The 129,808-nt window shown below is 42.2% G+C and overlaps 3 protein-coding genes and 1 long non-coding RNA gene across 7 annotated transcripts; 3 read left to right on the top strand and 1 right to left on the bottom strand.

Moving 5' to 3' along the window:
* The first annotated feature begins 48,705 nt into the window (after window positions 1-48,705).
* On the top strand, window positions 48,706-62,900 carry LOC115192056 (guanylate cyclase soluble subunit alpha-1). The gene is made up of 8 exons (XM_029750161.1): window positions 48,706-49,333; window positions 49,602-49,663; window positions 50,045-50,139; window positions 50,404-51,188; window positions 55,340-55,825; window positions 57,696-57,839; window positions 60,582-60,736; window positions 61,954-62,900. The coding sequence occupies exons 1-8, from the start codon at window positions 49,091-49,093 to the stop codon at window positions 62,147-62,149; spliced, it is 2,166 nt and encodes a 721-aa protein (XP_029606021.1). The 5' UTR covers window positions 48,706-49,090; the 3' UTR covers window positions 62,150-62,900.
* On the bottom strand, window positions 57,984-69,079 carry LOC115192059 (uncharacterized). The gene is made up of 3 exons (XR_003877868.1): window positions 68,833-69,079; window positions 59,139-59,243; window positions 57,984-58,217 (listed from the first exon to the last, which is right to left on the bottom strand). It is a non-coding gene; the product is annotated as an uncharacterized LOC115192059 (long non-coding RNA).
* A 154-nt stretch (window positions 69,080-69,233) lies between these two features.
* On the top strand, window positions 69,234-118,799 carry gucy1b1 (guanylate cyclase 1 soluble subunit beta 1). Of its 4 annotated transcripts, none has more exons than XM_029750165.1 (13): window positions 69,234-69,623; window positions 70,011-70,084; window positions 71,831-71,931; window positions 72,121-72,239; window positions 76,229-76,426; window positions 77,655-77,885; window positions 78,124-78,240; window positions 78,479-78,654; window positions 80,623-80,820; window positions 93,332-93,569; window positions 110,170-110,310; window positions 115,158-115,228; window positions 116,827-116,943. In XM_029750165.1, exons 1-13 carry the CDS (start codon window positions 69,621-69,623, stop codon window positions 116,828-116,830), a joined length of 1,671 nt encoding a protein of 556 aa, XP_029606025.1. In that variant the 5' UTR covers window positions 69,234-69,620; the 3' UTR covers window positions 116,831-116,943. The 4 variants fall into 4 exon arrangements, with proteins under 4 accessions (XP_029606025.1, XP_029606026.1, XP_029606022.1 ...); XM_029750162.1 differs by lacking the exon at window positions 115,158-115,228 and adding an exon at window positions 117,226-118,799 and having other exon boundaries at window positions 69,243-69,623; window positions 116,827-116,981; XM_029750163.1 differs by lacking the exon at window positions 115,158-115,228 and adding an exon at window positions 117,226-118,799 and having other exon boundaries at window positions 69,246-69,623; window positions 78,479-78,612; window positions 116,827-116,981.
* Window positions 118,800-127,073: 8,274 nt separating this feature from the next.
* Window positions 127,074-129,095, top strand: fabp2 (fatty acid binding protein 2, intestinal). The gene is made up of 4 exons (XM_029750160.1): window positions 127,074-127,229; window positions 127,649-127,821; window positions 128,369-128,476; window positions 128,815-129,095. Exons 1-4 carry the CDS (start codon window positions 127,163-127,165, stop codon window positions 128,863-128,865), a joined length of 399 nt encoding a protein of 132 aa, XP_029606020.1. The 5' UTR covers window positions 127,074-127,162; the 3' UTR covers window positions 128,866-129,095.
* The last annotated feature ends 713 nt before the right edge of the window (window positions 129,096-129,808 follow it).

Here is a 129,808-nt window from a genome sequence, read left to right as displayed (position 1 = left end):
ATGAGTTCCATGTTGTTAAGTGTGAGATTTAGATTTAATATAAAGTGTGTTTTAAAGTTGTTAATAAGAAACTTGGGTTTATAGTATAAAATCATACAATTTCAAGTGCCATCACACAGGAAATTCAAGTTACAATTGTTTTACTTGAAAGGGTTGTACCTGAGAAGAGAGCACTGTGAAGGGTTCATTGATTGATTTTATTTGCCAGTAAAACAAATTCACATATAGGCCTATTACACGCAGTAGATACATTTTAAAAGTGTGACAGGGATATCACAAAAAAGTTAGAGACTTATTTCCATTGTGGTCTCTAAAGTGCATGGTAAAAAAACATGACAACATTACATACTGTAGATAAGTTATATTACATAGATAGACACATTACATACAGTACCAGTCAGAAGTTTAGACACACCTACTCATTCCAGTGTTTTTCTTTATTTTTTACTATTTTCTATATTGTAGAATAACAGTGAGGACATCAAAACTATGAAATAACATATGGAATCATGTATTGTAGTAACCAAAAAAGTGTTAAACAAATTAAAATATATTTTATATTTGAGATTCTTCAAAGTAGCCACCCTTTGCCTTGATGACAGCTTTGCACACGCTTGGCATTCTCTCAACCAGCTTCATAAGGTTGGAAATACCTGGAATGTATTTAAATTAACAGGTGTGCCTTGTTAAAAGTTAATTTGCGGAATTTCTTTCCTTCTTAATGCGTATGAGCCAATCAGTTGTGTTGTAACAAGATAGGTTTGGTATACAGAAAATAGCCCTATTTGGTAAAATACCAAGTCCATATTATTGCAAGAACAGCTCAAATAAGCAAAGAGAAATGAAAGTCCATCATTTCTTTAAGACATGAAGGTCAGTCAATCCGGAAAATTTCAAGAACTTTGAAAGTTTCTTCAAGTGCAGTCGCAAAAACCACCAAGCGCTATGATGAAACTGGCTCTCATGAGGACTTCCACAGGAAAGGAAGACCCAGATTTACATCTGCTGTAGAGGATAAGTTCATTAGCGTTAACTGCACCTCAGATTGGAGCCCAAATAAATGTAGATTTATTTAGAATTCAAAGCACACTTAACCAGCATGGCTACCACAGCGTTCTGTAGCGATACGCCATCCCATCTGGTTTGCGCTTAGTGGGACTATCATTTGTTTTTCAACAGGACAATGACCCAACACACCTCCAGGCTGTGTAAGGGCTATTTGACCAAGAAGATGTCACGTTCGTCATAAAAATGATCGGACCAAGGCGCAGTGTGAGTAGCGTTCCACATAATTTATTATAAAGTGAAACGTAATCCAAGTACAAAACAAATAAAAAATAGACTAACCGTGACTAACAATGCAACAATACATAAACAATATCCCATAACCCCCCAGTGAACAACAAGCAACTTAAGTATGGTCCCCAATTAGAGACAACGATTACCAGCTCCCTCTAATTGGAATCACACCATAAACTAGAACCCCACATAGAAAACAACTAGAAAATAAACCTGTCACGCCCTGACCTACTCTACCATAGAAAATAAAAGCTTTCTATGGTCAGGACGTGACAGAAGAACAGTGCTGGTGTCACGGTTGTCTTCGTCCTCTGACGATATAACGAAATCGTCATCGGAAAATGTGGACCAATACGCAGCAGGTTCGTGAATGCTCATCTTGATTTTTATTCACTACAAAAATGAACATACAAAAATAACAAAATACGAAAACGAACAACTAACAGTCTGTCAAAGCATAGTGCTTTACACAGAACAATCACCCACAAAACACAAACACAAACACACCCTCATTTATGAGACTCTCAATCAAAGGCAGATAGAAAACACCTGCCTTCAACTGAGAGTCCCAACACCAATTCACCAGACATAGAAACAGACATACTAGACTCCACATAGAAATACCTAAACATAAACCAACACCCGGAATTACTAAAACAAACACCCTTAAACAAACACACCACCCTGAACCACATAAAACAAATACCCTCTGTCACGCCCTGACCAAACTCCAAAACAATTAACCTTATATACTGGCCAGGACGTGACAGTACCCCCCCTTTAAAGGTGCTACCCCAGAAGCACCTTAACAAAAAAAAAATTACCCCCAAACAATACCCAAAAGAAAATTCCCCCTTACTAAAGGGAGGGAAGGGAGGGTGGCTGCCGTCAACGACGGCACTGTGCTACACCCCCCCTCCCCAACCCACCTATATTGGAGGCGGCTCAGGTTCTGGCCGTTCCAGGCAGTCTGGCGGTTCGGGGCAGTCTGGCGGCTCGGGGCAGTCTGGCGGCTCGGGGCAGTCTGGGCAGTCTGTCAGCTCGGGGCAGTCTGGGCAGTCTGTCAGCTCGGGGCAGTCTGTCAGCTCGGGGCAGTCTGGGCAGTCTGTCAGCTCGGGGCAGTCAGGGCAGTCTGTCAGCTCGGGGCAGTCAGGGCAGTCTGTCAGCTCGGGGCAGTCAGGGCAGACTGGCCACTCCGGCAGTTCAGGGCAGACTGGCCACTCCGGCAGTTCAGGGCAGACTGGCCACTCCGGCAGTTCAGGGCAGACTGGCCACTCCGGCAGTTCAGGGCAGACTGGCCACTCCGGCAGTTCAGGGCAGACTGGCCACTCCGGCAGTTCAGGGCAGACTGGCCACTCCGGCAGTTCAGGGCAGACTGGCCACTCCGGCAGTTCAGGGCAGACTGGCCACTCCGGCAGTTCAGGGCAGACTGGCCACTCCGGCAGTTCAGGGCAGACTGGCCACTCCGGCAGTTCAGGGCAGACTGGCCACTCCGGCAGTTCAGGGCAGACTGGCCACTCCGGCAGTTCAGGGCAGTCTGGCCACTCCGGCAGTTCAGGGCAGTCTGGCCACTCCGGCAGTTCAGGGCAGTCTGGCCACTCCGGCAGTTCAGGGCAGTCTGGCCACTCCGGCAGTTCAGGGCAGTCTGGCCACTCCGGCAGTTCAGCGCAGTCTGGCCACTCCGGCAGTTCAGCGCAGTCTGGCCACTCCGGCAGTTCAGCGCAGTCTGGCCACTCCGGCAGTTCAGCGCAGTCTGGCCACTCCGGCAGTTCAGCGCAGTCTGGCCACTCCGGCAGTTCAGCGCAGTCTGGCCACTCCGGCAGTTCAGCGCAGTCTGACCACTCCGGCAGTTCAGCGCAGTCTGACCACTCCGGCGACTGTTGACTGACGGGCAGCTCCGACGACTGTTGACTGACGGGCAGCTCCGACGACTGTTGACTGACGGGCAGCTCCGACGACTGTTGACTGACGGGCAGCTCCGACGACTGTTGACTGGCGGGCAGCTCCGACGACTGTTGACTGGCGGGCAGCTCCGACGACTGTTGACTGGCGAGGCTGGGTTTACGCACTTGCCGTTTAGTGCGGGGAGCGGGAACAGGACGAGTCGGACTGGGTGGACGCACTTCCGGGTCCGCACGAGAGACAGGAGCTGGAAACCCAGGGCTATGGAGGCGCACAGCCGGTCTAGATCTTACCTCCTGCACAACCCGCCTTGGCTCGATGGAACTAGTAGCCCTGCACGAGCGGAGTGCTCGTACAGGGCAGACTGGGCTGTGCAGGGGCTTGATGGTAGCCGTGCGTAGAGCGGGAGTTGGGTAGCCTGGTCCTCGGAGGCGTACCGGCGACCAGATGCGCTGCGCAGGCATCCTCCTACCAGGCTGGATGCCCGCTCTAGCACGGCACCTGCGAGGGGCTGGAATAACTCGCACCGGACTGTGCGTGCGTATGGGTGAGATATTGCGCTTCTCAGCGAAACATGGCGCTCCCCACCTCATACGCTCCTCCATATAACCACGGGTAGCTGGCCTCCGGCTCTTCCTAGGCCTAGCCAAACTACCCGTGTGCCCCCCCCAAAATTTTTTCTTGGGGGTGCCTCTCGTGCTTCAACGCCAGTCTTGTCCCTCGGAAACGTTCCCGGTCCATACCCGCCTTACTCCTTTCCTCTCTCTCGCGTACCACCTGTTTCCAAGGAAGGCGATCTTTCCCTGCTTGGATTTCCTCCCAAGTGTAGGAGCCTTCTCCCTCCAAGATCTCCTCCCAAGTCCATCTCTCTCGTTTGTCCTCTTCGAAAACCGTCTGCTCCTTCCTCTGCTGCTTGGTCCTTGAGAGGTGGGTGATTCTGTCACGGTTGTCTTCGTCCTCTGACGATATAACGAAATCGTCATCGGAAAATGTGGACCAATACGCAGCAGGTTCGTGAATGCTCATCTTGATTTTTATTCACTACAAAAATGAACATACAAAAATAACAAAATACGAAAACGAACAACTAACAGTCTGTCAAAGCATAGTGCTTTACACAGAACAATCACCCACAAAACACAAACACACCCTCATTTATGAGACTCTCAATCAAAGGCAGATAGAAAACACCTGCCTTCAACTGAGAGTCCCAACACCAATTCACCAGACATAGAAACAGACATACTAGACTCCACATAGAAATACCTAAACATAAACCAACACCCGGAATTACTAAAACAAACACCCTTAAACAAACACACCACCCTGAACCACATAAAACAAATACCCTCTGTCACGCCCTGACCAAACTCCAAAACAATTAACCTTATATACTGGCCAGGACGTGACAGCTGGTGTGACGTTCATTGTTAAAGGTAGACCAAGGCACAGCGTGATTTGGGTTCATCATATTTTATTTTAAAGGTGAACCAGCAAAAAAACAATAAACCACACAACAAACGAAAAGCATCGTAGTGCAAAAATACATGCAACCAAACAAAGACAAGATCCCACAACTGACTGTGGGAAAAAGGGCTGCCTAAGTATGATTCCCAATCAGAGACAATGATAGACAGCTGCCTCTGATTGGAAACCATACTAGGCCAATCAAAGGAAAAACCAACATAGAAAATTACAACACATAGAATGCCCACCCCATGTCACACCCTGACCTAACCAAACAGAGAAAAACGTCTCTCTCAGGTCAGGGCGTGACAGATGGAGTGCTGCATCAGATGACCTGGCCTCCACAATCACCTGACCTCAACCCAATTGAGATGGTTTGGGATGAGTTGGACCGCAGAGTGAAGGAAAAGCAGCCAACAAGTGCTCAGCATATGTGGGAACTCCTTCAAGACTGTTGGAAAAGCATTCCAGGTGAAGCTGGTTGAGTGAATGCCAAGAGTGTGCAAAGTTGTCTTCATGGCAAAGGATGGCTACTTTGAATAATCTGTTTAACACTTTTTTGGTTACTATATGATTCTATATGTATTATTTTACAGTTTTGATGTCTTCAGTATTATTCTACAATGTAGAAAATAGTAAAAATAAAGAAAAACACTTGAATGAGTAGGTGTGTCCAAACTTTTGACTGGTACTCTAGATACAGACATACATTTTTTATATTGTTTGATCATTAGACATCATTTGACATTCTTTTAAAATTAAGTTATGGTCAGCATGGTAGTTTGTTCCGCTCAACAGTGCTGGTATACTGTATAAAAAGGTGTTCTTACCAGATAGACTATTACATTTAACACAGGCAATATCAGAATCTCTGGCTCTGGTGTTATATTGGTGGACATCTCCAATAAAAGTAAAATAATTTGATAGGTTAGGTACCTGGGGGCTGAGTCAGTCACAGGAGGTGGGTGGAACCTTAATTGGGGAGGACCGGCTTATGGCAATGGCCGGACCGGAATAAGTGGAATTGTATCAAATATTTCGCTCCATTCCAGCCATTATTATGAGCCGTCCTCCCCTCAGGAGCCTCCACAGGAGTCAGTAATAATAAAGACCAAGTGTAACTTATATTACCCTTTACTCTACAGAAAGCCAGCTCAGCTGATTAAAATGCTCGACCTCCAGATAAACTACATAGGTTATACTAAATATACTAACTTTACATAGGGAACAACTGAGAGACAGTGGACAGAACAAGCAAGGAGGTGTGCAAACTATGGTGAGCACGAGTTAATGAGATCCTATTGGTATATTTTAGCATGTATTTGCATATTTCCATCAAGGAACTTGAACAATGCCATTTTTGAAACTTTAGCAAAGGGTCAAGTGTATTAAACTTACTGCACTCTATTCACAACTGATTTTAGTTCTGGGAACAGAAAACTGTATTGAGATTGGATGTTTCATCTAAGAGAAAATGTGCAGAATGTCGGCCCAGTTTCATCTTGCCTCATCTTTTCCCTTTGCCTGCCACTGGACTTTCTCTGTGGAAGCCTCCACCGGATGCTTCAGGTTTTTACCTCATGTGACACATCTGGATTTCCCCCTTCATCTGTGGTTATACCCTGTCACCTTTGTAGAGGGTTCTTCATGAAAGGATTCTGAATGGCCTAAAAAAATTCTGCAGTTCTGACATCACAAACTGTCAATATAATGTGTCACTCAATGCCTATAATATACTGTACATAAGGAATACCACACAACATATTATATCAAGAGAGATGGCAATACAGTCTACTACTAATATACTAACCCTAAGTGCCTTTGGAAAGAATTCACACCCCTTGACATTTTCTACATTTTGTTGTGTTACAACCTGAATCAATAAGTATTCAACCCCTTTGTTATGGCAAGCCTAGTTATGTTCAGGAGTAAAAATGTGCTTAACAAGTCACATACTAAGTTGAATGGTCTCACTGTGTGCCATATTAGTGTTTAACATGATTTTTTGAATGACTACCTACCTAATCTCTGTACTCCACACATACAATTATCTGCAAGGTCCCATAGTTGAGCAATGAATTTCAAACACAGACTCAACCACAAAGACCAGAGAGGTTTTCCAATGCCTCGCAAAGAAGGGCAGACATTGAATATCCATTTGAGCATGGTGAAGTTATTAATTACACTTTGGATGGCGTATCAATACACCCAGTCACTACAAAGATACAGGTGTCCTTCCTAGCTCAGTTGCTGGAGAGGAGGGAAACCGCTCAGGGATTTCAACTGGAGGCTAATGGTGACTTTAAAACAGTTTAATGGCTGTGATAGGAGAAAACTGAGGATGGATCAACAACATTTTAGTTACTCCACAATACTAACCTAAATGAAAAGAAGGAAGGCTGTACAGAATAAAAATATTCCAAAACATGCATCCTGTTTGCAATAAGGCACTAAAGTAAAACTGCAAAAAAATTGGAAAGAAATTACATTTATTCCCTGAATTCAAAGTGCTATGTTTGGGGGCAAATCCAACAGAACACATCACAGAGTACCAGTCATCATATTTTCAAGCATGGTGGTAGCTGCATTATGTTATGGTTGTGCTTGCCACTGACAAGGACTAAGGAGTTTTTTAGGATAAAAAGAAATGGAATAGAGCTAAGCACAGGCAAAATCCTAGAGGAAAACCTGGTTCTGTCTGCTTTCCAACAGAGACAAATTCACCTTTCAGCAGGACAATAACCTTCAACACAAGGCCAAATATACACTGGAGTTGCTTACCAAGATGATATTGAATGTTCCTGAGTGGCCTAATTACAGTTTTGACTTAAATCCACTTGAAAATCTATGGCAAGACTTGAAAATGGCTGTCTAGCAATGATCAAAAAACAACTTGACAGAGCTTGAAGAATTTTAAAAAGAATAATGTACAATCCAGATGTGCAAAACTCTTCAAGACTTACCCAGAAAGACTCACTGTAAACACTGCCAAAGGTGATTCTAAAATGTATTGACTCAGGGGGTTGAAGACTTTATACATTTTTTATAAATGTTAGAAATTTTCTTCCAGTTTGACATTACAGAGTATTTTGAATAGATTATAGACAAAAAATGACAATTTAAATCCATATTAACCCCACTTTGTCACACAACAAAATGTGGAAAAGTCAACGGGTGTGAATACTTTCTGAAGGCACTTGTATGTTGTCATGTATTGGCATTGTTAATTACACACACAAATCTCAAATTAGGATTTGGCCTATATTGCACACACATTGTGTAATATGGTCCATGAAACTTATGTGAGTTGTTAATCAAATTTTTACTCTTTAACTTTTTGAATACTTATTGACTCAAGACATTTCAGCTTTTCATTTTTAATTAATCAAAAAAAATATCTAAAAACATAATTACACTTTGATGTTATGGCGTTATGGGGTATTATGTGTAGGCCAGTGACACTAAATTACAATTTAATACATTTTAAATTCAGGCTGTAACACATAAAAATGTGGAAAAAGTCCAGGGGTGTGTATACTTTCTGAAGGCACTGTACATCACTATACTGAGAGAGTGTCAGATTCTAAAATAACGTATCTTTGTGTTTATTTTATATTTCGTTCATGTCCTTTGTGTGCCCTTATAATGCACAACAAGCAATGAGGAAGTGAATCCCAGCTGGGGTAAGTTTTTAAAAACAAGTCAAATCACAAAAAACTTATCTGGATCCTTCTATAACATGCCATTCACATCAAACATATATACACTGCTCAAAAAAATAAAGGGAACACTTAAACAACACAATGTAACTCCAAGTCAATCACACTTCTGTGAAATCAAACTGTCCACTTAGGAAGCAACACTGATTGACAATAAATTTCACATGCTGTTGTGCAAATGGAATAGACAATGGGTGGAAATGATAGGCAATTAGCAAGACACCCCCAATAAAGGAGTGGTTCTGCAGGTGGTGACCACAGACCACTTCTCAGTTCCTATGCTTCCTGGCTGATGTTTTGGTCACTTTTGAATGCTGGCGGTGCTTTCACTCTAGTGGTAGCATGAGACGGAGTCTACAACCCACACAAGTGGCTCAGGTAGTGCAGCTCATCCAGGATGGCACATCAATGCGAGCTGTGGCAAGAAGGTTTGCTGTGTCTGTCAGTGTAGTGTCCAGAGCATGGAGGCGCTAACAGGAGACAGGCCAGTACATCAGGAGACGTGGAGGAGGCCGGAGGAGGGAAACAACCCAGCAGCAGGACCGCTACCTCCGCCTTTGTGCAAGGAGGAGCAGGAGGAGCACTGCCAGAGTCCTGCAAAATGACCTCCAGCAGGCCACAAATGTGCATGTGTCTGCTCAAACGGTCAGAAACAGACTCCATGAGGGTGGTATGAGGGCCCGACGTCCACAGGTAGGGGTTGTGCTTACAGCCCAACACCGTGCAGGACGTTTGGCATTTGCCAGAGAACACCAAGATTGGCAAATTCGCCACTGGCACCCTGTGCTCTTCACAGATGAAAGCAGGTTCACACTGAGCACATGTGACAGACGTGACAGAGTCTGGAGACGCCGTGGAGAACGTTCTGCTGCCTGCAAGTCATGGTGTGGGGTGGTATTTCTTTGGGGGGCCGCACAGCCCTCCATGTGCTCGCCAGAGGTAGCCTGACTGCCATTAGGTACCGAGATGAGATCCTCAGACCCCTTGTGAGACCATATGCTGGTGCGGTTGGCCCTGGCTTCCTCCTAATGCAAGACAATGCTAGACCTCATGTGGCTGGAGTGTGTCAGCAGTTCCTGCAAGAGGAAGGCATTGATGCTATGGACTGGCCCGCCCGTTCCCCAGACCTGAATCCAATTGAGCACATCTGGGACATCATGTCTCGCTCCATCCACCAATGCCACGTTGCACCACAGACTGTCCAGGAGTTGGCAGATGCTTTAGTCCAGGTCTGGGAGGGGATCCCTCAGGAGACCATCCGCCACCTCATCAGGAGCATGCCCAGGTGTTGTAGGGAGGTCATACAGGCACGTGGAGGCCACACACACTACTGAGCCTCATTTTGACTTGTTTTAAGGACATTACATTAAAGTTGGATCAGCCTGTAGTGTGGTTTTCCACTTTAATTTTGAGTGTGACTCCAAATCCAGACCTCCATGGGTTGATAAATTGGATTTCCATTAATTTTTTTTGTGTGATTTTGTTGTCAGCACATTCAACTATGTAAAGAAAAAAAGTATTTAATAAGATTATTTCATTCATTCAGATCTAGGATGTGTTATTTTAGTGTTCCCTTTATTTTTTTGAGCAGTGTATTTAATTCAGAAATAGGAAAATTCTCCTTTAATATGATAACATGTTTTAGGTAAGTTCTGTTTGACATTAAGGGAATGGTCTCTTGTAAACAGTCCTTTCACGTCACTGGAACATTCCTATGAAAGTTAATGAGCCTCGTAAGTTGTTGGAACATTTGTTGTTAGCTGCGGAGCAGCTTATTAGTTGAATCATGCATGTTAGAGTAAGACTGGTACAAAATCATGTAGTTTCTAGGAAAGATGGTGGCCATGCCTGAGGCCACCTTCTGTGATAAGATGATTTGTAAAAGGAGATGCCTAGTCAGTTGTACAACTGAATGCATCTTCCACATTTAACCCAACCACTCTGAATCAGAGAGGTGCAGGGGGTTGCCATAATCAACATTCATGTCTTCTGTGAACAGTGGGTTAAACTGCCTTGCTCAGGGGAAGAACGACAGATTTTTACCTTGTCAGCTCAGGGATTCAATCCAGCAACCTTTCGGTTACTGGCCCAACGCTCTAACCACTAGGCTACCTGCCTGTGATGGTGTATGATGATATGCATACCTCCTATACAGTGTCCTTTCACAACCTTGTTGACCAAGTGCGACCTGTTTTTTGTCAGTGCACCATGTAGACGAAAGATCAGAATGTATGTAGATCATGAAAGTATGTACGTGGACTTTACCATAACCATTCTTTAGCTTTCATTAGAGTTATATGATCATTTTTGTGTCAACCAGGGAAGTACAAAAGGTAAGATTTAAGCTAATTTTGAAATTGCAACCCTAAAATATGCATACAGTATATAGTATGTTCAAGTTTTGGTCTGATCTCACTCTTACAGTATACAGTATAAGGATTAATAGCCTTACGAACAAGATTTTTTCTTTGTGAATATCAGTGAATTTTCAGCGTATGTCAGATAAAGTCTTATACTTTTCCAGTTGTTCAATTATCATTTTGATTAATGATATACTATTGAAAAAGTATAGTATACTCCTCGTTCTAGGTGAAAAAAACTCTAGTACACTGGTGAGCATCCAAGAGGCATCCAAGATCGCCCATGTGGTGGAATTTACAATATACACACATTGAATCTTTACGGTAAGAATATAAATACCTCATGAGCTTAGTAAAACTGTTTACCTCATAAACCAAGATATAAGGTTGAGTCTTTGAACGCATGTTTAAACTAACATTTCGATCTCAGACTCAGACCCTGTATCCATTGCTCCCTCTTTGAATTTGAGAGTACATTGCCCCAGCCTCATCTATAAAAAAAAGTTTGCCCATTTTGAACTGCACTGATTAAAGATGCACTCCGGAATCTTAAGCTCAAGAAATGTGCAACATATTGCACGAATTGGATTCGTTACATATCACACGAATTTCAAAATTCATATGATATCATACGAATCGCAAAATTTGTAACATATCACATGAAATGGATGACATAGTACACCAAAAATGAGGACGCGTTTTGGCTCATGAGAACCATTTTCAAAACTACTGACAATTGTGGCTGCTTTGCGTGATGTATTGTTGTCTCTACCTTCTTGCCCCTTGTGCTGCTATCTGTGCCCAATAATGTTTGTACCCTGTTTTGTGCTGCTACCATGTTGTGCTGCTGCCATGTTGTGTTGCTACCATGTTGTTGTCATGTTGTGTTGCTACCATGCTGTGTTGTCATGTGTTGCTGCCATGCTATGTTGTTGTCTTAGGTCTCTCTTTATGTAGTATTGTGTTGTCTCTCTTGTCGTGATGTGTGTTTTGTCCTATATTTTTATTAATTTTATTTTTAATCCCAGCCCTTGTCCCCGCGGGACGCCTTTTGCCTTTTGGTAGGCCGTTATTGTAAATAAGAATTTGTTCTTAACTGACTTGCCTAGTTAAATACAGAATCTTTCCAGATCCTTGATTACCTTTGTCTGCTCTAATGTAATGCCCTCTTCAATTCAAACGTCTAGGTTACTCTCGTTACCCTGGCTCTCTGAAGGAGAGAATGAGACGTCACCCTAGTATGGGATGCGCCTTCTTGGGGCGTCATTTTATAAGCCATTGTAAACCACACCAGAATGTCTGCTTCCGCTGTCAATTACTCCCTAGTGATTACTTCATACCAGCCTATATTTGGTGTGATTGGTATGATGATTTCTTCCTTTTAATGGAGTAATTGTAGTCTAATTGGGTGATAAAAGATTTTCATGCCATTCGCCCTGTGGGCGGTGCTATACGTCATGATAGGCGTGGGTTTCGAAGTGTAAGGACTGTCCGATGCGCGTCCACGTCCTCCTCATTCATACTTTTTCACCGACATCCCTATGGTGGGTTTATACTTTATATTAGATTACGAATCACCTATGTTACCACAGAAGGGGTCCATTTTCAAAGCTCTCTGCCCCATTCCCAGCTACGTTACAAGGCGTTTTGTCGCCATAACCTATGACTGGCCGGTAGGGTAGTCCTAGTTTTTCCCCCCCCCTGGTTCTAATTTTAATGCGTGGGGTTCAATGCTGGGTGCCAGCCGGTTACCGGAACGCAATTTTACTGCCTAAACCGAGTGAGGCTCGTTGTGACAACATTACCCCAGATGGCACTGCCAATCGGGGTACATCACTGAACGTCAGAGCCCTTGTACCCAGACTGGGACGGGCTTTATGCAAACCTTGGCACATAAACAAAAAATTTTCAACCCCAAGTTCCACTGTGTTCACGGGTGTCAAAAGTGTTGTGTCTCCCACATGTGAGTTCAATGAAAAGTGTCCCGTCTCCACATTCCGACACACAGTTGTCAAAAGTGGTGGAAATGGAAGAAGAACCAATCTCTCCTAGTCCACAAGGTGGCGTCCCACCCATTCAGATGGCACTTCACGGGAGGCTAGCTGTCTGCTCCAACCAATGGTGTGCATGCGCAGTGTTGCCCTGGATCATACAGTGATGACAGGCTATTGTTGATGCGGCTCTTCCAGCTCTGAGTACTAGCCACTCACCTGGACGCATCTTGCAACCTAAGCTGGTTGAAGAGCGGTCGAAGAGCGGTCAAAGAGCGGAATTAAATTGAAGGAATAGATCCAAACCTCAAGCTTATCGCCTGTGGAAGGCGGGGATTCCAGCAAGGCGCTGATTTCACTGGCCTTGTCAGTAGTGATTGTAGATCATTCAATCGAAGTCGCGAAAGTGTGACTCCCCATAATATGTTTTACCTTGTTTACCTCTTTGAGGGAACAGTAGCTATAGTCATAACGTTACGTTTTTTCTGGCACCAAAATACTTTCTACCGTATGTGGTAGAAGATCATAAGATCAGACAACATAGCAACTATTGCATAATTCAATTACTGCCAACATACTTCCAATTACTGCTAACATTAAGGAAAAGGCCGTCTAGAATATAGTCAGAGGATGCAATAGAAAGCCTGCAAGGTTGTTTTTCCTGTACAAACTGGGACATTTTTATAATGGACCATACCCTTGAGAAGTCAGTATGCAGCGGTGACTGCATATATCAATTTATGTGAGGGCAAAAACGGTGAAATGCTATCCAAATAACAAGCCTTGGATTACTGTGAAGCTTAAACAGACACTTAAGATGAAACAGACAGCCTTTTCTGCTGGCAACCAAGAGGAAGTGAAAACACTGCAGAGGATAGTAAAACAACAAATTGACCAGGCTAAGGACAACTACAAAAAGAAAGTGGAAATCATGTTCCCTTACATGGAGTCTCAGGCAGGCCTGGCAGGGCCTGGCAATCCCCACCAGGCAAGCCAAGAAGAAAACTCCAGGGGAAAACAAATATGACGAGGAACAGTTTGTCAATGAACTCAAAACGTTTTACCATAATTTTGATTATCAAGACGAGCTGGCAGACATCTTCTGCACTCTCTTTAACAGCTCTCTCTCAGAACACATGGTTGGTTCCCTTACTCTGGAATTTGAGACCCTACCAGTTCCAAAGAAGAACAATCCAGCAGAGCTGAATGACTATTGTCCTGTGGCATCCTTTTTCTGGACTTTAAACTGCATGCAGACTCACCTTCTCTGTGACAAACTCTGCATTTAGAGCTCAGCGACTAGGAGTAGACGTTCTATCACACAGGTGGCCTTCCTTTCACCTTTATGTGTTTCCCCCATTTCCACTCATTCCAACAGGTAAGGGAAGAAAAGTGGGATACCCAGATTCATATCCCGCGTGTTAAACAGAGATATGTTGCCTCGGGATCAATCTGGCACCCGGACCCAGGCAGGTTGAAGCTATGGGTCTGGCCCCTGAACTGGAATGACTGACGGAGTGGGCTATCCCTTTCTCAGAGATTTTCACTATTCAGAGTGCTAGAGCACCTTCTACTAGGATGCTATAGACTCTCAAATGGGGATTATTTGCGCATTGGTGTAGGACTCAGGGTCAGGACCCGTTTAAGTGTCCTATCTGAGTCACATTACTATTTTTACTGGAGCTATTCGATAAAGGCTGATCGTCATCCACTATTAAGGTAGATCTTGCGGCCATATCGGCAAGTCATGTTGTTATTGATGGGTTATCCCCCAGTAGCCATGCACTGGCATAGGTTCTGTCACTCAACACTGCTCTGTTACTGGCTTTGGCATTGGACATGTGCATAGGGAATCTAATGGCTTTATTCATGAATCAATCATGCCTGCTTTGGAATATAAGGTAATATTGAGGCCTAACCCTATCAGCCTATGATTATTACATCCCATTATAGGACTAGAGTTATAGAGGTTGTGGTGTTTTACCCTCCTCCTTTTTCATCGGTAAGAGAGCATGAGAGAGAGGGCACAGACTTCACACACTGTGCCTAGCTAGAGCATTACTTTAAGGTCCATATATCCAGCTTTCAAGTGAGACATCACCCCAGTTAAGGTTTTATCATAGTCCAAAACGTGTACGCTTACGCACAGCAGTGTTCTAGAATTGGACTGTTGGCTTTCATACTTTTCAAATTCTCAGCACAGCTCAAGCTATTTGTCCAACTGTCAGCACAAATAAATAAAGGACATGTTCGTTAGGAATTTTGGGGAGGTGCGCATTCGGGCTGGGCATCCCCCTCAGATGGTGGTCTCAGATCTGTGTAGCTATGTCATAAAGGGACACAGGACAATCATGTCCTAGTGTCTGTGGACTATGATTTGCGCTTTAGCCTCACCCAGTCCGGTTGCACTGTAATGTTTCAGAGAAAGAAAGGTGAATGAGGTTATTTCCACTGTCACTGTCAATATGGAACACACTCTTTTTACACCATTTCGCTGGATGGTTGGTGCTATACCTCATGGTGGGCGTAGCTTTCAGCACCCATACAGGTGCACACAGCATCGAGCCGAGCACTTGCTCAAGTCAGGATCGTGGAATCTATTTTCAACTCACTGCCTAACTACTGTAGGTCTAATGGATGTTACTGTTTCATCAGGTAGCCACAAAGATGAAGTAATTTTGTAATTTTGTTTGCTATTTCATGCAGCCACAGAATAGAAATAAGCTAAACAATTATTTTGTATAAGAATATTGCATTGTTTAAAGTTCAGATATATCATTCATGCATAGTAATGAGACTGGGTGTGTAAGTATGGCTCCAGGATAATACGGTAAAGTTGTATGTAAAGGCCATCGAACAAATTAATAAAGCCAAGGTCAAGGACATCCGAGGAAAGGTAAGGCTAGGCTCAGTCTAAACTGGAGAAAGACAGATCATTTTGGGGTTCATATAAACCACAGAGACTGTGTGTGGGATAATAGCATGGTCATGTCCAACCCTGCTTGTTCCCTCGACCTTGCTACCAACCACCAATCGCCTAAAGAGCCCATAAAATGTATCACTAGACAACCCACAGGCTGGAATCAGCAATGAATCCCAGTAATGAGCCATCTATGGCGGAGGGGTGCCCCCTGGTGGACAATGAGTGAATCGCCCAACATATGACTCCCACCCTGGAGAGAACACCATGATACACAGGGTACCAGAAGGACATATAACATGGACAAACTTCCAATACATGTTGTTCTTCCGTGAGACTGTATAGCCTGCATGAAGCCCGGCCCCCTTATGGGCAAATAGGGCACTGTCGTCACAACAATCTTTTTGTGGAGTGGCGCAGCTACTCAGTGTCTATTTCCTCATCAGCGGAGCACGCAAGCCCTGCTTTCTCTACTCCCTCCAACTACAGGAATTTAAAATAGGAATGGGGTTGCGATAGTGGAGGGGGAACGCTAGTAAGCTTCATTCACCGGAAGTTATGGATGCTAGCCGCGTTAGCCAGGAGGCTTTTTAGTCTAAGCTAGCCTCATTGACTGTAGCACTGTCCGTTTTAGAATAATCAAGCGACTTAACGCCATGTATACTAAATAAGAGAGCTACTCAAGAAACTAAATTGTGGGGAGGCAGGAATATCTACTAGTATCTAGCTAACCTGGCTAGCACGCTATGATGTGTTTGTTAGCAAGTCAGGTCTTGAAAGTCTACGTAGGACCGGAACACCAAGGTAGGACCCAGACACGTCTGGGAAGAGAGGCAAGCTGTGCTTAACCAAGGCAGACACAGGCGGGGGGATACCCACAGAACCTGTTCACCCTCTCTCTTTGAGTAGCCTCCCGTAACCTTATGATATCATAAGGTGAATCCACCAATTTGTAAGTCGCTCTGGATAAGAGCGTCTGCTAAATGACTTAAATGTAAAATGTAAATGTAACCGGTGACAGAGAGCCCAGGAGCCATTTGACCATACCAACAACCCAAACCATCTCCTCGTCCTGCAACTCAGACTCAGCCGAGGTACGGCTGAAGTCACTATCGGAAACACCAAGCCCCCTAAAGAATGCTTCATGATTGTCAAGAGAACCTACACCGTGGACTAGTAGGAGAACAGTGCAATCAGTCCCATAGTCTCACACATAAACTGATTCGAGCGAGGGCAGCCTGCGCCTGAACCGAGACTTACAAGACAACCAACATGTGTATCTTTTAATTCATTGGAACATGGTCATGAACCCAAACCGGGCTTGTTAGCCTTTATCGTTTTGGTCGCATTAGCCATCTTACTTATTGCTATAGCCAGGCCAAGCAATTAAAAAAATAACTAATTGTCTGTGATTAGGAAACTTATGAGTACCATACAAACTTCAGCACACAACGTCCAGTGGGTGAGCACGCTCTACCACTAAAGGACCGTTTAGTTGGTGCAACGTAAGACAGTTTCAACTGAAGTCACGAGAATGCGACTCCCCATAGTATGTTGTACCGAAGTTGACTGACTGAAAGAGAACAGCCTTGAGTTCCAGCACATGTATGTGAAGATGTGCCTGTGTACCCTTCCACATGCAAATTGCCATCCGGCCCTCGCACAATGCACCCCAGCCCCGTCCATTGTTATCACATGACGACACAGAATGGGACCTAACAGCACCCCCTCTGCTAGAAAGAGGTGTGCCATCCATGGAGAGACAGCTGACCAGCTTTTGGCAAAATGTTACCTTATCTTTGAAAACAAACCTTAAAATGTTCTGTGTCACGTTGCTATTGGAATGTGGAAGTATGCGTTTGCAGATCTACTGACACACATCAATTGCCCTGACGTATACTCTGGACTAACTGTTTGTAGTATGTAAAGCATGCGAAAGGGTAGCTTCTTTAGGCATCTGTTTAGGCGGTGGAGGTCTAGGATCTGTCTGAGACCCCCACCCTTCTTTGGAATCAGGAAATATTGACCGTAATGTCCTTCACCCGTTTTTGAGGGAGGGATCATATGAATAGCTCACTTGGCCAATAGGGAATCTACTTCCTGTTGCAATATCTTTGCGGTCTGCTGTGTTACCGTGGAGACCATGACACCACTGAACCCTGCTGGCCTTTTTGCGAATTGGAGCATGTAGCCCTCTGTAATCATACATAGCACCCAGAGTGCTCTGCACGTGCTCTGCACGTGCTATGCTACTCTCCCCACCAGAGTAGGAGGAGACGACAGAGTTATTTGATCTACCATTCTCCCAGGCCCAACAATGGGTTGTGTAGGGCTCATTATAATTTTCTTCTGCGTGCATTTGCGAGGCAGAGAAGGAATATTTGTGTGAATGTGCATGCTTGTGATAAACGGGAGAACTTTGCTTATGGTCATATCTTCTAATATACACTTTTCTGCCTGTCTAGTGGGGCAAACCAACTGTATAGGGTGCATAATTCACATTTAACACCTGGGGTATGGTACATACTGAACTCACTACCTGTGGTAAGGGAGAAGGAATTACTGATTCTAGAGAGTGAGGGGAGACTGACTGGCTGCCTAACCATGCTTTCTTTAGCTGTGGAGAAAACTATTTTATTGGCCCAGTTGCCCTTTCCCTTGAAGTTCTCAAAGTGGGATGGCACTGCAGAGAAACCTTCCCTGGATACACTCTCTTCTTGGCTGCACAACCCTCAGGCTCTTGGCCTCTTACTCGGCTGGTAGCCGCATCCCCTCTGGTTCTTGGGTCTGAACCTCTCTCGGGACCATCTTCAACCTGTCACCTGCTGGGGTGCGTCCAGCTCCTTGCTTTCCGGGCAGCGGTACTTGTGTGCTGAGCTGGATCTCTAGCGGGAACAATGGTGGCTGCAAAGCTGGGAGAAACTCTGTTGTTGTGAGGGAGGACGCTGCCACTCAAGGCAACCAGGTGTTCTTTTTAAAAAAAATCTATTTTCATGTCATCTGACCATAGCACCGGTTCCAGTCTGTGCCAATGCCGTTTATCAAACTCCAGGCGGTGCTATGGTCAGATGACATGAAAATATAACTATTTGGCCACGCACATCAATGGTGGGTTTGGCGTACAAAAAACAGAAGCAGATGCAGAAAAGTAGCTCATACCTACGGTAAAATATGGTGGTGCATCTTTATGTTAGGCAGCTATTTTGCTGCCACTGGTCCTGTTTCAGTACAATTTTATAAATGCCGACAGATCAATTGTTCGTTTGACATGGTGGGATCTTTTCGCGTCAGTAAAATTCATTATGCGAGAAATGGTGTTGGAAAAGCCTTTATGCAAATATTGATATAAGCTTGTGGAAGGCTACCTGAAACGTTTGACCCAAGTTAAACAATTTAAAGGCAATTCTACCAAATAATAATTGAGTGTATGTAAACTTCTGACCCACTGGGAATGTGATGAAAGAAATAAAAGCTGAAATAAATCATGCACTCTACTATTATTCTGACATTTCATATTCTTAAAATAAAGTGGTGATTCTAACTGACCAAAGACAGGGGAATGTTTACTAGGATTAAATGTCAGGAATTGTGAAAAACTGAGTTTAAATGTATTTGGCTAAGGTGTATGTAAACTTCCGACTTCAGCTGTATGTCAATTTGTCAATCCATGTTACTGAACTGAAACTTGTGGTTTATAATCTTTACATCCAACACCACCGCTGACCCCACAACAGGACTGACCACAGGAACCAGTAAGTGTCATCAAATGAGTATTATGTTGTTTTTCTAGGTAATCCATATTCATGTAAATTAGAAACAAAGAGTTACTGCAATATACCTATTAGCAACCACTGTAAATGACAGTTTTAGAAAAAAAGGTGCGATCTGGAACCTAAGGGTTCTTCGGCTGTCCCAATGGGAGATCTCTTTGAAGGAACCTTTTTGGTTCCACGTAGAGCTCTTTGGGATTCCATGTAGAACCCTTTCCACAGAGGGTTCTACTTGGAACCCAAAAGGGTTCTTCTATGGGGACAGCCGAAGAACCCTTTTGGAATCCTTTTTTCTAAGAGTGTACCACCTTAACAATAGAATAGTGAACAATACTTGTTTTGAGTTTATTCTGTGTGAAAGTGAATCTATTTATGTTTACTGTATAGTACTCCAAAGACCTAACAATCTTTCACTACTGTTTATTACCTCTCTCCCTGCTGTAGATTCTTCAATACCTTCACCTACAACACAATTCACCACTGGTATGAACATCCTGTTTTCCTTCCCAATCACATTAAAAAGAAAATGACTTGCTTAAAGAAGAATTGTTCCCATTTTGAACTTTACACATCCTGTAAAAAGAAAATGGGTGCGATTACTTGACTGACATTTTCCATGCTTCAACTGGAAAATAAGTGGCTATCGCTTTTTTTTGCGTTTAATAAGTGTCCCCGCTTGATATTGTCCTTATACACACATTTTTTATGGATTCAACGACACCTGTGCCATCACCTAATTTTCTGCCAACAGTTACTCGTTTGACAAATATCACATTTCTACCAACTATGGAACAAACCACAATAGGAAGTGAGTTCAGTTGTTTTTTCCTGCATCGTGGGGGACACGTTTAAAGTCACTTATGTTTGTAATAATGTGTCAAGAAGCAATTAAGATGTTGGCTACAGCATTTAGGAGTAACAAAACATGTTCAGAGCCATTTAATATAAGTAAGACAAGAAAAGACCTCTTTGGCTGCGTTTAGACAGGCAACCCAATTCTGACATTATTTTCACTAATTGGTATTTTGACCAATCAGATCTGAAAATGATGTGATTGGTTAAAAGACCAATTAGTGAAAAATATCAGAATTGGACTGACTGTCTAAACATAGCCTTAGTTACACACATGAAGCATCTATGCAAAATAATGTAGCCTACAATTACCAATATATGTACATATTAAAGGGACGTTTACATTTTCATACCAGTGAGGGGATTCTATTAACCTGTCCAGGGCACCCAGGTAGCCGAAGTTTGCACCGGGTGAAAAGTGATTGCATTTGTTTTGGAACTGGGCTGCCTCCCGGGCATGAGCCGGCAGCCCCATTCTAGCCGATGGCGAAGTCGGCTCAAAAGAAAAGTGTCTTAGGTTAGCACGTGGACTAATGAGTAGGATTCTGTGTTTTCACATGCAAAAGTGATTGCTTTTTAATAAAAACGCTTAATCTGCCTTCCTAATGACAATTAAACCATATATTTTATGGAAAAGAAATGCATGTTTCTGAACGATGGATCATGCTGCCTTGTTGACAACACAACCAAGTGGCGCAGATTGCTGTTTGATTTGAGCAAGCCGCTTCGCCCGGTCACATGACAGGCCACTCAACCCAGGCTAGTTTATTAGAACTCTGCCATTGTCTACATACAGTACCAGTCAAAAGTTTGGACACACCTAGTCATTCCAGGGTTTTTCTTTGTTTGGACTATTTTCTACATTGTGGAATAATAGAAAAGACATCAAAAAAGTAACCAAAAAAGTGTTAAACAATATTTGAGATTCTTCAAAGTAGCCATCCTTTGCCTTTACAACTTTGCACACTTTTGGCATTCTCTCAACCAGCTTCATGAGGTAGTCACCTGGATTGCATTTCAATTAACAGGTGTGCCTTGTTAAGTCAATTTATGGAATTTCTTTCCTTCTTAATGCGTTTGAGTCCATCAGTTGTGTTGTAGGGTTGGTATACACAAGATATCCCTATTTGGTAAAAGAACAAGTCCATATTATGTCAAGACCAGCTCAAAAAAGTAAAGAGAAATGACAGTCCGTCATTACTTTAAGACATGAAGGTCAGTCAATCCGGATAATGTCAAGAACTTGGAAGTTTCTTCAAGTGCAGTCGCAAAAACCATCAAGCACTATGATGAAACTGGCTCTCATGAGGACCGCCACAGGAAAAGAAGACCCAGAATTACCTCTGCTGCAGAGGATAAGTTCATTAGAGTTAACAGCCTCAGAAATGGGCAATTCACTGCACCTCAGATTGCAGCCCAAAATAAATGCTTCACAGAGTTCAAGTAACCGACACATCTCGACATAAACTGTTCAGAGGAGTCTGCGTGAATCAGGCCTTCATGGTCGAATTGCTGCAAAGAAACTGCTACTAAAGGACACCAATAAGAAGAAGAGACTTGCTTGGGCCAAGAAACATGAGCAATGGACATTAGACCAGTGGAAATCTGTCCTTTTGGTCCGAGTCCAAATTTGAGATTTTTGGTTCCAACTGCCGTGTCTTTGTGAGACGCAGAGTAGGTGAATGGATGATATCCGCATGTGTGGTTCCCACCATGAAGCATGGAGGAGGAGGTGTGATGGTGTGGGGGTGCTTGGCTGGTGACACTGATGGTTATTTATTTAGAATTCAATGCACACTTAACCAGCATGGCTACCACAGCATTCTGCAGCGATACGCCATCCCATCTGGATTACGCTTATTGGGAGTGCATCAGATGACCTGGCCTCCACAATCACCCGACCTCAACCCAATTGAGATGGTTTGGGATGAGTTGGACCACAGACTGAAGGAAAAGCAGCCAACAAGTGCTCAGCATATGCAGGAAGCTGGTTGACGGAATGCCAAGAGTGTGCAAAGCTGTCATCAAGGCAAAGGGTGGCTACTTTGAAGAATCAAAAATATATTTCGATTTGTTCAACACTTTTTATGGTTACTACATGATTCCGTGTGTTATTTCATAGTTTTGATGTTTTCACTATTAATATACAATGTATAATATAGTCAGAATAAAGAAAAACCCTTGAATGAGTAGGTACTGTATGTGTGTGCCTTTGTTTGTGTGCCTATGTGTGTGTGCACGGGCCTGTGTTTGTGTCATTACCCATGCATGAAGATGACATCTCCCCCCTCCATATGCAGACTGCTGCCATGTATACTCAGTGTGCTTGTGGCTCCGGGCACTGAGAGAAACGCTGATGGATTGAGGCATAGATTATCTAATTATTCCAGCATCAGTGCCCATCCTCTGTCACCCAGATAAAATGCCAAAGCTTTATACAGTACCTGAAACCATGCTTCAGTTGTCTCCCCCACTTTCTGTGTTCCTATGCTCAGCTAATACATTGTCAAACTTCACTCATGTTCTATCTTTTAATCATTTTGGGGGGGCACAAAATGAAAGGGTTGGTGGAGTAACAGATGGAGAGAGGGGAAATAGAAAATATATACAGTGAGCTCCAAAAGTATTGGGTGAGTGACACATTTTTGTTGTTTTGGCTCTGTACTCCAGCACTTTGGATATTAAATGATACAATGATGTTAAAATGAAGACTGTCAGCTGTAATTGAGGGTATTATCATCTATATCGGGTGAACAGTTTAAAAATTACAGACACACAAATATCTTACCCCCTTAAAAATGCTTACTTTTCCTGTTATTGTAATGGTGAGAGGTTAGCATGTCCTTGGGGTATGATATTTGTGCGTCTAACTTTCTCACTCATCATTATTCACAATTCATTTAGGACTATACGTACTGTAATCATGGTGGCATTCACTTTAATGTAGAAGTGTTTGGAAACCTATTATATTCTTATTACAATAAAAGTTAAACCAAAGTGACAAAATACATTATTTACCATCCATTTCCAAAGCAAATGCATCAAACAAGTTTGTAGAGTCACAAGCTTGATGTAGTCATTGCGTGCTAGGAATATAGGACCAAATACTAAACGTTTGACTACTTTAACACACATATAAGTGAATTTGTCCCAATCAATTTGGTCCCCTAAAATGCAGGGACTATGTACAAAAAATGCTGTAACTTATTTTGGGCCAGAACTGTTGCAAAGGAATATCCAAACATTCTGTTGTGCTGTCCTCACAGTTTTGCTTCAGGCCTATCCATGGCAGCCATGCAGACTAAATGGACCCAGGGTTTCAGATATGTTCTGCTACAGTAAAGCAGCTAAGGAGCTTTCTAGTGATGAAGATATGGCCAGCCGATAACAATATTAGATTTACTCTACATATCTACGGTATTTGTAGTTATGCTGTAGATGTGAAAAAAACATGATACTATCTAAGATTTGATATTTCAGCATCATCTTTCATTGTAGTTTACAGTGACAATAATATTTTCTGTATTTGATAGACCGATACAATACAAACATTGCTGATCTCAACATTCTAAATTATTTCGATTTTTATGCATCACATTTTATGACTCCTGATATTTTAATCTTCAAGTCAACACTATCAAGCACGTAGAGACAAAATTTAATGATATGTTTTACCATTATTTCCAATGGGAATTCAATGTTTTAATAATTCCTAATGAAATGTATAGGTTATTACACATATATAATTACCATTTTATCATGTCATTGTGTTAGTTAATATCTGGTCATTTATGTACAGTAAAATAAAGTGCTACCGGTTTTCCTGGCAAGTCAGGCAGGCTCAAGAAAATATTATTTCAACACAGGTCTGATCAGCAGAGGGCAGCTTTGTTGTGCTAATAGAACACAAGTCCATTTATGGCTGGGACAAACTCGAGACAGTGTTTCGTAGTATGGTGCAGCACATTCAACCCAATGAATGATTTATGCTTGGTGAAATAAATGGAAAACTGAAAGCCCTGGATGTCCTTAAAATGCTTTGATACGAACTAGCTTTAGTGTTTAGGTGACCAATGCTGATGGTTTGCAGGGCTTAGAAACTATGCAGGAGCCTGCAGTGTAACAATTTTAGACTCTCACACAGAGAGGAAATGGATCATTTTAAATACAGTGTTTTTTTGAGTTGTGTGGCTCTGCTAGCATTGTCACTGGTTTATATCATAGCCAGAGCTGACTTTCCAGCTGTTAGACTTGTGCTAGTAACAGAGCCTCAATGGTCTTCGTCATCACAATATTAGACGATGGTCCAAATTCTATCATAGCAGTAAGTGGATTTTCTGCTCTGTGTTTTATGAAAGTACCATTTGCACAGCAGTATGTGCAGAGTAAAGGAAGTTGATACTTGATTTAGAAATTGGCTAACTTGTGGCTTGACCCGTTCAGTGCTGAGGGTTAACCTGGCCGAGAAGTCGTTTGGTGCACAGAAGAGGGCTGTCGATTCCTAAATGTGAGTGTGAACTTCCTCCGTCTGGAAAATGCTGCAGTGCAAATCAAAGGCACTTATGAAAGCACAGTGCAGGAGAGTCAGTACTGTGCATAGTGTTAGTAATGCACACTGACAAAAAACTCTAATAGAGCAATAAGAGATGGCCTCCGAACCGTTTTCATCTCTCAGATGGTTAACAATAAAATAAAAGTTGCTTAACCATACCAAAATTACTTTTTGTCATTTAACATTGTGCCACCCCTCCCACCAAGCATCTACCCAGCCTAACTCACAATGAGAGAGATGGAGGCAGAATGGAGTGGATTGACCAGAATAGCAATATTCATCTCCTCTCGATGAGCCAGCTGGCTTGTGCCAATAACATCCTCAGACATCATCACATAATTTCCCCAAACAATCCAGCTTGATTGCCACGTCACTGACTATAGTCTCTGTAGTGCATCACAAACAGGCGCTCAAGTGGCCCATGAGACCGGAGTTGGACCGCGATTGAACGTTTGACCCTGAAATGCTGTTGTGATTCAATCAAGCACTTTCCCTCATTGAAAGCCAATTATAGGACGAATTGCATGAGAGCTAAGATCATTTTCTGGCACCACTACAATCATGTCTGTTTTGCGTATGTGTACAATGATCAGTAGCTCGTGAACTGGTTGGTTGTCAAAAAGGTGCATAACCGATGTCGGGGCTTTCTCACTTATATTTGTTTCATAGTGTCCTGTGGTGTAAAGTACTTGAGTAAAAATACTTGAAAGTACTACTTATGTTGTTTTTTGGGGTATCTGTACTTGACTTTGCTATTTATATTTCTGACAACTTTTACTTTTACTTCACTACATTCCTAAAGAAAATTATGTACTTTTTACTCCATACATTTTCCCTGACACCCAAAAGTACTTGTTACATTTTGAATGCTCAGCAGGACAGGAAAACTGCCTAATTAACACACTTATCAAGAGAACATCCCTGGTTATCCATACAGCCCCTGATCTGGCAGACTCACTAAACACATGCTTTGTTTGTAGATTATGTTTTGATGTGTTGGAGCATGCCCCTGGCTATCCGTAAATTTAAAAAAAACAAGAAAATGATGCCGTCTGGTTTGCTTTACATAAGGAATTTGACATTTTTATACTTTTACTTTTGATATTTAAGTATATTTTAGCAATTGCATTTACTTTTGACACTTAAGTATATTTTAAACCAAATACTTGTAGACTTTTACTTAAGTAGTATTTTACTGTGTGACTTTTACTTGAGTAATTTTCGATTAAGGTATATTTACTTTTACTCATGTGTGACAATTGGGTACTTTTTGCACCACTGATAGCGTCTTTCTCAAGACGCATTGGAGGAGAAGATTTTAGGTTCCACCCCTTGGATCTTTTCCTCAAATGTGTTATGAGGAAGAAGCAATTAATCAAGGATGCAAGGAATCATGGAACGTTTGAGATTCACCCCATTTTAGTTTCCTCTCGATCGACTTATCCTTCCCTATTGTACTAAGAAAACATGAAAACCGTATGTCAATTCATAACATGGAACTTGATGTACTATAAAAACGTGCTATACATTCCCATACAGAGGCCGGGTGAATTGGAATTCTCCTGAGATAGGACTTCCCTCAGGGGTAATGAAAGATTATGTCTGTGAACAGTGCACATCTCAACAAACATTCCTTGTACTTGTGTGGCTGTGGACAGCTGTGTCCACACATGAATGTAGTCTTTTTTCCCTTCAAATTTCTTTCAGTATTGGATCCCAGTTGCTATTTAAGGAGTCTTCGTAGTCCTGTGTTTGTGCCATCTTAGGGTTCAGTATAAACAAAGGATAGGTGGACTCTACTTGAAGCTGTCTGGGCATGTGGCACACACCGTGGGAACCACCTTGTTTATCAGACCTACCTTTAAAGACCACATGCTGAGTTTTGCAACCCTGTCAATGTAAACAAGGTAGGGTTTTACATGATGACAAATGGAAGACAGACATTTTTGTACCCGAATTACATTATAAGGCATGGTGGCAAAATGGTTCTCTCTTCACGTGTTAAGAAAATAAAAGATTACAGTTATAAGGTCGATGTAATTGTTCACTTATGATCATAATTTAAGCCATTGAAGTGAAGTCCATTTGTTGTGCCTTCACATTACATCACATGAATAGTCTACTGTAGCCAATGACATTAACACCACAGAAGCCACAAAAAAGCCTTTTGAGAACAGTCAGGAATTTGCTCTAATCTTCCCACTAGGTGGCTAACATTAGCAAGATGGCTAATGTTAGCTAGGCTAGGGGTTAGGGTTAGGGCTAAGGTTAGGGTTAAGTTTACGAGTTAGGTTAAAGGGTTAAGGTTAGGGGAAGGGTTAGCTAACATCCTAAATAGTTGCAACTTAGCTAAAAAGTAGCAAGTAGTTAAAGTTGCTAATTAGCTACAATGCTAAAGTTGTCAATTATGAGATTTGAACTCACAACCTTTGGGTTCTAAACATTCGTGTTATACACCTACCCAACCACCCTACATTCATTGTTGCTTTAAGTAAGCATCTGTCTTATGTAACCATACAAAATGTTACATATCATGCTACCCAACCACCCTACATTCATTTTTGCTTTAAGTAACCATCTGTCTTATCTAACCATACAAAATGTAACATATCATGCAAATTTTGTATCCTGGATTTACATTGACTATGTTACGTCTAGTCTACGAGACCAGGCTGCCTAAACAACAGCCAAACTATGACCCACAGTTTCCATTTGACACCATATGAAAACTTTTTAACCTACTGATAACCTCCTCAAAACATTATAGTGACTTATCCTTTTTCCTTTATCGTCTAGATCTTGTTTCATCTGGGAACGAATCCTCAAGGCGAAAGAAAACAGATGGCGATGAATTGCTTTCCAAAAGTTTTGTTGACAATTAATTAGGCATACAGATGATGCTTTTAGTCCACAGACTCTCTTAATAAAAATATTGCCTTGCATTTGATTAGGACAAGAAAGATAAGAGCATAGGATAGTGTTTCACAATGTAATTTAGGCTATTTTGTTATCTTAATTAGTTGTGCTTTGAAGTCGTGGACTTGTTCTGTTTATGTACTTAAGGAAAGCTATCTGGGGATAAGTGCAGATAGTTAGCCTGCGCCACCAGATTGTGTTAGGCCCCTGAGCTAAAGCCTATAGGGTATTAGCTCGGGGAGCTGATGTGAGTCTTTAGATCTCAGACAAGGTTTCTCATCATCATTTACCTAACCACCTCCGCTACACATACATGAGCACACCTAACCGGCTGATTTCTTAAGTGCTCTACATATTAGGATTTGGAAACGAAGAAAAGCAAAAGTGGTTTAATGAACTAGATGTCAGTCTTTGTTTATCACCACGTTAGCCAAAATACCCAGGTGGCCTTCTTTAATCTAAAGTCCCATTGTTTCCAAAATAGAGTGCACACCGTCAGCCAACGGATGCTTCAATAATTAAATGGATAGGCTGGCTTATTTGGAGGCTTTGCGAGTGAAATTGAAGTTGAAATAGAAAAAAAGAGAACTCCCAAAACAGTTTCCCTGGCTTCTGTATCTGTTATGAGGAGTAACAAAGGATGCCGTCCAAATGCTTCCTTTCCCAAGGATGGGAAAGCTTTCAAGCGCTGGCCCAACCTTCCCTGCTTGTTTATTATTTAAACTCTGAAATGTGTTTTATGTCAAATTTTAAAATGGCTGCTCCAATGGAATTGTTTCTAGGCCATTTCACGCCAAGCTTCCACAGTGACTCATGAGCAAACTGATGACAAGTATTTGCTAGAATTGTGAAGATTTGATACATACTGTATAAGAAGAGCAGGTCATTTTCATTTTAAAGAAAGAAGTCATCCTCCTTGTGTCACCAAATGACATATTGACCACACATTGACCTCACTGTGATTCTCTGGTCCAAATCATCGATGGACCCTAAGGTTCTGCAAAACGAAAGCATGACTACATTTAGTAATGTCTATTCACCGCTTAGCATTATCAATTAGTGCAAAATAATGACAGCTGTATAGGACCCCTGTCATCAAAATATTGTGGGCTGTAACTTGTTGCTTTCTTCGATAGAATTCAGTTCAATTCTATTCTTACATTGTTTTTGCCAAGATAGTCAACCCAGCAAAAAATGTCAGTTATTCTGGGAGTCCTAGGATCCATTGGTGACTTCTTGCAAACTGAATGGTTTGCATTCATCAACATGATTTCAATAACACATTTCAATATTACTACTGAGGCCTGAGGTAAATCTGGAAAAGATGTGATAAAGATCCACATTGTAGGATTCTAGTGCCATGCACAAGAGCCCACACACAAAAAAACACATACCTGTCTGATAAAAATGTATCTTTCTGGGGAAGTAAGATTAACTGTGAAAGACTGGAGCAGTTAATCACAGATTCTAACCACATCTCCAATCATTGTTTTTATGCGAGAAAAGTCATAATGTATAAAAAGTAATGACAGTTGTGGTGATGGAAACAGGAAGTTTCGGGAACAGTTTTTATAAATGCCGACAGATCATTTGTTCATTTGACATGGTGGGATCTTTTAGTGTTTGTCAAATGTATTATGCAATAAATGGTGGCGTAAACACATTCATGCACAAATATTGATATAAAAACCATCATATCAAAGTAAACTTGGAGTCACACGATGACATGATGTGTGGTCCTCCCACTACGACTCCGGAAACGATGCAATTTATTAGTCTACGGATAATGACATAAATTATGATGAACTTCACGGGTGGTGGGAGTGCACGGTGATCTTGATGCTCCTTTCCAATAAATATCATAGAGGGTCTTATTCTGTTGACATGATGATCGATGCTTGACTGCCATTTTGACAAATACAATTATTCTCGCTCTTCTCTATAATAATCCCATTATGTAGACTAGCCTACCCGCATCAATCTCAGATAAAGCATCCGAGCGAGTGAAACAGCGCCCCTCTGTCTCCGTATATAGACCATGAATCTGATACTGTCTGGACAAAAGGAGTATTGCATGTCATGCTTTTTCGGGCCAAACAGCATCAGATACATAAGCTTTCGCCTTATGCCCTTGGGGGAATCCCCGTCACCATCTTGGAGGGTGGTCCAAATGATTAGCCAAGCAAGGGAAGTTTGCAACGTAAGCCCCTCAAACCTTGTTTTTTGTTGAGTTTGCGAGTGTACAATTATGTTCACTTCGGGGCCTGAAACTCCCCATAATTCAATTTGCGACGATTGTACATCCACTAAGAAAAGTCAGCCAAAAATGTAAATCTCAAAGTCAATATGGAGTCAACATACAAGTTTAAGTAAAAACGAATATAAATAAGTTAGAAATTGTGCTACTATTGCACATGATGGCACAAACACGTCGCGCAAAAGTAATTGTTTTGTTTGGTTATCTTTTGGAAATGGTAGAAATAAAACATTTTCCTTCTTCAGAAGTTCCAGATAGGCAGGCTAACGTTATTTAGCTAATTGATTTTCTAGCTATTGTACAGTAGACGTATATTAATAATTAGATATTTAATGTAAGTAAACATAGCATCATAATTGACTTAGCGCACATAAAGCACCCACATGGTCTCTCCTATTATTGCTACGCAGACGACCCACAATTCATCTTCTCCTTTCCACCTTCTGATAACCAGGTGGCGAATCGCATCTCTGCATGTCTGGCAGACATATCAGTGTGGATGACGGATCACCATCTCAAGCTGAACCTCGGCAAGACGGAGCTGCTCTTCCTCCCGGGGAAGGACCTTTCCATGATCTCGCCATCACGGTGGACAACTCCATTGTGTCCTCCTCCCAGAGTGCTAAGAGCCTCGGCGTGACCCTGGACAACACCCTGTCGTTCTCCGCTAACATCAAGGCGGTGACCCGATCCTGTAGGTTCATGCTATACAACATTCCCAGAGTACGACCCTGCCTTACACAGGAAGCGGCGCAGGTCCTAATCCAGGCACTTGTCATCTCCCGTCTGGATTACTGCAACTCCCTGTTGGCGGGGCTCCCTGCCTGTGCCATTAAACCCCTACAACTCATCCAGAACGCCGCAGCCCGCCTGGTGTTCAACCTTCCCAAGTTCTCTCACGTCACCCCGCTCCTCCGCACACTCCACTGGCTTCCAGTTGAAGCTCGCATCTGCTACAAGACCATGGTGCTTGCCTACGGAGCTGTGAGGGGAGCGTACCTTCAGGCTCTGATCAGGCCCTACACCCAAACAAGGGCACTGCGCTCATCCACCTCTGGCCTGCTGGCCCCCCTACCTCTGCAGAAGCACAGTTCCCGCTCAGCCCAGTCAAAACTGTTCGCTGCTCTGGCACCCCAATGGTGGAACAAGCTCCCTCACGATGCCAGGACAGCGGAGTCAATCACCACCTTCCGGAGACACCTGAAACCCCACCTCTTTAAGGAATACCTGGGATAGGATATAGTAATCCTTCTAACCCCCCCCCCCAAAAAAAAGATATAGATGTACTCTTGTAAAGTGGTTGTTCCACTGGATATCATAAGGTGAATGCACCAATTTGTAAGTCGCTCTGGATAAGAGCGTCTGCTAAATGACGTAAATGTCAATGTAAAGCTACCGGTGGCTGGAAACATAATAATCTCGGGATGAACAAGCGATGAATTTCCGGGCAAGGGTATGCAAGAACTCCTCAGACGTCATGACACGTCATCAGAAGTGTCCACTTAATTTGAGGGCTAAGGGTGTGTCTTTTAAGTGTTTGGACTGCGTCCATAGTCTAGTAAAATAGAGCAGCTCTTTTTCGCTCACTAGTTTCCGCAGAGAGGAAGAAGCGAAGCGAGAGGGCTCACTCTCACCAAAATCTGTCCTGAATGAACTCAATGCATTTCTACGGGCATAATACGCAGACCATTCCTGGCTTTGGGACAACGACTCGCGTTGTTAGGGCGGAAACATGGGCATCTCGTCATTATATAGACATCGCTGGTTTCAACCACTTTCGAACTAGAAAGGAAAGTTGACGCCTGCAGTGTTCGGATGCAGGCTTCCCCTAAAGTAAATTGATGTTTTGTCAAAATTCTATAATTACTCCTGTGTAAATGAAATCATTCAAACTACTTTACCAAAGATCTTGACTTACCCAAAGAGTATCGTTAGCGTCTTTAAAAAAAACGGTGGATTGTTTCAAATCACAAGTGCATAGGCCTATGCCAATTTGAAAAGCCAGCAATTTTGGCAGCGCATGTGTCAATAGGCCTAGCTGATTATTGAGTTGCGGCTGTCAGTGAAAAGCATCTAAAATGTGTGGAAGTAATGTGTCTTGAGTATAAAGAAGGGGAGGGGTGTGTGGCGAATATTTGGGTGTCTCTCTCCAGAATGCATGTCTCCCACCAATTCTTGCACATTCATTATTTCATTGTGTGATTTGTTTTCCTTTTTTTTGTAATAAAAAAAAAAATCAATTCCCCATCACATATGTAACTGGTAGGCCTAGTAATTGTACCGTTAATCCCTGTCATTTGGTTACATTAATTTCTGCATGTATTAGTAATTTACCGTTCTCATTCTCGGAGTGGAAACGTTGTTTCAATCAATCAATATATAACATTTATTTATAAAGCCCTTTTTACATCAGCCGATGTCACAAAGTGCAATACAGAAACCCAGCCTAAAACATTTACAACAGATTTCACAACACATTAAGTCTGTGCCCTCAGGCCACTACTCTGCTACCACAAATCTTCAACACAAAATCAATGTGTACGAGTGTATATAGTGCGTATGTTATCATGTCTTTGTGCCTGTGTTGTGTCTCTTCACAGTCCCCGCTGTTCCATAAGATGTATTTTTATCTGTTTTTTAAATCGAATTTTGCTGCTTGCATGAGTTACATTGATGTGGAATAGAGTTCCATGTTGTCATGGCTCCATGTAGTACTGTGCGCCTTCCAAAGTCTGTTCTGGACTTGGGGACTGTGAAGAGACCTCTGGCGGCATGTCTTGTGGGGTATGCATTGGTGTCCGAGCTGTGTGCCAGTAGTTCAAACAGACAGCTCGGTGCATTCAACATGTCAATCTCTCCTCCACTTTGAGCCAGGATAGATTGACATGCATATTATTAATGTTAGCTCTCTGTGTACATCCAAGGGCCAGCCGTGCTGCCCTGTTCTGAGCCAATTGCAATTGTCCTAAGTCCCTCCTTGTGGCACCTGACCACACGACTGACCAGTAGTCCATGTGAAACAAAACTAGGGCCTGTAGAACCTGCCCTGTTGATAGTGTTGCTAAGAAGGCAGAGAAGCGCTTTATTATGGACAGACTTCTCCCCATCTTAGCTACTGTTGTATCAATACGTTTTGACCATGATAGTTTACAATCCAGGGTTACTCCAAGCAGTTTAGTCACCTCAACCTGCTAAATTTCCACATTATTCATTTAAAGATTTAGAGTTTAGGGTTTAGTGAATGATTTGTTTAGGGTTTAGTGAATGATTTGTTTCTGAAATATTTAGGAGTCACTTATTCCTTGACACCCATTCTGAAACTAACTGCAGCTCTTCAAATCCAATTTTATTTGTCACATACACATGGCTAGCAGATATTAATCCGAGTGTAGCGAATTGCTTGTGCTTCTAGTTCCGACCATGCAGTAATATCTAACAAGTAATCTAACCTAACAATTTCACAACAACTACCTTATACACACGAGTGTAAAGGAATTAATAAGAATATGTACATAAAAATATATGAATGAGCGATGGCCAAACGGCATAGGCAAGATGCAGTAGATGGTATAGAGCACAGTATATACATATGAGATGAGTAATGTAGGGTATGTAAACATTATATAAAGTGGCATTGTTTAAAGTGACTAGTGATACATTTATTACATCCAATTTTTCATTATTAAAGTGGCTAGAGATGTCAGTATGTTGGCAGCAGCCACTCAATGTTAGTGATGGTTGTCTCTCGGTCCCCGCTTTGATGCACCTGTACTGACCTTGCCTTCTGGATGATAGCGGGTTGAACAGGCAGTGGCTCGGGTGGTTGTTGTCCTTGATTATATTTTTGGCCTTCCTGTGACATCGGGTGGTGTAGGTGTCCTGGAGGGCACGTAGTTTGCCCCCGGTGATGCATTGTGCAGACCTCACTACCCTCTGGAGAGCCTTACGGTTGTGGGCGGAGCAGTTGCCGTACCAGGCGGTGATACAGCCCGACAGGATGCTCTCGATTGTGCATCTGTAAAAGTTTGTGTGTTTTCGGTGACAAGCCAAATTTCTTCAGCCTCCTGAGGTTGTTGTGCCTGTTGCGCCTTCTTCACCACACTGTCTGTGTGGGTGGACCATTCCAGTTTGTCCGTGATGTGTACGCAGAGGAACTTAAAACTTTCCACCTTTTCCACTACTGTCCCGTCGATGTGGATAGGGGGGTGCTCCCTTTGCTGTTTCCTGAAGTCCACGATCATCTCCTTTGTTTTGTTGACATTGAGTGTGAGGTTATTTTTCTGACACCACACTCCGAGGGCCCTCACCTCCTCCCTGTAGGCCGTCTTGTCGTTGTTGGTAATCAAGCCTACCACTTTAGTGTCGTCTGCAAACTTGATGATTGAGTTGAAGGCGTGCATGGCCACGCAGTCATGGGTGAACAGGGAGTACAGGAGAGGGCTGAGAACGCACCCTTGTGGGGCCCCAGTGTTGAGGATCAGCGGGGTGGAGATGTTGTTACCTACCCTCCCCACCTGGGGGCGGCCCATCAGGAAGTCCAGAACCCAGTTGCACAGGGTGGGGTCGAGACCCAGGGTCTCGAGCTTAATGACGAGTTTGGAGGGTACTATGGTGTTAAAGGCTGAGCTGTAGTCGATGAACAGCATTCTTACATAGCTATTCCTCTTGTCCAGATGGGTTAGGGCAGTGTGCAGTGTGATTGCGATTGCATCGTCTGTGGACCTATTGGGGCGGTAAGCAAATTGGAGTGGGTCTAGGGTGTCAGGTAGGGTGGAGGTGATATGGTCCTTGACTAGTCTCTCAAAGCACTTCATGATGACGGAAGTGAGTGCTACGGGGCGATAGTCATTTAGCTCAGTTACCTTAGCTTTCTTGGGAACAGGAACAATGGTGGCCCTCTTGAAGCATGTGGGAACAGCAGACTGGGATAAGGATTGATTGAATATGTCCGTAACCACACCAGCCAGCTGGTCTGTGCATGCTCTGAGGACGCGGCTGGGGAGGCCGTCTGGGCCGGCAGCCTTGCGAGGGTTAACATGTTTAAATGTTTTACTCACGTTGGCTGCAGTGACGGAGAGCCCACAGGTTTTGGTAGCGGACCGTGTCAGTGGCACTGTGTTGTCCTCAGAGCGAGCAAAGAAGCTGTTTAGTTTGTCTGGGAGCAAGACATCGTGGTCCGCGACGGGGCTGGTTTTCCTTTTGTTGTCCGTGATTGACTGTAGAACCTGCCACATACCTCTCGTGTCTGAGCCGTTGAATTGCGACTCTACTTTGTCTCTATACTGACGCTTAGCTTGTTTGATTGCCTTGCGGAGGGAATAGCTACACTGTTTGTATTCGGTCATGTTTCCGGTCACCTTGCCCTGATTAAAAGCAGTGGTTTGCGCTTTCAGTTTGTGCGAATGCTGCCATCAATCCACGGTTTGTGGTTGGGGAATGTTTTAATAGACGCTGTGGGTACAACATCAACGATGCACTTGCTAATAAATTTGCTCACCGAATCAGCGTATTCATCAATGTTATTGTCCGACGCTATGCGGAACATATCCCACTCCGCGTGATCGAAGCAATCTTGAAGCGTGGAATCTGATTGGTCGGACCAGCGTTGAACAGACCTGAGCACGGGCGCTTCCTGTTTTAGTTTCTGTCTATAGGCTGGGAGCAACAAAATGGAGTCGTGATCAGATTTTCCGAAAGGAGGGCAGGGGAGGGCTTTATATGCGTCGCGTAAGTTAGAATAACAATGATCCGGGGTTTTGCCAACTCGGGTCGCGCCTTCGATATGCTAATAAAATTTAGGGAGCCTTGTTTTCAGATTAGCCTTGTTAAAATCCCCAGCCACAATAAATGCAGCCTCAGGATATGTAGTTTCCAGTTTGCATAGAGTCAAATGAAGTTCTTTCAGGGCCGTCGATGTGTCTGATTGGGACGGGATATACACGACTGTGATTATGATCGAAGAGAATTCTCTTGGTAGATAATGCGGTCGGCATTTGATTGTAAGGAATTCTAGGTCAGGTGAACAAAAGGACTTGAGTTCCTGTATGTTGTTATGATCACACCATGTCTCGTTAATTATAAGGCATACATCCCCGCCCTTCTTCTTACCAGAGAGATGTTTGTTTCTGTCGGCGCAATGCGTGAAGAAGCCAGGTGGCTGTACCGACTCTGATGACGTATCCCGAGTGAGCCATGCTTCCGTGAAACAAAGAACGTTACAATCTCTGATGTCTCTCTGGAAGGCAACCCTTGCTCGGATTTCGTCTTCCTTGTTGTCAAGAGACTGGACATTGGCGAGTAGTATCCTCGGGAGCGGTGCGTGATGTGCCCGTCTACGGAGCCTGACGAGAAGACCGCTCTGTCTGCCCCTTCTGCGGCGCCGTTGTTTTGGGTCGCGGGCTGGGATCCGATCCATTGTCCTGGGTGGTGAACCAAACAGAGGATCCGCTTCGGGAAAGTCGTATTCCTGGTCGTAATGTTGGTGAGTTGACGTTGCTCTTATATCCAATAGTTCCTCCCTACTGTATGTAATAAAATCTAATATTTCCTGGGGTAACAATGTAAGAAATAACACATAAAAAAACTAAATACTGCATAGTTTCCTAGGAACGTGAAGCGAGGCGGCCATCTCTGTCGGCGCCGGAAGTAGTGTTGCAGTCATTTCAGTCACTGTAGCAGCTGACGTGTATAGTGTTGAGTCATCTGCATACATAGAGTGGACATACTGGCTTTACTCAAATCAAATCTTATTTGTCACATGCGCAAAATACAACAGGTACAACCTTAGAGTGAAATGCTTACTTACAAGGCCTTAACCAACAATGCAGTTTTAAGAAAAATACATTAAGTAAAAAATAGATAAATAAAAAAATACGAAATAAAAGTAACAAATAATTAAAGAGCAGCAGTAAAATAACAATAGCGAGGCTATATACAGGGGGTACTGGTACAGAGTCAATGTGCGGGGGCACCGGTTAGTCAACGTAATTAAGGTAATATGTACATGTAGGTAGAGTTAAAGTGACTACGCAGAGATAATAAACAGAGAATAGCAGCAGCGTCAAAGAGGGGGGCGGGGGGGCAATGCAAATAGTCTGGGTAGCCATTTGATTAGCTGTTCAGGAGTCTTATGGCTTGGGGTAGAAGCTGTTGAGATGCCCCATGGACCTAGACTTGGCGCTCCAGTACCGCTTGCCGTGCGGTAGTAGAGAGAACAGTCTATGACTATGGTGGCGGGAATCTTTGACATTCTTTAGGGCCTTCCTCTGACACCGCCCGGTATAGAGGTCCCGGATGGCAGGAAGCTAGGCCCCAGCGATGTACTGGGCCGTATGCACTACCCTCTGTAGTGCCTTGCGTTCGGAGGCCGAGCAGTTGCCATACCAGGCAGTGATGCAACCAGTTAAGATGCTCTCGATGGTGCAGTTTTAGAACTTTTTGAGGGTCTGAGGTCCCATGCCAAATCTTTTCAGTCTCCTGAGGGGGAATAGGTTTTGTCGTGCCCTCTTCACGGCTGTCTTGGTGTACTTGGACCATGCTAGTTTGTTGGTGATGTGGACACCAAGGAACTTGAAGCTCTCAACCTGCTCCACTACAGCCCCGTCGATTTGAATGGGGGCGTGCTCGGTCCTCCTGTCCTGTAGTCCACAATCATCTCTTTTGTCTTGATAACATTGAGGGAGAGGTTGTTATCCTGGCACCACACGGCCAGGTCTATGACCTCCTCCCTATAGGCTGTCTCATCGTTGTTGGTGATCAGGCCTACCACTGTTGTATCATCAGCAAACTTAATGATGGTGTTGGAGTCGTGCCTGCAGTCATGAGTGAACAGGGAGTACAGGAGGGGACTGAGCACGCACCCCTGAGGGGCCCCGTGTTGAAGATCAGCGTGGCGGATGTGTTGTTACCTACCCTCACCACCTGGGAGCGGCCCGTCAGGAAGTCCAGGATCCAGTTGCAGAGGGAGGTGTTTAGTCCCAGGGTCCTTAGCTTAGTGATGAGCTTTGAGGGCACTATAGTGTTGAACGCTGAGCTGTAGGCAATTAATAGCATGCTCACATAGGTGTTCCTTATGTCCAGTTGGGAAAGGGAAGTTTGGAGTGCAACAGAGATTGCATCATCTGTGGATCTGTGGGGGCGGTATGCAAATTGGAGTCGGTCTAGGGTTTCTGGGTTAAAGGTGCTGTGGTCCATGACCAGCCTTTCAAAGCACTTCATAGCTACAGACGTGAGTGCTACATGTTGGTAGTCATTTAGGGAGGTTACCTTAGTGTTCTAGGGCACAGGGACTATGGTGGTCTGCTTGAAACATGTTGGTATTACAGAGTCAGACAGGGAGAGGTTGAAAATGACAATGAAGACTCTTTCCAGTTGGTCAGCGCATGCTCGGAGTACACGTCCTGGTAATTTGTCTGGCCCTGCGGCCTTGTGAATGTTGACCTGTTTAACCTGTTGGGGGTAGGGGGCAGTATTTACACGGCCGGATAAAAAACGTACCCGATTTAATCTGGTTATTACTACTGCCCAGAAACTAGAATATGCATATAATTATTGGCTTTGGATAGAAAACACCCTAAAGTTTCTAAAACTGTTTGAATGGTGTCTGTGAGTATAACAGAACTCATATGGCAGGCAAAAACCTGAGAAGATTCTGAACAGGAAGTGGCCTGTCTGACAAGTTCTTGTTCATCTTGGCTCTTTTTATTGAAGACTGAGGATCTTTGCTGTAACGTGACACTTCCTACGGCTCCCATAGGCTCTCAGAACCCGGGAAAAAGCTGAATGATATCGAGGCAGCCCCTGGCTGAAACACATTATCGCCTTTGGCAAGTGGCCGATCAGAGGACAATGGGCTTTTTACCTAAACGCAGATTCCCGGTTGGAATATTATCGCTTTTTTACGAGAAAAATGGCTTAAAAATTGATTTTAAACAGCGGTTGACATGCTTCGAAGTACGGTAAGGGAATATTTAGAAATATTTTGTCACGAAATGCGTCGTGCTCGTCACCCTTCTTTACCCTTTCGGATAGTGTCTTGAACGCACGAACAAAACACCGCTGTTTGGATATAACTATGGATTATTTGGGACCAAACCAACATTTGTTATTGAAGTAGAAGTCCTGGGAGTGCATTCTGACGAAGAACAGCAAAGGTAATAACATTTTTCTTATAGTAAATCTGATTTTGGTGAGTGCTAAACTTGCTGGGTGTCTAAATAGCTAGCCCTATGATGCCGGGCTATTTACTTAGAATATTGCAAAATGTTCTTTCACCGAAAAGCTGTTTTAAAATCGGACATATCGAGTGCTTAGAGGAGTTCTGTATCTATAATTCTTAAAATAATTGTTATGCTTTTTGTGAACGTTTATCGTGAGTAATTTAGTAAATTTTTTGTAAATTCACCGGAAGTTTGCGGGGGGTATGCTAGTTCTGAACGTCACATGCTAATGTAAAAAGCTGGTTTTTGATATAAATATGAACTTGATTGAACAAAATATGCATGTATTGTATAACATAATGTCCTAGGTGTGTCATCTGATGAAGATCATCAAAGGTTAGTGCTGCATTTAGCTGTCTTCTGGGTTTTTGTGACATTATATGCTAGCTTGAAAAATGGGTGTCTGATTATTTCTGGCTGGGTACTCTGCTGACATAATCTAATGTTTTGCTTTCGTTGTAAAGCCTTTTTGAAATCGGACAGTGTGGTTAGATTAACGAGAGTCTTGTCTTTAAAATGCTGTAAAATAGTCATATGTTTGAGAAATTGAAGTAATAGCATTTCTAAGGTATTTGAATAACGCGCCACAGGATTCCACTGGCTGTTACGTAGGTGGGACGATTTCATCCCGCCGACCCTAGAGAGGTTAAAGGTCAGCTACAGAGAGCGTGATCACACAGTTGTCCGGAACAGCTGATGCTCTCATACATGTTTCAGTGTTACTTGTCTCGAAGCGAGCATAGAAGTAATTTAGCTTGCATGGTAGGCTCGTGTCACTGGGCAGCTCGCGGCTATGCTTCCAGGTTAGAGTCCCGCTCCTTGAAAGCGGCAGCTCTACCCTTTAGCTCAGTGTGGATGTTTCCTGTAATCCATGGCTTCTGGTTGGGGCATGTATGTACAGTCACTGTGGGGACTACGTCATCGATGCAGTTATTGATGAAGCCAGTGACTGATGTGGGGTACTCCTCAATGCCATCGGAAGAGTCCCGGAACATATTCCAATCTGTGCTAGCAAAACAGTTCGGTAGTTTAGGATCTGCTTCATCTGCCCACTTTTTTATTGACCAGGTGTCACTGGTGCTTTCCTGCTTTAGTTTTTTCTTGTGAGCAGGAATCAGGAGGATAGAATTATGGTCAGGTTTGCCAAATGGAGGGCGAGTGAGAGCTTTGTATGCATTTCTGTGTGTGGAGTAAAGGAGTTTTTTCCCTCTGGTTGCACATTTAACATGCTGCTAGAAATTTGGTAAAACCAGTGGCATGTCATTAGTAAGATTGAAAAAAGTAAGGCGTCGAGACAGCTCCCCTGGGAATTCTTGATTCTACCTGGATTATGTTGGAGTGGCTTCCATTAAATAACATCCTCTCCACAATATAGCAGGGGGTGTAAAGCCATAACACATACATTTTTCCAGCAGCAGACTATGATTGATAATGTCAAAAGCCGCACTGAAGTCTAACAAAACAGCCCCACAGTCTTTTTATCATCAATTTCTCTCAGCCAATCATCAGTCATTTGTGTAAGTGCTGTGCTTGTTGTATGTCCTTCCCTATAAGCGTGCGGAAAGTCTTGTCAATTTGTTTACTGTAAAATAACGTTGTATCTGGACAAACACAATTTTTTCCTAAGGTTTACTAAGGGTTGGTAACAGGCTGATTGGTCTGCTATTTGAGCCAGTAAAGAGGGCTTTTCTATTCTTAGGTAGCGGAATGATTTTTGCTTCCCTCCAGGGCTGAGGACGCACACTTCCTAGTAGGCTTAAATTAAAGATAAGACAAATAGGAGTGTCAATATCATGCGCTATAGAGTGGAGTGCTCCATGTGAGCAATGAGCATGTGTGTGGTTTCTCTGTCCTGATAATGTTGAGGGAGCATGCATGCCTGAACATTCCAACCTGCTGAGTTGATACAATGTTGCACTTCTCTAGTGATAAATCAAGTCAAGACAGATATAAAGTGAGGCAGACAGGCGGAGTAGAGAGATGATTGAAAGAAATTGCATTTTCATCAGGATATATTCTACTGATTTTATTTGTCAGCTGTAGGCCTATGTATTTTATTTACTTGACGATGGAAGTTATAGGCTGCTGCATTAGACTATAGGCTATTTCTATTTTTTTTTATAAATGTAACCTTTATTTAAACTAGGCAAGTCAGTTAAGAACAAATTCTTATTTTAAATGACGGCCTACCCCGGCCAAACCCTCCCCTAACCCAGACCAATTGTGCGCCGCCGTATGGAATCCCGATCATGGCCGGTTGCGATTTTTTTTTTCACCTTTATTTAACCAGGTAGGCCAGTTGAGAACAAGTTCTCATTTGCAACTGCGACCTGGCCAAGATAAAGCAAAGCAGTTCGACATATACAACAACACAGAGTTATACAGCATGTGCAAATGAGGTAGGATAAGAGAGGTAAGGCAATACATAGGCCATGGTGGCGAAGTAATTACAATATAGCAATTAAACACTGGAATGGTAGAATGTGCAGAAGATGAATGTGCAAATAGAGATACTGAGGTGCAAAGGAGCAAGATAAATGACGACGGTGTACACCCCAGGATTGAACCAGGGTCTGCAGTGATACCTCTAGCACTGAGATGCAGGGGCTTAGACCGCTGCACCCCTCAGGAGCCTTTAAATGTTTCCATATGGCAAAGGCTGGTGCTCTTGCATTAGTTGAATTTTAACTTTCAGATTTTTTATAATTTTAATTCATATTTTTATGCCACGTGACAATCATTTTGACAAACCAAAAACATTATTATTGAAGTGAAGCTGTTCCACAAAAATGCACATATGAAAATAGTCATAACTGGCACATAGGTCATAATGGTAGGATAAGTTGTGAGCTTACGTCACGTGTGCTCCCTCTCCGGCCTCTAGGTCACCAGGCTGCTCGTTTAAGGCGCACACCTGTCACTAGCGTTACGCGCATTTGCACATAATGACACTCACCTGGACTCCATCACCTCCTTGATTACCTGCCCTTTATATGTCACCCCCTTTTGGTTTCTTCCCCTGTTGTCATTGTTTCTGTTTCATGTCGGTGCGCTGTTTGTTTCTTGTTTAGTTCATTTATTTATTAAATGCATTCACTCCCTGAACTTGCTTCCCGACTCTCAGTGTACATCGTTACAGCTTCCCCAAATTTGAAACCCCCTAGCTGCCTATGGTCTATACTATAACACCGATTGACACCCACAGGAGGACCCATGAAAAAACAGGCCCGCCTATAGATCAAATCAAATGCCCATCCAAGTGATTCGTTCTGGCGCCAGCCCTGGTTTTACCATTGATTTTATATCATGAAAATTGTATAAAAACATTCAGAAGCATAGTACAGTATACTGAAATAATATTATTAAGCTAGTACTTTCCACTATACTGACCCTGATTTTTGTTCAGTTTTAACGTTAAATATGTTAGCCTAAAGGAATAGACTGGCACATCACAACAAAAAGATAAGGATTTTGTCATTTCAAAATTGAGATGCAGAGCCAAAGCTGGATGGACATCCGTAAATGGCATTCCCCATGGATGGTTTGTAGCTATGGTGTTCAGCTGTGAATAATTATGGACACACACACACCAAATACCTAGCTGCAGTGCACAGAATCATATCCCTAAAATGTAGGGCCTAAATGAAGTAGGAAAAAAGGCTGGAGAGACAGGGGAATGAGATTCTGCCTTGGTGGTGTTCAGCACAAAATCTCCTACTTAGGGAGTTGGCTGGCTCTTTCAGTCTAGGTCAAGGACTCTGAGAAATTGGCCCCCACACCGCATGCATTTTCTCTGACATCATCATCCATATACTAAGTGGGTCCATTCACCTGGAAGCGAAAGCAATTAACTTCTGTCACCTCCTTCTTAAATCTGGGCAATAAGAAGGTATTCTTCGATTGTTTCCGCTTGGGCTTAATCTTTCAAGTTCAATTTGGAAGCTGGAACGAGGCGTGACAGTGGCACATAGAGTGCAGGGGCCTCGGTACAGAACGGAAAAGGTTACGGTCCTTTGTTTGATCACAGGCCCAGTACACAACTTTGTTATGCTCAGAATAAACCCTGGCGTAGACAAGCACAGAATGGCAGAACACCGGCCATCTTGGCCAGCTGCTTTGATGAAATGTAAAGGTCAAGATAGCTGTGTGGTTTTCAGAGTGACTCGGTTATTGTGTCACAAGTTTAGAGCTAATGGATTTCCATAGTTTTCTAATGGTTGTTCACCATTGATACCACTGAATGACCTTCACTGTAAAATCAAAGTCATTATGCACATAGGGAAAGTGATATGCAGATTATTTGCTGAGGGAAACAGACATGCAAACTCTTATTTAAGCACAGACAGACAGACAGACAGTCAGAACACTCTCTCACACTCTCCCTCATATTGCTGGAGTGTTAGGGGAAAAACTATTTCCGAGTAAGTGAGAGTGCTTTTTAAACGACAACGCCAGGCTATTTCATTTTCCATTACATATAGCAATACCTCTGTGTTTTCTCAACACCAGCTTACTTCAGGGAGTCACCAGCAAAATCTAATCAGAGTTAGAAAGCACAATTTTGAGGCCATATACTTTCCTCAATCAATTCCATATTTTTCTTGTAAAGGAGAGGAGAGATTTGACCCTACTAAACTCAAAAATCTATTCCAACTAATTTTGAATTATATACACCTTCATGTGGCAGACTGAGTGCAGCAGCACACATACATTTTCAAATTAAAGCTGGGATTGGTGAATTTCAACGAATATGTGCCACACAAACTTTTCACACTGGCTTTATGTAAACACAAGTTTGTGAGTTAAGTAGCTGCTGTTTGGTTTTATTTGGACTATTGAACACTGCGGATATGTTTGTTTATCATCTTGACCATGTGCTAGCGTGGTAAGCTAGTCAACACATTGTTTGTTTTTGAGTGACTGATGACTTTGACTTTGTAATAGAGAAAGATGGTTATGGGATCCCACAACATCCCACTGGTCAGTGTCCATTTTAGGAAGATATGATGTAAATACAGATTTAAGTTATGAAATACATGAAAAGGTGGTCCGACAGTAAAGCAGAGATGTAGTTTGACATTTTTGAACTGTGAGAACTCATTTAGGATTATTATTAGGCGGAGGCTGCAGTTCCGAAGATAACCCCACTTTTGCCCTTGTCCCACCCCCATGAAAGCCTCTTCCCCAAAGCAAAACATCTGTATCACATTCTGTGCATGCATTTCTTAACGCCTTGATCACACCGACAGCGTCATTGCATTTTAGTGGCGTTACCTCTACTTTACTTACATATTTTTGTGGCCACCTTCCCTTCATATTTCTCAGTCTGTAAAGTAGGGAATCCCATACATTTTTAGCAATAGAGAAGAGGCTTCCAGAGAATTCAGAACAGCAGCCCCTCCGTTATTATCATTCAACCTTTATTTGACCAGTTTAGACTCTCAAATGTTACACAGGATAAGCATAATGTCAAGAAGATAAACATTTAGTTTGACATCAGGTATCTTAAAAGTATGAGCTTGTGACAGCATTGGTAAGGTAACCGTGTTATACAGTATATCTGCCAAAAGTAAAATTGCAACAAAATTATTTAAGTTAAACTCTATTTTCGGGACCCCACAGCCACTTATGTCTGCTGGAGTGTTTGAGTCTGGTAACGGTTGAAACAGATGGACATTGCCTACTCTGTGTAAACACACTGGACTATGGTGTGGGCTACATTACATTTCGGATTCCTTAGCAACCTTCACATGCAGTACTATGATATAAAAAGTATAATGACCAGTCCAGTTGTGAATAGGCCCAAGCATGGGCAAGACGTATCAGTATTATCTCTGGAAACAGATAAAGCCTAGTCCTGGATTAGAAAACACTTTCAATGGAGATTCTCTATTGAACATACTTCTTAGTCCAAGAGTAATCTGGTCCAGGAAATCAGCCTATAGTGTGTGGGAGTGTGTCGGCTATACCTGTGGGATTCTCAGACAGATTTTGGGCATGGAAGTGGGCATGCAAGAAGGGCAGATGATGAGGGGGAGAGGGCAGGCTTGGCTAGGGAGTCGACGTTTGTGCGCGTGTGACTTGGCAGTCTTGGCAGTGAAGATAAGAAGTGTGATTAAGAGAGGGGGAGATGGTGGGAGGGGCTTTCCATTAGCTAATGGGGGTTGTTACTGCGGTGCCAATACAAGTTGGCGGCATACACATGCAGAACGCTAATGGTGATGCTCACAGTAACACTTCATTATAGCCTACATAGCTAGGCATTAACCCAGGGGAGATACATTATTATTTATGTAATTATGTAAATACATTTGAACATGTAATATGTGGCTCAGTTGGCAAAGCATGGAGCTTGCAGTGTCAGGATTGTGGGTTTGAATCTGTCTGGGCCACCTGTATGAAAATGTATGCACACACTACTGTAAATCGCATAAGATTATTGCGTCTGCCCTAATTTGTCTCCAGGTGTGTCTTGTTATGAGGGTTGGGATGCACTTTGAAACAATAATTAAGACATGATGCACTATGTCACTGTACTGTTAGTGCAGACAGGTACATTGCATTCAGAAAGTATTCAGACCCATTTACTTTTTCACATTTTGTTACATTACAGCCTTAGTCTTTTTTTCCCCTCATCAATCTACACACAATACTCCGTAATGACAAAGTGAAAACAGTTTTATAGAAATGTTTGCAAATGTATTAAAAACCAAAAATAGAAATACCTGTAAGTATTCAGACCTTTTGCTGTGAGACTCGAAAATTTAGCTCAGGTGCATCCTATTTCCATTGATCATCCTTGACATGTTTCTACAACTTGATTGGAGTCCACCCATGGTAAATTCAATTGATTGGGCATGATTTGGAAAGGCACACACCTGTCTAGATAAGGTCTCATAGCTGACAGTGCATGTCAGAGCAAACACCAAGCCATGAGGTTGAAGGAATTGTCTGTAGAGTTCCGAGACAGGATTGTTTCTTGGCACAGATCTTGTGGAAGGGTACCAAAACATGTCTGCAGCATTGAAGGTCCCCAAGAACACAGTGGCCTCTATCACTATCTTAATGGAAGAAGTTTGGAACCACCAAGACTCTACCTAGAGCTGGCCGCCCAGCCAAACTGAGCAACCGGGGGAGAAGGGCCTTGGTCAGGGAGGTGACCAAGAACCTGATAGTCACTGTGACAGATCTCTAGTGGTCCTCTGTGGAGAGGACTCCACCAATCAGGCCTTTATGGTAGTGGCCAGACGAAAGCCACTCAGAAAAAGGCACATGACAGCCTGCTTGGAGTTCGCCAAAGGCACCTAAAGACTCTCAAACAAGATTCTCTGGCCTGATAAAACCAATATTGAACTCTTTGGCCGGAATGCCAAGCGTCACGTCTGGAGGAAACCTGGAACCATCCCTATCGTGAAGCATGGTGGTGGCAGAATAATGCTGTGGGGATGTTTTTCACCGGCAGGGACTGGGAGACTAATCAGGATTGAGGCGAAGATGAACAGAGCAACGTACCGAGAGATCCTTAATGAAAACCTGCTCCAGAGGTTCACCTTCCAACAGGATGACCCTAAGAACACAGCCAAGACAATGCAGGAGTGGCTTCGAAACAAGTCTCTGGATGTGCTTGAGTGGTCCAGCCAGAGCTCGGTTTTGAACCCAATCTAACATCTCTGGAGAGACCTGAAAATAGCTGTGCAGAGACACTCCCCATCCAACCTAACAGAGCTTGAGAGGATCTGCAGAGAAGAATGGGAGAAACTCTCCAAATACTGGTCTGCCAAGCTTGTAGCGTCATACCCAAGAAGACGAGAGGCTGTAATCACTGTCAAATGTGCTTCAACAAGTACTGAGTAATAGGTCTGAATACTTATGTAAATGTCATACTTCATTTATTTATTTTTGCAAACATTTCTAAAAACCTGTTTTTGCTTTGTCATTATGAATCCTGTGAAGATTGATGAGGGGAAAAAAACAATTAAATCCATTTCAGAATAAGGCTGTAACGTAACAATGTGGAAAAAGTCAAGGGTTCTGAATACTTTCCGAATGCATATAGCGTACTTCTTATCCTTGGTAATTCTGTTTTCCAAGAGAAGACCTAAGGAAAGCCTGTGGTGTAATAGACATGGATAAAAATAAGGGATGTTGAATGGGGCTTGTAAAAAGAAAGAGTAAGCATCGTGTGCCCAATTTGGAAGACTCACTTCTCTCTAGTCCTGCCTCATCTTCTCTCATTCCGTCTAAACCCCATAAAATGTACTCTGGGTTTTGCTTGCGTTTCCACAGCAACCAGGGTCACTGATGTAATTCAAAGCTGACATAGCAAAGAGTTACGGGGAAATAAGTAAAAAAGTCCAAATGGTTTGCCATTGCTACAGCTTACATGTTGGTGATTCATTGATAGATATGGGTTATTGTGTGTTATATATTACCATATTATTTACAATAGGAATGTTATTTTGTAAACTGTAATAAATTCCAATTTAAATAGACCTTAAAAGGAATCTTGAAAGAGATTAAAGAGTCTTAATTTGATTACTGTCTTTCTACTGTCTTGAGTCCCCATACAGTTCTCCTTGAATCACAAGTAGCCTACACCATTGGATAACTGTCATTGCTGAATGTGAACATTTTAGAACCAAAATCTTATGAGGCAATTTACTGATAAGGCTCTCCCCTGTAGGCTTCTAGATGTAGTGATATTTGTTGGGTACAACAGATTCCCTGTTGATAAACGTTAGTGAGGGTGATATAATAGCAAAATAAATAGTATTTTTGTGAGATATAAATATAGGCCTATAGGCTACTTCAAATTGTGTTCAACTCTTGCAATGTAATTGTATGTTATTGTTCTATAAGATCAAGTCTGACCACACAATATATATTTAGGCCTACCAGCAAATAGCAATTCAATTAAAGTAGCCTATGTATTATTACAGGTACAATATTATAAGCACATTAAATGAGAATTAGAGTTAAGTAAACCATGGCTGGGCAGTATTAGTGAAGTTGGTTATTACACTTTGCCAGTAATGGGAAATCTTATGCAACATGCATCTGTCATGTCTAACCTACTATACGCAGTTTTGGGATGGATGTTTAGCCTGCTATGGGAAATAGGAATTCTGTTAAAAATTGTGTAAAATGAATAGTATATAGGACTACCATCATTTTTAAAATGGATTTACAAATATGTGCTGGAAGAACAAAACGTTAATCGTATCTCCAACCCGATTTTCCCCTTGACATCAACATGGAATTTCGTCGTGTAGGCCTAGAATATGCGATTAAACGCACGCCTGTAAAAACAAAAAACATAATACTGCCCGTCATGATAAATACCTTTACTAAAATAATTAAAAGCCTGAATTAAAAGCCTGTATTTCGGGGTGTCACAACAAAATACCATTGACAAGTCACAGTTAGTCATTCGTGCCTAACGGTATGGCGCACAAATCATCATCCAACTCTTTAACCGTCCACTGCACGCGCGGAGTAGTCTACAAGGCATTTCATACTGATATATATTTTAAGAGCCCAACCTACTCGCGCATCGATTGGCCAGGTCGACTCTTCTGTCGGTTTTCATTGGTTTGTGATAATGGTATTTCACTCATCTTTTGCCCATGTTATTTACGATTAATATTGTATGTGGTTGCTGGCGTAGGTGCGGATCATTTATAACATACGAAAGGGAGAAAGACAGGTGTCCACAAGAGAGGATGCGCATAAAATAATACCTTTTTTTTCTCCTCGCTCCCTTGCGAATGCCATGACGTGGGAATGGAGTTTCCAACTGAGACAGGAGTTGCGTGTCCAAAATGTAGACATTTGCATGTAACCAAGAGATGAGGATAAGCACTAAGAATGTTTTGCGCAAAATTGAAAGACCTGAAAATCTCTGGAGAATGCCCGTTCTCCGGTATCGGTCGTATGGACGAACCCGGAGACTTTGAGGAATGTACAAGTGACCATACCGGGGATGTACTGGCAATTTCCAAGGATGTGCATGGAAATGTATCGGAGGTGCTACCTCAAAGGAAGACAAGCAAGACTAGAGTCAATCTTCATTCATTAGGGGAGAGCATCCGCAAATTGGCATGTCCGGAGGTAAATTGAGATTGTACTACAATAAAGCAATTTCTCAAAACATTCATCAGAATTGATTTGTGCACTGTTGTTGAGTGTAGTCTCAGAAGAGAGCAGTTTACACCGTGGAACATGTACAGTTCGGAACAAAAAAAACGTCTGTTTTGCTGGTTTTATCTCGAACCAAATGATTTGTTTGCTGTTGTGTTGATGTGATAGCAATGGGCCAAACTATAAGATTTTTTATACAAATATCTAGTCAATAAACTTCTCGACTTGTTGTTTACAGTTTCAAAGACTGCATACTGCCTTTCTGCAAATGATGAAACAGCATACGTTAGACAAGAAATGGTAAGAAATACGTCCAATAAATGTTGGCGAAATTAATGATTTTTTACTAAGCTGCCCTGATATTTAATTATTGTCAAAGGTCATGATTATAATAATTGACAATGTTCAGTTCAATTGAATGCGTTCAGATATTATTCTTGTTGAAGACCTATTGACTATATTACATGCATGGATGCACCATGTATCACGACCTGTATATGGTCAATCAGCAAGATGGCTTTGAAGGCAATACAAGGAATAGGAAAAATAACCAAACCGTAGGTTAGAAACTTTTTTTCATAACATGCATGGGATTTCAAGGAATACGATATCTAGACCCATTTATTAATATGGGGAGTGCAGTGCTTACTAATACAATACTAATATAATTTCTGTCCACAGCCCTTCCGTGTGTTACGCAGACATCTGTCAAGATAGGAGCTTTGATCGACCAGAGAATTTAATGGAGATCATGAAGAATTATTCTCTAAAAACAGGTATTGTAAAGCTGATTGAATTCAAACAACACTGAACATGAGTTGCTTTTATTCCATTTTGGATGTTTTTAACATCTGTTATATTCATGCCTCTGTGAAACAAAAAGCATTTTTTTTACCTTGTGTGGAAAATATTTTTTTATATTCTATTCGTTTGTATTATTTTCTATTCTAATATACAGTATTGTATTTCATTTTTTATTTACATAGTGTTATTCTATTCTATTACATTGAATAAGTGTTTTGCCCTCCTTTTACGAACAGGTATTCACATGGACGCTTTGAAAGTCTCCCTTGGCGAGGAGCTGTTCCAAACGTGCTTCGACGAGGACGGCCATATTCTGCGGGTAGTGGGGGGAGCCCTCAGCGACTTCCTGAACAGCTTCAATGTCCTGTTGAAACAGAGCTGCAGCCCAAACCCGCTAGCACCAGCCACTCTGCAAGCCGAACCAGACAGGAGAACAGATTATGTAAACAATGAAGAAGCGTCGGTGCTGTGCCTGGACAAGGATCTGGGTCTGCTCACCGTTTACTACTTCAACCCCAGGCAGACCACGGAGCTCTTCTTCCCTGGGGTCATCAAGGCGGCCGCCCGCCTGCTCTACGACACCACCGTGGAGGTGTTGATGGACATGGAGATGGACCTTCAAGGAGGCACCAAGGAGAGCATAGGCCCCTTGCAGTTTCAGGCTGGGCCCCGGCAGCCCAGCCTGCTCTACTCGGTGGTGGTGAAGAATGCCAAGAGCCTGAGCCCCAGTCCCATGAGGGCCACGTCAGTTGGGACCATGCCCACCTCGCTCTTCTCCTCCACCTTCCCCTTCCACCTCTTTCTGGATCAGGACCTGGGCCTGTTGCAAATCGGGGATGGCCTCCGGAAGAGACTTAGCCGGAAGGACGGCCTGAGGCGGCCCACTGCCTTCCTGGAGCACTTTGCCATCGTCACGCCCCAGATCAGGTGCACCTTCCAAGGCATTTTGACTATGCTGAACACACAGTTCATCATTCGGATAAAGCACCAAGGTGGCTCCATGGCCGATGGCACAGGGAGGGTATGACCCTATTTCGACTGAATATCAGACCTGTGTTCAAATAGTATTTGAAGTCTTGAGTGATGCTTCATTGAGCTCGCCTGGTTCAATGGAACCAATGGAATAGTCCCAAAGATGCAAACCCGCCCATTCGGCAGTCCAGTCAGGTTTAAGCTAACCTAACGTAGCAGCCGTAGAAAGACACCTGAGCGGAGTTCCCACTATCGTTTTTCAGTGGAAAGTTAGGTGGAAAATACTATATCCCTTGAAACATCCACTTTCTGTTGATTCCGCAGGAAGTGGGCTCAAGCAAAGACTCAGTCTTTGATTTCCAAAACCATTTGAACTCAGGTCTGCTAGATATGACCCTTTGGAGTTGAGACGAATGACTCACAAGGAATCTAAGGTTGTCTAAATGCAGATTTGATGTTAGAAATAGCCCTTCAGAAAGGCAAAATGCCGCATTGTTAATTATTATGTGCTAATTAGCGGAATGCTCCCCCTGAGGTAGAGAACAACATAAGCCCAGGATGGAATTGGACAGCCGGGTCTCATAGACTAGATGTAAATGTAAATCCGGGACACTTAAATTAGTATGATATGGTTACATAAGACAGATGGTTACTTAAGGCAAAAAACAAAAGTAGGGTGGTTGTCAGGGTGGATGGGCAGGAATATAAAGCGAACGTCTAGCAACCCAAAGGTTGCAAGTTCGTATCTCATTACAGACAACGTTAGCTAATTAGCAACTTTTCAACTAATTACTACTTTTAGCTACTTTGCAACTACTTAGAATGTTAGATAACACCTCCCTTAACCCTAACCTTAACCCTTTTAGCTAACCATTTCGCTAACCATAATCCTTTTAGCTAACCCTAATCTTAACCATTTAACCTAACTTCTAAACTTAACTCTAACCTTAACCCCTAACCCCTAGCCTAGTTAATGTTAGCCAGCTCGCTGGAATTCGTAACATATCATACGTTTTAAAAATTTGTAACATATTGTACATTTTGCAAATTTGTAACATATTGTACAGTTACAAATTCGTAACATAACATGAATTGTAATTCGTAACATATCATACAAAATGGGTGATGGACATCCAGAAATGAATACATACCATACAAAACGTAATATATAATATTAAATCATCTTCGATTTACATACAGAATAATACAAAATGCTCTGAGACCAGGTTTAATTGAAGGCAATATGTCAAATCAGTTCACCCATCAAAATCTCTCATGAGGATGCTGATATAATCATCTTACAACCTCTATTTATGGTCAACTATTTAGGGCAGTAAAAAGAAAGTCAGGTCAGGTCAAAACATATACAAAGTGAACTATTCACCGGGTGAGTTTCCCTGAAAGCTTCATAGTTATTGTGACACTTTATTTCTCTCAGTGAGTCAGACCAATCATAGAACTACGAAGTACTTCAATTGGAGAATTTTGTTCACTTCGCGCTATCTAGTTACATTAGCTACAATGCTTTTGGCAAACTCACCCTTGATTAGTAATTTGGGCAATTATATGCCATTCAATGACAGATGATTTAATCAGATCTGTTTTCTTTGTGTACCTTGTAGTAGTGTCCAGAGCCTGAACAACTAAAGACAATACTTACAGTCATGTCCAAAATGACTGGCACCCTGGACAAAGATGAGCAAAATTGTATAAAGTAAATATACTGAACAAAAAAATAATCGCAACATGCAATAATTTCAAAGATTTTACTGAGTTTATCATTTTTTTTTACCATTATTTTACCAGGTAAGTTGACTGAGAACACATTCTCATTTACAGCAATGACCTGGGGAATAGTTACGGGGGATGAATGAGCCAATTGTAAGCTAGGGATGATTAGGTGACCGTGATGGTATGAGGGACAGCTTGGGAAGTTAGAGTTCATATAAGAAAATCAGTCAATTGAAATAAATTCATTAGGTGTGACCATTTGCCTCATGCAGCGCAACACATCTCCTTCACATAGCGTTGATCAGGCTGTTGATTGTGGCCTGTGGAATGTTGTCCCACTCCTCTTCAATGGCTGTGCGAAGCTGCAGAATATTACCGGGAACTGTAACACCCTGTTGTACATGTCGACCCAGAGCATCCCAAATATGCTAAATGGGTGACATGTCTGAGTATGCAGGCTATGGAAGAACTGGGACATTTTCAGCTTCCAGGAATTGTGTACAGATTCTTGCGACATGGGGCTGTGCATTATCATGCTGAAACATGAGGTGATGGTGGTGGATGAATGGCAGGACAATGGGCCTCAGGATCTCATCACAGTATCTCTGTACATTCAAACAGCCATCGATAAAATGCAATTGTGTTCGTTGTCTGTAGCATATGCCTGCCCATACCATAACCCCACCACCACCATAGGGCACTCTGTTCACAACGTTGACATCAGCAAACCGCTCGTCCACATAACGCCATACACATTGTCTGCCATCTGCCCCGGTACAGTTGAAACCGGGATGTATCCATCGAAGGTGAGCATTTGCCCACTGAAGTTGGTTACGACGCCAAACAGCAGTCAGGTCAAGACCTGGTGAGGACAGGCCTCCCAAGTGGCGCAGCAATCTAAGGCACTGCATCGCAGTGCTAGCTGCGTTACTACAGATCCTGGTTCGATACCAGGCTGTGTCACAACCGGCCGTGACCGTGAGAACCATGAGGCGATGCACAATTGGCCCAACGTCATTTGGGTTAGGGAGGGTTTGGCCGGCCGGATGTACTTGTCCCATTGCGCTCTAGCGACTCCTGTGGCGTGCCGGGCGCATGTACACTGACACGGTCGCCAGTACAGTGTTTTCTCCGACACATTGGTGTGGCTGGCTTCCGGGTTACATGTGCATTGGGTCAAGAAGCAGTGTGGCTTGGCGGGGTTGTGTTTCGGAGGACACACGGCTCTCGACCTTCGCCTCTCCTGAGTCCGTACGGGAGTTGCAGCGATGTAACTACAAAATGGATATTATGAAATTGGGGATAAAAAAAAGATGAGCATGCAAATCAGTATCCCTGCCACTGTTTCTGAAAGTTTGTGCAGAAATTCTTCAGTTGTGCAAACCCACAGTTTCATCAGCTGTCTGGGTGGCTGGTCTCAGATGATCACGCAGGTGAAGAAGCCGGTTGTGGAGGTCCTGGGCTGGTGTGGTTACACGAGGTCTGTGGTTGTGAGGCCGGTTGGACGTACTGCCAAATTCTCTAAAACGACGTTGGAGGTGGCTTATGGTAGAAAAATTTAACATTAAATGATCTGGCAACAGCTCTGGTGGATATTCCTGCAGTCAGCATGCCAATTGCACACTCCCTCAAAACTTGAGACATATGTGGCATTGTTGTGTGATAAAACTGCATATTTTAGAGTGGCCTTTTATTGTCCCCAGCACAAGGTGATGATCATGCTGTAATCAGCTTCTTCCCACACCTGTCAAGTGGATGGATTATGTTGGCAAAGAGAAATGCTCACTAACAGGGATGGAAATAAATTTGTACACAAAATCTGAGAGAAATAATACTTAGCTATATTGTATGCACATTTTTTAGTGCAAATTATATTATTTTATACTAATACAAGTGCTCAGAGAAATACATTTTGTTTAACAAGTAATACAAACTAATAATAAAAAGATAGGGGTCCAAATTATTGGCACCACTGTTTTCCATACTCCGCCACCCTCCCCATGCGAGGATAACGGCTACTGAGACTTTTTCTTACATGTTTTATGAGATTGAACACATTGGGAGGGACCTCAGACCATTCCTCCATATAGAATATTTCTAGACCCTTGATATCCTTTGTCTGCGCTTATGGACTGCCCTCTTCCATTCATGCCACAAGTTTTCAATGGGGTTAATGTCCTGAGATGGCCATTGCAAAAGACTGAGATGGCTATTGCAACATTTTAATTTTGTGGTCAATCAACCTTTTTTTTGTGTATTTTGATGTGTGCTAGGGGTTATTGTCTTGCTGGAAGATCCACTTGACGCCAAGTTTCAGCCTCCTGGCAGAGGCAACCAGGTTTTTGGCTAAAATGTCCTGGTACTTGGTAGTTCATGATGCCGTTGACCTTGACAATGGCCCCAGGACCAGTGGAAGCAAAATATCCAGACAAAGACATTTATCTCATGTCTTGTTTTCCTCTCTTCTAGCTCATGGACCTGAAAGGCCAGATGATCTACATCTCAGAGTCCAATGTCATCCTCTTCCTGGGCTCGCCATGCGTAGACAAGCTGGAGGAGCTGACTGGCCGGGGCCTCTACCTGTCTGACATCCCTATTCACAATGCCCTGCGCGACGTAGTCCTGGTGGGCGAGCAGGCCAAGGCCCAGGATGGCTTGAAGAAGCGCCTAGGCAAGGCCAAGGCGGCCCTGGAGCATGCTCACCTCGCCCTGGAGGAAGAGAAAAAGAGGACGGTGGATCTGCTTTTCACCATTTTCCCAGGGACGGTGGCCCAGGAACTTTGGCAAGGCCACACAGTGGATGCCAGGGAGTTTGAGCATGTCACCATGCTGTTCTCTGACATCGTGGGCTTCACGGCCGTGTGCTCACGCTGCACACCTATGCAGGTGGTCACCATGCTCAACGAGCTGTACACACGCTTTGACCACCACTGTGGGGAGCTGGATGTATACAAGGTGTGTGTTACAGCAAGGCTCAAGGAAACTCAGGGAACTAAACATTGTTTAGTGGTTACGCTTTATTTTACAAAGTGCCTGGTAATTACTTGGACTGATAAAGGTGAAACTAAATTCAGAATAATAACCACAGAATATATTTGTTTATGGGGATCGATTGAATTAATTGAAATACTACGCAACATTTGGTACAATGCAGTTATCAATTGTGTGGAATTAAGTACCAGAAAATACCAGGATATAATATAATTTCTCAGTAAAACAGCAGTCAAACAGCAGTTGAAATGGAACAGCAAAAAGTGCCTTACAGTGTAACAGCTAAAATGAACATTATTGGGAAAATGGACTCCAAATGTGCCCAAAATGTTTCTTTAGTCTTATTCCACAACCCGTTACGGGATTGGATTGAATAGGTAAGGCCCTCTATATAATATTATGTTTATATCAACAGATTATTTTTAGAACAACAATTTATGTTGTTGATTGCAGACCCTTGCTGGCATTTCCATATTATGTTCATCCCATCATGAATACGGCTTTATTTGAATTAATTTAGCCATGGAGGTAATAAGGTTAGATATGCCTTATGTTGCTCTTCGATAGCGTTTTATAAGAATGTGTTAACTGATATGAATCATTTGAGAGTGGAGGCTTGTTTATTTCTTTCTTTTGCATAATAATTCGTTAATGTATTAAAATAGACAATACTTAACAGTTATGTCTTAACCAAAGCAATTTAGAGAGAATAATAGTTGTGTATTCTTAACAGTCCATCAATAATAAAAAGGTCTACTCCAAAATAAGAGTCTGCAATATAAAAGAGATGCACAGGCTCCAAAAAGGGGAAAGACCATGGTTGTTTTTGACCTTGTCAGGATGAGACTGTTATGTGATTTAGGGACAAAAGTACTTTAAGTTCATGGTAGAAAAGTTATTTTCGTTGCGTTCTCTCATAGATTACACAAGTCTTGGATAAAAAATGACACAATTCCACCATTTTATCTAGGTTTAATATTTCTTAAAGAACAGACTGTACTTGTCTCATGGCCAAACTTGCTTGCTCTCAGCCAACTGTCCTGTAATCTGCGGGGAGTTTGGCTAATGTAATCAGTGTGTCACTGAAGTATAACAGAGGAGAGCAGCATGTCTGACGGATCATTCGTAAAGTACTGGGAAGTCAGAGGTTTCTTTAGGACCTGTTTCCATTCCCGGTCCAAAAATAGATTTTGTCTGCTTTCCAAATGGCACTCTATTCCCTTAATTGTGCACTACAATTCACTATATGGAGTGCCATTTGGAACATCAACTTTTACCTCACATTGTTAACCACCACCACTGTCGAGTGCTCTCCAGCTCAGGAGTAAAACATAAACACCTCTCAGAATAACTATTTTGATTCTAATTCACACTGATTAAATTGGCCCTGATGATTGTTTTAATGTGTTTGTGTTCGAATGTGTCAACATCTACCCGTGGGGGAAGACTGTGTGACAAATTAAAATAGGTACAGTAGTTTTTGCTCACTTGATGTGTTTTTCATTACTTGTGCTTTTCATTAGGAGTATATGAATTGGAAAGGTCTAACGCACAAATCAAGGAATTAAGAGGGCTAGAAAAACAATCCTTCAACTTAAAGTCCTATGCATACATCATACAACTATACAACTATTCTCTCTCTGTACAGTCAATGTAGAAATTAAGATCAGAGGGTCTGTAGACAATGGGGGCACGTCTTTAAAAAAAAAAAGTTGAACGGTTCCCTCTCTCTGATCTATGCTATCTGATATTATACAAGTCTTGTGAGGAAGTTAACTGTATGCCATGTAGTTTGTCTATGGGATATTAAACTATTCTATTCGACTGTATCTAGGTGGAGACTATTGGTGATGCGTACTGTGTGGCCGGTGGCTTGCACAAGGAGAGCGAGACTCATGCAGTGCAGATTGCCCTCATGGCGCTGAAGATGATGGAGCTGTCCGATGAGGTCAGGACGCCCACTGGTGAGCCGATCAAGGTGAGTGTTACGACTTACCTTCTTCACAGTGTGAAACCATCATTGGAAAGCCCTTTTCAGAATGGCACTGAGTTGCACAAGAAGTTGCCTGGACAAGAGAGTTTTGTACACAAAACTGATTTTCAGGCTTTTCTACTGTTACACCATTTACTCAAGATGTAGACAAAGTTGTTCCCTGGTAGCTGTTTTTTTGTTTATATCTAGAATGTCAATATTGTTCATCTGAAAGAGAGTGACTCTCCGTTTGTGCTGATCTATGACACGCTAGCACCTCCCCCGTTAAGAGGGGGATGAGGCAACCTCAGAGTTACACACAAGGAATTTTATTCACACACACACAGACGGAGATGTACATAGGGATGAAGAATGGTAATGGTTCTGAAACAGGAGAAACAGAGGTAATGAATACACTGTACACAATGCAATAAGGGTTCCCAACATTTTTTCCCCAGGGCCCCCCTTTTCACATTTGATTAATTCATGTTTATTGAGATAGCCTATATTAAATACAGCTTTTATAATTTATTTTGTTTAACTTGACGGACCTAGGACAATGTTGTTGTTTTGAAGCTCATTCCCTGCAATTCTACGTAGTTTAACAAAACTCATTACATCTTTTAGGTAGGCTAAATAATAATAATAATAATACTAATACTACTACTAATAATAATGGATATGGAACTTTAGACTCGATTTACCCAAATGTTCTTCCGCTACCAAATGTTTTATTATGATAATTTATATAAACCCTCAATTTAATTGTACATGTTCTCTTTTTCAGAAAGTGAATAGATTAATTGATAGCGACAGTCACACATCGTATAAGATTACTTCCCAAGCAAAGTCCAATTTCTTTGACTCCTCGACTTTAGAAGGTTGTAGCTCAACTTCTGAATATCATAGAGACAAACAAAATATATTCCCATTGGCATCAAAGTTGTGTCTTCCTCTGGCATTTTACCGCTTGTTTCTTGCCAAAAGCATCGCAGATTTATGCATAATTTTAGATCAGTATAAACAATCGTGAATTGGAAATGATTAGCTATTATTATTATTATTAGTAATTGTAGTAATTTTTTACCCCCAGTGAAACGTTGGTGCCCCCCCAGGTTGGGAACCCCTGCGATAAGTGATAGCACAAGTAGAGTAACAAGGTTATTAACAAGGGAAGGACTGTATGAACGTATATGATACCTGCACATATTACAATACAGCTATACACAAAGGCAGCATATAACAACTATAAGAACAACAAGCAGGAATTATATACATGTCACAGTATATGCATGTCACACTCACTTTGGTCATGCACACCAACCCACAAGTCCAGAGATATAGCATGAATGAGTCCAGTTGTTGATGGGCAGAGACAGAGATGTTGTGGGAGACTGTGTATTGTGTGACCTGCAGAGTCAAGAGGATGGGCAGATGTCAGGCCGGCTAGTAACCTCCCTAACAACCTGACAGTGGCTCATCAACATCTCAAATTTGGAGATTATAATGAGAAAGCTGCAGCTGTTCCTGTCATTTGATATATATTATTTGACATTTTACATTATATTGAAAGCTTAGAGGTAGTTGACCACATCTTATGAATACCTAGAACACAGATTATTGACCCAAACCATGATTTGGATTCGTTCACTTTGCTACAGTTTTAGCATTAGCATCATTGAACACAAAACAAGGGGTATACTACAAAGCAGGATCAAGGAGTTAGCCAGCTCTTTAGGAAGATAAGCTTTAAATGTGCATTGTCTTATATACTAAACAACCAAAAACACATCTAAGTTTAGCTTTCCTCTAATGAACTAGAAAATGTATAGTTATTTCTGGTTGATTTTCCAAAGTAGCTGGCTAACGCATAGATCCTGCTTTGTATACCCCTCTGGTTAACATGCTCCAAAAAGTAGGCCTAAATCACATTCAAGTAACTTCTAAAATACAACTTTGTGGTCTGGGTGGTCAAGCGGTCTAAGCCGCTACCTCTAGAATACACAGAGAACACACATAACTGCTGTCAGTTATGGGACTGCCCTACTCCTTCGGATAGGACGTTAAACGGATATCTTGAGTCTGTGGTCATTACAATTTCATGGCACTTATCATAAGAGTAGGGGTGTCCTGGCCCCATTTCCATCATGGCCACCTAATCATCCCTATCATTCCTAATTGGCATATATCACTCCTCACCTCTACACCATGCTACCTGATGGTTGCCTTGCATGACCAAAGTGGGTGCCACACATTGATGGTGGTGGATGAGGTGAGTTTCCTCCCTACTATGAAAGCGCTTTGAGCATCTGGAAATTGCTATATAAATTCAATCAATAAATCAATGTTATAATTTGGCAAAATAATCCATTCAGAAGTAGAACGTGGATAAGGTTATATCACATAAAGCATCACAGCCGATAGCATGGGAAATGTTCTTGAATTATTATCATCAAATTACATTTAAATTATATTTACTAGTCAAAATGTGATTTCCCCAAAAGATAGGAGTTGCAATGACTTGATTTTGATTTCCAAGACAGTCTTTGAAGAACAATCACAATTTGTTGTTCTTTGAAATCCCCTTGGTGAACTTTACTTTTCGAATACAGAAACATTTATATTGGATTTTAGTTGATTTCACTTTATAGCTGTCACTTCAAAGGAAAACTTAATATAATCAACGAAGCTTTTGATTTCATGTTGCAGTTTTTTCCCTCAATACAAGTTATCTTTTTTTATTTACAGATGAGAATTGGCCTGCACACTGGCTCAGTTCTGGCAGGTGTTGTTGGCGTGATGATGCCGCGCTATTGTCTGTTTGGCAACAACGTCACATTGGCAAATAAGTTTGAGTCCTGTAGCGTACCTAGAAGAATCAACGTTAGCCCCACAACCCACAGGTGACTTAACACTTCTGCACTAGCAAAATATTTTATAGTTCATTTCACTGCCAGATCTCCCTATGCTCAGCCACTAGCTAATGTTTTATATAAAAAATATGATGTTTTGAAGAGTCTTGTGTTTACACTTTGCATTGATGATCACATGTATCATTATGATGTGGTTATAATGTATTGTTGGTCATTAGCATGTATGTATTTATAATGTCTTTATTTTAATGTCTCATTCATTTGGATCACACTGTTTATCACAAAAGTCACACAGTAAATTATGTTTTGTGTGGTGTTCTTCAAATGACACGCTACCTATAACTCACCGTGATAATGAAAGATGCACTGGCATTCATCAGAAGATAGACCATTAAACCCTATAGTGTCAACAGGTCTTGCCTGGATCTGTACTATTTACTCTTTGTTCTTACGCTACGTCCACTGTTGGGCATAGAATTAGAACCCTGATTTGGCTACCCAACATTTGTCATAGTCAATAAAGCTAAGGTCTTTACTACACACATTCTAGGATGTTCAGTGTTGTCTCTTTAGGGGCACAGTTGAAAACAGTTTCACAAAACACTTGATTGGCCAGAAAGTTCATCCACCTGGTTTCCCAAGTCTAAATCTGTCCCTGATTGGAAGGAAAGAATGAAAACCAGATTGGCTATGGTTGTTCTCTCGGACTGTAATAAGATAGCCCTGGTGTAGGGCCTCTGAAATGTGTGTCCAAAAGATTACCTGGGTATTTGGTAGCACTTTCAAAAAAGTCCTTCTTGCACCTGTGTAATAACACTGTAATTACTACATTAACAACATTGTTACAAATTTCTGCGTTGCTCTTATTATTAAAATGCAGTTACCAAAGATGTAAAAATATGTTAATACATTGTTATTACTAGTGTAATTACAGTGTACTGGTTGATTATGTTACTGTATATTTTTTGTAAGGAAGGCAAAACAACATTGTTTGTGTGTTTCAAGAGAACGTGTTTAACTTCCTATCCAGTTGTTGCTTTTTGGTTTCAGACAGTAACTGTGTTATACAATAAATTCATACACACATTCTCACAGTACAATATAAATTGTTTATGTGGTCTTGCACAGGAAACGGGATCCAATGTTGATTGAATAGAGAGCCCCGTAGCCTCCATTTCTATCTGCAGCACATACTAAAACGTTGTATTTATATTCAAGATGGTTAATTTGTCCTTTTGGGTTTCCAGATTGCTGAAAGATTGTCCAGAGTTCGTCTTCATTCCCCGGACCAGACAGGATCTTCCGCCAAACTTCCCGCCGGATATTCCTGGTGTTTGTTACTTCTTGGAGGCTTTTGATCAATGGTCGGGCAAAACCACAAGTGACTGTGAGACCGATGAACCATGCTACAGCAATACAAACTTCATGGCTGAGCAAACATAGATGGTATGATGAGACACAGCCAAACCTGGGTTCAATTAATATTTTAAATCTTTGAGCGTTTGATTGAGCCTGCCTGGAGCACCAAATGGGCAGAGTTTGCACTTTTAGCAATATTCCATTGGATTCATTGCGCAATGCAAGCTCAATTGAGCAGAGCTAAAGTATTTGAAAGAAAACTAATATTTGTACCCAGGTCTAAATACAGCTAGCACCCGTTGCTGTAGATTTCTTTAGGTGATGTAGAAATTTTGATTATTCTCTTACAAAATCGCTAGATGTACATTTTGTATGCTTTCACTGATTTATTCACCTCACCAGATTCACATAATTTCTTACACTGTAATTACACTACAACTGCCTATGTAACTACCATGTAAATACATAGGTATTAATCACACATTGGGACTTAAAGGGATAGTCACCCAAATTACATATCGGTTTCCTTACCCTGTATGCAGTCTGTGGACAAGGTAAGAAAGCAATCCATGCTTTAATTTGGATTAACTGCTCTCCAAATGCAAGTCAATATCCCTGCATTTTCCGCCTCTCACCTTGTCCTTAGACTGCATACAGGCAAAGTGCCAAGCATATGTAATTTTGTAATTTGGTTAAACTATCCCTTTAAAGAGAATTACACAATAACTAATGTCACGGCATGGCTAGAACACAATGAATGTGCTTCCATTACAATTAGCATTTATTACTGTGATTATTTTTGTATTGTCCAAGCGACAATAAATATTGTGATTAACAGGTTTGTGTGTCTACACTTCTACTACTCTGATGTTTGGAAAATATTTTCAGTTTTCCTGCGAGCATAGTCATAGTACATATAACTGCCAAAATAAAGGAAACACCAACATAAAATGCCTTAATAGGGCATTGGGCCACCACGAGCCAGATGCACCTTGGCATAGATTCTACAAGTGTCTGGAAACTATCCAATGCAACACCTTTCTTTCACGATACATTTGATCATTTTACGTTTTGTTGATGGTGGTGGAAAATGTTGTCTCAGGTGCCGCTCCAGAATCTCCCGTAAGTGTTCAATTGGGTTGATATGTGGTGACTGAGCATATGGTTTACATAGTTTTCATGCTCATCAAACCATTCAGTGACCAGTCCTACCTTGTGGATGGAGGCATTGTCATGCTATGGGGCATAGCCATGGTAGCCAAAATAATGGCCTGCCCAGCATTTTTATACATGACCTTAAGCGTGATGGGATGTTAATTGCCGGGGCGGCAGGGTAGCCTAGTGGTTAGAGTGTTGGGCAAGTAACTGAAAGGTTTCAAGTTCAAATGCCAAAGGCACAAATCTGTTGTTCTGCCCCTGAACAAGGCAGTTAACCCACTGTTCCTAGGCCATCATTGAAAATAAGAATTTGTTCTTAACTGACTTGCCTAGTAAAATAAATAAAATAAAATTGCTTATTTAACTCAGGAACCACACTTGTATGGAAGCACCTGCTTTCAATATACTTTGTATCCCTTATTTACTCAAGTGTTTCCATTATTTTGGAAGTTACCTGAAGATTGTGTGGTGGAAAATGTAATCAATAATGAGGAGAGACAAGGTCAATCACCAATCAGGATATTTCTTTATTCAAAACATATTAATAACATCGATTAATTATTGCAATAATGAAGCTGGTCGACGAACCACCCTAAGATGATTCATTGAGAGCCCAACGAGCTGATTTGAGCCACAGCATTTTATAGCAAAGTACATCCTCCTGAATGTTCATGACAACCAACAGCTGTGTGGAATGGGTCACAAGGTTAGGATTTATATGAAAGAAATTAATAGTTCACAGCAAATATCTGCTATAAAGACTGTTCTCATTGTGTGGAAACCAGGGTCTGGCCCCCAAAACAAGGTTCCTCTCATCATTATCCATACCCTAGCCATCTCCACCCTGGTACCTCCCAGCATACAAACACTAACTATGGAATGCGGTCTTTAGGTTTTATCATCAAAGGCATCGTAAATCCACTGTCAGCATTAAGCTCCCAGAGGCCCAACTCAGAAGACTATGCACAGATGAGGGTGTTCTAAGAACCCTATTCTTTTCTATCAAACAACCATTTGATGCAATAACAGTATTATAACATAATCTTGCAATTTCACTCTCACAATTGATATTACACTGCAACAATGTGAGGATCAAACATTTGCTCAAGTTTGTTTTGCATTTTCACACGAAGGAAATTGTGTCCAATATGGCACTATTCCATCTCTGGATCTCAAAGCCAGTTTTTTCATTCTAACCCTCTAATCAGGGACTGATTTAGACCTGGGACACCAGGTGGGTGTAATTAATTATCTGCCTTATTTGACGATGACCAGTTGTTGTTGGGGGTCAACTGCCTTCCTCAAAGGCAGAACAGCAGATTTTTCCACCTTGCCAGATCAGGGATTCGAACCAGAGACCTTACTGTCCAAATGCTCTGAACCGCTAGCCTACCTGCCACTAGTGGCCCTGGTCAAAAGTAGTGCACTACAGGACACAGAGAATAGGATGCCATTTCAGACACAGACTTGGTTGTAACAGCTGTGATGGTAGGCCTAGAGGAGATCAGATGCAATTCGGCCTATGTTAATAGAGTGGATGGGGGTCGAGAAAAAGGTAAGGAAGAAAACATTTATTTTGTTATTTTCTATTATTACAATCATGTAGCCCTTGGTCATTATAGGCTGAACAACTCAAAACATGGATCAATAAACAGGAGGTAAAACTTGTCTACCCCTCCACATAAAAAAAGCTACAAAAACACTGATTGCGTCCCAAACAGCACCCCATTACCTATATAGTGCTCTAGTTTTGTGCACTGTCCTGAAACTGCAAGGCCCATCCAAGTTGAACTGTGAGTCAAAACCAGTGAAACAGCACAGCAGCTTTGACTAAACGAAGGGGATTATGTGTTCTTTGCCCTTTTTGGAACATCATAGAGTTTCACAAGCTATCTCAAAACAGTAATAAAAGCTTTTATTAGTGGACATTTGATCAAATGTTTGATTCAAAAAGGACATGTGGCATGATACGTATGGGCTTATATCTAAACATTATACAAATATATATATATACAGTGGGGGGAAAAAGTATTTGATCCCCTGCTGATTTTGTACGTTTGCCCACTGACAAAGAAAGGATCAGTCTATAATTTTAATGGTAGGTTTATTTGAACAGTGAGAGACAGAATAACAACAATAATATCCAGAAAAACGCATGTCAAAAATGTTATAAATTGATTAGCATTTTAATGAGGGGAATAAGTATTTGACCCCCTCTCAATCAGAAAGATTTCTGGCTCCCAGGTGTCTTTTATACAGGTAACGAGCTGAGATTAGGAGCACACTCTTAAAGGGAGTGCTCCTAACCGCAGCTTGTTACCTGTAAAAAAGACACCTGTCCACAGAAGCAATCAATCAATCAGATTCCAAACTCTCCACCATGGCCAAGATCAAAAAGCTCTCCAAGGATGTCAGGGACAAGATTGTAGACCTACATAAGGCTGGAATGGGCTACAAGACCATCGCCAAGCAGCTTGGTGAGAAGGTGACAACATTTGGTGCGATTATTCGCAAATGGAAGAAACACAAAAGAACTGTCAATATCCCTCGGTCTGGGGCTCCATGCAAGGTCTCACCTCGTGGAGTTGCAATGATCATGAGAACGGTGAGGAATCAGCCCAGAACTACACGGGAGGATCTTGTCAATGATCTCAAGGCAGCTGGGACCATAGTCACCAAGAAAACAATTGGTAACACACTACGCCGTGAAGGACTGAAATCCTGCAGCGCCTGCAAGGTCCCCCTGCTCAAGAATACATATACAGGCCTGTCTGAAGTCTGCCAATGAACATCCGAATGACTCAGAGGACAACTGGTGAAAGTGTTGTGGTCAGATGAGACCAAAATTGACCTCTTTGACATAAACTCAACTCGCCGTGTTTGGAGGAGGAGGAATGCTTGCTCGCACACGCTTATTCATCTCAAGACATCAGTCAGGAAGTTAAAGCTTGGTCGCAAATGGGTCTTCCAAATGGACAATGACCCCAAGCATACTTCCAAAGTTATGGCAAAATGGCTTAAGGACAACAAAGTCAAGGTATTGGAGTGGCCATCACAAAGCCCTGACCTCAATCCCATAGAAGATTTGTGGACAGAACTGAAAAAGCGTGTGTGAGCAAGGAGGCCTACAAACCTGACTCAGTTACACCAGCTCTGTCAGGAGAAATGGGCCAAAATTCACCCAAATTATTGTGGGAAGCTTGTGGAAGGCTACCCGAAACGTTTCACCCAAGTTAAACAATTTAAAGGCAATGCTACCAAATACTAATTGAGTGTAAGTAAACTTCTGACCAACTGGGAATGTGATGAAAGAAATAAATGCTGAAATAAATCATTCTCTCTACTATTATTCTGACATTTCACATTCTTAAAATAAAGCGGTGATCCTAACTGACCTAAAACAGGGAATCTTTACTAGGATTAAATGTCAGGAATTGGGAAAAACTGAGTTTTAATGTATTTGGCTAAGGTGTATGTAAACGTCCGACTTCAACTGTATATACACATACTAATCAGGGGGAATGGGAACCAGGTGTGCGTAATGAGACAAGACAGTCTGGGGTTGGTAGTAATGATCCAGTTCAGTGACACCTAGAAGGCCGGTGACGTAGACCTCCGGATCTGGTGAACGGAATGAACAGCAGTACCGGGGAAATACGTGACAGCAACACTCCATCACTCTCCTTCTTGGTCAAATAGCCCTTACACAGCCTGGAGGTGTGTTTTGGGTCATTGTCCTGTTGAAAAACAAATTATAGTCCCACTAAGCGCAAACCAGATGGGATGGCGTATGGCTGCAGAATGCTGTGGTAGCCATGCTGGTTAAGTGTGCCACGAAATCTAAATAAATCACAGACAGTGTCACCAGCAAAGCACCCCCACACCATCACACCTCCTCCTCCATGCTTCACGGTGGTAACCACACGTGCGGAGATCATCCATTCACCTACTCTGCGTCTCACAAAGACACAACGGTTGGAACCAAAAATCTCACATTTGGAATCATCAGACCAAATTACAGATTTCCACCGGTCTAATGTCCATTGCTCGTGTTTCTTTATCCAATTAAGTCTCTTCTTCTTATTGGTGTCCTTTAATAGTGGTTTCTTCGCAGCAATTCGACCATGAAGGCCTGATTCACGCAGTCTCCTCTGAACAGTTGATGCTGATAAGTGTAATTTACACTGCAATATCTGAGGCTGGTAACTCTAATGAACTTATCCTCTGCAGCAGAGCTAACTCTGGGTCTTCCTTTCTTGTGACGGTCCTCATGAGAGCCAGTTTCATCATAGCGCTTGATGGTTTTTGCAACTCCACTTGAAGAAACTTTTAAAGTTCTTTAAAATTTCCAGATTGACTGACCTTCATGTCTTAAAGTAATGATGGACTGTCATTTCTCTTTGCTTATTTGAGCTGTTATTGCCATAATATGGACTTGATCTTTTACCATATAGGGATATCTTCTGTATACCACCCCTACCTTGTCACAACACAGCTGATTGGCTCAAAAGCATTAAGAACTTTTAACAACGCACACCTGTTATTTGAAATGTATTCCAGGTGATGACCTCATGAAGCTGGTTAAGAGAATGCCAAGAGTGTGCAAAGCTGTCAAGGAAAAGGGTGGTTACTTTGAAGAATCTCAAATATAAAATATATTTTGATTTGTTTAACACTTCTTTTTTTTTTTAGATATTACATGATTCCATGTGTATGCACTCTACTGTAAGTCGCTCTGGATAAAAGCGTCTGCTAAATGACTAAAATGTAATGTAAATGTTATTTCATAGTTTCAATGTCTTCACTATTATTCTACAATGTAGAAAATAGTAAAAATAAAGAAAAAACATTGAATGAGCAGGTGTGACCAAACTTTTGACTAACGTCGTTTTTTTTGGGGGGGGGGTATCTGTACTTTACTTTACTATTTATATTTTTGACTACTTTTACTTCACTACATTCCTAAATAAAATAATGTACTTTTTACTCCAAACATTTTCCTTGACAACCAAAAGTACTAGTTATATTTTGAATGCTTAGCGGGGCAGGAAAATGCTCCAGTTCACGCACTTGTCACGAGAACATCCCTGGCCATCTCTTAGAGCCTCTGATCTGATGGACTCTCTAAACAAAAAATGCTTCGTTTGTAAATTATGTCTGAGTGTTGGAGTATAACCCTGGCTATCTGTAAATAAAAAAATAAAATGGTGCCGGTTTGCTTAATATAAGGAATTCAAAATTATTTATACTTTTACTTTTGATACTTAAGTATATTTTAGCAATCACATTTACTTACAATACTTAAGTATATTTAAAACCAAATACTTTTAGACTTTTACTCAAGCAGTATTTTACTGAGTGACTTTCAATTTTACTTGAGTAATTTTCTATTAAGGTATCTTAACCTTTTCTCAAGTATGAGAATAGGGTACTTTTTCCACCACTGCCCATTTCATGATGGAGCTAGAAGCCACGTGAGTAAGTGTTAGCTAGCTACTGACCAGAACGTTGAGCTAGCCAAAACCAACAACACAAAGAAATGGACTATACAGCTTCAAGTAGTGAGTGGAGTTACAAACGGATTATACTTAACAAGTTAAATGTCTTACCTGTGATTAAATGTTTCCACACACATAGCCACTCTCCCACGCGGAATAGCCTGAAGCCACAGGGCTCTTCTTGCAATCTCTATTCCCCTACTTGGGAGCATTGTGAACCATAGATCGGGATTTCTGACCTGGTTACATGTACATTGAACAACACAGTAGCTTTTTGGCATGTTTTGTTATTTCTGTATAACTAAAAATCATTGTCAAATAGTAGGCTAAAACACGACGCAATGCGGAGTGCCTGGATACAGCACTTAGCCGTGGTATATTGGTAATATACCACAAACACTTTAAGGTGCCTTAGTGCTATTATAAACTGGTTACCAACGTAATTAGAGCAGCACAATATTTTTGTTGTTGTCATACCTATAGTAAACGGTCTGATGTACCATGGCTTTCAGCCAATCAGCATTCAGGGCTCGAACCACTCAGTTTATAATCTATTCTACCAAATATTTGTTTCTATCATTTGATTGTGGAATTTAAATAGGTTGCTTTCGTTCTGTAGTCTTTCTTTTGCAGTGGATAAATAAAACGTTTGATGGGACTGTTTTCATAAACAACGCTGTCTTCAACGGGCAACCCTCACTTCTTCCTCAGTGGTCGGTTGCCGAGTGCGTATTTTTTTCCTTGAGCTCTCATTGGACATATTCGACGTCAATTTGATGGGGAATGTTTTCAGGAATGGAGACGCAACGTAACATCTGCAAACTGTGAAGGTGCCGTGATAATTTAGACATAAGAGCTTACTTACATTGATAGGAAATCGGGAAGAACTGGTCGTAAAAATGGTATGTAAACATCGACATATTAGATTCCACGGCAACATTTGAATGCCTTGGCTATTTTGATGTGTAGTGTTGTGTTTTCCCGTATGAGAACGAGCTATCAGCCTATGGCTACAGTATTCGTTCACCATGCTAACGTTACTTGCTGTAAATTACCACTGAAATTCGTTATTCGACTGCGATTTTATTGTTCTAATAATCATGCTGCATCAATTAAAACATTATTTGCTGTTGTACAATTTAAGCATCCTTTCCTTGAAATTACAATGGAATCATAACACTATCATCAACACTATCATCACAGGCATTTATTTACATACTTGTTATTCCCAGTATTTTCAGATTTATGTTTCTCTATTCTTTCTGTATTCTGTTTTATTTCCGTTTTAGTATGGTTTTGTCAACCACGCATTGGAACTACTTGTATTAAGAAATTATGGCGAAGAAGTGTGGGAAGACATCAAGTAAGTTTAAAGATTTATTTTGTATTTGTGAATGGCACAGGGCATTTGTATATCATAATTGAAAGCAGAAAATGAGAATAAAAACTCAATGTGGCCATGTTGCAAAAGCAAAACAAAGAATTGGCAGATATGGTCATTACATAGATATGTTATTAACGCTTCACATTAAGTTGCTCCTATAACTGTGAAGTAACACTGTAGTAACACACTTTACACAGAACACATGGATTGTGTATTGAAGATATGCGGTAGGAGAGTAGTGGCCTGAGGGCAGACACTTAATGTGTTGTGAAAAGTGTTATGAAATGTAATGTCATGTAATATTTTAAATTGTATATAACTGCCTTAATGTTGCTCAATAAATACAAAAATACAAAAAACAAATTACACTATTGCCTATGTAATTACCATGTAATAACAATTAATGTTACTTTACATTGTTATTACACTTTCATTTTGTTTACTACATTGTCTTGACCACAACTTTATGTAACCTACTAATATGACATGGATAATAATACAAAAATATGTCCATTAACAATATTATAGTTTTGAAATCAGTAATCTCCCCCTATTGCTAAACAGAGTGGATAACGAATTACCATGTCATGATATTCCACTGATGATACATGACCAGCAGATATAGTGGTAGTTGGCCTATCTGTAACTTAAAACATGTGACCATAAATCACCAGCAAACATAAAAGAAAACAATATATAATGAATCAATTCATTCTTAAATTACATCACTCTTATGAGAAGGCGAGCCATATTTTTACTCAATTATTAATTTTCATTAGCCTTCTAATAGTGGTGATAAAGAGAGGTTGTGAATGTTGTTGCATTATGATAACAATCCCCTCTTTTCAAAGTGCTCAAATATTTGGCAAGATCCACGTTTATTTTTCTTCCTCAGTCTTCGCTTTCCAGGACCCAGACTTGCATCCCATCCTATAAGAACAGATGCACAGCTGCCTCTCCGAAAAATGTGTTTTGAGGAATCTGGTCATTTTTATCTCCCAAGAAATATTGCAGCACAATGTTATCTTAATGTTATCTCAACCTTATCTTGGCTGACGTAATTCAACATTATTACATGCCTAATTATTCAAGCTAGAGCAATTGAAAAATGAAATCTTATTTTCACTACATTTTTACGTTGCTTGGTGTGTTTGTTCAGCTGATCACATGCTCAGAAAAAGTGGTTGCTAGCCAGCACAGCAAATCAGTATTGTTTTCTCAGATCAACTCAGTAATCAGGTCAAATAGACCTCATTAGGATATATAACAGTCTTATTTATTAGCATGCCACATTTTCTCATTGTAACTTCTAAATATAGATAATCCTACAATGCAGTTAATGCTCAAAGGTAGTTTAATGGTACTGCAGCATTCATGAAGGTGTCATGACTGGTTTCATAACGGTGTTATGAATGGCTTATGTATACCCCCCTAAAGTAAAGTGTTACTGATTTTTGTTTGGACCCAATAAGTGTAGGTATCACTTTACTAAAGGCCCTTTATGTATGCATTCGTTAAGCCTTTATAACAACTATATAAGACACTATACTGTCAGTCACAGGCAGAAACAACAGCATACAATGTTATGAAGCTAGTTTTAATGGATACTATAGAGGACAACAAATATGTTGTCATATGCTCTTGTCAACAGCCTCTTTATTACATAGGTAATAATCAAGTTAATATGATATCTAATAATTATATTTTCTTCTTACTTGTTATCAGGAGGGAGGCGCAACTCGATGTAGAGGGTCAGTTCCTTGTCAGAATCATATATGAAGATGCCAAAACATACGACCTTGTTGCAGCTGCAAGCAAAGTTCTCAGTACGTTTTTTTTTATAGTGCTTTGAGATACAAGATACATTATTTGAACCAGTTTATTCATAACATAATTGTACGGCAACAAATTTAAAATATGGTACCCTTTATAAAAGGTAACTTATTGTAAAGTGTTACCAATGGGACTGAGATGGTGTATGCAACAAGTGGATACCTTTTTTTTTTATCTTGCAGAGATTGATGCAGGGTGTATCCTACAGATGTTTGGGAAGATGTTTTTTGAGTTTTGCCAAGAATCAGGGTATGACACCATCCTGCGTGTTTTAGGCTCCAATGTCCGTGAATTCTTGCAGGTAAGCACTCCAGTTTCCTTCTTAATCTTTCTTCAGTTAACAAACTAATGTAAAACAATGTACTCTTCAATGTCATGAATGCTTCAACATAAGTTAAATATGACCTGTATTTTAATTGTACAGTGCCAAAACAATTCTGTGACCGCCCTTTCATCTTTGGATTTGGGGGAGGTGACCTTGTAATTCAAATGTATTTATTTATTTAATTTAACTTTTATTTAACTAGGCAAGTCAGTTAAGAACACATTGTTATTTACAATGACGGCCTACCAAAAGCCAAAAGACCTGCTGCGGGGACTGGGGCTTGGGAGAAATAAATAAAAAAAATATATAAATATAGGACAAAACACACATCACAACAAGAGAGACAACACAACACTACATAAAGAGAGACCTAAGACAACAACATAGCAAGGAAGCAACACATAACAACACAGCATGGTAGCAACACAGCATAACAACAACATGGTAGCAACACAAAACATGGTACAAACATTATTGGGCACAGACACAGCACAAAGGGCAAGAAGGTAGAGACAAAAATACATCACACAAGCAGCCACAACTGTCAGTAAGAGTGTCCATGATTGAGTCCTTGAATGAAGAGATTGAGATAAAACTGTCCAGTTTGATTGTTTGTTGCAGCTTGTTCCAGTCGCTAGCTGCAGCGAACTGAAAAGAGGAGCGACCCAGGGATGTGTGTGCTTTGGGGACCTTTAAAAGAATTTGACTGGCAGAATGGGTGTTGTATGTGGAGGATGAGGGCTGCAGAAGATATCTCAGATAGGGGGGAGTGAGGCCTAAGAGGGTTTTGTAAATAATCATCAACCAGTGGGTCTTGCGACGGGTATACAGAAATGACCAGTTTACAGAGGAGTATAGAGTTCAGTGATGTGTCCTATAAGGAGCATTGGTGGCAAATCTGATGGCTGAATGGTAAAGAACATCTAGCCGCTCGAGAGCACCCTTACCTGCTGATCTATGAATTATGTCTCCGTAATCTGGCATGGGTAGGATGGTCATCTGAATCAGGGTTAGTTTGGCAGCTGGGGTGAAAGAGGAGCGATAGACAATAGAGGAAACCAAGTCTAGATTTAACTTTATCCTGAAGCTTTGATATGTGCTGAGAGAAGGACAGTGCACCGTATAGCCATACTCCCAAGTACTTGTATGAGGTGACTACCTCAAGCTCTTAACCCTCAGTGGTAGTAATAACAGTTGTGGGAAGAAGGGGCATTCTTCTTACCAAACCACATGACCTTTGTTTTGGAGGTGTTCAGAACAAGGTTAAATTCTTGAGGTGGAGTAACTCTGCAAGATCACGGTCGAACCAGGGCCTGAACCTGTTTTTAATTCTCATTTTCTTTATGGGGGCGTATTTGTGAACAATACCATTGAAAATATAAAAAAAGAAGGTCCAAGCGTCTTCGACAGAGGGATCAAGCTGATTCTATACCATTTTACAGAGGCCAGTTCATGAAGGAAGGCTTGCTCATTAAAGTTTTTTAGCAAGTGTCTATGACACATCCGGACAGGTCATTTCACTGAGCAGCCATTACGAACACAGGCTGTAAAACAGTGATCACTAAGGTCATTACAGAAAACACCAGACTGGCTTCTAAACAGCCATAAGACTCCTGAACATCTAGTCAAATGGCTACCCAGACTATTTGCATTGCCCCCCACCCCCCTCTCCACACCACTGCCACTCTCTGTTGTCATCTATGCATAGTGTCGTGTCTTTGGGTACCATTAAACTGAAGATAGGTTTATCAATTAACTCCCTGTAATTATTATCACTCGATTAAACTGATTAATCGTTTAATTGTAATTAACTAGGAGATCGGGGCACCAAGAAAAATATTCAGATTACAAAGTTATAATTTTCCTAATATAACTTTCCTATATTATAATATAGGCCGATTATCTTCTGGTTTCAATGGCGTATTTTACCTCTAGTCCAGTCTCATTCCAAACGTCGTAAATTGTTGTATCTGCACGAACCCAGTCTTTACTAAAATCATCCATACATCAATTGTCTTAAAATCATTTATTTACTACACTAAGTAATTAACAGAAAACATACAAACAGTAATTATCGTCACAAAGGATTGATATAGTAATGTGCCCTAATTGGCTAACAAGCATGGCTGGTCTGTTAGACAATGGGTCATAAACGGTCAGCTGAGAAGTTACACAGAGTTCATTAATATTAACAATTGACAATTGAAGGCTCACTCATTCGGGAACAATTGCAATCAATATATATTTACGCTCATGTGTCGTCGGGATTCTTGTTGGAGAGTTCTGTTGAGGAGTTTTGTCCGCGTTTTCTCTCTCTCTCTCTCTCTCTCTCTCTCTCTCTCGGTTAGAATGGATCTTTCAGAGCAACATTCATTAATGTCGTCACAGAATGGATGTTTCGTTGGTCTTTGCGTTCGATGATATAATTTACTTAGCTGCAGACTAATAATTAATATCAAAGACTTGTTCTTATTCTGTCGGTCTCGATAGTCTAAAAGTTAACCACGTGGTATAGTTCACTTTCAGTAGAGTACTTGGATGGTCAAACCTATGGGCCAACTCGCAATGGAGTGTAGGCCTGGTCTATAGAAATGTAAATCAGGGGGTGTTTTATAGTGCCCATAGAACAGGCTTGTCAAATGACGCCTGGTCCTGTATGTGTCCCTGGGGGCGTGCCTATGACTGAGTTAGACTTGGTTACAGAAATACAATTCTATCACATTAACATCAGTACATAGCATCTCAATGTATTACAAATAGCTTTATCCTTATTAATACATTTTATACAACCATTATGATGCCAGTCTCATCGCTGAGGCTATTATATAAACAGTTTTATGGTAATATGGCTATATTGTCTCTTCTGAGTATCACAAAATTGTACCAAGCGGACCAGTTCGTAGCTGGAGTCTTCACCAATCTTCCATATCTTCTCCAGAACACACATGTCGCTCGGTTTTCCAATTCTATGAGTTGGAAGAATTTCCTTTGTCTCTCTATGAAACATGTGGTAGTAGATTCTCCTCTTGGAATTTTTACAACCCTGGGTTGGGGGGAAGGTAGGTTGGGTGATGGTACAAAGGGGAAGGGGTCAACTGTCCTTCCTGTACCCAAAGAGGCCAACGTCATGACAATAGTCACTTTAATAACTCTACCTACATGTACATACTACCTCAACTAACCAGTGCCCCCGCACATTGACTCTGTCCCGGCACCCCCCTGTAAATATTGTTATTTTTTACTGCTGCTCATTAATTACTTGTTACTTTTATCTCTTATTCTTATCCATATTTTTGAAACTGCACTGTTGGTTAGGGGCTCGTAAGTAAGGTCTACCTACACCTGTTGTATTCGGCGCATGTGAATAATACAATTTGATTTGATATCTATCACGATTATTTGTGAGGATAACATCGAGGAGAGTAGCCTTTTCTGGGTGTTTGGAGTCATACCTTGTTGGATTGGTCATAATCTGAGAAATATTTAGGGAATTCCATTGCTTTAGGACCTGGTCAGGTGGTTTAAGCATGTCCCAGTTTAGGTCATCTAGCAGGACAAATTCAGATTTAGTGTATGGGGCCAGGAGAGAGCTTAGGGCAGGTAGGGTACAGGCTGGTGCTGATGTAGGACGATAGCACCCAGCAACAGTCAACAAAGAGCTATTTGAAAGTTTAATGCTTAGATTTGCCAAGACCAAACCCTCTGTTTACAAACACAAAATGTAGGGCTTCGCTTTGGGTTGAAACTGAGATAAAGGAGTGAGGACTGGAGTTATGCAACCTTATTCTAACGGAACCTTTCCTGCTCCTAGATCTGTTTATGCTTTGTAGCCAACTCCTATGGTTTTTGGCATGACAATGACCATAGGAGTTGGCTCTACATCACAAACCGATATGGGACCAGTCTAAGTGGAATGTTAATGGAGAGAAACTCCCGTTTCAATCATTTATGCAACCCCCATACAGAATCTGGATGCCCTCCATGACCACCTAGGTACCATCTACCCTGGGATGAGGGCTCCGTCCTTCCGCTGCACGGACGCGGAGAAGGGCAACAATCTGATCCTGCACTACTACTCGGAGAGGGAGGGGCTCCAGGACATCGTGATCGGCATCATCAAGACGGTGGCCCAACAGATCCACGGCACAGAAATAGAAATGAAGGTATGCCGTTTCAAAGAAAATAAGTATATTATTACTTAAAGGGATAGTTCAGGATTTTGAGGCCCTTTATGTACTTCCCCAGAGTCAGATGAACTCGTGGATACCATTTCTATGTCTCTGTGTTCAGTATAAATGAAGTTAAGAGGTAGTTTTGCGAACCAATGCTAACTACACCAAAACCTAACTCTGGCACTGTTTTTTTGGGTGCCTTGGTAGCTATTTGGATTCTGTGCCGTTTGGGGATCTTGCCTTCAGTCCAAAATGGGACAGTGGTTGACTTTTAAAATTCAGGAGTTGTTTGGGTCTTAGCAACTGCTAGGTGTTTGTCACCCACAGTGGGCATTTTTTGAGATGCTGGTGGGTCTCTGTTGACTTGGGTCACATGTCTATGGAAGGGGCAGAATGTTAGTACACCCAGAAGGTGACATAATGCAATTAACAAATAGCTAGTAGTTATAGTGTAAGATAGTGTATTTTAAAGTGTCTAACCATTATTAGACTGATATGTGTGATGATAGCTTTAAGGCTAGGAGTATGTGAATAAGTTATTGATATCTGTCATTCTAATTTTAAAGCTAGGGATATGTGAATAAGTTATGCACATTCTTAATAGCAAAGTAGTCCATGCAGCAAACACTAGGTGGAATTAGTATACACCATTGGTATAGACTTGGATAGTCCTTTCAAAAATCTTGTCTCTGAGCACTTAAGATACCTCCTCATTTTCAGAGAAAGCCAACTCTACTATCAAACCTAATCATATCGCAGAGATAGAGATGTCAGTATGTATTTTTTCTCTCCCAAAATTAAATGGGGGAGCTGAATTGACAGACTCTCCAAATGTGACACCAGCTTTTCTGGAAATGTTATCCGCGGTTGCCACGGCAACCGTGTGCGTCAGAGTCAAGCCATTGACGTCAGTGTATAGACTAAAAAGGACTTGTTGTGGCCAGGCAGTAACCCTCACAAGAACATCACTGTGTTTAAAACCATCACACCAAACCTTAGATATTTATATAAAGACATACAGTATTTCGATGTCTATGCGTTTACCAACCACCCACCGGTATCTCTTACATTATCTCTTGCCATAATGGGTGGACTGGCGGCCATTTTGAGTGTCCCCATAAAGTAAAGCAGGATATAAACACAGGAAGCATAGCATGCACTCATTCTAATTTTATGGAAGTACCTCCTCCCTTTATGAAGTCCATTCTTCCTTCACTAGGTGATCCAGCACAAGAGTGAGGAGTGTGACCACATTAAGTTCCTGATCGAGGAGAAGGACTCGGAGGAGGAGGCCTTCTATGAGGATCTGGACGGCTTCGAGGAGAACGGCACGCAGGAGACCCGGATCAGCCCCTACACCTTCTGCAAGGCCTTTCCCTTCCACCTCATGTTTGACAGGGACCTGATGCTCACTCAGTGCGGCAATGCCATCTTCCGTGTGCTGCCACAGGTTTATGTCTATTTAGTTATAGGATGTTATGAGATTTTATGTGTGTAAATAACTACTCTTATACTGCATTATGACTACATTACAACTCAGTATGAGTGTGTTTATAATGCATTGCAGATATGGGCTTCACAGGTAGCCTGCAATTATAATGCATTATGATGTGGTTGTAATGTATTGTAAGACTTGTCATTAGCATGTATGACCCCCTTATGAAGTGTTTTGCTGTTGTATTCCTTAGCTCCAGCCGGGCATCTGTAACCTGCCCTCCGTGTTCTCTCTGGTGCGTCCACACATAGACTTCAGCTTCCAAGGCATGCTCTCCCACATCAACACTGTCTTTGTTCTGCGAAGCAAGGTACGCCAAGAATATTCACTACTTAAACATTTCGCCTTTTAATTTAACGTTAAAATTACGGCAGAAAAATAATCATAAAAAATAAAATAGAAAAACTGGATTGAAAGCTGCATTTATGTTTTCTGTGTGTCCTGGCTGCTTGTGTGTTCATGTGTGTTTGTGCTTGCGTGTGCATGCACACATACATGTGCGTGCGATTCTGTCTGTTTGTGTGTGCATGTGTATTACGTCCTTCCAGGAGGGCCTCTTGAACGTGGAGACTTCGGAGAACGAGGACGAGCTGACTGGTGCTGAGATCAGCTGCCTGAGGCTGAAGGGACAGATGATCTACCTGCCCGAGGCGGAGAACATCCTCTTCCTCTGTTCTCCCAGGTTCTGCCACTGTGGCATTAGAAAACTATCTGCTGTCCAAAGGTTGTGTCCCAATCACAAATGACACCCTTTTCCTTACATAGCTTAAAAGCTTAAAGATCATGTCGGTTTTCTGAGAGTGCGAGACGTAATTGGTTCCAGATTTTTTTGTCTGTTTCAGTCTGTCTCTGCCTTCCTGCTGCAGTGGCAATAGACAAAGACAATGTGCTGTTCTGGGCTGTGTCCAAAAGGGCACATGGAGCTCTTGTCAAAAGTAGTGCACTATGTAGGGAATAGGGTGCCATTTGGGATTTAGTCTTAGCCTTCGGGTGGATGGCTGTGCTGGATGGATGCCGTGGGGTGGATGTCTCTTGGTTTGTGTGTGAAACCTAATTGGATTCAAAACCACAGCTACTGTAGTGCAGCAGATGGTCTGGCCTTAAAGGGCCAATCTACAGTTGAAACAATAACAAAGTGACACCCCGCCTTTGTTTTGGTAAAAAGCTGAGGGATGGGTCTGGAAAAATGTAACTACTCTCAGATTCATAGACAGAGCTATGGATGCAATGACTGACCATCCATTATATCAAAATCATAGTTTTAACCATGTTTTTAGGCTATACAGTGTTTGTTTACATTTGCAATGTTTACTAACATTGGAGTAAAACAAGATTCTATTTGGGTTCTGAAAGGGTGTCACAGCTGAACTAAGCTCATTAGGAATTTATAAGTGATATTCTTCTAGAATCAATGGGTATATATCATTAATTGGATGTAGCAACAACAGATTGTCCCTTTTATAAAATCTTTGGTAACACTTTACTTAAAGCATCCGTTTATATATTGTCTTATAACAAGGTTTATAATATGTCTCAAACAAGCTGTTACTGTATTTAGTCCACATCATTATGAGCATCTTATAAGACAGGCTGATGAAGAGTCTAACAATGCAGTACATTTAGTAAAAAAAAAAAACATTTTCTGGATGAAAACGGCCTGTTGGTAATAGTCATATACACCATTTCTAGTCCGAGAAGTAACTAAAAAGTGCAAATAGGATAACTTAAGTAATAAAGTCAGTATTTTCCCCAAAGAAATGTCAGAGGGTTGGGTTTGATTTTAAGTTATGCCCACAAACTGACCATGTTGGATATCTCTATGGGGCTAGTTACAGACCGTCAATAAATTACATAATGTATATGGGACAATATGTTCACATTTCAATAGATCCACATTTTAGTGATGTAAAAACCTCAAACCAACTATAAATTGTACAAATTCAAGTAAAATATTGAAAGCATTTAATAAGAAAACTAAAAGGTGTGCAACATGAAAATATTGTCCCATGCCAACCAGAAGCATTGGTTGGCATGGGCTAGATGTCCTTTCAAATCAATGAAGGGAAGTGAACAAGTTCACACTTGAAGATAATTGGAACGCACCCCATGTACCTGGTAAAACCTTATTTCTATCAAGTGATCATCTAGAGAAAGTAGTGTCCCTGCATGGTGCCAGCAGGTGGTGAAACAACATTGGTGTTGTTGTTTACAGAAGGAAAGAGACTTGACATTTTCATCAGCGACTGTATCAGTTTGGCCCTGTTCAGTCAGTCTTGCAAGTCATTACAGCTGAATATTATGTCTAGATCAGAGACCGTGGCAGCTAGAGTGCATTGTGTCTGTTAGACCTTTCGTTGAAGTGCGTTTGATTGAAGTTTATTGAAAGTGATTATGATGAGAGAATTGAGCTCTTGATACTGGGCAAAGGGATAGAAAAATAAAGTAACTAGCCCTCCTGCATTCATAAGAGGACAAGTTTTTATGATGTGTCTTTATGTATAACATTTTCAACTTACCCAAGTAACTTATTTAGTCAATCATTATAAGATTATAGTTATTATAAGTGGGGCATACATGCTAATCATAATGCATTATATGTTGTGCCCTGCTGAACACGGCCCCTGTTGAGTTGTGTTCAGCCACTGTTTAGTGTTCAGCCTCTGATGATGCGTCACCAACATTGTGTGTTCAGTGTGATGAACCTGGACGACCTGACGCGGAGAGGCCTGTACCTGAGCGACATCCCGTTGCACGATGCCACACGTGACCTGGTGCTGCTGGGAGAACAGTTCCGTGAGGAGTACAAGCTGACCCAGGAACTGGAGATCCTGACTGACCGTCTGCAGCACACCCTCCGGGCCCTGGAGGATGAGAAGAAGAAGACTGACAGGTTCGTAGATAGACTCCCGACCCATCGCCCTCACCCTCATAGTTTGATAGAATCCTTCACCCATTTCCATTTTTTTTACGTAAAGGGATGGTTAACTCCAAATAGAATTTCAGCTGTGTTGGAGTCTTTGGTGTAGCGGTCTAAACTCCCGACTCCCACCACATACGCCCCCCCCCCCCCCCCCGGCAACTGGGGTTCGAGCCGTGTTGTGGACACTTTTCTCTCTGTGTCTATCTCCTTTTTTAACTTCTTACTGTCAAAAATGATAAAATACTTACACATTTAGTTAAATGTACAAAATGCCTTTCGTAAATAATGTGAAACCTAATTAACCACAAATTGTTTGAACTTTGTGCGCAGTAGCGCCATTCTGCTCAGTAGTGCGGATTGCCTCAGAAGGAACTTCTGAACCCCTCCTCCATTGAAAATCAGAAAAGGGGTGGCTTCCCTTGGGCTTTGACTTTTCATGATGAACATGAACATATTTAAAAAATATACTACACTATATACCTACATTAACTCAGTCTTTCTGTTTTATTGCAATATGCCAATTAATGTGTGAGGTGCAACACTCTCATCATATACAGTACCAGTCAAAGGTTTGGACACACCTACTCATTCAAGGTTTTTTCTTTATTTTTACTATTTTCTACATCATAGAATAATAGTGAAGACATCAAAACTATGAAATAACACATATGGAATCATGTAGTAACCAAAAAAGTGTTAAACAAATCAAAATATATTTTATATTAGAGATTCTTCAAATTAGCCACCCTTTGCCTTGATGACAGCTTTGCACACTCTTGGCATTCTCTCAACCAGTGTTATTTTATAGTTTTGACGTCTTTACTATTATTCTACAATGTAGAACATAGTACAAATAAAGAAAAACACTGGAATGAGTAGGTGTGTCCAAACTTTTGACTGGTACTGTATGTCAAATCCAAAGTCCAATTTTATTAAGCATTTAGGTAAAAAATATTTTGGTCAAGTACCCTCATTAAAATGTTATTGCCATAATAATGTCAAACTAGAGCTCTTCTCGGATCCTGAAATTGAGGTCCGAACTGAATTGGATCCATGAAATTCTAATCTGACACCAACAGAACCCGGCCATAAAAAAATATATCAATTCCCGATCCAATACGGATCCGAGGTGGACCAGATCCGACCCAAAATATGTCTGAAATGAGGGAGAATCTGATCCTCACACAGTCAACAGAGTGTTTTACATCCATTGCGAATGACAGTAGTTCATCACTGTATTTTTTTAACATTTTTCCAAAATCTTCCCGATAGGCCAAAGTAACCACTGCACCTCGGTGGGCTATAGCAACATTTTGCTGTGTCTGTTCCGAGCTACTTGGCGTGGGAAACAGTGAGCGCCCAGTTGAAACAATGTTGCAAGTTTACAATAGGGAGAGCTCAAACCAGACCGAGAGAAGCAGACAGGCAGAGCATTAAGAGATGAATGTTATTGACTGAACCAACTGCCATGTGTAGCAAATGTTATTTATAGAGGATATTTATTTTCCTCAGGATACTTTCTTCTTCAAATATAATTTAGGAACTGGTGAGTATATTACATATTTTCAGGCAGATCCGAGGTCGGTAGCCACCTAGCTTGATCCAATCCGGCTTCCAAGGGTCAACTACTGAATTTTGGATCCGACATGTTCGGATACCGGATCGGATCTCAGGTTATCGGGTTCGTGTATATCGGTGAAGACCTCTATGTCAAACCACAAACAAATGTCATATTTGTACCTACTAGGCTACTTCTCCGCAGTGGATGTTCTGTCTGGTAGTTCCCCTTTTGTATGATTTGCCTCTGTCTACTCGGTGGCTCAACAACCTTTCACTGTAACCCAAACACAGCTTCCTCGGTGGCAGCTGTTTACAAAGGGCCCATATATTATTGTTCACCCATCCCCCACACCACTATATCTCCCAGAGAGAGAGAGAAAATGCCTCCAGCAGCTCTGACTGCATTTTAAAGTGCTTTGTGAGGGGGGTGAAAGGTCAAAAGAACAGAGGTCAGGAACGTCAACCACAGTCAGACAGACAACCGCGCGTCCGTACAGTAAACACTGGCAGCTGTTTGTGCCAGCGAACCGAACCGTACTTAAAGTTCCCTCGGTTGGAGTGAGGTTTCACACAGGCGCACGTGCGCATTGATGCACACCTACGGTCACGTCCTCTAACACACATATACACATGTGCTTACACACACACACACACACAGCTTTATTTTAGTGACATTTCTGGAGTTTTTGTAGAGTATGAATTTTGACCGTTCAAAATCCTATTTTCCCTAACCATAACCTTAAACCTAACCCTAACCCTTAGCCTAACCCTAACCTTAACTCCAAAAACCCTAACACTAAACATTAACCATAACCATAACCTTAACCCCAAAACCATATACCTAACCCTTAAGCTTAACTATACTGTACAAACACACACATACACACACTGTTAAGCCTGCTGTAGATGTAGGGCTGGACTATGGCATTTGGGGTCTGGGGTCCCCCTCCCAAGAGAAAATGTTGCAGTTTTAAAGCAAATTTCCTGCAATTCTATACTTTTTGCCATGGGGCATTGAAAAGAATTGCTGTTTTATAGCTCATCTCATGCTTTTGTTCACATTTTGCCATGAGGCTCAGAGAACATTTTGCAGTTTTCAAGCTAATGTCCTGTTATTCTACACATTTTGCTATCATATGCTTTCTGGAGGTCGGGGAGCACGTGCTCTGCGTGCCAGTTCGGTAATCCGGCCCTGTGTAGCACCCTACTTATTGGGAAATGCTTTCTCTCTTGGCCGTGGTGGAGTTTCATTAATATTCTTCATGTAGTTCTGAGGTCTGAGTGTGCCTCAGCAGAGGACTCAGGTCCACTACGTTTGATTGGAATTCAAAGCTCTCTCATTTTGGTAGACTGTATTGTAATGTACACTGATCGCTTTCTCAAAGCACATTTTAGAGGTATGCAATTGGGTGGTGATGAAAGTAAAGATGTGTAAATTGGCCTTTGAAATATGTTGCAAACAATGTCTTATTAGACTACTGTATATAATAGAAAGACAATTTAATTATGGCCCGCCATTTTGTCTAGGTAAAATAAAAAATAAAAAATACTTCAGGAAGATATCAGATATAGCAAAACATGAAAAAATGATAGATTAATACATTTTTCCCTCTCTACTTTTCATGGCACGGCACAGCAGTGGGTCAGCAGCTTGGTGAAGACCAAATGTGGCTCCAGGGCTAAATTAGTTTGACACCCCTGCTTTAGACATATCCCTGGGATATGTTACTTTTTTTGTGGTGTTTCAGAGAATACTTTTAGAGTGCCAGTGTAGAGAGGTATTTGTATGCACCATGTGCCCTGCCATGCTGATACATCATTTATGACATTTCCCATTGGTAGACACAGATGGTAATGCTTTAGTCAGTTACCATGGCTACCACACCCTGCCTGTTCGAGCCCAGCTTGTGTAAAGACTTGAGTGAAAAGGGTGAAGTTACCAAAGGCTGTATGAGGTGATGTGTAATGGGAGACCATTAAAACATCAATGGGGTACTCATAACCTGTATATTATATTCAATTATGCAGTATATTTATGTTTTTCATATACATACTGTTTATTTAATTTGTTAATTCATTAGTTACTTCATTATAAACAGTTACAGACCTAAACCAAGAGAATATAGGCCTACTAAACTGATACAATTGTTTATATTTTCTTGCTCAACTACCAATGACCTAAAACACAATACAAGAAGCCAAAGACAGTTCTCTTGTCATTTAAAAGCATAATAATATACACTGAGTGTACAAAACATTAAGAACACCTTCCTAATATTGATTTGCACCAGCCCCCTTTTGCCCTCAGAACAGCCTTCAATCAAATCAAATTGTATTGGTGCAGTAATATCTAACAATACACAACAAAACACACATATCTAAAAGTAAAAGAATGGAATGAATAAATATAGAAATATTAGGACAAGCAAAGTCAGAGTCCAGAGTATGTGTGTGTGTGTGTGTGTGTGTGTGTGTGTGTGTGTGTGTGTGTGTGTGTGTGTGTGTGTGTGTGTGTGTGTGTGTGTGTGTGTGTGTGTGAGATGGGATGTATAGACATTGTGGACAGTATATGGATATGATATGTAGTAGGAAGGATAGGATTTGTAGTATATCTGAAGAATACAATCTGGACCCTCAAAGGGGGAGACACTAGACCCAAACTGTTATAGACCTATATTCATCCTGCCCTGCCTTCCTAAAATCTCTGAAAGCCAAGTTAACAAACAGATCACCAACCATTTCGAATCCCACCGTACCTTCTCCACTATGCAATCTGGTTTCCGAGCTAGTTATGGGTGCACCTCAGCCACGCTCAAGGTCCTAAACGATATCATAACCGCCATCGATAAAAGACAATACTGTGCAGCCGTCTTCATCGACCTGGCCAAGGCTTTTGAGTCTGTCAATCACCGCATTCTTATCGGCAGACTCAATAGCTTTGGCTTCTCAAATGACTGCCTCGCCTGTTGTCCGGACCTCTGGCAGTCTCTAGGGGGGTGCCACAGGGTTCAATTCTCGGGCCGACTATTTTCTCTGTATATATCAATGATGTCGCTCTTGCTGCTGGGGATTCTCTGATCCACCTCTACGCAGACGACACCATTCTGTATACATCTGGCCCTTCTTTGGACACTGAGCTAACAAACCTCCAAACGAGCTTCAATGCCATACAACACTCCTTCCGTGGCCTCCAACTGGTTTTAAATTCTAGTAAAACTAAATGCATGCTCTTCAACCGATTGCTGCCCGCACCTGCCCGCCCGTCCAGCATCACTACTCTAGACGGTTTTGAGTTAGAATATGTGGACAACTACAAATACCTAGGTGTCTGGTTAGACTGTAAATTCTCCTTCCAGACTCACATTAAGCATCTCCAATCCAAAATGAAATCTAGAATCTGCTTCCTATTTCGCACAAAGCCTCCTTCACTCATGCTGCCAAACATACTCTCGTAAAACTGACTATCCTGCCGATCCTTGACTTCGGCGATGTCATTTACAAAATTGCCTCCAACACTCTACTCAGCAAACTGGATTTAGTCTATCACAGTGCCATCCGTTTTGTCACCAAAGCCCCATATGCTACCCACCACTGCGACCTGTATGTTCTCGTTGGCTGGCCGTCACTACATATCTGTCGCCAAACCCACTGGCTTCAGGTTATCTATAAGCCTTTGCTAGGTAAAGCCCCGCCTTATCTCAGCTCACTGGTTACCATAGCAACACCCACCCATAGCACACGCTCCAGTAGGTGCAGTATATTTCACTGGTCATCCCCAAAGTTTCTTTGGCCGCCTTTCCTTCAAGTTCTCTGCTGCCAATGACTGGAACGAATTGCAAAAATCACTGAAGCTGGAGTCTTATATCTCCCTCTCTAACTTTAAGCATTAGCTGTCAGAGCAGCTTACCGATCACTGTACCTGTACACAGCCAATCTGTAAATAGCACACCCAACTACCTCATCCCCATATTGTTACTTATCCTTTTGCTCTTTTGCACCCCAGTATCTCTACTTGCACATCCTCATCTGCACATCTATCACTCCAGTGTTAATTGCTGAATTGTAATTATTTCGCCTCTATGGCCTATTTATTGCCTTACCTCCCTGCTCTTCTACATTTGCACACACAGTACATAGATTTTCTATTGTGTTATTGACTGTACGTTTGTTTATGTGTAACTCTGTGTTGTTGTTTTTGTCGCACTGCTTTGCTTTATCTTGGCCAGGTCGCAGTTGTAAATGAGAACTTGTTCTCAACTGGCCTACCTGGTTAAATAAAGGTGAAATACATTTTAAAAAGGATATAATGGTATATGTACAGCAATAGTTGAATAGGATGGCCTGAATAGAGTAGAATACAGTATATACAGTTGAAGTCGGAAGTTTACATACTCTTTAGCCAAATACGTTTAAACTCAGTTTTTCACAATTCCTGAAATTTAATCCTAGTAAAATTCCCTGTCAGTTACAATCACCACTTTATTTTAAGAATGTGAAATGTCAGAATAATAGTAGAGATAATGATTTATTTCAGCTTTTATTTCTTTCATCACATTCCCAGTGGGTCAGAAGTTTACATACACTCAATTAGTGTTTGGTAGCATTGCCTTTAAATTGTTTAACTTGGGTCAAACGTTTCGGGTAGGCTTCCACAAGCTTCCCACAATAAGTTGTGTGAATTTTGGCCCATTCCTCCTGACAGAGCTGGTGTAACTGAGTCAGGTTTGTAGGCCTCCTTGCTCACACACACTTTTTCAGTTCTGCTCACACATTTTCTATGGGATTGAGGTCAGGGCTTTGTGATGGCCACTCCAATTCCTTGACTTTGTTGTCCTTAAGCCATTTTGCCACAACTTTGGAAGTATGCTTGGGGTCATTGTCGATTTGGAAGACCCATTTGCGACCAAGCTTTAACTTCCTGACTGATGTCTTGAGATGTTGCTTCAATATATCCACATAATTTTCCTCCCTCATGATGCCATCTATTTTGTGAAGTGCACCAGGCCCTCCTGCAGCAAAGCACCCCCACAACATGATGCTACCATGATGCTTCACGGTTGGGATGGTGTTCTTTGGCTTGCAAGCCTCCCCCTTTTTCCTCCAAACATAACGATGGTCATTATGGCCAAACAGTTCTACTTTTGTTTCATCAGACCAGAGGACATTTCTCCAAAAAGTACGATCTTTGTCCCCATGTGCAGTTGCAAACCATAGTCTGGCTTTTTTATGGCGGTTGTGGAGCAGTGGCTTCTTCCTTTCTGAGCGGCCTTTCAGGTTATGTTGATGTAGGACTCGTTTTACTGAGGATGTAGATACTTTTGTACCTATTTCCTCCAGCATCTTCACAAGGTCCTTTGCTGTTGTCTCCTTCTTGAGCTGTATGATGGCTGCTTGGTCCCATGGTGTTTATACTTGCGTACTATTGTTTGTACAGATGAACGTGGTACCTTCAGGCGTTTGGAAATTGCTCCCAAGGATGAACCAGACCTGTGGTGGTCAACAATTTCTTTCTGAGGTCTTGGCTGATTTCTTTTGATTTTCCCATGATGTCAAGCAAAGAGGCACTGAGTTTGAAGGTAGGCCTTGAAATACATCCACAGGTACACCTCCAATTGACTCCAATGATGTCAATTAGCCTATCAGATGATTCTAAAGCCATGACATCATTTTCTGGATTTTTCCAAGCTGTTTAAAGGCACAGTCAACTTAGCGTATGTACACTTCTGACCCACTGGAATTATGATACAGTGAATTATAAGTGAAATAATCTGTCTGTAAACAATTGTTGGAAGAATTACTTGTGTCATGCACATAGTAGATGTCCTAACCGACTTGCCAAAGCTATAGTTTGCTAACAAGAAATTTGTGGAGTGGTTGAAAAACGAGTTTTAATGACACCAACCTAAGTGTATGTAAACTTCCGACTTCAACTGTACATATGAAATGGGTAAAACAGTATGTGAACATCATTCAAGTGACCAGTGTTCCATGTCTATGAAAATAGGGCCGCAGCCTCTAAGGGGAAGGTTTGAGTAACCTGGTGGTAGCCGGCTAGTGACAGCGACGAAGTTCAGGGCAGGGTACTGGGTGGAGGCCGACTAATGATGGCTATTTAACAGTCTGATGGCCTTGAGATAGAAGCTGTTTTTCAGTCTTCGATCCCAGTACCCTGATGCACCTGTACTGACCTCGCCTTCTGTATAATAGCAGGGTAAACAGGCCGTGGCTCAGGTGACTGAGGTCCTTGATGATCTTCTTGGCCTTCTTGTGTCACTGTTTGCTGTAGATGTCCTGGAGGGTAGGTATCGTGCCTCGGGTAATGCGTTGGGCAGACCTCACTATCCTCTGGATTGCCCTGCGGTTGCGGACGGTGCAGTTGCCGTACCAGGCAGTGATACAGCCCGACAGGATGCATCTGTAAAAGTTTGTGAGGGTCTTAGGGGCCAAGCCAAATTATTTCAGCTTCCTGAAGTTGAAGAGGCTCTGTTGTGCCTTCTTCACCGCACTCTGTGTGGGTGGACCATTTCAGATTGTCAGTGATGTGTATGCCGAGGAACTTTAAGCCTTTCACCTTCTCCGCTGCGGCCCTGTCTACGTGGATGGGGACGTGCTCCTTCTGCTGTCTCCTGAAGTCCACAATCAGCTCCTTTATTTTGTTGACGTTGAGGGAGAGGTTATTTTCCTGGCACCGCTCCGCCAGGGCCCTCACCTCCTCCCTGTAGGGTGTCTCGTTGTTGTTGGTAATCAGGCCTACCTCTGTTGTGTCGTCTACAAACTTGATGATTGAGTTGGAGGCGTGCGTGGCCACTCAGTCTTGGGTGAACAGGGAGTACAGGAGGGGGCTGAGCACACACCATTGTGGGGCCCCTATGTTGAGGATCAGCGTAGTGGAGGTGTTGTTGCCTACCTTCACCACCTGGGAGCAGTACATCAGGAAGTCCAGGACCCAGTTGCACAGGGCAGGGTTCACACCCAGGGCCCCTAGCTTAATGATGAGCTTGGAGGGTACTATGGCGTTGAAGGCTGAGCTGTAGTCAATGAACAGCATTCTTACATAGGTATTCCTCTTGTCCAGATGGAATAGGTTAGTGTGCAGCGTGATGGCGATTGCATCATCCTTGGATTTATTGGGGCTTTATGCAAATTGCAGTGGGTCTAGGGTGTCGGGTAGGGTGGAGGTGACATGATCCTTAAAACTTCTTTGGGATAAGGGGGCAGTATTTTCACGTCCGGATGAAAAGCGTGCCCAGACTATACTGCCTGCTACTCAGGCCCAGAAGCTAGGATATGCATATTATTAGTAGATTTGGATAGAAAACACTCAGAAGTTTCTAGAATTGTTTGAATGATATCTGTGAGTATAACAGAACTCATATGGCAGGCGAAAACCTGAGAAAAATCCAACCAGGAAGTGGGAAATATGAGGTTTGTAGTTTTTCAAGTGATTGCCTATCCAATATACAGTGTACATTCGGTCAGATTGCACTTCCTAAGGCTTCCACTAGATGTCAACAGTCTTTAGAACGTTGTTTCAGGCTTCTATTGTGAAATGGGAGTGAATAAGACCAGTCACTGTAACTGCCTCAGCTGAAAGCCTTTAGTTGTTGATCGTGCGCGGCCGTGAGCACGAGCTCCGTTCCCTTTCACTTCTAAAGACAAAGGAATTGTCCGGTTGGAATATTATTACATTTACATTTTAGTCATTTTGCAGACGCCCTTATCCAGAGCGACTTACAGTAGTGAATGCATACATTTCATACATTATTTTTCTGTGCTGGCCCCCCGTGGGAATCGAACCCACAACCCTGGCGTTGCAAGCGCCATGCTCTACCAACTGAGCTACAGTGGGACCATTATTGAAGATTTATGATAAAAACATCCTAAAGATTGATTCTATACATCGTTTGACATGTTTCTACAAACTGTAATGGAACTTTTTAGACTTTTCGTCTGGACTTGTGCATTTGTAATAGTGAACTAAACGCGCAAACAAAAAGGAGGTATTTGGACATAAAGATTAACTTTATCGAACAAAATGAACATTTATTGTGGAACTGGGATTCCTGGGAGTGCATTCCGATGAAGATGAAAGGTAGTGAATATTTATAACACTGTTTCTAACTTCTGTTGACTCCACAACATGGCGGGTAGCTGTATGGCTTGTTTTGGTGGCTGAGCGCTGTACTCAGATTATCGCAGGGTGTGCTTTCACCATAAAGCTTTTTTGAAATCTGACACAGCGGTTGCATTAACCTCTTACATTTTCAAACATATGACTATTTTACACCATTTTAAAGACAAGACTCTCGTTAATCTAACCACGTTGTCCGATTTCAAAAAGGCTTTACAGCGAAAGCAAAACATTAGATTATGTCAGCAGAGTACCCAGCCAGAAATAATCAGACACCCATTTTTCAAGCTAGCATATAATGTCACAAAAAACAAAACCACAGCTAAATGCAGCACTAACCTTTGATGATCTTCATCAGATGACACGCCTAGGACATTATGTTATACAATACATGCATGTTTTGTTCAATCAAGTTCATATTTATATCAAAAACCAGCTTTTTACATTAGCATGTGACGTTCAGAACTAGCATTCCCACCGAACACTTCCGGTGAATTTACTAAATTACTCATGATAAACGTTCACAAAAAACATAACAATTATTTTAAGAATTGTAGATACAGAACTCCTTTATGCAATCGAGGTGTCCGATTTTAAAATAGCTTTTCGGTGAAAGCACATTTTGCAATATTCTGAGTAGATAGCTCGCCATCACAGGCTAGCTATTTTGACACCCACCAAGTTTGACCCTCACCAAACTCCGATTTACTATTAGAAAAGTTTGATTACCTTTGTTGTTCTTTGTCAGAATGCATTCCCAGGACTTCTACTTCAATAACAAATGTTGGTTTGCTTCAAAATAATCCATAGTTATATCCAAATAGCGGCGTTTTGTTCGTGCGTTCAAGACACTATCCAAGGGTGACGAAGGGTTACGCGCCCGACGCGTTTCGTGACAAAAAAATTCTAAATATTCCATTACCGTACTTCGAAGCATGTCAACCGCTGTTTAAAATCAATTTTTATGCAATTTTTCTCGTAAAAAAGCGATAATATTCCGACCGTGAGTCGTTGTTTTCGTTCAAAGAGAGAGAAAGTAAACATGGTGTCGGCTCGTGCACGCGCCTCCAGTCTCATTGTACTCTGATCGACCACTATCAAAATGCGCTAATTTTTTTCAGCCAGGGCCTGCAAAGACATCATTCAGCTTTTTCCCGGGTTCTGAGAGCCTATGGGAGCAGTAGGAAGTGTCACTTTACAGCAGAGATCCCCTGTTTTGGATAGAGATGATCAAGAAGGCCAAGAAATGGTCAGAGAGGGCGCTTCCTGTTTGGAATCTTTTCAGGTTTTGGCCTGCCAAATGAGTTCTGTTATACTCACAGACACCATTCAAACAGTTTTAGAAACTTTGGAGTGTTTTCTATCCAAAGCTAATAATTAAATGCATATTCTAGTTTCTCGGCAGGAGTAATAATCAGATTAAATCGGGTACGTTTTTTATCCGGCCGTGAAAATACTGCCCCCTATCCATAACAGGTTAAGGAGAAGTTTATCTATAATCCTATGCATAACACTTGTATCTTTCATCAATGTTTATGATGAGTATTTCTGTAAATTGATGTGGCTCTCTGCAAAATCACCGGATGTTTTGTAGGCAAAACATTGCTGAATATAAAGCGCCAATGTAAACTGAGATTTTTGGATATAAATATGAACTTTATCGAACAAAACATACATGTATTGTGTAACATGAAGTCCTATGAGTGCCATCTGATGAAGATCATCAAAGGTTAGTGATTCATTTTATCTCTATTTCTGCTTTTTGTGACTCCTCTCTTTGGCTGGAAAATGACTATGTTTTTTTGTGACTAGGCGCTGACCTAACATAATCGTATGGTATGCTTTCGCCGTAAAGCCTTTTTGAAATCAGACACTGTGGCTGGATTAACAAGAAGTTTATCTTTAAAATGGTGTATAATACTTGTATGTTTGAGGAATTTTAATTATGAGATTTCTGTTGTTTTGAATTTGGTGCCCTGCAATTTCACTGGCTGTTGTCGAGGTGGGATGCTAGCGTCCCACATATCCCAGAGGTTTTAACTAGGCTCTCAAAGCACTTCATGATTACAGAAGGGAGTTCTACCGGGTGATAGTAATTTAGTTCAGTTACCTTTGCTTTCTTGGGTACAGGAACAATGGTGGACATATTGAAGCAAGTGGGGACAGCAGACTGGGACAGGGAGAGATTGAATATGTCAGTAAACACTACAGCCAGCTGGTCTGTCCATGTTGACTCCAATGCTTCCCATAGTTGTCAAGTTGGCTGGATGTCCTTTGGGTGGTGGACCATTCTTGATACACACAGGAAACTGTTGAGCGTGAACAACCCAGCAGCGTTGCTGTTCTTGACACAAACCAGTGCGCCTACCATACCCCGTTCAAAGGCACTCTTTTGTCTTTCCCATTCTGAATGTTACAAATACAACAATCCTTCTTTAACCTGTATCCTCCCCTTCATCTACACTGATTGAAGTGGATTTACAGGTGACATCAATAAGGGATCATAGCTTTCACCTGGTCAGTCTATGTCATGGAAATGCAGGTGCTCATAATGTTTTGTACACTCAGTGTATATGCCATTTAGCAGACACTATTATCCAAACGACTTACAGTTGTTTATACATTTACCTATGGGAGCCCCCTGGAATCAAACCCACAATCCCAGCATTGCAAGCACCATGCTCTACCAACTGAGCCATACAGGACCACAATCAGTATTATGGGGGATTTTTGGGGGGGGGAATAAAAACAATAATCTATACGAGATGTTTTCTTTTCACTTTTCTTTAGATTGCTCTACTCAGTCCTGCCACCATCGGTGGCCAATGAGTTGCGCCATAAGCGTCCAGTCCCTGCCAAACGTTATGACAATGTGACCATCCTCTTCAGCGGCATTGTGGGATTCAACGCCTTTTGCAGCAAACACGCATCAGCCGAGGGTGCCATAAAGATAGTCAACCTGCTCAACGACGTCTACACCCGATTTGACATCCTGACCGACTCGAGAAAGAACCCCTACGTGTACAAGGTTTGAAGGGATATTTTCTTATTTTTCTCTTTTATTTACAGATAAAATTGAAACATTGAAACAGTCAGATGCATTGCACCATTATCACACCTTATACCATGGCATTGTTTGTTGAATACTCTTTTCTGATTGGCTTGAAGGGCATTCTAGAGCATTATTTCCCTATAACGCACAATAAATTTGCACGGTAGAATTCAATGGCTACAGTTGAATTCGATTTTCATAATAGCAAGCTAGGACGGATGGTTTGGTTAGCTAAACTAGCAACTATGTTTGGTTACCCTGGCAACTAGTGTAGCTATATGGTAAACTTGCTAGCTACTTCAGATTTAATTTCTACCGCCACTGAACACATTTCTAGTGGAAATTTGTTAAATTATAGACATAATCAACTCGGGGCTCTATGCATTCTCTGGATAATATTGCAACTCCGTGGAAGGTCAGTTCCACTCCGCTAGTGCGTCGTGGAACACACCTTCCATGTCGTTCATTATTTTCCATAGAACACATAGCCCCTCGTTGTTTATCCCTTACTTAGCTTAGGTTAATTTTGTCACTAGGTGCTTGACCTTTCGCTACCCTCACAGAAATTAATTGGACAACACACTACTGAAAGCCAACAGGTATAAGACATTATGAGGGCTTATAACATGCTTATGTAAAACATTTATAAAGCATTTTACAAATTGGCTTTATGTAAACATATCTGCTGATATGTACTGCACATCAAAATCTCGTAACCCTCTAGTCTAAGCCGGGGGGGTAATGCATTTTGCATTACTTCTAATAGCCAATAGAAACATTTTGAATAACAGGTTCACTACATGGAACAACAGATAGTCCCCCCAAAAAGCAAAAGGAAGTTTGTTCTGAAGTGTCTGTCCTATATTTGTAAGATCAGGAAACGATATCAAATTAAATGACATGTATTTATCCCCTTATTTTAGGCACTAAACTGTCTCCATATACAGTGAGCACCATAATTCATTGGACAGTGACCATTTTTTTGTTATTTTGGTTCTGTACTCTAGCACTTTGAGTTTGAAAGGATACAATGAGGGTGAAGTGCACACTGTCCGCTTTAATTTGAGGGTATTTTCATACATATCGGATGAACCGTTTAGAAATTATAAAAGCTTTTGTACATAGTCCTCCCCATTTTCGGGCATCAAAAAACATTGGACAGTAACATAATGTAGAATAAAGTAATCATTGTTAATATTTGGTCGCATATCCTTTGCATGCAATGAGTGCTTGAAGTCTGCGATGCATCGACATCACCAGATGCTGGGTATCTTCCCTGGTGATGCTCTGCCAGGCCTGTACTGCAGCCATCTTCAGTTCCTGCTTGTTTCGGGGACTTATTGCCTTCAGTCTCCTCTTCAGCATGTAAAATGCATGTTCAATTGGATTCAGATCCGGTGATTGACTCGGCCAGTCAAGGATTTTCCACTTTTTGGCCATCAAAAACCCCTTCGTTGCTCTAGCAGTATGTTTAGGGTCATTGTCTTGTTGCATGATGAAGTGCCGTCCAATGAGTTTGGAGGCATTTGGTTTTATCTGAGCAGATAAAATATTTCTGTAGACTTCAGAATTCATTGTTCTACTTCTATCTGCAGTCACATCATCAATGAAGACAAGTGAGCCTGTTCCACTGGCAGCCATACAGGCCCAAGCCATAACACCCCCTCCACCATGTTTCACGGATGCGGTGTTATGCTTTGGATCATGGGCATGTCTTTTTTTTCTCCACAATTTCCTCTTTCCATCACTCTGGTACATATTAATCTTTGTCTCATCTGTCCACAATACTTTTTTCCAGAACTCTTGGGGCTCTTTTAGGTGCTTTTTAGCAAACTGTAATCTCGCCTTTCTGTTCTTCAGTCTTATCAGTGGTTTGCATCTTGTAGTGTACCCTCTGTAGTCCTGCTGGTGTAGTCTTCTACGTATGGTAGACTTTGACACATCCACACCTGCATCCAGGAGAGTGTTTTTGATCTGTTGGGCTGTTGTCAGGGGGGTTTTCTTCACCGTAGGGAGTATTCCCCGGCCATCCACTACAGTGGTCTTCCTCAGTCTACCGGGTCTTTTGACATAATTGAGTTCACCGGTTGTTTTTTCTTGTTAATGATGAACCAAACTGTTGACTTGGGCATGCCTAGGGTTTTTGCAATGTTCCTGATTGATTGATTTTCATTTCTGAGCCTTATGACAGCTAGCTTCATTTGCATTGACACCGCTGTCTTCCTCATGTTGTCACACCCCAACAACAACCTCCAAAGGCAATAGCAAAGTCCAGAATCAATACTATTCATCAACAGCTCTCCTGCATTCACTAACGACACAAATTAATACACCTGCCTAACGACACACATCTGTGAAGCCAATTCAACAAATACTTGTAGTACCTTAAAATGGGGCGACCATGTACAAAAGGTGCTGTCATTTCTAAACGGTTCATCCGATATGTATGAAAATACCCTCAAATTAAAGCTGACAGTCTGCACTTCACCATCATTGTCATTGTATCCTTTCAAACTCAAAGTGCTAGAGTACAGAACCAAAATAATAACAAATGGTCACTGTCCAATGAATTATGGTGCTCACTGTATACTTCCATAATTTGTTTCAACGGTTACCGGGGACCTTCAGACGAGTCTTGTGTGCGTCCTAGAGAACAACATCGTGTTCGTGAGAGTCTCGTCTTTCATATTAGTGTGTAGCCCAAACCATTCTAACACTACATATGTTTTCGTGAGAAAACTGATTTTTGGGATGTCTCATGGTCTTACAAACACCGTCTAGCCCTTCCACCTTTCACCGCAGATGCAGAAGAGTGATATTAGCGGATGCAGTGGATTGAGGCGCAGCCCATGAAAAAAACAGATTTTGATGGAGATTGTTTTATGTTAATTCAATTTCCATGGCAGCGTGGAAATTGTAGGCTAAGGGTTAAATTACTTTTAGATACTAATCAATGTACACTATAAAAGCCAGGCTGTATGAAAAATAGAATGTTCTATAAATATTTACATTAAAGATATGCTTTCATTATGTAAATCAAGTCCATTTTAAGCTTCAGTTTATGTTGCAGAATGGTTGGTTGAGATTAATCGGAATCTGTGGTATACAGTATTATATCAACTAAACAGGGCAATCTGCAGTTGCTGCATCCATTTTTAGACTTTTATATTAATGGTATATACCCATTGATTGTTGAAGAATTTTACTTACAGATTCCTCAGGAGCTTAGTTCAACTGTTGTACCCCATCAGAATCCAAAATATAAGCTTGTTTTAGCTCCTTTGTTTGTAAACAATGTTAATGTGAAAAAATACTCTATAGCCTTAAAACATGGTTAAAACTATAATGTTGCTATAATGGATAGTCAGTCCTTGTATCCATAGCTCTGTCCATGAGTTTGAGAGTAGTTTCTCCAGCCCCATCCCTCAGCTGTTTACCAAATCAGTGGCGGTGTGTTTTTGTTCAAACTGCAGATTGCTCCTTTAGTAGTAGCACCAATTCAACTTTTTTCGAATGTCGTATTGTCACACAAGTGTGATGTACTGTAGAATTGATTCATTTGGATGTTTCTCTATTCAAAAGCCTCACTGGGTAAACTTCACTTTAAAACCCCATTTTGTTTTTGAGCAAAATGTTATAGTCGTCGTCGCTGGGCACTTTAGGCTTTCAGACAAGAATGCACTTTAAGAAGTCAAACAAACCTTACTACATCCAAGGGAAGGACTTCAGCACTGGGTCACCAAAATAAGTAATATTTATGCTACCATCCTCAATGACTAGGTGGTCCAAGTTGTTATCTGGCTCCGAAGAGCCTTGAATGTCTATAAGCTGACGTAAGTGTTTAAGTGTTTGTGTCGAGATGTTTCAACTGCAGGGCATTTGCCTGAAGTTAAAAGAACTGCCATTATCACGGTCTGCTCCTGAAGGGGTCTGAGTTGGGCTAGATGAGCCCAAAAAGGTAGTGTCTTAAAGAAATACTACTGCAAATTGCACTATCATGACAGTTTTTGCTCTGTACTGTGCTTTATCTTGAAAACTTGACTATTGACATGCACACTTGAGGATTGTATTAACAGTGGACTTACTAAAAGATTACAATAATTAGTGTAGTATTATTTTAAACACCTCACATCCTTTTAACACAAATACCCACTAACATACAGGTAACTCCCAAAATAAGGAAACACCAACATAAAGTGTCTTAATAGGGAGTTGAGCCGCCACTAGTCGCCAGAACAGCTTCAATGCGCTTTGGCATAGATTCTACAAGTGTCTGGAACTCTATTGGAGGGATGCGACACCAGTCTTCCATGAGAAATTCCATCATTTGATGGTGGTGGAAAACGCTGTCTCAGGCGCCACTCCAGAATCTCCCATAAGTGTTCAATTGGTTTGAGATATATACAGTGCCTTTAGAAATTATTCACACCCCTTGACTTTTTCCACATTTTGTTGTGTCACAGCCTGAATTTAAAATGGATTAAAGTTAGTTTTTTTTGTCACTGGCCTATACCCTATCATTTAAAAGTGTAATGTTTTTTTCTAATTTTTGACAAATTAATAAAAAATGAAAAGCTGAAATATCTTGAGTCAATAACTCTTTTGCTATGGCAAGCCTAAATAAGTTCAGGAGTAAAAATGTTCTTATGTTGCATGGACTCACTCTTTGTGAATAATAGTGTTTAACATGATTTGTGAATAACTGCCTCATCTCTGTACCCCACACATACAATTATCTGTAAGGTCCCACAGTCGAGCAGTGAATTTCAGACACAGATTCAACCACAAAGACCAGGGAGGTTTTCCAATGCCTCGCAAATAAGGGCACCTATTGGTAGATGGGTAAAAAAAGCAGACATTGAATATTCCTTTGAGCATGGTGAAGTTTTTAATTATACATTGGATGGTGTATTTATACACCCAGTCACTACAAAAATACAGGCATCCTTAACCTCTCCAGGATTTCACCATGAGGCCAACGGTGATTTTAAAACAGTTACAGAGTTTAATGGTTGTGCTATGAGAAAACTGAGGATGGATCAACAACATTGTAGTTACTCCACAATACTAACATAAATGACAGAGTGAAAAGAAGGAAGCCTGTACCGAATAAAACATATTCCAAAACATGCATCCTGTTTGCAACAAGGCACTTAAGTATTGATCACCTGGCGCTGACAGAGATGACGTCCTCGCGACTAGCTCTTAGGAAACTTTGCGGTATTTAGATTTTTATGTATTATTTTTTACATTATTAGCTCAGGAAATGTTTTGTGTCATTACATACAGCCGGGAAGAACTATTGGATATCAGAGCGCGGTAACTTACCAGAACTACCAGCATTACGACCAGGAATAGGACTTCCCCGAAGCAGATCTTTTGTTCGCTCTCCCCAGAGCAATTAAACTCATTCCAGAGGCCGACCCAGAACATCGCCAGCGGAGGAGAGGCACTTGGAGCGGCCTGCTTGTTTGACTTGGAAGCGGTGGGTGGTGAGCGGGCCTCCTGAATATATTACTCGCTAATGTTCAGTTTTTGGATAACAAAGTTGATGAGCTCAGGGCAAGGATTTCTTTCCAGAGAGATATCAGGGCCTGTAACATACTTTGTTTCACGGAAACATGTCTCTCTTGGGATATTCTGTCAAAATCGGTCCAGCCAGAGGGATTCTCAGTTCATCGTGCAGACAGGAATAAATATCTCTCCAGGAAGCAGAAGTGCGGAGGTGTGTGTTTCCTGATTAACGACTCATGGTGTAATTGTAGTAACATACAGGAACTCAAGTCCTTTTGTTCACCCGACCTAGAATACCTCACAATCAAATGCCGACCGTATTATCTCCCAAGAGAATTATCCTCGGTCATAGCCACGGCCGTTTATATCCCCCCTCAAGTCGATACCATGACAGCCCTTAAAAGAACTTCACTGGACTTTATGCAAACTGGAAAGCACATATCCTGAGGCTGCATTTATTGTAGCTGGGAATTTTAACAAAGCAAATTTGAGGACTAGGCTCCCGAAGTTGTGTCAACATATCGACTGGAGGGCAGGTAAAACACTCAACCACTGCTATTAAAACTTCCGGGATGCTTACAAGGCCCTCCCTCGCCCTCCTTTCGGCAAATCTGACCATGACTCCATGAGACGTATGTGGCAGACTCTACTGACAATCACGCACTACAAAAGGAAAACCAGCCACCGCCGATACCGACGTCTTGCTTCCGGATGAGCTAAACACCTTCTTCACCCGCTTTGAGGGTAACACAGTGCCACTGACGCGGCCCGTTACCAAGGACTGTGGGTTTCCCTTGTCCGTGGCTGACGCGAGTTTAACATGTTAACCCTCGGATAACACAGTGCCACTGACGAGGCCCGTAACCAAGGACTGTGGGCTTTACTTCTCCGTGGCCGACGTGAGTTAAACATGTTAACCCTAGCAAGGCTGCCGAGATGGCATCCCTAGCCGCGTCCTCAGAACATGCGCAGACCATCTAGCTGGTGTGTTTACGGGCATATTCAATCTCTCCCTATCCCAGTATGCTGTCCCCACATACTTCAAGATGGCCATAATTTTTCCTGTACCCAAGAAAGCAAAGGTAACTGAACTAAATGACTATTGCCCCCTAGTACTCACCTCTGTCATCATGAAGTGCTATGAGAGACTAGTCAAGGATCATATCACCTCTACCTTACCTGCCACCCTAGACCCACTTCAATTTGCTTGCCGCCCCAATAGATGCACAGACGATGCAATCGCCATCACTCTGCACACTGCCCTATCCCATCTGGACAAGAGGAATACCTTGGTGTTGGTGTTTTGCGACCTGTACTATTTAATGAAGCTGCCATTTGAGGACTTGTGAGGCGTCTGTTTCTCAAACTAGACACTCTAATGTACTTGTCCTCTTGCTCAGTTGTGAACCGGGGCCTCCCACTTAGAGCTGGACAATATGGACAAAATATCATATCATGGTATTTTTTTACATTTTTTTTTTACATTTACGTCATTTAGCAGACGCTCTTATCCAGAGCGACTTACAAATTGGAGCATTCACATTTTTGACAGTATTTGACGGTATTTTATGTTTTTGATTAAAAAGAAGTTCTAAATTTGTGAGTAGTGCGTGACCCTAGGGTGGCAACGCATATATTCTAAATTATTTCAATGGGTCTTTCTCCATTCGGATTGTTTTATACTGTTCAATTCAACTTCAATCTAAAATAATTTCCTGCATTTCCATGAATTTCTGCATTTCCTGCACTCATTTGAGATCATTTCCACACTGCCACGATGGGCAAAATACTTATTTCCCTCATTACGAATGAGAGATGCGATTCGCCACCTGGTTGTCAGAAGGGGGAAAGGAGAAGATTAATTGTGTGTCGTCTGCATAGCAATGATAGGAGAGACCGTGTAAGGATATGACAGAGCCAAGTGACTTGGTGTATAGCGAGAATAGGAGAGGGCCTAGAACAGAGCCCTGGGGGACACCAGTGGTGAGAGCACGTGGTGCGGAGACAGATTCTCGCCACGCCACCTGGTAGGAGCGACCTGTCAGGTAGGACGCAATCCAAGCGTGGGCCGCGCCGGAGATGCCCAGCTCGGAGAGGGTGGAGAGGAGGATCTGATGGTTCACAGTATCAAAGGCAGCAGATAGGTCTAGAAGGATGAGAGCAGAGGAGAGAGAGTTAGCTTTAGCAGTGCGGAGAGCCTCCGTGACACAGAGAAGAGCAGTCTCAGTTGAATGCCCAGTCTTGAAACCTGACTGATTAGGATCAAGAAGGTCGTTCTGAAAGAGATAGCAGGAGAGCTGGCCAAGGACGGCACGTTCAAGAGTTTTGGAGAGAAAAGAAAGAAGGGATACTGGTCTGTAGTTGTTGACATCGGAGGGATCGAGTGTAGGTTTTTTCAGAAGGGGTGCAACTCTCGCTCTCTTGAAGACGGAAGGGACGTAGCCAGCGGTCAAGGATGAGTTGATGAGCGAGGTGAGGTAGGGGAGAAGGTCTCCGGAAATGGTCTGGAGAAGAGAGGAGGGGATAGGGTCAAGTGGGCAGGTTGTTGGGCGGCCGGCCGTCACAAGACGCGAGATTTCATCTGGAGAGAGAGGGGAGAAAGAGGTCAAAGCACAGGGTAGGGCAGTGTGAGCAGGACCAGCGGTGTCGCTTGACTTAGCAAACGAGGATCGGATGTCGTCAACCTTCTTTTCAAAATGGTTGACGAAGTCATCCGCAGTGAGGGAGGAGGGGGGGAGGGGGAGGAGGATTCAGGAGGGAGGAGAAGGTAGCAAAAAGCTTCCTAGGGTTAGAGGCAGATGCTTGGAATTTAGAGTGGTAGAAAGTGGCTTTAGCAGCAGAGACAGAAGAGGAAAATGTAGAGAGGAGGGAGTGAAAGGATGCCAGGTCCGCAGGGAGGCGAGTTTTCCTCCATTTCCGCTTGGCTGCCCGGAGCCCTGTTCTGTGAGCTCGCAGTGAGTCGTCGAGCCACGGAGCAGGAGGGGAGGACCGAGCCGGCCTGGAGGATAGGGGACAGAGAAAATCAAAGGATGCAGAGAGGGAGGAGAGGAGGGTTGAGGAGGCAGAATCAGGAGATAGGTTGGAGAAGGTTTGAGCAGAGGGAAGAGATGATAGGATGGAAGAGGAGAGAGTAGCGGGAGAGAGAGAGCGAAGGTTGGGACGGCGCAATACCATCCGAGTAGGGGCTGAGTGAGAAGTTTTTGATGAGAGCGAGAGGGAAAAGGATACAAGGTAGTGGTCGGAGACTTGGAGGGGAGTTGCAATGAGATTAGTGGAAGAACAGCATCTAGTAAAGATGAGGTCAAGCGTATTGCCTGCCTTGTGAGTAGGGGGGGAAGGTGAGAGGGTGAGGTCAAAAGAGGAGAGGAGTGGAAAGAAGGAGGCAGAGAGGAATGAGTCGAAGGTAGACGTGGGGAGGTTAAAATCACCCAGAACTGTGAGAGGTGAGCCATCCTCAGGAAAGGAACTTATCAAGGCGTCAAGCTCATTGATGAACTCTCCAAGGGAACCTGGAGGGCGATAAATGATGAGGATGTTAAGCTTGAAAGGGCTGGTAACTGTGACAGCATGGAATTCAAATGAGGAGATAGACAGATGGGTCAGGGGAGAAAGAGAGAATGTCCACTTGGGAGAGATGAGGATTCCAGTGCCACCACCCCGCTGGCTCGATGCTCTAGGGGTATGCGAGAACACGTGGGCAGACGAGGAGAGAGCAGTAGGAGTAGCAGTGTTATCTGTGGTGATCCATGTTTCCGTCAGCGCCAGGAAGTCTAGGGACTGGAGGGTAGCGTAGGCTGAGATGAACTCAGCCTTGTTGGCCGCAGACCGGCAGTTCCAGAGGCTGCCGGAGACCTGGAACTCCACGTGGGTCGTGCGCGCTGGGACCACCAGGTTAGAGTGGCAGCGGCCACGCGGTGTGGAGCGTTTGTATGGCCTGTGCAGAGGGGAGAGAACAGGGATAGACAGACACATAGTTGACAAGCTACAGAAGAGGCTACGCTAATGCAAAGGAGATTGGAATGACAAGTGGACTACACGTCTCGAATGTTCAGAAAGTTAAGCTTACGTTGCAAAAAATCTTATTGACTAAAATGACACAGTACTGCTGGCTGGTGGAGTAGGCTAGCTAGCAGTGGCTGCGTTGTTGACTTTGTTTGAACGTGTAGCTGGCTAGGTGTAGCTGGCTAGGTGACCTCGATAGTTTCAGTACTACACCTTGTCATGATACAAAAGCAACTTTGTAGCTAGCTAACATAACACTAATCAAGACGTTCCTTTGTAATGTATTTAGTTTCTACAGTGTTACTCGTCGGTAATAGTTGGCTGGGTTTGGAAAAATGGCGTCGCGGGGGACGGCAATAGCTGGCTAGCTAACCTCGGTAATTACTAAACTACACAATTATCAAGCTATGACAAAGACAACTATGTAGCTAGCTAGCCAACACTGCACTAGTCAAATCGTTCCGTTGTAAAGTATTAGTATCTACAGCGCTGCTAGTCGGTAACGGTTGGCTAGCTGTTGGCTAGCTAGCTAGCAGTGGGTTAATGATGACTAGGTGTGTTGACTACGTCTGGCGTCGCGGCTGGCTAGTTACTAATAATTACTCTAAACTACACAATTATCTTAGATGCAAAGACAGCAAAGACAACTATGTAGCTGGCTCACTAACACTACACTAATCAAGTCGTTCCGTTGTAAAGTATTAGTGTCTACAGCGCTGCTAGTCGGTAACGGTTGGCTAGCTAGCTAGCAGTGGGTTAATGAAGACTAGGTGTGTTGACTAAGTCTGGCGTCGCGTCGCGGCTGGCTAGTTACTAATAATTACTCTAAACTACACAATTATCTTAGATGCAAAGACAACTATGTAGCTGGCTCACTAACACTACACTAGTCAAGTCGTTCCATTGTAATGTAATAGATTCTACAGTGCTGCTAGTCGGTGGAAGTTGGCTGGTTGGCTAGCTAGCAGTGTTGACTAGCTAGCTAGCAGTGATGACTACGTTAGGAGGACGAAGATAGCTAACTTCGATAATTACTCTAAGCTACACGATTATCTTTGATACAAAGACGGCTATGTAGCTAGTTTTAAGAAAAAATTGGTCAGATCAAACAAATCAAACCGTTGTAATGTAGTGAAGTGTAATATTACCTGTGGAGTGAAGCGTAGTGCGACTGCTCGCTCCAAACCGGAAGTAGTGCATTAAAATGCAAATCAATTTCTTACATTTTTGACATGCGTTTTTCTGGATTTTTTTGTTGTTATACTGTCTCTCACTGTTCAAATAAATCTACCATTAAAATTATAGACTGATCATTTCTTTGTCAGTGGGCAAACATACAAAATCAGCAGGGGATCAAATACTTTTTTCCCTCATTGTGTGTATATATATATATGAATATATGAGTGATAAATATATTAATGTATATAAATACACACACACCCTTTAACCCCCTAAGTTCCTTTGAGACCCCTCTTTCAGAGTCACTGAGATCTCTTCTTCTAGCCATGGTAGTCAAAGTAATAGGCAACTAGGCATTTGTATACATGACCCTAAGCGTGATGGGATATTTTAATTGCTTTATTAAGTCAGGAACCAGACCTATGTGGAAGCACCTACTTTCAATATACTTTATCACTCATTTAATCAAGTGGTTTTGTAAGGCTCGGGCGTAGTGGAGGAGGAAACAGACGCAGGAAGCAGCGAGAAGGGTTATAGCTTTTAATGCTCGAAAAACAAAACACCTGCCGACCCAACATGCGAACTTAGCTTACACAAAATGAAAGTGCCCCAAACACAGGGGACAAAATACAGTGAGCGCAACACGATGCACTAGCGCAAAATACAGACAGCGCTTACCCAAGCAACACACAGAGGAAACAATCCCGCACAAAGAGCAGGCGGGCCAACTAGCTAATATAGCCCCGCTAATCAACCCAACTACGGACAGGTGCAAACAATAACACAAAGGGCGAAAACAAAAAGGAATCAGTGGCAGCTAGTTGGCCGGTGACGACGACCGCCGAGCACCACCCGAGCAGGAGGTGGTGCCACCTTCGGTGGGAGTTTTGACAGTACCCCCCACCCTGAGGAGCCGCGCGCCGACACCGGCCTCGAGGGCGACCCGGAGGGCGAGGCGCAGGACGAGCCGGGCGGAGGCGATGGAAATCCCTCAACATGAATGGGTCCAAGACGTCCTCCGCCAGTACCCAGCACCTCTCCTCCGGGCCGTACCCCTCCCAGTCCACGAGGTACTGCAGGCCCCTCACCCGGCGTCTCGAGTCCAGAGTGGCCCGCCGGGGTCCCCCGATGTCCAGAGGGGGCGGAGGGACCTCCGGCACCTCACCTTCCTGTAGGGGACCAGCTACCACCGGCCTAAGGAGAGACACATGAAACGAGGGGTTAATACGGTAATAGGAAGGGAGTTGTAACCGATAACACACCTCGTTTATCCTCCTCGGGACTTTGAAGGGCCCCACACACTGCGGCCCCAGCTACCGGCAGGGCAAGCGGAGGGGCAGGTTCCGGGTCGAGAGCCAGATCCTGTCCCCCGGTACGAACACGGGGGCCTCACTGTGGTGGCGGTCAGCACTCCTCTTCTGCCGTCCACTGGCTTGCTTCAGGGATTCCTGGACGGCTCTCCAGGTCTCCTTGGAGTGCTGTACCCATTCCTCCACCGCAGGAGCCTCGGTCTGGCTCTGGTGCCATGGTGCCAGGACCGGCTGGTAACCCAACACACACTAAAAGGGTGACAGGTTAGTGGAGGAGTGACGAAGTGAGTTATGGGCTAACTCCGCCCAAGGAATGTACCTCGCCCACTCCCCTGGCAATACGACCGCAGAAACCTGCCCACCTCCTGGTTCACCTTCTCCGCCTGCCCATTACTCTCGGGGTGATAACCGGAGGTCAAACTGACCGAGACCCCCAGACGCTCCATAAACTCCTTCCAGACCCTGGGATGTGAACTGGGAACCCCGATCAGACCCAATGTCCTCCGGCACCCTGTAGTGCCGGAAGACGTGGGTAAATAGGGCCTCCGCAGTCTGCAGGGCCGTAAGGGAGACCGGGCAACGGGAGGAGATGGCAGGACTTTGAAAACCGATCCACAACTACCAGGATCGTAGTGCTCTCCTGAGACGGGGGTAGATCTGTCAGGAAGTCTACAGACAGGTGCGACCATGGCCGTTGTGGAACGGGGAGGGGCTGTAACTTCCCTCTCGGGAAATGCCTAGGAGCCTTACTCTGGGCGCACACCGAACAGGAAGAGACATAGAACCTCACGTCCTTAGCCAAGGTGGGCCACCAGTACTTCCCCCTGAGACTACGCACTGTCCGCGCCACACCAGGATGACCCGAACAGGGTAGAGTGTGCGCCCACCGAATCAATTGATCACGGAAACCGAGCGGCACATACATGCGACCCACGGGACACTGTGAAGGCGCAGGTTCCAATACTAACGCCCGCTCGATGTCCGCGTCCACCTCCCATACCACCGGTGCCTCCAGCCTAGACGCTGGAATGATGGGAGTTGGATCGATGGGCCGGTCCTCAGTGTCATAGAAACGGGACAGCGCGTCGGCCCTCGTGTTCAGGGAGCCTGGTTTTAGGAGATCGTGAACCGAAACCGGGTGAAGAACATGGCCCACCTTGCCTGACGCGGATTCAGTCTCCTAGCTGCCCGGATATACTCCAGATTCCGATGGTCGGTCCAGATGAGAAAGGGGTGCTTAGCCCCCTCAAGCCAGTGTCGCCACACCCTCAAGGCTTTTACCACCGCTAGCAACTCCCTGTCCCCCACATCATAGTTACGCTCCGCCGAACTGAGCTTCTTCGAAAAGAAAGCGCAGGGGCGGAGTTTCAGTGGCATACCCGAGCTCTGTGATAGCACGGCACCCACCCCAGCCTCGGATGCGTCCACCTCCACTATGAATGCTAGAGACGGGTCCGGGTGCGCCAACACGGGCGCTTCGGTGAACAGCACCTTCAACTTCTTGAAGGCTCCGTCCACCTCCGTCGACCACCGCAAACGTACCGGCCCCCCCTTCAGCAGTGAGGTAATGGGAGCCGCTACCTGGCCAAAACCCCAGATAAACCTCCGGTAGTAATTAGAAAACCCTAAGAACCGCTGCACCTCCTTCACCGTGGTTGGAGTCGGCCAATTACGCACGGCCTTAACACGGTCACACTCCATCACCACCCCCGTGGTGGAAATGCGATAACCCAGGAAGGAGACGGCTCGTTTGGAGAACACACACTTCTCAGCCTTGACGTATAGGTCATGCTCCAGCAGTCTCCCAAGCACCTTGCGTACCAGGGACACATGCGCGGGTGGCGGAATATATCAGAATATCATCGATGTAGACAACCACGCCCGGCCCGTGCAGGTCCCTGAGAATCTCGTCTACAAAGGATTGAAAGAGGGCTGGAGCATTCTTTAACCCATACGGCATGACGAGGTACTCATAATGGCCCGATGTGGTACTAAATGCGGTTTTCCACTCGTCTCCATCCTTAATACGCACCAGGTTATACGCGCTCCTGAGATCCAGTTTTGTGAAGAATTTTGCTCCGTGAAAAGATTCCACCGCCGTCGCAATGAGAGTTAGCGGGTAACTAAACCCCACCGTGATAGAATTTAGACCGCTGTAATCAATGCACGGACGCAGACCTCCCTCCTTTTTCTTCACAAAAAAGAAACTCGAGGAGACGGGTGAGATGGAGGGCCGAATGTACCCCTGTCCCAGAGATTCCGTGACATATGTCTCCATAGCCACCTTCTCCTCCTGGGACAAGGGGTACACGTGACTCTTGGGAAGCGCAGCGTTAACCTGGAGATCTATCGCACAATCCCCCTGTCGATGAGGTGGTAATTTGGTCGCTCTCTTTTTACAAAAAGCGATCGCCAAATCGGCGTATTCATGGGGAATGCGCACGGTGGACACCTGGTCTGGACTTTCCACCGACGTGGCACCTATGGAAACTCCTAGACACTTCCCTGAACACTCCTCGGACCACTCCTGGAGAACCCCCGGGTTCCACGAAATCCGGGGATTGTGATCAGCCAGCCAGGGGACCCCCAGCACCACCGGAAATGCAGGTGAATCGATAAGAAAGAAACTAATCCGTTCCTTATGATTCCCCTGAGTTACCATGTCCAGTGGAACTGTAGACTCCCTAACCAGCCCTGACCCTAATGGCCGGCTATCTAGGGAGTGCACGAGGAAGGGGGAATCTATCGGCACTCGCGGAATGCCCAGCTTAATGGCAAGTCCGCGATCCATAAAGTTCCCAGCTGCGCCTGAATCGACTAGCGCCCTATACTGGGAAGAGGGAGAAAAATCAGAAAACAAAATTAATAAGAACACGTGACCAACAGGGGGTTCTGGGTGAGTTTGGTGCTGACTCACCTGGGGTGACCGAGAAGTGTTCTGCCTACCCTCTCGACTCCCAGACTGATTCCTCCAGCACCGGTCGGCCGTGTGTCCTCTCCGACTACAATTGGTGCAGGAGGAGCCACCTCCTCCGGTGCCCCTCGGCACGGTCCCCCCCAACTCCATAGGAGTAGGGGCGGGGGTGCACGGAGGTGGAACGGACAGGACCCTTTCCGAACGCCCGCGGGCAGCCAGCAGATTGTCCAGTCGGATCGACATGTCGATGAGCTCATCCAGAGAAAGAGCGGTGTCCCGACAGGCTAGCTCCCTGCGGACATCCGCCCGGAGACTACACCGGTAATGGTCTATCAGGGCCCTGTCGTTCCACCCCGCCCCAGCAGCCAAGGTCCTGAACTCCAGCGCAAAGTCCTGTGCGCTCCTCGTCTCCTGCCTGAGGTGGAACAGCTGCTCACACCGAGTGGTCCCTCGCCGAGTCCGGACCATTCCAGAACGCATTGGCCCACTCCAGAGCTTCGCACATCAGGCAGGAAATGAGGGCACTCACGCTCTCCTCTCCCGAGGGAGCAGGTCTGACAGTGGCCAGGTACAGCTCGAGCTGGAGCAGAAATCCCTGGCACCCAGCCGCCGCTCCATCATACTCCCTCGGGAGCGCCAGACAAAGCGCGCCGGAGCCAGACGCAGTGGGAGGCGGAGGTGGCTGCGTCGGAGGAGCCGGAGGTGGAGAGAAGAGACCACTCCTCTCCCAACGATCCATCCTCTCCATCATCTGGTCCATCGCAGATCCAATTCGGTGGAGGACGGACGTATGATGGAGTACGCGTTCCTCCATCGAGGGAAGGGGGTTAGCAGCTGCTCCTGCTGACTCCATTGGTAGTGGCGGGATTCTGTAAGGGTCGGGCTTAGTGGAGGACGAAACAGACGCAGAAAGCAGCGAGAAGGGTTATAGCTTTTAATGCTCGAAAAACAAAACACCAGCCGACCCAACATGCGAACTTAGCGCACACAAAATGAAAGTGCCCCAAACACAGGGGACAAAATACAGTGAGCGCAACACGATGCACTAGCGCAAAATACAGACAGCGCTTACCCAAGCAACACACAGAGGAAACAATCCCGCACAAAGAGCAGGCGGGCCAACTAGCTAATATAGCCCCGCTAATCAACCCAACTAAGGACAGGTGCAAACAATAACAGAAAGGAGAAAACAAAAAGGAATCAGTGGCAGCTAGTAGGCCGGTGACGACGACCGCCGAGCGCCACCCGAGCAGGAGGGGGCGCCACCTTCGGTGGGAGTCGTAACAGGTTTCTTTATTTTGGCAGTTACCTGTATATCCCAATGTATTGGTTAGAGATTTATGTGATGGCTTGTAACCTCAAGTGGCACTTAATAGTTTGATGAACCATTGAAGTCCAAAGATCCTTTTCATCATAAAGATTTACATTAAGGGGAAAAAATATTGTGTGATATAAAATTCTGCATAGTAACAGAAATAGCTCTCTCTACCTATAGGTGGAAACAGTGAGTGATATAAAAGTGTCAAAAAGAATAGTGTAAAAAATGACAGTGTTTTCTAGACTTCTTGTCCTTTTCACATATAACCACTTACATCACACAGCATTTTCTGATATAACGTTCTGCCTGGTAACCAAAATGTCTCTCTTTCTATAGGTGGAGACAGTGGGTGATAAGTACATGACGGTCAGTGGGCTGCCAGAACCATGTACCCACCACGCTCAATCTATTTGCCACCTGGCCCTGGACATGATGGAGATTGCTGGACAGGTCAAAGTGGATGAAGATCCAGTACAGGTGAGGATGGGATATGTTTCCTTTTTCCAACATTTTGACAAAAATGTATTGAGAAATGTAGCAAACGTGAAATGCTGGTGCTGGCTGAACCATATCAGCAGCCTTGTCCAGAAACGACAAAGCGCTAGATGGGGGTGGGCAATAATTTTGGCTCGAGGGCCACATGGGGATTTCGAAATTCAACTGAGGGACACATTTTTTGGGGGAGCAATTTGTTCAAATCTATTGAGGTGTCTGAAAAATTGCAGTTTTTTCAGTATACAGTGCCTTCGGAAAGTATTCAGACCGCTTGACTTTTTCCAAATTTTGTTAGGTTACAGCCTTATTGTAAAGTTGATTAAAAACAGGTTTTTAGAATTGTTTGCTAATTTATTAAAAAATATCACATTTACTTAAGTATTCAGACCTTTTACTCAGTACTTTGTTGAAGCACCTTTGGCAGCGATTACAGCCTCGAGTCTTCTTGGGTATGACGGTACGAGCTTGGCACACCTGTATTTGAGGAGTTTTTCCCATTCTTCTCTGCAGATCCTCTTAAGCTCTGTCAGGTTGGATGGGGAGCGTTGCTGCACAGCTATTTTCAGGTCTCTCCAGAGATATTCGTCCGGGCTCTGGCTGGGCCACTCAAGGACATTCAGACACTTGTCACAAAGCCACTCCTGCATTGTCTTGGCTGTTTGCTTAGGGTTGATGTCCTGTTGGAAGGTGAACCTTCGTCCCAATCTGAGGGCCTGAGCACTCTGGAGAAGGTTTTCATCAAGGATCTCTCTTCACTTTGCTCTGTTCATCTTTGCCTTGATCCTGACTCCCAGTCCCTGCTGCTGAAAAACATCCCCACAGCATGATGCTGCCACCACCATGCTTCACCTATAGGGATGGTGCCAGGTTTCCTCCAGACGTGACGCTTGACATTTAGGCCAAAGAGTTTCATCAGACCAGAGAATATTGTTTCTCATGGTCTGAGAGTCTTTAGGTGCCTTTTGTCAAACTCCAAGCGGGCTGTCATGTGCCTTTTACTGAGGAGTGGCTTCCGTCTGGCCACTCTACCATAAAGGCTGATTTGTGGATTGCTGCAGAGATGGTTGTCCTTCTGGAAGTTTCTCCCATCTCCACAGAGGAACTCTAGAGCTCTGTTAGAGTGACCATTAGGTTCTTGGTCACCTCCCTGACCAAGGCCCTTCTCCCCCGATTGCTCAGTTTGGCTGGGCGGCCAGCTCTAGGAGAAGTCTTAGTGGTTCCAAACTTCTTCCATTTAAGAATGATGGAGGCCACTGTGTTCTTGGGGACCTTCAATGCTGCAGACATTTTTTGGTACCCTTCCCCAGACCTGTGCCTTGACACAGTTCTGTCTCAGAGCTCTACAGACAATTCCTTCGACCTCATGGCTTGGTTTTTGCTCTGTCATGCACTGTCAACTGTGGGACCCAATGTAGACAGGAGTGTGCCTTTCCAAATAATGTCCAATCAATTGAATTTACCACAGGTGGACTCAAATGAAAATGTTTGTAAACATTTGTAAAAACCTGTTTTTGCTTTGTCCTGTATTGTGTGTAGATTGCTGAGTTTTTTTTTCTTTCATCCATTTTAGATTAAGGGAGTAACGTAACAAAATGTGGAAAAAGTCAAGGGGTCTGAATACTTTCTGAAGGCACTGTATGTTCGAATTTTAATAATTCTACTTGGGAAGGCAGATCAAGTACTTTTTCTTTTTTACCAAGAGCAAACAACACTTTGGATGTGAACACTCTGAATCCTAAATTATTACTCCACATTCTTGACATGTCACTTTATTTTGAGCCTACTTCGCAGTGGGCTTTGAACGGGGCACCCAGCTCACGCCTGGGAGGCAGCCTGGTTTTCAAAACAATCACAATTCTCCTGGTGCAATCTCCACCCACCCGGGCCAGCTTAATCGAATCCTCTCATTGTAACATTGCTGTAGCCCTCAGTTACAGGAATAGGCGTATAGGTGGTTGAGAGAGCACATGAGGGCCACATCCCAATTATCTTATGGTGTGCACTTGCCAACTCCTCATCTTGGGAGTATGCAAGTGCATACTTCGGGCGAAGGGAGGAGATTCGGGACACAACTCAGCAACATGACAGCAACAAGTCCAACTCATTTGAGTACTGCCTATGATAAGAAAGGGTGCTCCACACACAGTCTGTTCACAGTGTGTGACACAATGTGTCTTTGGGTGGCACAATCACTGCCAAGTAATGACTTGTAATGACTTGCAAACATACAGTACGCAGTATCTACCTCTGTTTGCAACATCTGCCTCCTATCTATCCAAGTAGTTGTACCTAATATGGGATACTTACTTGTACATATCCTACATTACACCTTGTTCGACGATGTTTATCTGTTCCATTACACATAAGAGTAATTGGACTCTGGCGTCTTCTGTACGGGGGAGTTTTGTTAAGATGCTTGGTCTGAACATTAACATGGATCACTTGCGGTACGGTTTTGGAAGCATAAGGACCTCATCTTTCATATCAGCGAGAGATAATTTAAAAAATAAATAAAGGTTAAATTGATACACACCTTGCTAGGGCTAGTGTTCCCACATGGCCACATCTCCATGTTACAGCGCGTGTTTACGGAAGACATAGGGATCACCTGTGTTAATTAGCTATCTAGCATGCTCTGAACACCTGTGTGTAATGGACGAAGGCCACCAGAAACGTGTTGTCACTGAAAAATACTGTTGACTGTACCTGTGATGAAGCCGGTTAAATCAGCGTACAGTAACTGTACATTTTGCATTTGTGAAATTATTTTGATGTGATATGAAAGTAAAGGGCCTTGTGTTTCTAGAACCATATCGCAATTGATAATCAATTTGTTCAGATGGAGTATTTGGCTGTTTTGGCTGCCAGAGCCAGTATACAGTACTTCGGAAAATAATAATAACAAAGTATTGGGACAGTGACATTTTTTTATTTTTAAATTGGCTCTGTACTACAGCGCTTTGGATTTAAAATGATACAATGACTATGAGGTTAAAGTGCAGACTGTAAGCTTTAATGTGAGGGTAATTTCATCCATAATGTGATAACCGTTTAGAAATTACTGCACTTTTTGTACATATTGCCTCCATTTTAGGGGACCAAAGTATTGGGATAAGTTCACTTATGTGTATTAAAATAGTTACAAGTTTTCTTTTTGGTCTCTACAAACTTGTTGGATGCATTTGCTGTTTGTTTTGGTTGTGTTTCAGATTATTTTGTGCTCCATAGAAATGAATGGTAAATAATGTAGTCTCATTTTGGAGTCACTTTTATTGTAAATAAGAATAGAATAGGTTTTTAAACACTTTGCATTAATATGGATGCTACCATGACTACGGATAGTCCTGGATGAATCGTGAATATATAACGCTGGGACGTCGTGGGTGTGGAGTCAGGCGCAGGAAACAGAAGCGTTTAGTACAGTGCTTTTTATTACGCACCACCAAACGAGTATTCGCCCAACACAACAGGGCGTATCAAAATACAAAGTCCCAAAAAACACGATCCACTACACAACACACAGGGTAAATTAATGAAACAAGCCCGCACACAGAACAGTTGGGGAGACGGGCTTAAATACCTCAGCTAATGACCTAATTGAAACAGGTGCAACAAATAAAGGCATAACCAACAGAAAAGGAAAAAGGGAGCTAGTAGGCCGGTGACGACGACCGCCGAGCGCCACCCGAACAGGGAGAGGAGTCACCCTCGGCAGGAGTCGTGACAGAATAATGATGAGTGAGAAAGTTACAGATGCACAAATATCATACCCCCAAAACATGTTAACCTCTTACCATTACAATAACAGGGGAGGTTAGCATTTTTGGGGTATGGTATGGTATGATATTTGTGCTGTACAACAAAAATATATTTAAAATGGTATTAAATATCATCTTATCTTATAAATACATTTTCATCATGTAATTCTCAACATATTCATAACAACAGCAAAATACAATGTTTCCCTTTGTTTACACTCTGTTTTGAACATTTCTTGTCGCCATGACTACAACAGGCTATCTTGACTGGCACTAACTTTAGCTGAAATTAGCTTCTATGCTAATGGTCTTTTATACATTAATTAAACTAACATTATGAAAAATAACAATTATATCATTACACTCCGCTTAACTTGGTGTTTCATATCCTATGCTTTATAACTCACTCACCGTGATGATAACGTTAATCATTTGTTTATCTGGTGCTTTTCTCTTCAGTTTTCAGTTCAACTCATTCAACTGACTCACTGACTTGGCAGGCTAGCACGAGAGTGTGTGAAGCAACCACTAGAGCAGGCCGAAACAAGCTACAGTTCTCAGGGCTACAGTTGTAATGTGGAGATGTGCAAGTTTGTAGATGTATATCTATGTTTAGTTTTGTTAGTCCTATTCATAAGAAAGTGAGATAAGTAAATAGTAAGGATATGATGCAAGATACTTGATATCACAAATCATAAACCCAGGAAATTATAATCATAAGCATGTTTCATTCATGAAGTATGTATCATATTACATTAAACAAATGATAAGAATATTGCGATATACAGTACTGACTCTTATTTAATAATCTCTTTTTTATCGTCCCGTCTCAGACATTAGTGAATGATTTGTTTTTGTCGCTTTACCCCCTAGTATTTTTTAGCATCAAGTATTTATAAACTCTTCTTTAAAAAAGCCACTGTCCACATAAGACATTGTAAGAGCTGTAACTTGGATGTTAAACAGCAGACTTTTTGTTTAACTGACGGATTGAGTTTGTTATTGTATCAGTGACTCTTGGAGACTTGGCATTGGAAAATCACATCTGGCTAACAAAACATTGTTTATCAGACACATGGCATGGGGTGGAGAGGATCCCAGTTTGGCAGTAGAAACAACCTCCAATCATCTCACTGCTCAAGGTAAAAAAAAATAGGTCCCCATTCCACTTCATCCTAAACATTTAGTGTTCAGCTTGTGTTCTGTTCTCACTGTTCGAGCACTGAAGGTCCTGAACCCGTAAGAGACACAAATAGAGGGTCTGCTACGTTCAATGGAATGTTTATGGATTTGTTATTTCATTTAGAGTCTAAATATTTCATCTCGTTTTAGGTGCCCTTTCTTTCACCTTAGACATAGTTTTAAATGACAAATACCATCATTACATTATGTAGGCATATGTAAACAAATTACCTGTATTTACGCTAGTGTAATAATTCCAGTCATGGCACCAGTTATTGAAGGTATGTCTACTATAAACAGGAAATTGAGAGTCCAAAAATGACTGCATATTGCAAAACACTGCTCGCCCGTAGCAATTTCCCCAAAAACAAACAGTTATAACAGCCTTCATCTATCATGTTCTCTCTTTTCCCGAGCTCATCTAGCTAGGCACACAGAGCCAGTGCCACATTTAAACAGTGTAAAGACTTCTTATTTGTCAAATGAAATGGATCCTCATGCAATAAGGGGTGGAAGGGGCTGGCACAGTCATATAAATATACTAACATACTCAGACCATGGCAATTTGACTGGTACACTCAATTCCTAATTCTATTGGCACAGTCCCATCAGGGCCGGATTACCTAATGGGCACACAGGGTTGGGGGCCCCCTAGATAGTATTTGAAATGTAGGTTGTGAGCCCCCAGGAGGACGGGGCCACTGCAGACAGAATATTATGAACACGTCGGTTGTGAACCCCCCCCCCCAGATAGCATATGACCTCATCAGTTGAGGGCCCCCTGGAGGTCGGGCAAACGCAGCCCTGAGTCCCATAGAGCTGTAAAGAACTGTAGAGATCCAGAGAAACCTTGACCTTGTAACACCTCCAAACTAATGTTCCAAAAACATGTTCGCAGTTGTTTCAACCGTGTTCACATTTAGACACATTGCAGAGATGTTAAAAACAACAACACTGCAGCAGATACATTGTTAAACATTCCATGACCAACGACTAGTTATCTTGTCTCTGGTGTTTATCCATGTCTTTGTGGAACACAAATCATCAACCGTGTCTATTGTTTAACTTTGGCTTAACATTTGGTTACAAAGATGTAAACGTCATGGTGGGTGTTATGTAAACAGTACATTTACTATAGACAGTCGGTTCCAAAATGGTTAGCTATATGGAAGTTATGATGGTAGGAATGTTGTGTGAATTATCTGATATATACTGGGTTATTACATGGCAGGTGATCAGCCACTGAAAAGTCCAAACAGCTTGATGAAGTCAATAGATTCATGCACACTGTTCAGCATGTGCCAATGTTGTGTGAATCCAGGGATTAAAGAAAAGTTTTTTTAAACAGTGTAATCCCGCTCTTCCTTTAGTATGTTTCATGCTTTATTAGTCAGACATAAAACAGGTGCTGGGACACAGGCAGGTAGAGTTGAAATGGGGATCAAACCCCGGTCTCCATTGGGGAGGCATGTACATATGCTGTTCAGGAGTGTTACTTACTCGACCGTGACTCTGTATGGGAAACCCAGTTTTCTTGACAATCCTCTTCTCTCCCTAGATAACCATTGGGATCCACACAGGAGAGGTGGTAACTGGGGTCATAGGTCAAAGGATGCCCCGCTACTGCCTGTTTGGAAATACTGTCAACCTCACCAGCCGTACAGAAACCACAGGAGAGAAGGGAAAAATCAACATTTCAGAATATACTTACAGGTAAGGATAAATATGCCGTTATTTAGATAAATGAGACGTTGCTGTGAAGTGCTGATCCATTCTTTGTAAGATCGTGCATGGCATGGTATAGTACTGTTGCTGACCCTGTCCTTCAACCCTTCTGTATGTGTGTGTCTTGGGGGTTGGGCTAAAGGGGAAAAAATGCCTTCTTCTTTTGAAGCAGCCTTTGGAAACAACATATTGTTGAATTCTGTGAAAATGTGGGAAATACCTTTGATTTCAGGTGTTTGCAGTCGGCAGAGAATGCTGACCCCCAGTTTCATTTGGAGTACCGAGGACCCATCACCATGAAAGGCAAGAAGGAGCCCATGAATGTGTACTTTCTGTCGCGCAAAAGTACTGAAAGCGATGTTTGATCACAAAAGTATTTCCCTTTCCCCAGCCGGAAAAATGCATAAAAGTGTAATTTTTGGGTTCTAATTTGGTTTTACGGGTTGAAGAGACATCAGATAACCAAATTAGAACCAAGAGAAGATGTCCTTTTCTGGCCGCTAAAAAGAGAAGTTAAAAAAAAAAACGTTTTACAATCAGCATAAAACTGGACCATAACTCATGCCTGACCAGTTTTGCTCACTGGATCACCTGTCAGTTTCAAGAACCTGCTGTATCTGAAGACAATTTTACCATCTAGAAATATACCTTGTTCTCTCCTTCACCAACAGTTATTCTTATTGTTAGTATGTATGTTTGTTACAAGTGACTATAGGTTAGATTATAGGTTTAAGTTAGTATGATATGACACAGATGAAGAACCTATTTTTATGGATATACTGTAGGTACTGGCACGTACTGTAATACAATGTCATGTATTTTTTTTCTCTATCCATTCCAGCATTTAAAGTAGTATTTTACCCTCAAGGTATTCTGTATTCTATGTATTTATTCACTAATGTTGTATCTGTGCACTGATTTTCTTTGTAATTTTTATTTGTGGTATAATATACATGTATAGGCCAAAATGTATAGGCCAAATCATAATCTCAACTGAATTCCATATTCTGTAGGACACACTGAACCTTTGGTATAATGTATTAAACACATTAAATATTTCACTTAACTGTCCAAATAAATTTTAACACCAATAAGCAGTGTTATGTAGTAGTGAACTACATGTAGTTCAACTAGTAAATTAACAAAATGATGCAGTACCTTGGTGGTAGTTGAACTACATTCAAATCTTGGTAGTGTTGTCATTAGTTAATTACTTTCTTTGCCATGTAGTGGTGTAGCTAACTACTGGAACTAAACACTACTCTTTTTGCAAAAAGAAAAGAAAATATGGGTGACGTAGGCAATCATTTCCTTTCTTTTTTGACCTCAGACCTGCCTAATTCTCACTTGAAACATCGGTTTTGTGTTTAATAGGCTAAATTACATATTCTGTTAACATATGACCCCAACTTGATCTATTCTTGCAATTTCTTGTCTATGACATTTCATATTCACATATCATAATTTTCACGATTTGGATGTCGAGAACTACTTTTTCAAAGTGACTTTAGTTAAGTAAACTATATTTTTCTTAAGGGTAGATTTAGTATAGCTTAACTTCTTCCAGTGTGAAGTAATTGGTAGCTTGATAAATTATATTGTCAGAGTAGCTTCCCTAACACTGCCAATATATTGTTCTGTAAGTGTGACATTTATTTTAAACTGCACTCACCCAAAAACTTGTTAATGTGCAAGTGCCTCACAATGTGGCATGCTATTGTGTAGGAGAAGACTATTGTTTTTACATAAATTAATTCACTGTTTGTTTCATTGATGATTTTTGTTGAATAAAAAGAGGCTACCAGAGCTGTGGTATTATTTATTTAGTTTTTTATTACTTATTTCCATGCTGGCATGTAATGGGGATTGTTCGTAGGCTGGTGGAACCAGCAGAGATCGGGCTGCTTCCACCAGGCTAGATAGTTGGGACAATAATAGGAGAAATGTATCAAATATTTGAATAGGAGTGGGCTGTCAAGGAGTAAGTGAGGCAAGAGGTAATTCTACTATACATACACTACTGTACCAAATGAGCAGAGGAATTAGAAAACAGTTCATGCATTTTTGAACAAAGTCACTGTTTGCAACTGAAATACTCAACCTTGCAGAAGCAGAGGAAATCATCCTTGGTTAATGCGCCCTCAAGTGGCCAGTTGTAGAACTGTTGATACTGACTGACAGATCAGAGCCGAGTACACAGATCAGAGCACACAAAAAAGGAAAGAAATGTTTAGCACCATGTGTCCTACCCTACCACCCACCCTCCCTAATGATCCTCAATGATTTGATTTTCTTTCTATCCTAGTATTGAGGTACACATCATATAGATATATATCTACACACATCAATAAAAATGAAAACTCAGGTACATAATCAACCAGACAACAAAATAAATTAAAGCTTGCCATGTCCTATAAAATAAATCAAATAAAATGTTATTGTTCACGTACACATATCCTGCAGATGTTATCGCGGGTATGGGTTTTTAGAAATGTTTGCAGATTAAAAACAGAAAGAGTACATTTATATAAGTATTCAGACCCTTTATTCAGTACATTTTTGTCATTTAGCAGACGCTCTTATCCAGAGCAACTTACAGTAGTGAATGCATACATTTCATACATCATTATTATTTTTCTTTTACTGGTCCCCCGTGGAAATTGAACCCACAACCCTGGCGTTGCAAACACCATGCTCTACCAACTGAGCCACACAGGACCAGTACTTTGTTGGAGCACCTTTGGTAGTGATTACAGCCTCAAGTCTTCTTGGGTATGATGCTACAAGCTTGGCACACCTGTATTTGGGGAGTTTTTCCCATTCTTCTCTGCAGACCCTCTCAAGCTCTTTCAGGTTGGATGGGGAGCGTCGCTGCACAGCTATTTTCAGGTCTCTCCAGGTATGTTTGATCGGGTTCAAGTCCGGGCTCTGGCTGGGCCACTCAAGGACATTTAGAGACTTGTCCCAGAGCCACTCCTGCATTGTCTTGGCTGTGCTTAGGATCGATATCCTGTTGGAAGGTAAACCTTCACCACAGTCTGAGGTCCTGAGTGCTCTGGAGCAGGTTTTCATCAAGGATCTCTCTTCACTTTGCTCCGTTCATCTTTCCCACAATCCTGCCTAGTCTCCCAGTCCCTGCCACTGAAAAACATCCCCACAGCATGATGCTGCCACCAATATGCTTCACCGTATGGATGGTGCCAGGTTTCCTCCAGATGTGACGCTTGGCATTCAGGCCAAATAGTTAAGTCTTGGTTTCATCAGACCAGAGAATCTTGTTTCTCATGGACTGAGAGTCCTTAAGGTGCCTTTGGTCAAACTCCAAGCGGGCTATCATGTGCCTTTTACTGAGGAGTGGCTTCCGTCTGGCCACTCTACCATAAAGGCCTAATTGGTTGAGTGCTGCAGAGATGTTTGTCCTTCTGGAAGGATCTTCCATCTCCACAGAGGAACTCTGAATCTCTGTCAGAGTGTCACCTCCCTAAACAAAGGCCCTTCTCCCACGATTGCTCAGTTTGGCCGGGCGGCCAGCTCTAGGAAGAGTCTTAGTGGTTTCAAACTTCTTCCATTTAAGAATGATGGCGGCCAATGTGTTCTTGGGGACCTTCAATGCTGCAGACATTTTTTGGTACCCTTCTACAGATCTGTGCCTTGACACAATCCTGTCTCGGAGCTCTACAGACAATTCCTTCGACCCCATGGCTTGGTTTTTGCTCTGACATGCACTGTCAACTGTGGGACCTTATATAGACAGGTATGTCCCTTTCCAAATCCTGTCCAATCAATTGAATTTACCACAGGTGGACTCCAATCAAGTTGTAGAAACATCTCAAGGATGATCAGTGGAAACAGGATGCGCCAGAGCTCAATTTCGAGTCTCATGGCAAAGGGGTCTGAATACTTATGTAAATAAGGTATTTATTAATTTATTTTTTTGGCCCAAAAAAAACCTTCTTTGACTTTGTTATTATAGGGTATTGTGTGTAGATTGATGTGGAAAACATTTAATGTAATACATTTTAGAATAAGGCTGTAACGTTAAATTAAATTTTAAAAAATGGTAAAATGTTTTACACCAGATGTGCAGTTTTATCATCTTTACAAACGTTCAGTATAATTGAAGTATAATTATTTGATGAATGTTGTTAAAAAAGCCTCGTTGCAGGTTTTCATGGGAATAATGCGATAACTTCAAAGAAAATAAAAACCAGCACACTGTTCTTGCTAGTATGGCATATTTCATTAAAGGTTAGCTTACGTGGTGAACTCTTGGCCAATCTTCTGAGCTTTTTGATGTGCCGGGCTCAAATGCAATTGGATGCTTGATATCGATATAATTTCCTTTTTACAGATATCGATATAGCCTTTCCATATTGATGCCTATCACTACTACTGAGTATAATGCTGTTAATGATTAACCTCCCACATCTACATTGTTGAGTAATGTTCCCTTGATTGATTACATCACTACAGCTAAAATAGAAAGGCATCTTCCAAAGACAGCTTCTTTGAGGTGTATGTATAGGTCATGTGAAATTTGCTAATGGAAAATGCTGTCCAGAAGGATCTCTTAGGATGACAGTTGTGCCATGTCTGCACACTGCACAGTACTCATTAATTCATTAATTAATTTAGAGACTTCTGCAATAAATCCGTGTGTACCATGGTGAATATGGTACAACTCTTTAGTGAAAAAGAACCTAACATACTGTAGGTAGCATAAAAAGTTGAAATGGTGCTAGATAGGGAATAATTTTCCTATATTTTAACCTATATTTTCATTGTAAAGAAAGCTACACAGATTTGTAGAAATAAACAGTAGAAACAAAGAAACCGAGTGCCACACAAACGCCAATCCATTCATTACAGCCAATGTTCTCCTACACATCAGATTATTTCCCCATTGGCTCTTTCTCTGGCAGACCACCTAAACTGAGGGAATCTAAACAGAAAATATAATCTGCTATTCTCCTATAGGACAGTAAAGATGTCACAATACGTTATCTGTTAGGGCTTACACTATCCCCGTGCAATATTAACTGACAACTACGAAGGTCGTCATTTTTAGGTCAAGTAGTCGGAAGATTAAGATTAAAGTCTTCTTTCAAACCAAACTTTATCAGAGATGCAGATGATTACATCCGGCCGTGATTGGGTGTCACATAGTGCGGCGGACGATTGGCCCAGGGTCATCCGGGTTTGGCCGGGGTAGGCCCTCATTGTAAAAAAGAATTTGTTCTTAACTGACTTGTCTAGTTAAATACAGGTTAAATAAAAAATAAAAAATAAAATAAAGATAGGCAAGAGAGAGGCAATGGTTAAGATCCAAGGCCACCGATGTGAACCAGTCCCTAACACTTAACTGTCCTTATCCTGATCTTTACTGTCCTATAGGAGAATAGCAGATGCGCTTCTTATGGTGCACTCAGTTTACGTGGTCTGCCACAAAGTAATTTGACGTCCATAGACAAAATAAAAAATAGGCAGCGCTATCTATGCATGATCAAAGGGCAAGAAGTTCATGGTGAACGTTTTTTAAAATCTTTATTGTCCCATATAAGACATGTGCCAGAGGGCCACATTTCACATATTGGTCCACTCTGGGGGGGACAAAGTCTAAAAATTATTTTCATTAAGGTCAATGTCTGTGGGTTATATTTCAGTATGATAACTACTTATCGGAGGTAGCTAAATTGTGGTTATCGGTGCATTAATGTTATGACCCCAATGAGGTTATTTGTTTCAACAGGATTGAGGGTATGACATGAAATGTTCATCACCAATCGTCTCAATTGGTGTCTTACAATACAACAATGGATAGATAATACAATGGATGTCATAATACAACACAAAATAAGGTGTGAAACAATTGGAATGGTAATGAATTATCTATGGGTACGAAGCCAGAATGGGTAGTATTGGGAATTTCTTTATTGTGACCTTGATGATAACTAACACCAAAAGTATTTTAGTTATATAGAGTCATCCTATATTTAATCATATTTAGTCCATGGACTAATAGGGACATTTGATCTACAGGCAAGATTACATAGCACATTACATACAATACAAACCAAAGAGACAATATAAACTATACATAATGTTAAATAAATAAATAATATATATACAGCACATTGTGCTATTGAATAAATGACACATTTTACTGCCAATTGTAGGCTCTTGATCGAATGATAACAACCACATGTGAGCACCAGGAATAAACAGGGCTTCAGTTTGTAAGGGGCCATGAATCTTATCCAACTCCAGATAGAGTTCATGTGAGTAGTGGGAAGGAATTAACTCATCAATCTTTCACCTACGTCCTTTCACCTACATTCTTGTGTTGTCCATTTCCTGAAAAGTTCCCATTGTGGAGATACAAGGTTTTCTTCCAAATAAACGAATTAAGAACAGAATCCATCTGAGTGCATTAGTCTCTCTTTCAGATTTCTGTCTTTCAAATATCATCTGCTGGGTGATGACACGGCAGCCATTTTTGCGCCAGAAATTTCACCACACAACAGCTAAACACAAAAATGCAATACACATGTTTATTACGACTCCCAAAATAAGAACTGCTTTAGTTTTCAATTGTTGTGATAGTTAGATGAGTGCTGAACTTTTTGGTGCAAAAATAGCTGCCGTGTTATCACCCACCAGATGAGATTTGAAAGAGAGAAATGTGAAAGTGGTTGCAGCAAGGTGAGATGCTGGGGATGAGTGTTTCTGTGGGGGATCCTAGGTTATAACTCCTACTCTGCGGTAATGTGATGTATGTTTGTCAGGAGAAAACCAAGTCTTTCGGTTGATTTGAGGTGATTTTAGTTTATCTTTCACTGCAATATTACATTTGTGGTGTATCTTCCCTCCATTTGCTCCCATAAACCAATCCCAACCATGAATTAGTTTATCCTGGCTCATAGGCTGCTTACAGGGTAAGGAACCATCTTACTATTACGTAAGAAATCACAACTTTATCTTAAAAGCTCTCAAAAGCAGTTTCCCTATCACTACCATGATGGCTGCTGGTAAATATTGAGAGACAACCAAACATACACTGAAAAATATATATAAATATGTAAAGTGTTGGTCCCATGTTTCATGAGCTGAAATAAAAAATCCCCAAAATGTACCATACGCAAAAAAGGCATATTTCACTCAAATTTGGTTCATATATTTGTTTACATCCCTGTTAGTTAGCATTTCTGACAGGTGTGGCATATCAAGAAGCTGATTAAACAGCATGATCATTACACAGGTGCATCTTGTGCTGGGGACAATAAAAGGCCACTCTAAAATGTGCAGTTTATTTATTATAATTTTTTCATCTTTATTTAACCAGGTAGGCCAGTTGAGAACAAGTTCTCATTTACAACTGTGACATGGCCAAGATAAAGCAAAGCAGTGCGACAAAAAAACAACACAGAGTTACACATGGGATAAACAAACGTACAGTCAATAACACAATTACAAAATCTGTATACAGTGTGTGCAAATGAAGTAAGGCAGTAAGGCAATAAATAGGCCATGGTGGCGAAGTAATTACAATTTAGCAATTAACACTGGAGTGATAGATGTGCAGATGAGGATGTGCAAGTATAAATACTGGTATAAATACTGGTGTGCAAAAGAGCAGAAAAAAAGTCTGGAAGGAGAGTTTACAGTCTAGCCAGACACCTAGGTATTTATAGTTGTCCACATATTCTAAGTCAGAACTGTCCAGAGTAGTGATGCTAGGCGGGTGGGCGGGTGCGGGCAGCGATCGGTTGAAGAGCATGCATTTAGTTTTACTAGCATTTAAGAGTAGTTGGAGGCCACGGAAGGAATGTTGTATGGCATTGAAGCTCGTTTGGAGGTTAGTTTACACAGTGTCCAAAGAAGGGCCAGATGTATACAGAATGGTGTCATCTGCGTAGAGGTGGATCAAAGAATCACCAGCAGCAAGAGCGCCATCATTGATATATACAGAGAAAAGAGTCGGCCCGAGATTTGAACCCTGTGGCACCCCCATAAAGACTGCCAGAGGTCCGGACAACAGGCCATTCGATTTGACACACTGAACTCCCCGTGTGGCTCAGTTGGTAGAGCATGGTGTTTGCAACGCCAGGGTTGTGAGTTCGATTCCCACGGGGGACCAGTACGGAAAAAAATTTATGAAATGTATGCATTCACTACTGTAAGTCACTCTGGATAAGAGTGTCTGCTAAATGACTAAAATGTAAATGGAAACTCTATCTGAGAAGTAGTTGATGAACCAGGCGAGGCAGTCATTAGAGAAACCAAGGCTGTAGAGTTTGCCGATAACAATACGGTGATTGACAGAGTCGAAAGCCTTGGCCAGGTCGATGAAGACGGCTGCACAGTACTGTTTTTTATTGATGGTAGTTATGATATCATTTAGGACCTTGAGCGTGGCTGAGGTGAACCCGTGACCAGCTCGGAAACCGGATTGCATAGCGGAGAAGGTACGGTGGGATTCGAGATGGTTGATGATCTGTTTGTTCACTTTGCTTTTGAAGACCTTAGAAAGGCAGGGCTGGATGGATATAGGTCTGTAACAGTTTGGGTCTAGAGTGTCTCCCCCTTTGAAGACTCGCCACCAAACCCACTGGCTCCAGGTCATCTACAAGTCTCTGCTAGGTAAAGCCCCGCCTTATCTCAGCTCGCTGGTCACCATAGCAGCACCCACCCGTAGCACACGCTCCAGCAGGTATATCTCCCTGGTCACCCCCAAAGCCAATTCTTCCTTTGGCCGCCTTTCCTTCCAGTTCTCTGCTGCCAATGACTGGAACGAACTGCAAAAAACACTGAAGCTGGAGACTCATATCTCCCTCACTAGCTTTAAGCACCAGCTGTCAGAGCAGCTCACAGATCACTGCATCTGTACATAGCCCGTCTGTAAATAGCCCATCCAACTACCTCATCCCCATACTGTATTTATTTATTTATCTTGCTCCTTTGCACCCCAGTATCTCTACTTGTACATTCATCTTCTGCACATCTACCACTCCAGTGTTTAATTGCTATATTGTAATTACTATTAACTCCCTCATCCTACCTCATTTGCACACACTGTATATAGACTTTTTCTAATGTATTATTGACTGTATGTTTGTTTATTCCATGTGTAACTCTGTTGTTGTATGTGTCGAACTGCTTTGCTTTATCTTGGCCAGGTCGCAGTTGTAAATGAGAACTTGTTCTCAACTAGCCTACCTGGTTAAATAAAGGTGAAATAAAAAATAAAATACTACTACTCTGCTACTACTGTACTACTACTACTACCACTACTACTAACTACTACTACTACTACTACAAATGTACTACTACTACTACTACTACTACTACTACTACTACTACTACTACCACTACGAATGTACTACTACTACTACTACTACTACTACTACTACTGCTATTACTACTGCTACTACTACTACTACTACTACTACTACTACTATTAATGTACTACTACTACTACTACTAACTGCTACTAACTACTACTACTACTACTGCTATTACTACTACTACTACTACTACTACTACTATTAATGTACTACTACTACTACTACTAACTGCTACTAACTACTACTACTACTACTGCTATTACTACTACTACTGCTACTACTACTACTACTACTACTACTACTTCTACTACTACTTGTTTACTACTACTACTACTACTACAGCAACTACTACTACTACTACTATTTACTACTACTACTACTACTACTACTACTACAACAACTACTTGTAGTAGGAGTAGGAGCAGCAGCAATACTGCTCTACTAAATAGATGGAAAACAGTGACCCATTGTTTATAACAAAGGAACTATCCTGCACATCCGAAGCACAGCACAGATTATCTGTGGCCACAAATAACTATGTGATAGTAAAGGGCAAAGGATGTCGAAACAATAACCTTCCATATTGTATGATCATTAAATGGACAATTCCCATTGTACCAAAACACAGCTATTGGCACTACACAGTGGAAGATCATGACTTGTGTAGCCTTGAGGAAATATGAGCTTTACACAGCCACATCAGCATATGAGATAGGGGAGAGCGATAAGAGAGTGAGCTAATACAGGCCGTGGTTTAAAAGGCCAGGTGGTAGGCTAAGGCAGGTCACTCCTTAGAGTAGAGCCAGTCCAACCCTTCCAGCAACCATGACCTACAACGGCACTTGGAAAGTAGACCGCAGCGAGAACTATGAGAAATTCATGGAGCAGATGGGTAAGAGATCAATAGTTTTGGGATTTTTTTTTGGGGGGGGGAAAGACACTTCGGCACAAACAGACTTTTGATGTATGTTGACAGCAAAGACAGGTAGGCCTACAAAATGTTTACATAAACAGGCATACAACGTGCATTTAATGCAAATAAAGTCAATTAACTTTTTGTACCACAGGCAATTCAGTGGTGTGTTTGTATAAAAGCCATTTTTAATGCATTAAATGCCTTTAGATTAAAGGACTATGTATGTTTTCTGACATGTTATATGTACCTTGCACCTAAGGCACTGTAAAATGAATGCATAATATCTAGCCAGGTGCTGCACTGTAGTACATCCAAATGAAATATCTTGTATAGTCGTTTACGCATGGTTCAATTAGATTTGGAGTTGGACACATGGATTGTGTCTCTGTTCACAGGTGTCAACATGGTCAAGAGGAAGCTGGCCGCTCACGATAACCTCAAGATCACCCTTGAACAAACTGGAGACAAATTTGTCGTGAAGGAGGCCAGTTCTTTCCGCACGCTGGATATGGAATTTACCCTGGGAGTCACCTTTGAATATGCTCTTGCAGATGGGACAATGCTATCAGTAAGCAATGCATTTATACAGTATTATATAGTATTATAGTCTTGCAGCCATACATACAATGGCTGTGGAAGAGCCTAGGCATAGTTTTTATGTTGATGCATAGTGTATTCCCAGGAGAAGAAATTAGTAACAACATAATTGAATGGGTGCATACCACAATTCCAAAGATTTTATTCCTATCTGTTATTTCCAATAACAAAAGTTGATTGCATTATTTTTCTGTGCTCGAAGCTATTGAGAAGCTATTCAGTACTTGATAATGAGTTGCAAAGTACAGGGCACAGTCCCATTGGCACTGTTCCAACATGTCCACACTAGGATACCAGTTAGAACACATTCAAAATACATTTCTTCATTATGTACAGTTTGCTACTGTGCATATAGGAGCACAGGCCTGATGAAGTATAAAACCTTTCAGCAACTAGATGAATATGATATAGAAATCTTTTTCGATGTGCAGCATGACTGCAAAAAACATAACCTGGAATATTACCACTTGATTCTTGGACCAGTATCATGATGAATTATTTGACCTTTCACCCCTCAGGGTTCATGGGGCATGGAAGGAGACATGATGAAAGGTACATTCACCAGAAAGGACAATGGAAAGGTGTTGAAAACTACCAGAGCCATTGTTGGAGAGGAACTTGTACAGGTTAGTTACCCTCTCTGGAAAATGTTATTTGCATGTGAAAAAAGTGTATATGCACCCTGTTTTACACACCCTAAATGAAAACATATTTACACTTCTGAAGAAGAAAACAGGCAGCAGACCTTGGCCAAAGTACAAATCAAATGCTTGAAAGTACCTAGCTTGATTTACCTTGGGAGTTTTCAATGTTGGGACGATTCCATTGGTTTAATTATACAGGGCAAACCAAATCAAGTGGAGCATTTGACAGAAGTATTTGTCATGGATATGGGTTTGAACCAGGTCTGGTTGTAGGATATTTTTGATGTCATAATAAAATATATATACTCTTCCTCCAACAGAGCTACAGCTATGATGGAGTCGAAGCCAAGAGAATTTTCAAGAGGGGTTAGAGGAAACCGATCAAACAATCCAACCACTAAGACCAAGAAGAGCTACGTTCAAATCCAGAATTATACCATTTTACAACCTTCCTTAAGCCACTGGACCACTTTAGGTCTTTGTAATGCCAACATCATTTTTAGCTGTACAAGATGCACTGTTTGTAATAGAAATGTGTAAAGAAGGTTTGATTTGCACTTCAAGTTTTGATATTTTAAGAAGTAAACATGTTTTTGATTTATTTACGGACTGATTTTCTGAATTTCTCAATGTCCACAAAATGTATACAGATATTTCTGAATATTCAAGATTAGATGAGTACAAGCACCCTAGCACAATACGCTATTGCCAATGACTGTGACTCACTGTTGTCAATCATCAATGGAAATCAAGTGACTGCAAAAACCAGAGGCATACAAAAAACATTTAGTGATTGCATAATTTTAAGTTTATTAAACAATGAATAGAAATAAATGCATAGGCATCTCCAAAAATATAAAGTGTACACAGTCAGCTACACTGTACATGTTTCTTTTCAAATGGAACATGTTAAACTTTCTCATGGAAAAAATGCAAAGGCACTCCAGATATAATAGCAGAGCAATATATACAAAGTCCATACTCCCAAAAATACCCAGTGAGAAAAACAATTAAAACCTTTCCGCTGAAGCAAGACTTACATAAAGGAATAATAAACTGTATATTACATTAATAATTTAAATGTAAAGCATTGAAATAACCAACTTTACAACAAGCAAATAAAAACACTACCAGTGAGAACCGGGAACACATTTTCATGTTGAGCTCAAAAAGATTAAAGGGGATTCATATATCAACAGCCTAGGAACATTAGTGAACAAATACAATGACATCCATTGTTGTTAGTGTCCCGGTTTGTTGAGTCTTACCCCAAATTATTTGAATGCCAAAATGTCAATATTTATTTTACCATAA

This window comes from Salmo trutta, chromosome 4 (genome assembly GCF_901001165.1).
Source record: "Salmo trutta chromosome 4, fSalTru1.1, whole genome shotgun sequence".
NCBI classification, from domain to species: Eukaryota; Metazoa; Chordata; class Actinopteri; order Salmoniformes; family Salmonidae; genus Salmo; species Salmo trutta.
The sequence above is the reverse complement of the archived record's forward strand: the minus strand, read 5'-3'. Positions and strand labels throughout refer to the sequence as shown.

What these genes read in the sequence shown, in the direction of transcription:
- gucy1b1 (XM_029750162.1), top strand. An exon ending in ATGTCCGTGAATTCTTGCAG is followed by an intron (nt 72,240 to 76,228) that starts GTAAGCACTCCA and finishes ACCCCCATACAG; the next exon opens with AATCTGGATGCCCTCCATGA. An exon ending in GCACAGAAATAGAAATGAAG is followed by an intron (nt 76,427 to 77,654) that starts GTATGCCGTTTC and finishes TTCCTTCACTAG; the next exon opens with GTGATCCAGCACAAGAGTGA.
- LOC115192056 (XM_029750161.1), top strand. Translation starts at nt 49,091, where the DNA reads ATGTTTTGCGCAAAATTGAAAGACCTGAAAATCTCTGGAGAATGCCCG. An exon ending in GCAAATTGGCATGTCCGGAG is followed by an intron (nt 49,334 to 49,601) that starts GTAAATTGAGAT and finishes TGTTGTTTACAG; the next exon opens with TTTCAAAGACTGCATACTGC. An exon ending in GAATTATTCTCTAAAAACAG is followed by an intron (nt 50,140 to 50,403) that starts GTATTGTAAAGC and finishes TTTTACGAACAG; the next exon opens with GTATTCACATGGACGCTTTG.
- fabp2 (XM_029750160.1), top strand. Translation starts at nt 127,163, where the DNA reads ATGACCTACAACGGCACTTGGAAAGTAGACCGCAGCGAGAACTATGAG. An exon ending in GAAATTCATGGAGCAGATGG is followed by an intron (nt 127,230 to 127,648) that starts GTAAGAGATCAA and finishes CTCTGTTCACAG; the next exon opens with GTGTCAACATGGTCAAGAGG. An exon ending in CAGATGGGACAATGCTATCA is followed by an intron (nt 127,822 to 128,368) that starts GTAAGCAATGCA and finishes TTCACCCCTCAG; the next exon opens with GGTTCATGGGGCATGGAAGG.